The following is a 142,367-nucleotide window of genomic DNA, read 5'->3' as shown; positions in this document are numbered from 1 at the left end:
CAGCTGACCCCAACTGACCCAAGGGGTATTCCAGACCATACGACGTCATGCCCAGCATATAAAGGTGGGGGAAGAAGAAGGAAGGGGGGACGTTCAGAGTGATGGCCTTTGTCTTCCCAAGTAACCGTTATGTGTGATGGAGCTCTGCTTTCCTGGAGATGGCTGAACACCTGCCTGCTGATGGGAAGTAGCTAATGAATGACTTGTTTTGCTTTGCTTGTGCACACAGCTTTTGCTTTACCTATTAAACTGTCTTTATCTTAGACCATGAGTTTTCTCACTTTTACTGTTCCGATTCTCTCCCCCATCCCACCAAGGTGGAGTGAGCAAGCAGCTGTGTGGTGCTTAGTTGCTAAACCATGACAATATGTTTTATTTTAAATGTATTTTTAAATTTTTGATAATCCAACCAAATTATTAGTAATTATTAAGAAATGTTAATAAATAAAACCACTTTCTTTTTGTCTTTCCTTTTTTTGTATGTAGGGACTGGAACGTCCATTTGGCCCTAAAGGACCTTGGGGACCTCAGGTAAGTGAAACGTAAGGTATAGAAATACTCTTTCACAGTTTTCTGAGAGTTCATTATGTATTTCATACACAATCTAATTTTGTTGCTAAATGGTACACATGTGGGGGCAAAAAATAATACATTCTGGTAATGCCAAGAATTTGCTGCACATCTGGCATGGGGCACAGAGCTGTGTTGGTACAGCCAACTTTTCAGCTGGGCCCTCCGTATGTGCTGTGATATTTTTTCCTTTCACTGAGGACCTGCCAGTTCATTTTCCCTGCTGCTGGAATTTCTGGTGAGCTACTCAGGTAGCCAAAGTGGCAGCTTCCGCAGCGTCCCAGAATGACTGGTAAAGTAACTCCTCTTTAACAAACAGCCAAAGAGACTGAAACCAATCAAGCAGTCTCAAAAATGCTGTGATTGTTAAATAACTCTGTGCTGAATCAGAAAAATCGAAACAGAGTCCCCTTGGTAGCAATTGCCCAACATGCTTTTTTTTTCACTAGCTGTTGTCAATGGCTGGTCCCTGATGCTTTCTGTCTCGGCAGTTGATGGAAGGGTTTATAGCAGTCATTGAGTATTTTAACTTCTACAGTCTTTTTGGAGGGGAGACAGGAATCTGTAGAGAGTTGCTTACTGTGACAGGGATCTCATAAACCTTGTCCCATGTTGCTAGTTCTGTATGTCGACAAAGAGAGGACAGAATTTTCCTATTCCACTTCAGTGCAACTGCCTGGACATGAGCATCTCTGGAGTAGATGAAACAGTACAGCAAATACAGAGTATCACAGATTCACAGAATGGTTGAGGTTGGGAAAGAGAGTAGGGAGTTAAGGAGAATTTACTCGGGTCAGAACATGAACCTTTAGTCCTAAATTCCATTCTGCATAGTTTAAAGCAATACTACTCATTTTTCCGTATAGTGGACAGTGTAATTTCTACAGTACTATACAAAATTAATATTTTTAGCAAAACCAAATTTTTGCTGTCTAAGAAAAAACATTTGTTATTCTTGCTAATTATGAAAGAAGAACGTTAAGGATTTGGGAGATTTAAGATCTGCCATGAAAGAGATTAACAAGAGAAACAAAGGAGTCAGCATTTCCTTGCAGAAATTAAGCTGTTACTGCAATGTTCAATTTGTATACTTTAAAATGTTAGCTGGTCTTCCAGGTGAAGTAAAAACTGACTTCTATTAAACTAATTTTTTAAGGTGGAAGCAGGCAATATTGAATTACCTTTTTCTTTTAAGTACTAGTTATTTTGATTATTCTATAATCTCTTTATTTCAAACCTTGCATTAATGCTGCATGATATTACAGCCCACATTCTGTTTATATTTCTGAGACCTCTTATACCAAACAAAACAACTATGAAAAGTAAAAGCAGATGAATATTCTACTAAAACAGAGGATTGATCCAGTATTTTACTGTAACAGCAAATAGTGGGAATGAATTACTTACTAATGGGCATATAAATCATAGAATCATAGAATAGTTTGGGTTGGAAGGGACCTTTAAAGGTCATCTAGTCCAACCCCCGATGAATATAGATAAATGAATAAATCAATATGCCATACTGTAAATAACATAACGATTTGTATTAATGTATTTATAGACAATTACATATTGTTAAGTTCCATTATTTCATAAAGAAAAATAAATGCTTCATAAAAAAGTGATGATTTGGAATACTTCTTCAGTTTTTGAGTTGTAAGAGACTTTTATATAAGATGTTGGTGGTTTTTACATGTCCCTTAGGTATTAACTTAATCGGGTAGAATTTATTATTTAAATGAAAGAGAAAAGCTGTTAAAATAGCTAGTAACATTTTCAGTTAGTGGTCAGCTCAAAACTACAATGCAGAAAAAACAGGTATTAAACAGGTAAGCATGCCTACCCTAACCCATGTACATTTGTTTGTCTTTTCTCTTAAGCAAATTAGCTGATCTCAGACCTTTAAAACAGGGAGACATCTGAATTGGAGCGTGCTGTTTCTGGCATGCCTGGGTTCTTGGTCAGTTTTTTCCAAACCTGTATGGTTAGGTCATCAGTTCTGCTTTGACAAAGCAAAAATTTGCTTTGATTATCTTTTTCATTATTGGATTTGTGACTTCTGATGCTTCTGTGTAGTGATGTATTTCTGTATGGTTTGTCCTGTTGTCAGACCTATTGTTTGTTTAACAGAGGAATGGATGATAAACATTTTCATGTCATTCACAGGAGATCAGAAATGAGTGTTTTAACATCATCTTTGAAAGGTCAGGTGAAAGAGGTACACATTAGTAAGTTTGGTACCACAACCCACACAGTTGCTGAGGACTTGCAATGGGAGTAAGGTACACTTATGAGAACATTTTTGTACTTTGAGTGAAATTTCTGAAATATGGGTTAGTTTCTCAGTGAAATATGGCCTGGTATCAGAGAATCATAGAACGTCTGAGGTTGGAAGGCACCTCTGGAGGTGACCTAGTCCAACTCCTCTGCACAAGTCAGGGTCAGCTAGAGCAGGTTGCTCAGGATCTTGCCCAGTTGGTTTCTGAGTTTCTTCAAGAAAGGAGACTCCACATCCTCTCTGGGCAACCTGTTCCAATATTTGTTCACACTCACAGTAATTAAGTTTTCTTCTTATTTCTAAATTACCTGAAAAAAAAGAGATTTCCTTGGTCCTCTGTGATTAGGATTTCAGAACCTGCTTTTCTGCAAGCCATGCAGATGTGCATGTCTACCTTTTGTCCTTTATTTGTTATTAACTCTCTTTAAAATTGTCTGAAATAGAAATTATAAGCTGAAGTACTAATTGGACAATTTCAGGTTCTCTCTGAATAACTTCCTTCTTCAGATATATAAGCTGATATGTGGCCTGGAAATATTTAAATGTCACATTTTTCATGGTTTCTTTGGCACTGTTAGAGTCAGGATCTTAGTTCCTTATTTTAGGTCCTCTCATATTTTCTCAGAAAACAAAGGAAATGCATAGTCTTTGGCTTCCTTATTAAATATTTTCCTACTTTCACTTTTGAATTACAGTAAATAATTTTTAATGGTCTTTCCAATGTTTTTATAGCTTTGCAAAACTTTTTAAAGAAAACATGATAAACCAGCATTCTTCCATCCTTCCAGTAATCTCCCTGTATTCAGTGCCTGTAGTTTAAAAACATGTGGAACCATCATTTGTGTTAATGTTTGTTGGCTGTTTTTTCTTGTCTCTAAACATACTGGAGAATTTGTATTATCCAAGAAACTACATTTCCTGTGTTATATATTCACAGGGTTCATGAATTTAAGCCACAAATGTGGTCTAATGGAACAACAATTAGTTGGCTTAGATTTCATTCTAATATTCCTTCCACTTTAAAAGCATTTTTCCTCATAATACCAGCATTTTTTCCTTAATAATAGTAGTCTTTAGGAACTCAGCAGTTGTTTTGATAAATAAAGTAGGCCAAAATGTGTGGAAAAACTAAGAGTGATTCAAATAGAGTAGTCTATCGTATATCAAAGGCAAAATTGGCAGCCTGTGTTTTCATGCTTATCTGTTTCATTTTTCATCATTGCACTTCCTTTGCTACTCTTGAAGTAGGACATAATGACTGACTTTTTCACATCTGTTTCCAATAATCACCTACTGGTTCCTTTTATAACAAAGATGAACTTCAGTTTGTGTGTTCCTAACATTTTTCCATAGGGAAGTATGGGACATGAGTTTAGTTAATACTTGCAATAATCACATCATCTAACTTTGATTTTAAGAGGAAGTTCTTTAGGTACTAGGGAATCAGCAGCTTAAATATCTGACAACTTATGCATTTCTTGAGTCTTAATGAGGGTCCAAACACACTACTAACTTATACACAAACTACGGAAGAGGCGTTTCCTGTGTCTCTGGCACAAGAGAGATTCAGAGAAATTTAAAAATGAAAAATTCTATTTTGAACCAGTAAATGCCATTACTCTAGTGACGGGTACCAAGCAAATTTAATGGAAACACAAGAGCTGTTTGGTGTTTAAGAATGCAGAAGAATTTCACCTTCTTAGAGACCACTGTATCACAGTTACTAGATCGCATGAACTGTTGGGATGTACACATTTTATAATTGATCATTCTACCGTACTAAGAAATTATATTTCCTCTGTTGATCTCAAAATAAATGCTGGAACAGTATTTGGTTAGTGATGCTGTGGGTTTCTGAAAAGTTTCTGAGCCTTTTAAACTCTTGGATCTTTGCTTCTGTTTTCCACACTGTGATTTTCCACTTCTGGTTTTCCTGTAGTTATCTCTACATTTGCACCTTGTCCAATAGTAGCGTATTTATTTATAAATAATGCATAATATTTGTTTAGTTTTGAGGTTGTACCTAGATGATTATTAATCTCTTCATCACTATTGCATAATAGCTGCTTTTTATATTTCCCTGTTCCTTGTAATTGATATGGCTAAATAAACTTACATATAAAAAGAAAGAAATAACTCAGGATCTAATTCAGCTTGACTTTTGGCAAGTCTCATTTTAATCATACATTTTCTGGCCTCTCAGACATTGCTTACACTTCTGATCAGTCCCTTTTATATTCCTTGTAAGATCTGCTTAATTCTGATACCATATATGTGAGATTTGCTTTCATGCAGTTGTATCTCAAACTATTTTCAGCAATTTCTCCTCATGGATGAGGTATAAATTTACATTTTTTTTGTAACTCTGCATAATATTCCAGGTTTGTTCTATGTACAAGTCTGTGAGTTCTTTAAGAATTTTTAATCATGGAGGGACTTTGTACAGTGGGAAGCTCCATTTTGATCTTCTTTTCTTCTTTAAAGATCTCTTAAAATTCATAAGAGATCAAAGTATACCAAGGTTAGTTAATGGTTTTTGATAAATTTATTGGAAAAGTTTTTTTCCCTATGACTTTGTTATGCTTTTCTGTATTTGATTCCTAGAAGTCTGGCTTTTCTTTTAGTTTATATCCACCTCTGAGATTTATTGTATTCGTGTCATGTCTGGCCAAGGGGGACTAGCTAAACTAGCCAAATCCTTTCAAGAATACTGAAAGAGAACACCGAAATACTACTGGAGTTTTGCACATTGCAACGTGATGTAAACTTTGACTGTTTAAAGACACGGCAATTTCTAATTTAGTTATGTAAGTCTACTGATGCTCTTCCCTTTACAGAAACAGGAAAAAGTATGTAGTCTGACATTGCTGTCATTCACATTAATTCTCTTTTAGATTATGATTACTTAAACTTGCAAAAGTTGTTGCTTGATGGAGCCTAGCAGACTGTTTCAGATGTGCTGTTGCAGTCCTCCATGTCATGATGCGTACCCGATAGTACTGGTTTATCTGATTTTAGGTAAGAGAAAGTATTAATTAGAAATGGAGTTTGAAGCTGGGGTACAAACTTCTCTCAGTCTATGTAAAATGTGTGTCCTTTTAAAAGTATGCCAAATTATACAGATCCAGCAATAAGATTGCAAAATTTGTAGGTACAGATTGCAAGCCTATTTCCACTAGGTTTTAGTATTTCTACTGAAAATTCTTTCATTTGTACAAATCATACTTTCATTCTTTGTATATGTTGTGATTATCACTTAATTTTGTACAATTTCATAGTAAAATCCTAATGCAAGTTACTGTATGCAAGTGCCATATATTTTCAGGGTGAGAAAGGTTCTAAGGGTCCAGTAGGTCCAGCTGGCCCACCAGGTCTTTCACCTTGGGCATTCATTGACTGAGGCATTCAAAATAATAAGCCTTTTGAGTAATGAAGGTGACTGGTTTTAGACAGCAGACCATCCTATGCCACTGCATAGGATTGGGTAAGTTTGAAAGAACCTCTCAACTTCACTTGTTCCATTAGTATCAGTTGTTGTTGCTGTCCTCGTTATTCACTGAGAAGCATAGAAATGTGAGCAAGCAGAATTGGAATAAAGGCAGCAAGACTTTTAGACACAGTACTTCCTTTTGAAGGTAATTACTTCATTTTATTAACTGAAAAACTAATCTATGAAAGTTTTGAAATTAACCTCCTACCTTATCTTTTTAGGGTATCTAGGGTCCTTAAGGAATACCTGAACCAAAGGGATCCCAAGGTTTGGGTGTTCAAGGTTCAAAGGTAACCTGTGAACAAAAAGCATGATTTTAAAACAGTAGAGCAAAGGATACACGTGACTGAGGACAAGCCTTTTTATACAGTTAGAGCTCCTGTTCTTCTAGGGAAACTCATGAAAAAAAAGATAACTCTTCAGTTTGGATCGCTATCGGTAGCTGACTGTTATGGAGAGAACGCCTTTTGAACTATATCATACGTTATGATAAGCAACCTTATTCACCAGGTGCTTACAAAAATAAATTGAAGTGTAGAGGCTTTACAAAGGGTTATTTAAAGGATTTGAAAATGAAATATGCTGTACTCTAACCACGTTCTTCATTGCTGAGCCTGTCCAAAGCACTTTTTCAAACTGATAATTTTTTGTAGCCACAAAGTGGCTACACTACAGATGATGTGATCACCACACATAAAAACTTTGGTCATCTTTGCTTTAAGGTGTCAGTGAAGTCAAACATTTTACAAAAATTATTCTAAATTCAAATTTTTGTTGATTTTTTTGTTTGTTTGGTTTGGTTAGGTTGGTTTGGGGGTGGGGGGGTGGGGGGGACAACAAGGTGAGCCTGGTTCAAAAGGGGATTGTGGAATTTCAGGAACTGGACTGCCAGGAGTAAAGTAAGTCTGTTTTGGAATGGTTACTCTTTTAATCCTTGCTCTCTTTTCTTACAATTGTAAGTAATAATTTACCTTAAGACTAATGCAGAACATTTCTAAGGCCAGTATTACATGTGTTCCTAAGTGACACAAGACTGTCATTTGAATTCTCTGACAACCTGGAACTGTACTTACTTCAGCAGATCATACTACCTTGCTGATACATTCACTGATCACTTTCAGTTTTCACTGACTTTGTAGTGCTCAGAAGATCCATGTGTCAGGTACTGGAGCCCCCAGTCTGGGTATCTAAAAGACAGGAATGTGTGAAATGAGTATTTAGTTTCTCAGGATCAGATAGGAACTAAGGAGTAAAACCAGTTCTTCCAGGAGATATCCTCCCTCCTTGAAGCATTGTATCTTAGTCTTTTAATATCTTAGTCTTTAGCTTCCACCTTCTATTACAAGGGGACTAATGTTTTGCCCAGACAGTAGCCTTATTTACTAGCTGTGTCCTGATTGAAAGCTGAATGAGTTACCTAGTATGAAATACTATCATTATGCATTATCATGTAGACACACCAGAGGGCAGGACTTAGGTAGCATAAATATCTTTATAGCTTACATAAATTGAATTCAGCAACTAAATGATCTTTTTGATACATTTATTGCAATCTGATTTTAAAAAGGCAAATAATCATGGCTTACTTACATAACATATGAATAAAAATGGCACTGAATTAAGAGATATCTAGTATTTGGAACAGGGGTTTTTAAAAACTGTTTAAAATATGTACTTCAAATTGCATCCATTACCTATGTCTCCTAGCCAGAAAAAAAAATCTACCATTCTTTATAGTAACTATTGTCATTCTTATTGAGGGAAGAGCATACTGAGGGAGAAAAAAAAGTAAATTTAGAGCAGTCAATTTTGGTTAATATCCTCCACCAAACTAATCCCCAGTGTAAATCCTTTGATATATTATATTCATGTACTATAGAATAGTCATCTTGTTTCATACTTTCATAGATCTGTATCACATTTGCATTTGGTTGTGGCTTTCCAAGTTACAGAATCATAATTTACTTTGTCTGTCTTCGTATAGAAGCTATGTCTTATCTTTGTCAGCTCTGTATGTTTAATTTTATTTTTTCTTTACCGTTTTTGAGCTGCAGTGATGAGAATAGCAGGAAGTATTCAAGGAGTATAGGTATTGTACCAGAAAAGAAAGCTGATACCTGATATTTTCCAATAGAAGAGGTGAGTTAGCATGAATGCAGGAACTAAAGGCTTTTTAACTAAAAATTCAGTAGCAACATAACATGACTTTTACAGATGAAACTTTGTATTGCAGACCAGAGCTTTAGTATGGTCATGTAATGAGTGCATTTAGACAGATTCAGTAGTCCTGGGAGCTGGATGTACTGAGCGTCTGGGTTGAGAGCATGTGGTTCAGAGCAGCCATTGAAACACTGCTGTACTAAACAGCTTAGCAAGAAGTATTAATAGTGTTAAAAACAATGCTGTAAATCTGGAGGCATTACTTCCATCAGATTTGATTTCTAAGTGAATATAAAGCTATGCAACTACGTACTGGCAAGACTAGTGAAAAAATAAAGCTCTGAATTGTAAATCTACAATGCTGTGACAGAACTGTGGAGATCCTTATTGTACTTCCAAAGCACAGTAAGTAGTGAAGAGCAGCTTAGGCTGTTTCCAGAGACCAGTTACACACAACATGTAACAGATCTACAGATTTTCTAGCCAGAGAAATACAACCGAACTTGACGCCATTGCTGTCTGAATACTGGATGGTTTTGAGATCTACCAGGTTATACGTGTATTTGACCAGTCAAATTGTTATTCTAAAAATCACAAATGTTAACATTTTCTGATCTCTGCCAGATGAGTCATGTTTGCAGGTCCAAAAAAAGTGAGAAACCTTTGAACACAGCTGGAAGTCCATTCACTCAGTTCTTGTTTGGCATATAGTGGCGATAAACCTTGGCAATTGCTGGAAAGAGCATTCTTCTGTAGCTGACGATCTGTTTCTGGATGGATAGGCTGTTTACAAGTCTTGATCTAAACATGCATAAAGGTGAGAAAAAGTATGTAAACAGTATGAGTGATCCATGTGACTAATTTGTTACTAATGAAATGCTTAATCGTCACCATTGTGTCTGATCCAAAAGATGCTGGATGCTGCCAGTAATTATCATTTATATATAGCATTAACAGATATTTAGTGTAAAACATTGTATTCCATTGAAACTCTTTAGTCTCAGTTTGTATGATGAAGGCAACATTTACTTAATGAAGAAAATTAACCTCAATGGAGGTGACACATGCTCATCCATCATCTGACAGAAGATGATGTAGAGGTGTCTAGGAAGGGGGCCTTTCAGGAGCAGGCTGCAGCTACTGGGACAGCTAATCCTTCCTCAGTTGCAGTGGGGAAAGATTGTGAGCAGTGGTGGCATGTATGATTTTTTTCTTGTAGCAGCATGTTCCTCCAGTACTTTTCATGTTAACAGAGCATGCACAGACTGACAATTCTGTGTAGGAGTGGTACTATGTACAATCATATGGCAGAAGGACAGCTCTCCCATGAAACCTGTCATGGTTTAACCCCAGCCAGTAATTAAGCACCACACAGCCGCTTGCTCACTACCCCCACCCTTGGCAGGATGTGGAGAAGAGAATTGGAAGGGTAAAAGTGAAAAAACTCATGGGTTGAGCTAAGAGCAGTTTAATAATTGAAATAAAATAATAACAATAATAATAGTAGTAGTAGTAGTAGTAATATGTTGTAACAAAAAGGAAGATAACAAAGAGAGAGAGATAAAACCCCAGAAAGACAAGTGATGCAAATGAAAACAATTGCTCACCACCAATTGGCTGATGCCCAGCGAGTCCCAGAGAAGCGCCCCCCCGGCCAACCTTCCCCCTAGTTTTATTGCTGAGCATGATGTCGTATTGTCTGGGATATCCCTTTGGTCAGTTGGGTTCAGCTGTCGCAGCTGTGTCCCCTCCCAACTTCTTGTGCACCCCCAGCCTCCTCGCTGGTGGGGTGGAGTGAGAAGCAGAAAAGGCCTTGACTTTGTGTAAGCACTGCTCAGCAATAATGAAAACATCTCTGTGTTATCAATCAACACTGTTTTCAGCAGAAATCCAAAACATAGACCCATACCAGCTACTATGAAAAAAATTAACTCTACCACAGCCAAAAACAGCACACAAACAGATTAGCAGTATCTCCATCTTTGCTAAGAGCTAAGACCTTACTAAGTTACTTAGTATGTAGATCTCACCCTTTAAATAAGTTAGTTTCATATGCTGTCATACTTGTGGCTCACATCACACATGACTAGATTATGGGTGTTTGCAAACGTGTGATTTCTAGCTGAATGTCTTTTTTAAAAGGGATCTGCCCTTGGAGAAGCAGAAAGAGGGTACTTAAGGAAGTGTTTGGTCTAGAAATAGGGGAGACTGCTCCTGGGCTGGATGAAGGGTGCTTCTACTAACCTGAATAAAGGCAAAGACTTTTTATGCTTACTGATCAGTGATTCCCTATTCTTTTTCCCCCTATTCTTTCCCCTTCACCAAAAAATTAGTGAAAACAGCAGGAAATGTACTCTGCTTACTTAAAAGCTCAATATACTCTGCTTACTTAAAAGCTTCTAGTTAGCATATTCCATTGCTGTTATTTAAACACCAAATGAAAAGCAAAGCAGGCATGGTTTCCGTGCTGTTTTCTACAAGGGAACTGAAAAGAGGCAGGGAAATGTGATTATCTACACAATTTTATCATGGCAATGGTTTGTAAAACACCACTTGCTTCAGTGTCTGTGGCCAGGGAGATCAAACATTGCAATAACTGTCTGATTTAGGAGAAACTCTATCCTGATAGAGGTAAAAACCCCAACTTAGCTCACAATGGGTGTACGTGTTGATTGCCAACATATCCAGCTGTGTGTGCATACTTTGTCCAGAAACTGCTTGACCTTGTAACTTTCTGTGTTTTAAGGAATCATTCTGTCAAATATTAACTAAAAACAGGATGTCGAGAGAAGATATATGTGGCAAGATAGGGAGAATTGTATAGAAGTAAAAAGTTACTGGATTGTGCTGTCAACATCCTTGAAAAGTATAAATACTGTACGTTTTATACATTGAGAGGAGCACTTGTGGCAGAGATATCCCCAGTGCTGCCCAGCGCTGCAGTGAAGAATGCCTGCTTAATAACAAATCTCTGTTATTATTGAGTATTGAGTTACGATTTTGTATCAGTTTTGGTGACCCAGATGGGGCAGTCTCTGTTCGGCTGCAGGGAATACCAAGTCGGGGACTCCCTTAGCCAGCCCCAGAATAATTTCTGGAGGGAGTCACCAATTTGGAGATCTACTGTGGGGACAGACACGGACCACTGGTAAGAAAGGCATTCTTTTCAGATTTGGGGACCATTCATTCAGGCTATACGTAAGTCACAACTCATGAGAGTTCCACTGGTAGCATTTGTCTGTTTGTTTCTGAATAGTTTGAGCTGTATGTAAGTCGCAGCTCATGAGAGTTCTGCTGGTAGCATTTGTTTGTTTGGTTCTGAATATTATGCGTACTAGTGCACTTGTGTGCTTTGATTTTTAAGCAATTGCTTTTGATTTTGAATGATTGAATTCACTGTTCTGGCTATTGTTTTGGGAATTGTGATAATTGTTGTTACTGTAATTTGTTGGGTATTTTAAGTGCTCTTGTATTTGTTAAAATGGGAAATCAACCAGGAGGCATTTTGAAAAAGAGCCCCCTTCGATGTGTATTACAGCATTGGAAAGATCTTGGAGGAACTCTGGGGGGCAATGCAAATAAGAGAACTTTGATAAAATACTGTAACCAGTGGTGGCCACTCTATAAACTGGATTATGGTGAAAAGTGGCCTTTGAATGGAACTTTGAATTACAATGCTCTTTTACAATTAATGTTATTTTTGAGGCGAGGAGGAAAATGGGATGAAGTAATATATGCAGATATGTTTTTCACTCTTTGAAACCATCCTGAATAGCAAAAGGACTGTGGAATCAATCTGGTCCCATCAGATCCATTGATATTAGCATTAGAAAAGGGTCAGAAAAAAAATCAGAGAATGAAAAGATGCTGTTTGGCATGCAGTATAGGACAACCGTATCTCAAATTAGAAAACAGGGAGGACTTAATACCCTCTAGAGATAGGATTGGAGACACAGGAGAGAATGAGAATGTTGCTGAAGGCACAAGTTGGGGAGAAGGGGCAGAAGGGTTTAGCCCTGTTACAGGACGGACTAAGACACGGGCTGGACCAGTAATCCAGGCCCCTTTAAGACAGGCTATGGAAAATCAAGGACCAGTCAAGATAAAGGTCCCCTTCACCATGGCTGATCTTGAGAATTGAAGAACAAGTGCGGGAAGTTATAGGGATGATCCTGAAAAGGTTGCAAAGGCTTTTGAGATAATGGTTAAGACACAAGATTCAGACTGGGGGGATGTAGATACAATGTTAGAGATGGTGTTTAACAACTCTGAAAAGCAACTGATTTTGAAATCAGCAAGATCTCAGGTAGAAGCCCTAATAACTGCTGGAACTCTCCAGGGATGGTTAGATCACCGTGTTCCCTTGATGGATCGTAGGTGGAATCCAAATGAAGATGGGCCCAGAGCTATGTTGAAACAATATTGAAAATGAATACTGTATGGAATGAAGAATGCCATCCCCAAATCTGTGAATTGGTCTAAATTGTATGAAATTAAGCAAGATAGGAAGGAGTCCCCTACGAACTTCTTGAATCGATTAAAGGAAAATATGCAAAAGCATACCACTATGAATCCTGAATCTAATGAAGGGAGAGGTCAATTGATTTATCTGTTCCTGGGACAATCAGCTGATGATATTAGGCAAAAGCTACAGAAACTACAGGGAGCCAGAGATACGGAAAAGATGTTGGAGGTAGCCTGGCAGGTATATTGAAATCGTGATTCCTGGAGGGAACGATCAATAAGAAGAGCAATTGCCCCTGCTACGATAGCCGCATTACAGGCTAATGGGAATCCAGGCAATATGAAAAACACAGAACAAAGGTGTTCAGTTGGGAGACCAGGAGGTAGAAATGAAATAAGAAACCCACCACCTCCTAGAAATGTAGCCGTAGCAGAGGATCAGTGTGCTTATTGTCAGGAATGTGGGCATTAGAAACAAGATTGCCCTAAGTTAAGGAAGGGTGCTGGTACCGCACTTACAATTGCAAATGTGGAGAATCAATGACAGGGACCAAGGGATTCTCCCCCAGCAGAACCCTTGGTAGAAGTTCACCTGGGGAAGGAAGGGCCAACTTTGGAATTTCTGATTCATACTGGAGCTGCAATCTCAGTTTTAAATCAAGCACTATATCCTATTAGTGGTCAAACAACTGATGTAGTGGGAGCTACAGGACAGTCAGAAACTGCTCACTTCTTGAAACCCTTGACTTATAAAATTGGGAAAAGTATGGGTATCCACCAGTTTACCTACCTACCGGATGCTCCAAGACCATTAATAGGTGGGGATTTATTGGAACAGTTAAATGCAGAAATTAATTTGATGGGAATATTGAATTTAGAGTACCCGAAGAAAAACATGTAAAAATTCTGAGTCTAGCATTAACTGTACCTGAGGTACCAAAAGCGGAAATAATGGAAGAAATAATAAATCAGATAATACCATGGGTATGGGCTTCAGTAATACCAGGCAAAGCTAAAAATGCTGAACCTGTAAAATAAAACCAAAAGAAGGGACAGCTCCAGTGAGAGTTAAACAATATCCTTTGAAATTAGAAGACAGAAAAGGGATTAAAAGCATAATTAAGAATTTAATTAATTATGGATTGTTAATAGAATACTCATCTGAATACAACACCCCTATATTGCCAATAAAGAAGCTGGATGGTAAAACCTCTAAGTTAGTTCAAGATCTAAGAACAATAAGCCAAGTAGCAGAGGACCTGCATCCAGTAGTGGCAAATCCCTGTACTTTGTTAACCAACCTGAGGGAGAATCTTGAATGATTTATTGTATTAGACCTTAAAGATGCCTTTTTCTGCCTTCCTCTTACACCTGAGAGTCAGAAATTATTTCCTTTTGAATGGGAAAAACCCGATACAGGGAGAAAAATTCAATTAACATGGACTGTGTTGCCGCAAGTATTCAATAACAGCCCCACAATATTTAGAAATCAATTAGCAAAAGACTTGGAAATGTGGATGAGACCAGAAGGAAAAAGGAATTCTGTTACAATATGTAGATGATATCCTGATTGTGACTGAAGACCAAGAGGTATATAAAAATTGGACTGTGATTTTACTGAATTTTCTGGGGACCAACGGGTATCAAGTCTCACTGCAGAAAGCCCAGATTTGAAGAAAGAAGTGGTCTATCTAGGATTTAAAATATCACAAGGACAATGACTGGGCAATGAAAGGAAAGAGGCTATATGCTAGACGCCAGCACCTGAGACAATAAAATTATTACGAACCTTTTTGAGAATGTCAGGGTGGTGTCCATTAGGGATAGTGAATTATGGACTATTAGTAAAACCATTATACCAGCTCATAAAAGAAAATAAATATTTGAAATGGACAGATAAGGCCCAAAACACATTTAAAGAGCTGAAATTTGAACTAATGAGAGCACGTGCTCTAGGACTGCCTAATTTGATGAAACCCTTTTGACTCACTGTTATGAACGACAAGGAGTGGCATTGGGGGTTTTGGCTCAGAAATTAGGACCCCACAAGAGGGCAGTGGCCTACTTCTCTAAGCAATTAGATGAAGTAAGCAAAGAGTGGCCGGGATGCATCCGAGCTATTGCTGCTACAGTACTTCTTATACAGGAAGCACGGAAGTTTACCTTAGGACAGAGATTAACTGTTTATACAACACATGCCGTAGCAACGGTCTTGGAACAAAAGGGAGGGCATTGGTTGTCACCCTCACGGTTCTTGAAATATCAGGCTACCCTTACAGAGCAAGATGATGTTGATATAGTGACAACAAGTATCAATAACCCTACATCCTTTTTAAGTAAGAAACAGAACTTTGAACCAACAACTCATGACTACATACGAACCATTGAGACAGTGTATGCCAGTCAAATAGACTTAAAGGAAGAACATCTTGAAGAGGTAAATATGAACTTAGACAGAAGCAGTTTTGTGGAGAATGGAAAGAAACTGGCTGAATATGCAGTCACGATAGAAAAAGAGAAAATTGAAGCTAAGCAGCTTCCCAAAGATACCTTGGCGCAGTGAGCCGAAATCGTAGCCCTGACCAGAGCATTAGAATTGGAAAAAGGGAAAAAGGTGAACGTATGGAGAGACTCTAAGTATGCCTTCAGGATGGTCCATGCCCATTGAGCAATTTGGAAAGAAAGAGGACTTTTAAATGGACAAGGGAAAAACATCAAGCATGCAGAAGTGATACTAAAACTCTTGGACACAGTACAGTTACCTTCGACAGTCACAGTTATGCACTGCAGAGGACATCAGCGAAATAATTCTGCCCAAGAACAAGGTAATCAACTCACAGATCAGGAAGTGAGAAGGGTGGCTGAAACAGATATAAGCTTGAGTCTAATCCCAGAAAAGAGATTGCCACTACCCGAACAGGCAAAATACGATGAAAAGGATTTGAGATTAATAGAGAAATAAAAGATGGAAATTTACATCAAGGGATGGGCAATTTTAACAGACAAAAGAATAGTGGTGCCATTTAATACATTATGGCATTCGATAAGGATAAAACATAATAAAACACATTGAGGAACTAGAAGATTATATGCATTCTTGTCCAGGCAAATAGCTGCTAGGAATTTGATGCAGACTATAAAATCAGTAACAGAAAGATATAAAATATGCTTGAAAAATAACCCAAAACCTGAGAATAAAATAACATATGGAAGCATAGAGAAAGGGAATGTGCCAGGAAAAATGTGGCAGATAGATTTTTTCAGAGCTGCCTAGAAAAGGGGGGTACCGATACCTTTTAGTGTTAACTGACACCTTTTTGGGTTGGCCTGAAGCTTTTCTTTGTAAAACAAATAAAACTCGCGAAGTAACCAAGATATTACTGAATGAAATAATCCCAAGATTTAGAACTCCAAATATAATATCATCAGACTGAGATCCACATTTTATCTCCAGTGTAGTTAAATTTTTGGGTACTAGCTGAAAATTACACACCCCATACCGACCACAAGCAAGTGGCTTAATTAAGCAATTGCTTAATCCATCATATTCCCTCAAATGGGTGGAGTTAACTATGCAGACTAACATTTCTGCAATTAGACCTACATGCTCACCTTTCCTGGGTACTTCCTACACAGGATGCTTAACATGGTTACATAGTCGATCCCTCACCTCTCCAGGACAATCAAGGAGAGACGTAACTGGTGTCATTAGAACGGGACTGGGAGACCACAGTGACCAGTGACCTAAGTGGATTGAAACCCCCATTGGAATCCTCCCTTTTAGCTCTAGGAACTAACCAATGGCTATTATCAGATATATTACCTCAGTGAAGATAGATAAACAAAAAGAACCACCAGCTGATTGCAGATGCACTTAGCACAATCCAAAGTAATGTCCCTCTAGCCCTTAGCTGTATCCAAACTCAGCTGTAGATACAATCAATGATAAATGCAATTATACAGGAGGATGAAGAAAGCACCTTACCTACTGAAATTGGGAAAGTAATTTGAAATAATACGACTGAATTTGAAAAAAAATAATTCAGTCCTGGTGATATCTAGTCAATTTTACTTATGAGCCCACTGATGATAAAGCCACAGCTTTTGTGCTGACAATATGCAGCGCTTTGATATACACTATACACCCAATCATTACACTGAGAGTGAATCAGCTTGGAACTATACTCTACCCTATAGAGCATAAAGTACGGACCAAGTAAAACAGAAGCAAATGGCAAACTGTAAATATTGATACCGGTACTGTGCGAAAACAACAAGAGTTCATCTGTGAAAACAATACCATCAAGGCCCAAGACATTTGCCTTGATACAGAACAAAACGTTTGTCATTTTAAAATACATTCTAAGGAAACTCCAGAAACAGTACTTGTGTATATTGATAAAGGATGTGTTTGTATAAAAACCTCTTGTGACTCTATGTCTATAGATCATACAACTATAGATACTAGTAATCACTCTTAACATTTGTGTTTGTAACTTTACTAACATTAAGGAATATGCCACTCCTGACACAACTCATCAATTACCACAGTCTAATTATACTTTATTGTGAGATATATTACCTAGTCCTATTGGAATGAATCTCACCTTGGTGAAAAGACTCTTACAACATGTATACCTAAAACGGTTGTTGGAGCAAGTTCAAGAAAATGGACAAAGAACTTCAGTTACTGTCTCGATGCAGAAGAATTACATCAGGTGGTGGAAAAAATAAAAAAAGACAGAGAACACAGATGGTGAGACACTCTTTTTGGGTTATCACCAACTGCTACTGGAATCTTTAACAAGATGCTTCACCCAGTTATTGTTTTATTAATACTCACTGTATTGTGTTTTACTTTAATAATTATTCTATATGTCAAGCTTTGGATTATGGTGAAACACTTATTTAATATATGTCCTCAGTTATTCTCACAATAAGAACATGTGAGACACTCTCCATTGGCAGAACAAGTTTTAAATTATTTAATACATCTGATTATCATTTTAATAATAGAGGTAATAGTCATGACTTTATATAATTGTTCTGTATGATATAAAATTCATAATACCAATTGCAGATTGTGAACAATGCCAGAACTAATTAAGTATGAAGATTTGTAAATTAATTTTCAAATTTTGAAAAAAAGAGGGGAATGATAGAGTTAAAAACCCCAACTTAGCTCAAAATATGTGTATGTATTGATTGCCAACATATTGTTTCCCTCAGATCCAGCTGTGTGTGCATACTTCGTCCGGAAACTGCTTGACCTTGTAACTTTCTGTGTTTTAAGGAATCATTCTGTCAAATATTAACTAAAAACAGGATGTCGAGAGAAGATATATGTGGCAAGATAAGGAAAATTGTATAGAAGTAAAAAGTTACTGGATTGTGCTGTCAAGACCCTTGAAAATTATAAATACTGTACATTTTATACATTGAGAGGAGCACTTGTGGCAGAGATATCCCCAGTGCTGCCCAGCGCTGCAGTGAAGGATGCCTGCTTAATAATAACGAATCTCTGTTATTGTTGAGTATCGAATTACAATTTTGTATCAATCCTATAAGACATACAGCTGCATCACTATTAACATCTGTAACTGTATCAAAAATAAAAAATGAGGATTTGATTAGTGAATTTTAAGTAATTCATTCTTCTTCCTTGTAGTTTTTCATACTGCAGAATTTGAAGGTAATTTGAATTTTAGAATATTACTCTCCTCAATGGATTGCTTCTTCCCCTCCCTGCTCATAACTGTTTTAACTTCCTTCAAGAAGAATATAACATTTGTATCCAGATTTATGAAATCTGCCTTCCAGTAGAGCAAGTTGTTTGATAAACAGTGTAACTAACACTGGTTTTCTTTGGGTCCTACATCCCCCTACACTCCCAGCCATAAAACAGTAACCTCAGATTTCCTGGCACTTCTGTTTATTGCATGCACCCAGGTACTCCTCCAGTGCTTGGAGTCCTCTTTTGCAGTACTTCTGCTCCCTTCCCACATTACTTAAGTTTCTTGATTCCCCTTCCCTGTCCTCACTGCTCCCACTACACCCACCAGCTACCCACATCTTTTCCCTCTGTTCTGGTAAGAGGTAGCAAATGATGTGTCTGGTTTGCAGCCTTGGGCTCTGATTGTCAAGTTCATGAGTTCATGTGGACTGAGCAGCCAGTGGAGGAAACTCAAGTAAGGGCTGATCAGTCTTTGCCATGTGTGTGCGTGTCAGGGAGTGGTGATGGTAGATGCCACCAAGTGCTGCATTGGTGCAACATGGCTCCTGTTTCTTATTAAAGACAGTATTTCTGTTTTAAATCTGGTAGAAAGTAGCCAAAGACCTCCAAGGCTGACTGCATGAAATTCAATTAGGTTAGAAAAGAGTCTGTCAGGATTCTGCAGGACGGAAAAAAAGTTTTCCCCACCTTGTTTAGTCTGCCTTAGGGAAAATACCCCCCATTAATTTTAACAGATTTGGTTTTATATGGGTGTAGTGCATAGACTGCTGCAGGCATAGTTCAGTGGATTTATAATCGCATAAGGTTGGTGTTTGCTACTTCTGTACTTACAGAAGCCCTTCTTGTTGCCTTAGGCTTAGGGAATCACTAAATGTCTTTAATATTTTCCATTTTGCATTTTTAACTTAGCATATGAAACAATATCGATGTTAATCTTTTGATATATAGTTATTCTTTTTTCTTTCTGTTTCTCTGGTTTACCCATAATAAAATCTGGATCATAGCAAATAATCAGCCTTATTAATGAAATGTCTTGATGAGGAGACCGGAAAGTCTCTGAGAGCAAGTATTTGCACTCTATCATGTTGTGCTCTAAGACCTTTCTAAAGGGCATGCTGTGAAAGAGCTATGCTTGATGCAGAATAAACAGATGTGCTTTAGCATTTTTTTGAAAGTCGAATGCCTTCAAGAAGGGCATATCAATGGCAATTGATAAGCATGGTATTTGTTCTATTTCTACTAAATAACGTGATTAAATCTGCAATATCAAAATCAAAGTTAAGAAATTCTGTATTCTCTGCTTTTTCACTTTTCAGATGCACTCTTCCTACAAAACTAAAAAAGCAGGGATTACTTACAGAGAATGCAAAGCCTCAACTTTCATATTTTTTTCATAAGACAACAATCCCTAAGTTTTGCCCACTACTTACTATGCTGAAAGTGTCTTCTGGGTAATGAGAGGTATTCATTTCACTGTGAAACTTCCATCAGGTGCTGGAACAAAAAGTGCACACACAGTCTTTGAGTTTATAAATACAAAAAAGCAATGAGTAGACAACATTACTGTCCTATAGAATTAGATACTGAATCTATTTTTGTTGTATATATTTTCAAGTAGTCTCCCAGACATCAGCTACCAAAGTGATCTCAAGTCTAGAAAATCTGTCTTTAGAAAAGTTAAAGGGTGCAACTTACATGTCATTTAGGCAGGTTTTTTTAAAGCTATTCAGTACAGTTGGATCGTTAATAAACGACTGTTTATAAATTTTCAATCCTATTTTTTTGATTAAATATTGGACCTCTGCCAAAAAATCTGCTTCAGTCAAAACCATGTTTTCCTGATGTGTTTTTGAAATGCCCAAATTATTAATAAATTTTTTAATCTGTAACTGAAACATTTCAATGCTTAATCACATAGCAGTCCAGGGACCCGATTCATCCCAGTGATGAAGCCTGAGTCCTCACTTTTGCAGCGCTATGTGAAGGACCTCTCCATTCTGCACGGCCACCGAGGCACCGAGGGATGTCCTCCCTGATAGGCAATGCCTGTCCAGAGGCTGGGTGCTGACCTTCTGCTGGGCATCTGCACAAAACTCCCTCAAGGCATGTCGTGATTCCTTAAGACTTACCACTGGCATACTTTCTCTCACCCCAATTTTTTACTTAACACTGTGACAGTACAATTCTACTCTGAAGCCTGCCGTTAGATAGAGCAAATATAAATTGCATGCAGAATGCTGAGAGCTACCTAAATGACAGCCCTCTTTTAGATATCCTGTTTGTGTCTGACCCCTCAGAGGATTTAAAGAGCAGAAGGAAAATCTGAGGCAAACAGCTCAGGAAGACCTTTTTTTTTTTTTTTAAAGTTGTCTTTTATTATTGTAATTGCTAATGCAATTACCACCTTTGAGACACACTCATGGTCCTGGCAGACTCACAGACCATCGGGTCAGAATTCAGTTCTAGCCTACAAATGATAATGTACTAATCTCACATCTCTGATCTAGCCAGTGCTGCAGCATCAACATGGACAAGCTGAAGAGGTGTGACTGGCAAAAAGTGATGGGTAAAGATGCACATTGTCTAGAAGTGAGTTTCTTAATGTAAAAGTTCAGTTATTTAAAATGGGAAAACACTCGTGCTCCCAGGCTGACGCTGCCCCTTTAATAAAATGGCTTGGTCTCCTACTCAGCCCTGGCTAAGTGCCTGACTATCTCAGTTTAAATTTTGGGCAACAGCAATAATGGACCATAAAGGATCTAGATGCAAGGTAGAGCCATTTACAAGTGGATAGGCTGTTTATTTACAGATTGCTTTATTTTTGTAAACAAAACATATATTCCAGTATGACCTACTGGACATATTTTCTACACTGACAGTTTATTCAACCCACAATTTGCTTTTTTAATGCCTTCAAAGGTAAGGGAATTAGTTATTTCCTTTTCATTTTTAGAGGACTGCACTTATGGTTTCTGTATGTGTAACCGCTTGGTGGACTTGAAAAGAGAATTTAGGAAGGATGTTTAAATTTAATATATTGTCTTTGTTACTAATGATATTTAAAATGAATTATTGTAAATTACAGGCTTTTTTTGTAAATCAGTTTTAATGGAGTTCAGTTTTCTCTAGAAATATGTTGTATCACTGAGTTAAATGTTGTAATGTTAATTTTATTAGTGTATATTGTCATTATAATAGAACATTGTCTTTATGGAAAATATTGCATACATTCTGTTACAGCCATGTAACATTAATAATACATTCATGTATTGAATTTCATTACTAAGCCATTGTTTCTTAGAAGAATAAGTTGTTCATACTGATGCTCCAGACTTAGGTAATATATCTGCATCCCAAAACACCCAGATCTTTGTTTATTCCTAACAGTTAGGGATTTCTAGAAACAAACTATATTCTATGTTTTCTATAATATTTCTGCTAATCTAATATAATTAGTTTAATAGCAAAGTATGTTAATAGCAATAGGCATTAGTAACATTTTCTTTTACCCTTCTTTGTTAGATGTTCAAATGAAAGCTAAAGATAGCACTGGCTTTTTTTAAGAAAAAAAAAGGAGCACTGTGTTTGTTCTACCCATATTTCTTCTCTAATAAAACAGGTTCTAATATACATGTGAGCTATAGTTGGGCTTGTACTGGCTGCTATGCTTAAATCACTACCCAGTGACTTTTCATAATTGTTTTTATATGTTGTCTCTAGAATTCTACTTCCCACAAATATGTATTCTGTATGTAAAGTATCTGTATTTATTTATTTGCATCTATTAATGAAGTATTCACAGGTGTTTTTTTACTTTTAACAGGAAGGAAAAGTCGTCTAATTTGGGATCAAAGTCACTATGTGGAAAAAACATTTTTTCTTTTGCTTTTTAATTCTGGCTGTGACAACAAACCAGATAGTATATGGGCAAAACAGAAAGAAAGGAAAGAATTCTTATTCTTTCGTGCAAAAAGATGAAGGTAAAACCATTTACTTAAAATTTCTGATTGACCGTGTTGTATGTCTCCACTTATTTCAGGATAATTAGCTAGTAATTGACAACTTATCTATGCATTTATAAAATGTAATTTGATTTGTTTATCAGGCTTGGAAAATACTGTGGTGACATTTACTTGGTCGTGGACTTCAGTTTGATCTATGATTTTCATTGACACACATATCTCTTAAGATAAATGATAAGGAGCCTAATTTTTAGTTTGCAATTGCATGTGGAAAATTTTGTATACAAAATCAACTAAAATGCTGAAACAATCCCATCTAGACCCTAATTTGAAATTTTTTGTCTGTAGACTGTATTTAATAATACTGGTATGAATTAAAGTAACTTACATTTAGTTACTTCAGTAGAATTTCTTGGCAATTACAGTGAAATTCATCCTTAGAATTTTTACTGGAAAGACAGAGGAATCCTTGGGGAAATGATTTGCAGATTGGGATTGTTGCAGAGAATTATCTGAAATCTGTTGTGCAGCTGTGCCCATCATTCACAGATTTAACTTTCTTGTTCCATTACAGGTGATACGTGCCTCATTGATATAGTCTTTATCTTGGACAGTTCAGAAAGTGCCAAAAATCAGTTGTTTGATATACAGAAGATTTTTGTTCAAAATTTAACTGACAGCATTTTCCAGATGAAGCCAGTTAAATCTCAGAAGTATAATGTCAAACTAGCAAGTATGCAGTTCAGCAGCACAGTCAGCATTGATCATCCCTTTACAGCCTGGAAAAATTTGCAGAATTTTAAAGAGAAAGTCAAGTCTCTGGGCTTTATTGGCCACGGCACCTACTCCTATTATGCAATTTCCAATGCCACACAGCTGTTTAAAACTGAAGGTCGTAAGAGAAGTGTGAAAGTGGCTTTTTTGATGACTGATGGTGTGGATCATCCAAACAGCCCTAATGTCCAGAGTATAACCACAGCAGCTAGGAGTCTTGGAATACATTTTTCTACCATTGGCCTTTCTAAGAAAAATGTCCAAGAAGAAAAATTGCGTGTGATATCTGGTGATTCATCCTCTAAGCATATCTTATGCCTGGATGATGAGAACCTGATAGTTGATGTAGCGCTGGAACTGGTAAGTAATGCTGGTGTTAACCTTGTCAGTGTCTAGCCATGGCAGATTTTGGTGAACTTTGATAAGTAAGTCCTGAAGATAGTGCAGAGGTTTTTGTGGTGCATGTCTCTGCTACGTCAGGAGTCAGGACAGAGGGAGCTTCCTCCTCTCTCGGCCGCTCTCCAAGGAGTTGTGTGCTTGGACAATAACAGCTCAGCTGCACTGTTCACTGATGGAGGCACAGGGTATTTCCCAGCACACAGAGCATGTCTCTGAGTGTATGATAATACTCCAGAAGGTAACTTGTTCTCATGCATAAGGCTGATAAAATCACTGAGTCCTTCCCCCATATATTGTTAGTAGGGCCTTCCATAGTAAGACCTTTCATTAGGAAGCCTTTTCATATTCCCTTTGTGTGCATTGTTCCTTAATATCGTCTATTTAGCTGTCCCATTACATGTCATTTTTTTTCTGATCATTATGGGTCACATGAAGTAGCCACCTATTCCTACCGAAGAACCCTTTTTCATATGAGTAGTTCCACAGACTGGTTCTTACTACTGTGAGGAAGGAATGAAGGATGAAGGTATTCACATTCTTTACCATTTGCCTTGGAAATTTTGTAAACTAGAAAGGAAAAATGGTTAAATTAGTACTCTGTTAAGTTAAATTAAATCTATATGAAAGTAATATTTTTCTTTCTTTTCTTTTCAGGAAGCCTTGTTACAGAAGCAGGTAGGTTTTTTGAGTTTTGTGTGTTTTGATTACTCTTACCAGATCTCCTGAAGTCTGCTGCTTCTATAATGCAACAATACTCCAGTATTAATCAACTTTCCTTCCCTGAGTAAAGTTTCCAAATATGGTTGCTTTTATTTTAGCTTTCATCCATTTCTTCCATCCCTTCTCCTGAGAAATCTGCAACTTCTGTTCATTAGTGAGTAGTATCAACAGTAAGACATAAAGCACACGTCCTACCAGACTGGAATAGGACTAGTACAACACATGCAAGTTCATTAGTGGTCTCGTTAGAAAATGATAGCAGTGTCAAAATGGTCCAAAAATTATATAAGGTGTCACGGTACTATATGCTATGTATATGCTACCTTAAACGTTTTTAGTTACAGTAGTAACAGATTTATTTTTTTTATATAAATAAATCAAGCAACTGATTTTGATTGGGCCATACAGAAGTGTAATGTTGATTATGTAATAAATATATATATTAGAAGATCATTTATTTCCTGTTATTCTACTGTTATGTTTTCTGGTCTGTGGCTAGGCAAAAATAGAGTTTCTGCTTTAAAAATCTGAAATAATATGTTTGAAAAACGTTCTCAATGTTTCTATTAACCTCGTAGTGTATGCGGAAGAACTGTTGGTGTGAAAAGGGAGTAAAAGGAGACAAAGGTGATTCTGTAAGTATGCATTCATTTGAAAAGCCTCCAGAATCTGAATTTTAATCATTAAGATCAACGTTGCACAGTATTTTGATTGGTTACTATGTCTGTAAAAAGCAAGACATTAGCTGTGCATGTACTGCAAAAAGAAGTGATGTGTCATAGCATATCACTGTGAAAGGCCACTGTTATAAGCGCTCAGGAAAAAATCTATCCATAATCACATACTATCTTGGAAATATATTTATATTATTGGGTAATAAAACACTGTGGATAATTAGGTACATGATTTTGAAGCCCAAATAAAAAAAGTCTTGAATCTTGCAATGGGAAAGGAAAGGTCCCTTAGCCAAAGGTTTGCTTCCACCAGCAGCTTCTATTTGTGTAAGGGATAAAGGTTCAAAAGATTGAGGGTGATGGCATATATGAAGAAAGGTCTAAAACTCTGCCTCTGACACTGTCTTTTCTCTTGTGACACCTCAACATGTAACTGTTTCTTGGCTCTGGTAACGAAGAGAAAAGTGGGAGTTCAGACAGTGTGTGACCTCTCTGATCCCTTTTGTATCTTTAATAGCTCCCCCAGAGACAACCATGGTCAATACAGAGTTTTTTGCCTTTCTCCCTAGACACTAAGCAAGTGGTCAACCGTATGTGTAGCAGGTTATGACAGCAGGGCCTCTCATCCAGTCCCTTGGCTCTGGATAATGTGCATCTGGAACTAAACCCCCTGTTTCCAATTTAAAATTTAAGAGTTATTTTGTCCAAAATTATTAGATGTAACCTATTAGATATATATTTTTTTATATATACACATATACACCAAGCTTTCTAGTCCCCATCTTCATGATCCTCCAAACAGGAATAATGGTGTAGTAATTTTTTACTTTGGGGCTGCTGGATGTTGACACTTAGCTGTTCTGTGCACAGGGTTATTTTAAGCAAAGAAGATCAGATAGTGGTGGGTAACTCTGACAAATGGGGAAGGGGAACCATGTATGTTTTCTGTGACACCTTCCTGGTTAGATTTTCAAATGCTCTGTAGAAAATGTATTTATCGTTGAATATTGATTTTAAAAAAATCACAGATGCCTTATAATACCATATTTTTTTTAGCTAAGTGAAAGTAGTGTCACATGTGCCATACCTGAGTCAGTGTGGATTTCTACCTAAGCTTATTCCAGAATGATTTTGGCCTGCCCCAAAGATAAAGTCTTAGAGAAACTGGAGAATTTTATCCTCACAATAGCAATAACATTTTCCTGCTTTGTTTCAGGGCAGTCCTGGTAACAGAGGGGAAAAAGGTGAGCCAGGACCAAAAGGAAAAAAGGTAAAGTGAATTTAAAAAAAAAAGGCAAATTTCTATCTAGTTTTATTCAAACCATGGAAGTGAATATAGCAAAAGAAAAGTATGTTAAAATATGATTTAAAAGATTGACTTTTGCTATGAGAGGTTTATAGTTAGCTGCTTTAGAAGTGAGAGAGAAAACTTTGAAACTCATCATCTACCAAGTTAACATGGCCTGTCATTCCAGTTTTTCTCTGACAGCAGAGGTCTCTGAATCTAGCTAAAGGCTCTCTAAGCTCCACAAAGCTTTCCAACAGTACACAAATCTCTTGAGCAAAGCAGCTTGCTCTGACTATGATTTTAGTCATCTAATAACAGTAGCTGAGTTTTATATGTTAATGTTTATATGTTAATGTTAATGTTCACACAGGAATTATGTGTCCTTGATTGTGGGAGGAAGAAGTGTGGATGTTTGTAAATAGGAAAAGCAACTTCTGCTCCTTAAACAGTGTTCTTGGTTTTAGTGTAATAGTGATAAATAAAAGGGCAACACATATTTCAGTTGTATTCCTTTGCTTCCAATAGGGCGATCCTCAAAAAGGAGAACAGGGAGAAAAAGGTGAAGAGGTATGTGACTACTACAGTGCTAACTCATATTTGGTGTTTTCAAATTATCTTCCAGATCCTGATTCACAGTTTAGTTCCACTGAACTGAAAATGTGTTTTCCATTTTTCACACATCTACTTTATTCAATTATTTAGAGCACCTGAACTAAATTCTCATTTAGAGAAGCATCTATACTGAGAGAAACCATGTGCTTAAGTATAGAGGTGGGATGCTACTGACAAAAGGAACTTTTGAAGTTAGGTGATTTTGTATTGACTTGCATTAGACTTATCCCAAAGATAGAACTGAAAATGTCATCACTAAAAACACCTATATAGTTCTCCAATGGCTTCTGACATCTGATATTTCTCAGCTTGAATTCTTGTTGATTCACAGTAGAAAGATTAACACTACTCTATGCATAAGATCAATTCAGTTTAAAAGTCCTATTTAAATGGTAGCGTATATCAGCTAAGAGGCTGGCAAACTGAGTGGCATATTTACAGCTAATATTATGAGGAAAAATACACATCTAAATTTGCAGAGAATTATATGTTAAATGATTCCAGAGAGATACTTTATTGTTGTGAGTAATTAAACTTCTGAAACTTATTTACCGGGGGGGGGGGTGTCCTACTTCAATTAGCAGTATGTTATGCCTTTGTTTCTGTTTTATGATTTTTTTCCCGCTTTTTTTTTTTAATTTTTGAATAGGGAGCTCCTGGCTACAAGGGAGACAAGGTAAGATTTTTATAGAGTAGAAGTACTCTGAAAATAGATTGTCAATAGCTGACAGTGTATGTGAAAGAATGGAAAGAAGAGCCTATCTTGTCTTCTTGTCATGAGAGCTCCTAATGCAATCCCTAGAAGTAAATTCATCATTTATGTAAAAGCTTGCAGACTGTCTTGTTGGAATTAAAAAAAAAAAAAAGTAATCTGAAAAGAAAAATGACAATGACTAGAAATAAAGCTTCTGAATGGAAAAAGAAAGCTGAGGTTGAATAAGAGGTTAAGTAGAAAGAACATGGAATTGTTTACTACAAACACAAATAGATGTGGCAATCATTAGCTTTCAAAAAACTTACCACAAGGAAGTTTACTTCTAAGCTAATTATAAATTGCAAGGGCTAATGCTTAATCAAAAAAAATCTCAAGATAGGCTCTCCAAGAAGCTCAAAAAATTATACACTTCAATGACTTGCAAGATTCTAGAGCTGAAATTTATGTTGAAAACTAGACCATCATAGCCAGAGCAGAAACAGAGATAATACCATTTTGACTTTGCTTGGTTTGAACACTTATCTCTCTACATTGTTAATAAAAGCAGTGCCTCTCTGAATCTTCGTATTCATTAGAAAAATGCTTCAGTCAATTTTATGGAAACATTTAATGGAAATGGGGAAAGTAGACTCATATGTCTACTTTTCATATGTCTATTGATATGTTAAATCATCAGTGAAACACATTAGTAACTATGTTCATTCCATTTGTACAATCTCACAGTTGTTATTCAGGAAAATCTCAGACATCACAGTAATGAAATCAGAATATAGAGACGATTCTGGAGGCAGCGCAGCAAGGTGGAAAAATACAGCAAAGCTTATTAGATAGTGAATGTATTATCCTCTTACAATGCAAGTTGGAAATTTCATAGGCATTCTCAGAGAGAAAAAGTGTCTTAAGTAGAGCAGACCATATCTTCTACAGACCATATCTAATGATGCCACTCTCAGGTCTTCAGAACCTACTAAACCTCTTGTGCTACTGCACTGCTTGCACAGTCTTTAAGGCATGTAGTGTAATCAGAACATCCTGTTTAGCTGTTAACCTTTTGATTTCTTACAAAGGGTGAAAGAGGAGAATGTGGATCTCCAGGAATAAAAGGGGAAAGAGTAAGTATAATTTTTATTTGAACTGTTTCACATTGATGAAGATACTAGAAAGTCGTGTAACATATTCATAAACATAGCTTGTAAAGATTATTGTAAATTTGGAACATCTTATAATTCCCTGGTAGCAGGGATACATTCATAGTAGAAATATGATTCATAGAAACTGGACCCACAGTTAACCATATTCTTTTTTTCCATTTCACAGGAGAAGTGTAGTCACTTACCTAAACCAAAAGCTGTCCCAACCAATGCCAAGCCCTGCTTACAAAGAACTGTGACCATGTTACAGAGTTCACCAGATTTTTTTTCCTTAAAATGTTAATTTTAATTCAAGTGTATAAAGTTATATTACAGTAGAAGCAGGTTCTTACACAACCTGAACAACTTTCAGGTCTACCAGCACATCTGTGCTGAGACACATTCACACTTCATCTAGTCCTCCCCTTCTTTTAACCTGAAGTGCAGAAATGTTACAAGTGAATATAGATTTTTACCTGGTTTTTACACTCTGAAAGATGGAAGAATAATGTACTCCTGAGTGAGATAATCATGTATCTTGGTATCTTGAGTTCATGTAAGCAGGTTTGTATGACTACTACAAACCACTGATTTATAGTTAGGGTTGTTAAGTACTACCAACTAGATTGCAATTGATCATTCTATTAAAGTACATTTCTTCAGTTTTAACATCCATATTATCTTACCTTTATCGAAGACCAATTTGAAAAGTTTGTGATTCCTGGAACCTGTTATTTAATGATAAATTCCAGGTAGGAATTAGGAAATATTCAAAGCAGCAGTATTTGTTGCAAAGAAAAAAGGGCATTATACTATAATAAAAATCTAAAGGCTGAGAATATCTTGTGAGATGCTGGGGTTCAAAATGGCAGCAAGTGAGTCAGAAACGGCTGAAATATCAAAAAAAAAAAGGAGAAAGAGTTGCATCTCTCGGAGGAATAAAGACAGATCATAACTTCTTTATCCAGGCAGTATGTGAGAAATAGCATGAGGTTATGTGAAATGGCTACTGAGATAAAAGGAAGCTATTCAGAAGCTGACAAAGTACATAATCAAAGCAGCAAAGAAATATGGATGTAGAAAACATATCCCAGGGCTGCCGGAAATTTGCTTGTTTCATTTCTGTTGAGGACAGTAATGAAAAAAAGTTTGACATCTGCAGAGGATCAGAGATTATAATGGATTATGGACTCCAAGAACTTCGTGAACAAAGGAAAATTACACTCACTTCCAGCATTCCCAGCTTCACATTTACAAATGCAGCAGATAGATAGAACAAAATGGTTTGGATTTTTTTTTGATGAAAGTAGTCTATGCTGGACAAAATCATCAGAAATAGAACATACATGGCCAAATATAGGAGAAATATATTCAATATTCCAAGGTGGGTTTTTAATTGCAGTGATGGGTATTGAAGCATAATGGGCAGTAGTGTTGTCTGATTTGAAAATGTTGCATTTTCCCCCCCACCGGTTTCCAATCTCACTAATCAGAGTGAATCCAGCAGAGGTTTTGATGCTGCGAATCTTAGTTTCTACAACAGCTGTTCAGGCTTGAAACTCAGATAGTTTGTGTTTGGCTTTGAAATCAAAACTGACTCCAATCATATGTGTGTATTCTACCAAAAGTAGCTGTCATGGCATCAGCATATTGTTGTTTGTGCCATCCATTGCTTGTGTAGTTTTGTAAATGGGCTAGAACTGAGCGGGGTTAACTGCTTTCTTTGGTAGCTGATGCTTGGCCTGGAAGCAAATGCCAGGGAGTACAGAACTGTTAAAAAATTCTGAATCTGAATCGGTAGGGGAAGACAGTCAATGGGGTGTGGCTGCATAGGTATCCCTGCTAAATTCTTAAAGGCTATTCGAAGTGTGACACATGCCTTGAAAAATGCAGCAGTCTGCCCCTGCCTCTGTGTGTGGAGATGTTGCTAATTAAAAGAGAAGAAAGAGAAAGAAAAGACCAGCAGCCTATTTGCTGAAAGCTATTTTTGCTTTAGAAATAAATTAAAACTGAGTATTGAGTCAACTGGAAGTGAAATCCCATAGAATATGTATTCTGGTGACCAAAGAAAAACAGTGCAGCAGAAAGATTTGTGAACAAATACAGTGGCCGTAACTGATAAGAACTCATTAAATGGAGGAGTGACAGCTAATGGAATAAAAATACAGCATTTTACTTTTTTTGGATGTGTTTTTTAATGGTTTTTGCAAACTATTAGTGTGATTCTGCCATGCTACTGATCAGCAGTTTGAGTTAGTGAGACAAAGTTACCTGAAGTTATTCTGGTATAAGCACTGCAGCATTTTTTTTAAGAATTCTGTATCTGATATACCTTTAGAAATTGAATTTAAAGACCTGTAGCAAATAACAATTAGTTAATCAAATAGCTAATATGTTAAGTAGCCATCCACAATGTTAGTTGTATATGAAAAATATTTTAACCAAATATTGAGAATGGGATGTAACAGTCAATCACTGAATGCAGAATGAGAACAGCAGTACTCTGGAGAGAGAATAAACTCTCTAGAAAATGCTTGAACAGAGATACAAGTCATTAGATGTACACTGCAGTTTTCAATACTTCAAAGCAGGTAATTGGAATTTCCTATTAATCTGATAATTGAATCTTATTTTTCCTCAGGGTTTGGAAGGTCCTTCTGGCCCTAGGGGACCTCGGGGACCTCAGGTGAGGGAACTAAAAGCTACCAAATAAAAAGAAAACACATTATAGTCTGTAAGTTTCTTCTACATACAACCTGTCAACTCTGTGGAGAGCAGCACAATTGGTGCATGAGGCACTGAGACAGCAAAGCCTGGCAAATCTTTTTTCTTTTGGAAATAATTTTCAAAGAAAAAATCTTGGCTGTGGCTGCTGCTTAAAGCTATTCAGATGTGCGTGGCCCACTTGGGCTCTCCAACTGCAGGGCTCTCCAACTGCAGAGCTCTCCTCTTACCCTTAGAGTATAGTCATGTCCTGTCATACCCCTACTTGCTAAATTCCACTTACATTACATGGCAGCATCTGCCTGTATCATGGAAAGCTGTACACAGTCCTCCTGAAGTACAAGGCAGCCAGAGAGACTGAAATTTGTTGGAGAGACTAAAATCTGCAGTAATTATTTAAAAAACTGAGAAATGAGTCAGAGAAAGTCTCAATGTTATTAGGAGCAGAGATTGTTACCACTCTCAGATCAGTGATCATTTATTTGTTACCTCTGTCCAGATTGTTGTCTTCTCTCTTTGCAGTTGCTGAAAAGGGTTATTGCTGTCTTTGTGTTTCTTACAGCCTGTGTAATTTCCATTTAAAAATTGGTACTAGACTTGTAAAAAGAGCTGCTGTATAGAGTAGAGATCTCAAGAAGTTATATGAGTCTCTTAGTAGATTCACTGGGGATGTGGAATGATGACAGCCAGCACTTGCTCACTCACTTCTGTACTGAGCCTGTTTCTGTGTTATATGAAAGAAAACGTAATGAGGGCATAATAGAGTCAAAGAAATTTATTACATGTTATTAAGATGTGAACATTTAGTCCTAAATGCCTTTTTCAATGTTTTAAAATTATGTTTTTCTGCTTTACTTTTGCTTGGCAATGGACATGTAATAGTGCTACAAATTTTTTAATTTATTATTTTATGCTCCAGTAATTCTGTCTGGTAAGCAATTAGTAAAGATGTGATCTGTGCCCCAAAAGATGACACTTATATATTCTTGTTTATTAAAAACTGGAAACACATGGAGTCTAAGAGATTTTTGGCCAATTTTGACAGGAATTAATGAAACAAATCAGATCACCAGCATTTCCCTAAATAAATTCAAATCATCATGCAGTATATGTTCAGTTTTCCACACTGTGTAAAATACCAGCTGCTCTTGCAAGTCAAGCCATCTCTAAATTCTCATACAATGACATAACCTGATTATTTTAAGGCAAAATCAATTTTTTTTCTTTTCATATACAGCATCATTGCAATTACTCCTGCATTATCCCAGTTTTGAGCTTAATGTTACATACCATCATATAGTACAATGGTCTACATTCAGTTTAGGTTTGAAAGGCTCACTACAAAAAAAAAAAATCCTAACTGCTGGAGAACAGAAACAGTTGAATGTATCACTATACAAGAGGACTAATCAATGGTTTACAAGGATTTACAGTAATTCTGAGCTATGAGAACTAAGTAATTACGATGGGAACTACAACCCGCTTAATGACTAAAAGGAAGATAGCGTGCAGTGAGCTTGAGAATGATTTACCTTAACTTAGGTATTTATATTAACAGATCATATTATGTATTTCTATTAGCACACCCTGCCTCAACGACATTGCCATTTTACTGCTGGGACATTTGTTGATCTCACATCATGATCATCATTTTTGCCTCAGGAAGAATAGCTTATAAAAATGTGATTTTTCAAAGTCTCTTTCAGAAATGCTTTTCAAGTACTAGGAGATTTTAAAGAAATCTTTTGTTTCTTTAAATGACACCAAGATACTAAGAATAAAGTAGTGTTTGCTTCTTTTGAAACAAACAAAACTGCAAGATTCCTTTTAGTAAATAGTACTCAATTAAAATGCATAAACCAAGGAGTAAGGCCATGTAACTGTGAGTTTGTGCACAATACAGCACTTGGGACATCACTGTACTCTTATGAGACAGTCATTCCCTAGTTTGTAAAGTTACAATTTTGGCATAACTTGGAACACTATATTCATTTCATTCACTGTTTCCCCCCTAGTATTTGATTTGTGGTTGTATAACTGTTACTTATGTGTGTAATTGCATTTTTACATGCTTTATGCAAAAGCTGCAAAAGGAAAGGAAAGAATAATAAATATTTTTTTTCTGACTGGAATTCCATGGGAGGTACAAAATCACAAATATTCCAAAATTTTCATATCTGTTTGTGGGCCAAAATGCAGTATTGTGGAGGATTTATAGCTATTAATATCTATAGTTATGAATCATGGTAGCTGAAAGGGATTATTTTTGTTTCTTTTTGAATAGTCATGTGTTTCTTGTAGTTTAGCATATTTAAGAAAGGGAATGAACACACTCAGCACATTTTTGTGTCAGCAATGAAACCAATACATTTAGATTTGGGCTAGTTTGTGTCTTTTTATAAGCACTGTTCAGGCCACATTCAAAAGAAACTTTACGTGCATCTTCAAAGGCAACTCATTCTATACTTTGACTTTCATACAGGGTATCAGTGGACCTCCAGGTGAGCCAGGCCCAAAAGGCATTCAAGGAAGCAAGGTAAGATGTAGTTGTGTATGTGTAGATGTTATTTATATAGGGAGAGAGGGTGTAGAATCTTTGTACTCTACTATCCTTTTTCCTCAGTAGTTTTTTGTAATGGTGTCCTTTGCACAACAATAAAGTACACCACCTGCTTGGTGTGCCATAGTGTCGTCACGTTATGAAGGCTTTGTGTCATTGACACATACAGCAGGTTCTTCGTCTGGGTCTCCAAGAGCATTTTGTAGGGCCACAATAGGGTGCTACCTGCCTAGAGCCACAGTGCTTAGATCGGAATTTAAATCACCTGAATATGTGTCTTGGCTTCTGCCTTCACTTGGGAAGTTTTTTCTAGAATATTTTTGACTAAAATGCCTTGTGTTGAAAGATTTAAAGTAATTCTAGATGGTAGTTACAAAATATTTAGATTGAGTATTTAAAGTAATTTTTAATTGCTTGTATACTGTAAAAACTCAAGACAGCTTTGAAAATGGTAGAGGTGTAGGATTTGATAACGATTAATGCCTTAGTTATATTTAAAATAGATCATTCAGAGTTAATGACTACAGCTTGTCAAGCAAAATCAGTTGGATAAAATATCTGAATAATTTAGGCAGTCTTATGGTTTGCAAACCTTTGGGAAATTGCTTTATGTGAATACAGTTGTCTTGCCCATGGGACAGCTATTAATATCATTGTTCAGTACAGAAGGATCTTTCTGGTATCAGTTTGAAAATGTACAGTCTAATGACAAAGACTTTCTACCACAGGATTACTGTTAGGCTGGTTAATGCAATGCCATATCTAAGTTATACAAGGCAACTAAATTCACCAAAGCAATTTGCAAAAGATGCAATATTTGAACACTCATGTTTTGTTTCTTAGGCAACAATTTCATCTGAAGATTCACAGAAATAAATTTAAATATGGAAAATGTTTTTGGTACAAAGTTTGGAATACTGGTATCCATCATGATTTTCCTCTTTCTGACAAAAGCTTTTTCATACTTCTTATTTCTTCATCTTCTCAACAAAATGCTTGATTAGGAAAGCTGCTACAGAATATTTCAGAAGTAGGGAAAGAAAGAGGATGATGGGTCTGAAAGAAGCTATTCATACATGTGGTGGAAAAGTCATCCATCTAACTTCAGCACAGCAAATGACAATAATTTTTTTATCTGTAATTTCACACTGATGAGTCCAAGACAGTGCTACCAGATACTTTTATTATACACTAAACTGTATTTGTTGAATGTTGTTCATCCTCCTGTCAGTCTCTTCACACACTTTCATGTCTGTAAAATACATGTAGCTCTCTCTAGAATTCATCTGCCGGGATATAATATTTATGGTCTCTTGTTATACTTTAGCTGCAGATTTTCAGTATGAATAAGAAGGAAAATTCCCTCTTTTTTCTCTGCAACCTGCTGTTTAAAGTCTATAGTCAAGGTCTTTCCAGGCTCAGACATCTATCATCATAAAAATATTGCCAGACAAGTTTAATTAATACACTTAGGTAATTATACTTAAAGAGTATAGCAGAAACTTATGTATGTTTAGAGGTTATCTCTTGTCCATACCTAGCACCAAAGCTAACCTTTGGAATTTTGGGGCTTATTTGAGATGAGTGAAAAATTTTTTCATGATCAGTACAGATAATCGGTGGTTGTTTATAGCTTAATAAACACCCATTCAGCTAGTAAAGGTCAAGGCCTTTTTTGGTTCAGACACATAGCAGTCTTTCCAATATCTTTTGTCCTTACAGAAGGATTATTCAATTGCTCTTTTAAAATTAGTTTTCATGACACATAATACAATATCTCTGAAAAGTGGTAGTTATTTATAACTGCCTTGGATAAAATAAATAAGTCTATTCTTAGTGTAGTTACTTATACCCATGGCCTTTCTGTGCTAATACTTTCTACTTTTTGAGCTGAACTAGTGACTTCACCCCGGTTTAGCAGAGCTAAAGGCAGTTGCATGGCATTAGTATTGATGTGACATAACACAGAACACGGCCGCTGAACGCTTTTATTCATTGTTAGTGGGCCATGTTGAGGTTTGAAAGAGAAGATTCAGTGCCTCAGAATATAAACTCCGGAACAAGCTCAGCCTACAGATGTCTTGGATCTCATTTGTGAATTCTACAGTTCGCTGATATCTGGCCAGCTCAGTCCATCCCACACCTCTGTAAGGCAGTGCCGTACCCGTTTTTTCGCTTTGCAGCACCAAGTGCAGCTGGGGACAGTGTCATCTGCGTGCTGCCTGGGTGCCGCGAGCTCTGGCAGCTCCCAGCGGGAGAGGGTTGGTGGCATTGCAATTTCAGCTAGTTTCATCTGACTTGTCTGAAGCGAGGGAGCACGGAGTCCAGAAACATTGTCCAAGAAATTACTTAAAAGAACTTCTCATATCTTTCTTCTTCTGTTGTTCATATGCATTTTCTTATTCTCTCTTAAGCTGCTGGCTAATCTATCAGTGTGAAGTCTTACTGGCTGCACAATACTCTACTTCCATCCCTTTTCATGATACCACCTTATCATATTGCCAGTAATGAGTTGAATCTCTCTCAAAGTCCCACTGCCTGCATTGACTGGCTTTCCACTTGCTACAACAGGAACTCGGCCAACCTGTTTCCATGTAGACACCTAAGTTTAGGAGTGATCATACGGAGCTGAATCACATCCTTAACCCCAAACTCTTTCTGATGCACTTCACAATCAGTCATTATTTTAATAACCTCTTTAACATACAAGCAAACTTTGTCACTTTACTTTCACCCTCTTTCCGAGTCATGTATGAATATGTCGAACAACCTATATCCTGCACAGAATGCAGCTCAGCATGTCATTAACTAAAACCAGTTTTTGCAATTAAGCAAACTTTAAAAGAAATCTTCTCAATTTGAATTTCTGCAGAGTTATAACATCTCAAAACCACCTAAATAGTTTTATTACCATATATACAAACCTTCTCCATAAAGAGGCTGAGGCATTTAAAATGACAAATTTGAACTCCACTTCTATAAAAATAAAAATACATGTTCACTCATCTTGTATTATTTTCAGTTTACCTGATTAAATATATAGCCAAATGCTGAACTTGCATTTAACAGTAAACCTACAACACAGTATAAAACAATAACTTTAAGAGAAAAACCTTAGAGACTAACAGAACATTTCACTCAAACACAGGAGTTGGGAAGTGTCTATTTTTACTGTGTATCCCCTGTCTTCTGAAGCAGTTATCTTGGTCCTGTTCCCCAAGCATGTCCTGAGCAAAGAATCAGGATTATTCTGTTTGTTTTCTGTTTTACTGACTTTCTATTGCCTATTGTCAATGTTTCAATAGAAAGATGTTAAATTTACAAAAGAAAAATTACATTTTTAAAGCCAAATTCTACGTTATTTTCTCTCTCTCTCACTAACTTAAAATACCAAGAAAAAATAGCGTTCACAGCTGCGCTTTATATTTTCTTAGTCGTTTGCTTCACTTTAAGGCATTCTTAAGCTTCATCAGCCACCACATATTATCTGCATTGTAACATGAAACAAAAACTTGAATCAGAGTATACCATATACCTCAGCTATAAAACATGTGAAGAAAATTACAAAAACCCTATGGGAAAAAAATTGGTAGTTCTTTTAAGTTGTCACAGACAATTAATTAATTGAATTTGCAGAACATCAGTTTATAACTCTGGGTCTAAGGTAGAGACACTCAACTCTTGTCAAACTGCAGCTTATAGGAGCAAGGAACTCAGGTTTTGTGTTCCTTTCCTCACTAAGAATGCAAGGGTGGCCCACAATATGATTTTGCTAGCTGATGCAACCATTTCCAAAAACCCAGAAGACACTATCTCACTTAGAGAAAGACTAAAAGTACCAGAAACGAAAGTCAGCAAAGAGAAATGCCATGCTGCTCTTTGTTCTGCTCCAGTAGTATTCCATAGTCCTGCCTAGATGGCCAGGAATTGGCTAGATGGCTGGTTAATAGGTGGTTTGGGGTTTAAATCAGTTGTGGTTGCTTTTGCTTGGTTTGTTTCTCAAAGATCACATTGAAGTTATTACAGGAAGCCATAGGCTTTCAAAAGGGGACACAGGACATAAAGTCAGTATTCTCTATTGATAAAGACAAAAGATTTACTTGCTCTGTAAATGTAATATATTCTATCATAAGTGTTAGTGTTCAGAAACATCCAGTGAGAATCCCATCTCTCTTCCAACATTCCCAGTAACCTGTTTTCTGTCATTTTCATACTTAGGTTCTACATTATCTCTTCACTCCATTGGTTAATACAGTAAAATAGTGTCCTAACTGGCTATTGCATTTACTTTTGTTGGATTTACTTATTACCACATACATTATGTGGTTATGTTGTCATTAGAAGACAGCTTTGCCCTTCAATAGCAATGAAAAACAGGAAAAATGCAAATATTCTAACACAAAAGGACTTCATGCATCTCAGTTTCCTCTCTAAAAAGGAAATGGAATCACCATGATTTTTCTGGAAAAAAAGAGTTGTAAGAAGGAATTTAATGCCCTTTATTTTGGTCAAGCAAACTTCTCAGCTCTAATGTTCTGCTGCTCACATTTTTGCAAAGCTGAAGTACCTCATTGGGGTCAACAATGTAAAATGTGCACATCCGCTTTCCCCTAGTGTTCTTGGTGTTAGACAAAAAAATGAATTTTTGTTGCGGGTGATGTACTTCACTTGCAAGAGCAGCAACAACATATTTTATTATTATTATTATTATTAGACAGTGAGTTAACAAAGTTCAACGGTAAATGTGACAGTGGTTTAACAAGATTCGATGGCAAAGTACACCTGACTATTTACTGCATAGAGGACAGAGTCAGATGAAACTGTCAGTGAGACCCTCCTGTTGAGTCATGAGGTTCAGAAAGGACCCCCTTGCATTCTAAACTCCTCAGTGTGGAGTTTAGGTGTGGCTGGATCCAGACTTAGTCCCAGACTTGGTCAACGGTTTATGTCTAAAGGATTATATATGCACAATCACACCTTTATATCACTTAGCTAAGAGTTCAAAGTTTAGCACACTTATTCCCAATTCACTTACTGAGTATCTGATGCAACAAGGATTCTCTCAACCTCGAGGAGTAACCCTGAGAGGCGTCCCTACTCAAGGGGAGATCCTGGCGTGCAGCCCACTGCCGTGCAAGAGAGCTCAACGGGCCCTGGGCTGTCCACTATTTATGGAGTAAGATGATTGATTTATAGTCATAGTTGTATACCAGCCATATTTCAGTTGGCGCATGCTCAACTAGCCCTCAGCTATTGTGTTGTTATCTGTCTTCCCCGAATCCACTTTGAGCTGGATGCAGCCATCATGACCAGATCCATCCATTACGATCACCACTGGTGGTTACCACTTGAGTAGGGTTACGGGAAATAAAGGTCAGGTTGGGGGTTGGGGGACCATACCATCACAATTTTCAACATGCATACATCTATTAATTTATGCAAAATAGTAGGTATTATTTTGTCTGTTTTCATTAATTTATTAAAAAATGCTTAACTAATATTTATTTTTAAAAAACCCCAACAACGTATTCAATACAATAGCACCAGTAAGGTTCCATAAGGGTGTTTATAGTCAAAGTAATTTTGGAAACGTGTTTGTTAGTGAGGGGAATAATCATGACTTTTTGCAAATTTCAGTGGACAATTTACAAACAGAATGATATGGTTACAGACTGGGGCATAAAATCAGGAAGTGGGCATGACCTGTGTTCCACTCATAAAGAACTGATGAACAGGGAGTACTTATGGGTATCATTTCAGAAGTGACACTGGGTTTGTTTGCTTAAACTCTTAGACCAGCTACTAGAAATAAAGTACACATTCTAGAAACCATGATATATTCATGGAAAGACTGTAAACAACACATTCTTAAAAGCCACTGCTATAGTAAGACCTCTCTGGAAAATTTCATATGCATAGTAAGATTCTGAATTAGAGTCTCAAGTTGTATGAACAGACATGTATTCAAACTTTTAAAGAAACAGTTAAGTTTGAATGTGGGTATTCAAAGCAGTTATTCCTGTAAAAACATCTTGGCATAGTCCTGTGAAAAATCCGTCATTGCGTATTTCCCTGGAAATGTGTCCCAGAATGAACTGCTAAGGGATGCTGCTGCTTTTCTGATGACTTATAAATTCTTTCCTTACTTATGTAGCAAGTTACATCTTTCCCAGGAGGCTGAAAAATCCAATTTCCCTGTAAAGAAGTATAGTTCCTAGGTACCTCAACTAGCTTAGAAATACAAAATATCAATAATATCTGTTAAAATGTCTATACCTAGTTGCACTGTTGTTGCCAATGTTTACTTTAAAGATAAAATCATTATATTTGAAGGATTATTTTTTATTATGGTTTAATCATTATGGCATTATAGACTGAGATACAGAGTCTTTGTGTTCCTTACAGGATGTATGTGCTTTCTTAAAAGTAAAGAAATTATTTATATTGGCACTAGCTGGTACTCGTCATAACATTACAAACTATTTTGGGGGAGGGTAGACTGTTGAGTATGTTCCAAGCTTAAAAGCGTACACTTTTAATATGCAAAAAAAATTAAGTTCAGATCAAGTGTAATTTTCCTTCACTTTGCTCTAGCTGATATTAGATGCCACCTGAAGGAAAATCCCAATAGGGCGAAAAAAACCAATTTGAGCAGAGTGTTAGATAAAGAAAATAATTACAAAGAAGCTACTTTGAAAAGCAGAGTTTTCCTTCTACGTGTAGAGATAATGATATTATTGCCAGCACTTTATGGTTTTAATAAATTCCACATTACGTGTAGCACGAAGACCATAGAATATAAAAGCCAGGCTTACTAATAGCCATATGAAGTTGGAAATATATAGTCTTTAAAACAGATTGAATAGTTTAAGTTTCCAAGTTTTACATGTTGTCTGGTAGAAAGTAGGGTTTCTTTCTGCATTAATATTCAGGCATCCTCTGCTATCAGTGAGAAAACATTCAACAGAACAAAATTTTCATGCTACCCTACATGCTTTTTATCATAGGGACTGTTTACACTGCCTACACCAGTACCTACTAGTACAGCTGCTGTGAGACAGATTACGTGACACCAGTCATTGGAAAGAAAACTGTGTAATGTTTTTGTCATGGTTAAAAAAAGAGCTTTTGGGAAAACATTATCTTCAGTAGGACTCCCATCTGCATTCAATGCAGCACATATGTTAACATAGCTCTATCATATGGGTGAACTTGCAAAGGAGCAAATGATTTGCAATAGGAAGCATGCCTCAGAGTTACTGTCCTTGGGAAGTTCTGGCAGGGGCTGTCAGAAGTCGATACAAAACACAATGTCCGTTTGGATGACAGGACAAAAAACTTGGAAGATGCTTTCCAAACCCAACAAAGAGGTTTGGTTTATTGTTTCAACTGAGAGATAAGCCTCTATTTATCAAACGTCATTTTTCAGAATGGAACAAGTTCCTACACCATTTCAGAGGTTTAGTTTTGACAAATGGAGCCAATGTGCTTAGTGGCATTTGCTGTGCCCAGAGTAGCCTGCTTACAGATAGTGGTGCTAAGTGCTGTTGAATTACTATTTTTTTTATCTGATGGGGTTTTTTAATATATTTTCAACTTTGTATATCTTTTGCATTCATTCTGTGGAGCATGCTAGTACATCATGGCACAATAGAGATCCCAGGCTGCCTTCTCCATGAAAGAAATGAGGGCGGTGAATTTGAACAGCTCATATTTAGCATACTGCCTGGCCTTACAGCAGCCTGTGCCTGTTTCTTTCTCACTGAGGCAACTCTTCCTTGAAGTGGGGAATTCTATCCCTAACTAGACTGTCTCCAGGCCCTGAAGCTACATGGAGCTGTATCTGTTAATGTAGCTTGTCAAATGGAGAGCTATTGAAGTAAGAGTTGGTCGTGAGGTAAGGGAGCCTATAGACTGAAAGGCAAAGCTTCTTGGGTGCCAGGCTGGTGTGCTTGGCTTAACATTCTTCCAGAACCCATGCTTTGTGCATCTTGACCAGCTTTGCAAGGAGCACAACTGTGGCTAAAAGTGGCAGAAGTATCTCTGTCCTTGAGGGAGCATCCATGCATGGAAATTTGCTTGCAAAACTTTCTACTGAAACTTTAATACAACAGTTTTACTTGTATAGCTCCCATGGGTATGATTTTGCCCTAGAAGCAGAGCACACCATGGGGCTGTGCGTGTGTAATTACAGCACTGTGGCTTTGCTGATACCATTCTGCCAGTGCATTTCTACATACTGATGCATAATCAGAAGCTGAACTTCCATTGATGCTTAGATACTTGTGACCTGTTGGCATGAATGAAATTCAGTAGCCTAAATTACTACCATTGGAAATGAAATGGAAGCTTCTAAGTCTCTAAAACCCTTCTGAAAATGTTGCTTTTAGTATATATTATTTTCTAAAGAAATAGTATAAAACGTTTTCTTACATATTCCCCCTATTTCTTGTCTAAACAGAATCAGCCCCAAAAGCCCTGAAATTCAGCTAACTGTTGGCTTAGAAGAAAACAGTACTTAAAACAGAGTTTGTAAAGAGAATTAAAGAGGAGACAAGTACGAGCTTTGGTTGTATTATTCTTGGCCTTCCCTAAATTTCCTGCTGATGGGAAACACTTAATAAAAATTATTTTTGATCAGCTGATTTTAAAAGGACAGTTTGTTCAATGCCAAATTAATCCCATTGAGGAACTGGAAGTCTACAAGATAGGCTATTTGTGGAATTTTTGTTGTTGTTGTGGTTGGTTTTTGATCAGTTTCAAAACAAACACAGGAGGAAAAAAAATCTATGAACCAAAAAGGTCAGTTTCTAATTGGCTTTATATCAATAAGAATTGCATCATTTATGATAATCTAGATACACATCAACCAAGTTGTGACTCTCGGCCAAAGGCTTTATGAAAATATTATTAGGAAACCCAAACAATAAGGTCTACCTAGGAATACAGTAAACTTCTTTGCTATATTCTGTATTTTGGCAACAGCCACATGCACGGAATCCACATTAAAGCAATTTCAGTGTTGCTAATACCCTACCAGTGTGCTATGTGGAGATACACGTGCTATTCTGCTGAGTTATACCAGCTTTCTCTGATTTTTCTCTGCCTTTTAAGACTTACCTCCTATTGATGCTGTATTAATTTATTAGATTATGAAGGTGTGCTATAAAATCTTGTATTTTGAATAAGCATTAAACTTCATAGCTGCTCTTCAAATTATCATATTTTCCCATAATGGAATGAATTTAAGACTAGGCGTCAAGTTCCACTTTATTCTAGGTTTAAAGCTGCAGTAGTAGCACTCCAAGTGCATAGTTAGCAGAAATTAAGCTTCAAGGATGATCTGTTTATTTATTTTCACTGTATATTCCCATTCTTGCCTCTTAGCTTCATCCTTCGACAGATTACAGACTGGTAGATTTCTGGAGAAATATCTGGCTTTGAAGTTGTTTTTTACACTTCTATTGACCTCTCAAGTGCAAAAATCTCATTAAAAGGTTTCAGAACTCAGCATATAAAATTTTGTGGTATGTACAAAATTTCAACCCCCCAAATACAAATACCTCCCCAGAAAATACACACATTTTGATAAAAAGCCTTTTTAATAATCTTGTGGCTACATTGGCTTTGTTAGAAACATATTAAACACACAAGAGAATTAGGACCTGCAGTTAAAGATAGCAGTAGGAACAACAGTTGTGATACGCAGTTTTGCTATGGGAAGAACCTTGAGTGCAATGTTTAAAGCATAAACACTGCTTAATTTCCAAACGCCCATATTTCTAGCAAGAAAAAAATGTGAGGAAGCATGAAATTATTGGATAAAGTCAGGACCAAAGATATGACAAAGAATAAATATATATTTTCTCTTTCCTGATGCGTATGAATGAATGGCTTTATAACATTATTATCTATCCCAGCAACTTGTATGGCCAAGTTATTGACCCTGCTCCTAATCTAAACATCTATCTTTAAGACAGGTTGGGGTTTTGGTTTGTTTTGGTTTTTTACTTTAAAAACATATTTCTATAGCCCTAAATGAGGCTGTGGAAAGACACTTTGGTGGAATTTGGTTAAGGTTCCATTTTCATTAATACTTCCTTTCCATTTTATTTCCTTTAGGGAGAGCAAGGCCCTTTAGGTCCCTATGGTCCTCCAGGACTCCCTGGCGTTGGAGAACCAGGACCCAAGGTAACTCTCAGTAATATGTCTGTTAAAGTGCTAACTGTGGGCAATCATTTTGTGGATGAAAGTTCTCGCCTGCTGTTTTATCAAACTCAAACTCTTATCATTTAAACATAAAACTGATGCAATATTGACAGGCTTTTTTATTTGCATAGGATGGAGATAACAGACCTGCGTTTCCAGCAACCCTTAAGTTTTTATTATGATCCCACTGATAAAATAGAAGTCAGAAATAATGCCATTTAAATGGGGGTTAAATATGTGAGATCATTTTCAAGCACTAGCAGATGCTTGCACTAATGAGTAAACCATACTTCAAGGCATAGAAATACATCTCAATCACTGTGATACACAGTCAAGTGACAGATTTGCCTTGTTATTTCTTCACTGGGGAACAGGTATTCTCATAGGTTATAAAATTCTCTCTCTCATGCAGCATTTCATTCCTCCATCTTATTTTATTGCAAAAGACTAGAAGGTGGAATCCAGTCTTGCTGATTTGGAAAAGTCATGTCTGCCTATGCTGGCCAGCCAGATCTCCTTTTAGAAAACTGCAAAAGCATCTACGTAGGAAACATGACTACTTAGTTTATTAGAGTTTTGTCAGAGACCTACAGCTCAGACTCAAACAGGAAATCTAAATTGTGCAGAACTGGATCTCACCATAGTTCTTCTTGCTGCTAAGTCTTTGGTGTTGCTTTATGCCACTTTTTTCCCTATTTTTTGGAGCCAAGGGCCAGTGTCTAAAATACCTGCATTTTTTTTGCTCTTACTGCCCTAATGTGTACCTTCATTGAACTCCTGCATATTTTCTGTGCAGTGGGGCAGACCCCGGAATATAGAGAGGGTTTATATATCTCAGAAACTAGTAATTTGCCATGTAAAAGGAACAACACTGGGTCATTCCAGAAGGGAAGGTAGTTTATGGAGAAGGAATGTCAATCCCAGTCCCTGTACTGCTCTGGGGAGAGATAAAAATCCTCTGTGCTCTTATCCTTGAAGCACATAGTCCTCAGTAAACTGGAGGAATTGTGAAGATTATGACACCTTATAAATAGAAGATACAGAAACTATGCAGTTCCTGGCGTTCCTATGCAACCCCATATTCCACTGAAGCAGGCTTCAATTCCAGTGCCTAGATAGAGGCTACGGTGAGGATCCCTCACACCTGAGCCTTCGTCCGTCATGGTTGGGTTGTACTGCAACCAAATTTTGCCTGACTTCACTCTGTCATCCCTGTCATCTCTCAGGTCCTGCACCTTTCAGTGGTTACCCCTATGCAAAGTGGTAACACCCCTTTGCTGTTGGCATGAGGGCTGGAATGCGATCTAGTTGTCCAAGTATTAATCATAAGGTACTTGCAAATGTTTCTAAATTGTTATTTATGCTTTTTTTACATCAGGAGATATTACGCATTTGATTTCAGACCATTCTGGTGACATTGTTGAGTCATCTATATGTAAATGTTAAGCTCTTCAAAAGCATCAAGTTGAATTAGGACTGAACTTTCTAATATTCTTTTTCACAAGGGTGCTCAAGGTCAAGAAGGTAAAATTGGATTACCAGGACCTCCTGGAATTGGTGAGCCAGGAATGCCTGTAAGTCAGTGATATATGCATAGGAAGTGGAAATATAATAAAATAAGTCTTAGTGTGTGTAATTGATTGACAGCAGCTCTGTTGGCTACTGATTCCATAAACCACTTTGTACCTAGTCTGACGCAGCAGTAGTGTGTCTGGCTGTGCCCGGCTGGTCTTGCGGCAGTAGTTCTATGTGGTTTGCCCAAGTAGGAGAATAAAACTGTGTCCAAACAAATTTTGGGGAAATAAAAAATTGCTCGGTCCATGTGAGCAAGATTGCGGAATCCAGTTTTCAGAAAGACATGGAGTTGTATATAAAATAGCTGTACCCCTCCTTGTTTGAGTTGAGGATAATCTTTAAAAATTGTCTAAAATCCAATTTTAAGAAGATGAAAATCCAAGAGCTGAGACATTCCATGTGTGATTTGGATTGCACCAAAAACAAAGACCCAAATTATATGCTTTTAATTGTATCTTTAACTTCTGAATTACAGAACTTAACCAAGCTTTTCATGACATTGAGTTAGTTCACTGGTTGCTTTTTCTTCCTGAAATGTATAAAATGTATGATTTTCTTGTGTATTTCATGAAAAAATCTCAAAGAGATTGTTAATTAAGAAGCCAGAAATGTGGATGGGTGTTAGATTAATCCTAACAGTATTTTTGAAAGTCACTTTGTGGTTGTAAAAGACCATTTTTCTCAGAAAAAGTTGTAGAAACTTTTTGCTTAGTGAAGATCATCCTTAAAAACTTTTTATTAGCTTTAAATAATGAAAGATAGCTGAATTTTTTGGAAGAACAGAATGTATTACAAAAATAATTATTTCTGTACTTATTTAAAACAAAATTGGCATTCTCTAGTTTTGTATATTTAACCTGCCATTTTGTATGAAAAAACCTAGTAATGATTTTCATTATGAAAATCATAAAATTATATTAAATTATAGGGCATAAGTTTCACAATGGTAAATGTATTTATTATAAATTAATCTACAGGTTCATTTGAGTTTTAAGGGTACAATCTTTAGACATTAATTATGTAATTCAGCATTATCTTATTCTAATCTAAATCCTCCAATTAAGGGCTGCTACACTTCATTTTAATTGTCTGGGCTCAGCCAGCTGTTATGGAAGCATTTTTACTTACCAGTGTCATAAGAGTTGCAAGAACCTATACTAGCAAGTTAGACCAAAATGTCAATAAAAAATGGAATTGCTGATACAGTCTGAATATATTTTTCTTTTCTTACAGGGACCACGTGGCCCTGATGGTCTGCCAGGTGAGAAAGGTCCACCAGGAGAGGGCATTCAAGGCCAAAAGGTAGTCTTACGGAAATTTTTTTTTTTAACATTGTGGGCCAAATCTGCAGTAGTGTCTAAGTTATTTAAGGTAACTGATCATTCCACTGGTATAAAATGTCAGCTGATGGATCTTGGTCTTCTGAATCACTGTGCTCTCTGACTATCCTTCCAAGTTCAGAAAATCTATCAAGATAATAATTACAAAAGAGTTGTACAGTCCCTCTAACAGTAGTAAGTTAATGATTCTCTTATTTATGTGTTTAATAAGGTACCTTATTTTGGTAGCATTAATGAGATAAATTGTCTTCTGAAAGACTACTTAGCTATTTATGTTCTGCATTGGAAGAAAACATTCAGGAACTGTTTTCATTCTGTCTTACCATTCTGGGAAACTAAAAGATGGGTTGTATGAGTCTCTGTGGACAGTTGCCTCATTAAGGGCACTTGCTAGGTTAACATAAGTGAACATTCCTTTCTTAAAAATAAGTACAAACAAGCAAATATTTATGATTAAATCACAACTGGGCTTCCCATCAAAATGTATCTCTCTTTTTTAGTGGATTCAAGATTCTTTAGAGCCTTGAACTACTAAGCAAAGAAGATTTTTCTTCCTTTCATGGAAAAGATATTAGTTGTGTCCTTGCACCAAGTTCAGAACTGTTCTCTCTGACTAATGAACATACTATCACATTTTCAAAACGTAGCTTTCTTCTTCCTAGTATTTCATTTTCTCCTTTTGAAGTCCTATGTTCAATGACACAATGAATGCAGATGAGCATGTTATTAATTGTAACTGAATCACTTTTCTGTAATACTGGTAATTCCGTTGACTATTTTTCTTGGGTTTTTTGTGAAGGAATACTTTTTTCCTCATTATCCTCATTGTGATGACCAGTTTGTCTAGGATGGTGTTCTTTATAAATTCCCAAATACAGTTACAAAACTGTCACATATTTCTAGGGTGAAAAAGGCTCTCAAGGTGTAGCTGGTCTTCCTGGACCTCAAGGTCAACACATCAAAGGTGACAAGGTGAGGCACAGAGTGTTTTTCTCATCTTATCTATAGTTAATTATATTTATAGTTAAATTAATGATGAATTATTCACACAATATCACAACAATACAAAGGTATGTTTTATCTGGAATCTGAGGAACTATGCTACACTGTTCCATGCAGCTCCGTAGGCTGCACTCATCTATACAAGTAGCTGAGCCTGTTAATGTTAACTGAGAGCACGAAGGACTGTATTCTATGCAGCTGGGAGTATGCGGGAAGAAATGGGACTTCTTCCTCCTAAATTTTTTCAACATTGTATTTGAAATATTTAAAATTTTACTTAAATATTAAAATAAAATGTAAGAAAACCTTTGAGCCATCTAACCTAATGGACCTGGAACAGGCAAAGAAACACTCTGGCTTTTGAAATTTGTTAGCATTTTGGTACCCAGTACCCCAAAGAGGGATCCGGAACAATTTTAATTCCTGTGGCCTGATCAGATTCCAGTCTGTATCTTGTGCATCCCCAGAGAGCGGCTGATGCAACAGGCCCACCCAGGTGTCCTACAGAGCAGAGGCAATGATTCCAGATTTTCCTTCTCATGATTTAGTGTCATAGCCCTCCTCCTACTCCCAGTTGTTTTCCTTCCCTCCTGTCTCCATGACTCCTGCTCTCCTCGTTGGCTCACACTCAGCTCCAGTGAGAGGAGAGGACAGCACTCCCATCCAAAGTCATTGACAGCTTAGTCAGCAAGGGGTGCTTTATGGTGTGGGAAGTTTAACATGAACTTACTCATCTCACTGTCCAGTCAAACGGCTCTCCAAAATCTTCAGAGCAACCTAGGTGGTGTGGTCTGATTTGGCCTGTCTGTCAGAGATATGCTTGGTGACCACCTGCCAGATCATCTTGCTCAAGGCCTTAGTTAGAAGAAGATTGGCTATCTGTGCAGGAATAAGTCATCTTATTCCCATGTCTGTATAGGAAAAATGCAGTGATGGCCAGAACAGTAAGTGTTTGGGACCAGTATTTACTTATTCAGTAAATAAGTATTTCTGGCATAAGTGAAACTATTTTTTGTTTTCTAGGGACTGGTGTCACACATCGTTGACACCTTCATGGGTCTGTGCCACTTCCAGTACCCACATGAGCTCACCTTATGCCTCTATTCCCCTAATTCCCTCTGCCATAATTCCTCTATTTGCTCCCCAAGTGCTGTACAATACCATTACAATACCACATGGCAAAGATTTTTCAAAAATACTCTCTAACTGCTCTGTTTACACTTGCAAGTTTTTCTTCTGAGTGTTGTGCAAGAAACTGTGTGTATTTCCATGCAAGAAAATCTTTAAAATTAATCTCAGTATGTAAAGATAAGCTATGGATCCTTCAAATAATAAAGTTACAGCTGTGATCATCTAATATTATAAATGAGAGAGAGTTTGTAGGTAGGAAGGTGTATTATTTTTATTAGATCAGTTGCCATAGGCAGACTTTCAGGTATTTCAAACACATTTAACTCAAATAGAAGCAGCAAACTTCAAGATAATACAGCTTGGAGACTCTTGCTCTGTGTTTAGTTTAAATATGTTAATCAGCTGGCATGGACTATTGCAATTTAGCTCTTGGGAATGCTTTTTGTATAGGGTGAACAAGGCCAAGTAGGACCACAGGGCCCACCTGGACCACCAGGAACAGGCTATCCAGGAAACCGGGTAAGTCTACATTTTGGACATGTAACGAGCATTTGCATGTAGGTTTTGTTTTATACTTTATCAGAGCTCTAATTTTGATGTGAAGACATTAAAAATCTCACAGTGATTTTTCATTTTTAAAAGTATCAAACTAGTCTTTAGGCAAAGCTTGTAAATATAAGTGATTTCAACTGATCTGAATGGTCTTAGAATCAAGCAAACAGAAATTTAGTCTAATCTGCATAATAATTTGCACAGAAGATAAATCAGATATATTGCTTGGATGATGACATATGGGTAAGAGTTTCACAAGGTAAGAATCCAGCACTTCTGAATTTCAAGCCATTTGAAGCTTGAACACAGCCTTTAACAGGTGGATACAGAAAAACTGAAACATCCCAAAAGATCTCTTGGGTTTTGGTTTTTTGGAAAGAAGATAAAAGCTCATGCTTCCACCATACTATGCCAATGAATCAGGGCTTAGATGCAGATGTTGAGACACTTCCTCTTTGTTTTCTCCCCAAACAGTCATTACACTTGGATACATCAGTGAAATCCACAGAATAGTGGCAAAGGAAAAATAAAATAAAGATCTCAGAACTAAGCCTGAGGACAGACAAAAAAATTATTTTCTTTTAAAGATAAGATAAAATGGTTATTAACTGAAAGATGGGCACGTGGTGAATTTCACACGTGGAAAAGTGTAATGCACTAACTCATTCATTTTGCTTTGTAGGGTATACAGGGTCCACAAGGAAACCCTGGGGCAAAAGGATCTAAAGGCTTGGGTCTGCCAGGTCCAAAGGTAATGATTCAGATATTATTGTTTAAAAATAGCACCAGCAAGAAACAACAAGCTACCTATCTTTGCCAGGCTTTTCAAGAGTGTGTTTGATGAGATGAAAATGTAACCCTTCACTGGAGATAACAATTTTGAATCTTTGAGGGAAAACCACCCACGTTATCAAGGTGTTCCCCAAATGGAGCGTATGGCTTTTGCTTAGCATCAGCCCTTAACCTTTGTGAATGTGGATTTTAGGCTCTAAATGAACACAAATTTATAAACAAAGTATCTTTCAGATGTGTTTATATCAAATGAGTTTGGTGCCACATACACATTGTGTTAAAGTAAAGCATTTTATCATGGTTTTGAGACTTGAGGCTAGTCCCACCATACCTTCAGCCTGTCCTGCAGCCTTCCATGGTCATCATGAGTAAGAACCAAAACCAAAGACAGAAACACTAGTAGAGAAACAAAGAGCTTAAGTATACTTAGTAGCTGAAATTGCACCACAGAAGGAAGGAAAGTAGGAGGAGAACAGGGAAGTGGGGTAAACGATTACTGCTGTCAAAACCCAAGCCTCTAGCAATACAGTCTCAGTTGAGCACCATAAGAGGAGAAAAAGGGAATTGCTGAAATACCAAGGAGAGCAAGTGGAATGAACAGATGAACTGTAAAGCAGAAGTGTGCTTTGTAATCACTTTGATTTACAAAAGGGAGACATTAGTCGCTGTAGCAAAACCAGGGAGAAATAGAATCATTTTCTTCTGGACATTACTTTGGGGTGTAAGTAGCAGTTACAGCAGGGTTGTTTAATATTACTGCAGGGAAAAATAGGTAGCTGTGAAACCTGTTATGTATGAGGACAGTTTTCCTAGTGTGAAAAAGTATTTTAAAATGCAAAATTGAAAAATGGAATTCCTATTTCTTTAACTGTTTTAGAACTACTGGAAGGAAGAACTGTGATGGTAAAACTTTCTTTTAAATAGAAGTTCTGTTTTTTCTTTATTTGGACTCACTTTTCATTCAGTGACCAAAGAGTTTTTGATATAGTGGTATAAAGTAAAAATTAAAATGTATTAAAACAAAAAGGAGAGAGTTGGAATGATTCATTTAGACTTTCTGCCCACTGCAAGGTTAAATAAAATAGATGCAGTCCTACAAGTTACTGGGGCTTTTTAAAGAACAGAATTTTCCAGTTGAGAACTGCTCGGCTGAAAACTTGACCACTTAGAATCATAAAATCATAGAATATTTCAAGTTGGAAGGGACCCATAAGGATCATCAAGTCCACTTCTGTGTGTAAAGCAGTTAGTGAAATAGTGCAAGTAATGAATGAAGCTAAATTGTGTTCCTCTGTTAAACAAAAGACTTTTTGTTACTAGGGTCAAACAGGTGAACCTGGACAAAAAGGAGAACCAGGGCTTCCAGGAACTGGCGTACAAGGACTTAAAGTGAGCCTATTTTTATTTTTAACTGCTCCTTATAGGGTCTTCTAATTCTTTTACTAGTTGCTGATAAACTAAGATTTTTTTGGTATAAATTGACTATGATCAAAATAAGAAGGAATTTCAGTGACACGGTTTTAGCTTTCAAACTCAAAATACGGCGCTAGAGCTCCCACCCTCTCTCCTAAAATCATTACTGCAGCCATAACAGAGTTTTCCCCCATCTTTTCTAAGCTAGTGAGGTATTTCCAAAGCCTGTTAGAAATGTTACTACCTCTGTTCCTCTGCAAAGATTTGAAAAAAAAACCAGTCTGTGTGACACTTAACACTTTGACTTCAGCTGCCATTTTGAAGTTTGTATACTATGTCCATAATGATTTAATTAGGGCTTCCAAAATCTTGAGTAAGATGACACAGACATCTTGGGTTTGGTGATTTTTCCCAGGACCATAGAAGAAGCACTTGGCAGAACTAGTTCCTATGGATAGTTTCCACTCTTTGTGACAAGTCTTAAAAGTAATGCCTAGACCAGTTTGTACAACCAGCGAGGTGTTAGTCTCATCAACAACTCCATTTAGGCATGTTCAGCTAACCGTTCCTTAAGTCCCAGATGTTTGACTTTGCAAGTAAATTACATTTGTATCATATTGTTCTTGTGCACAGGATAACAAACAGCATTCAATCACATTTTTACTCACTGAATAAATGTAAATTTATTTAATACAAAACCAATATTTAAGAAGTAGGTGGAGAGCTTGGAGAGAAATTTAAAATACTTATTTTAGATTGTATGAGTAGAAAAAATTACTGGCTCTATAAAATATTTAACTTACTGGGAATAACAACCTTTATTTGAGCAAAAATATTGTATATCACTAATTAATATTTTAACACACTGTTAGATCCATTTTACACAATAAAGAATTTATTGAAGTATGCAGATATAATTATTTTTTCTTCTTTAAGGGAGATAGAGGTCCATCAGGACTCCCAGGAGAGAGAGGGGTGAAGGGAGATCCTGGGAAGCCAGCAACAAAGGTAAGGAAATATATTTTACCCCCTGTAGAAGGTGTATGTAGACGAAAGAAGAACAAATCATAATTTGCAGGTATGCAATGGCAGGGAGTTCATCCTGGAAGAGGACATGTGCCAATACTTTTGCCAAAACTAGCCAGGGAAAAGGGACTAGTCTAGTTGAGATGTTTCCAACAAACTTTATTAACAGTGGCTACCATCTGAATCTGCAACTGATTTAGCTGCCCTGCCTTTTGTGGGCTATTGACTACTGTTAAATTTCACAGTCTTCTTGGAGAATAGATAGCTTGTGTCTTTAGCCTGTTCCTTACAGCCTGTTCAGATTTTTCCTGACACCCAGAAGTCATGCTCAGGTTGATGTGACTTAGGGCAACTAGCAGGGTGGTGAGCTGTGGCTGAAACCTGTCAGCCTGCTACAGAAACTATCACAAACAGCTGAAACCGGGGCTGCTCGTTTCCAAGGGCAATTCTGAGATTTTAAGAGAAACTCTGCCACGTTGGCAAAAAGAAACATAAATTCAAAATGTGGGAAAGGAATTTAGAGGGGTGCAAAGCAGAAAGCCCAAAGTAGTCAATTTAGAGTAAGTTAAATGGAAGCTTTTAATTTTACTCTTCCCAAATAGAATGAGTTGCTGAGTGAGCAAAACTCAGTGCTGCGGCTGATTGTTGAATTGCTGCTGAGAATCCAGGTGCCTCCAAACTCTGCTGCTGTGCAGCTCTTAAATGAGGGTAGCAGCTGGCCAATGTGTAGAATTGATGAACTGAGTGTGATTCAGAGTAAGCAAATCAGCATTTTTTGGCTGCAGGACTTTAATCAGAAAATATCTGAATAGCTGTAATAAACATCTATTAAGAATGCAGCTTCACTTTTTTTTCATCTACAAGGGCAGTGCAAATACTAGTTTGACAAGCTACAGCCTGAGGCAGTAAGCCTTTCACTGTGGAAAAATAGATAGCGTTTCTGTTGCTACTTAATTATTTTTAAAAATTTGAAATCACCCACTATATAAGTGCTCAAAAATGAGGATCCCTGTGTATCAGAAGCAAAACATCAGAATTAAGAGTAAATTTGGGGTTAAAGTTACAGGTGGCTTTTGTATTTGGGAATGCTGGGGTTTTTTTTCTCTTGCATATTACCTTTATTCTGAGATCAACTTGGTGCTGTGACCTTCACTGTCGCAATTCACTACAAGTGAAAATATTAGTACTGAGCAGCTACCTTGGGTATCTAGGACAGTGCAAAGAGGAGCTTGATGCCTGCAGTGAGTAGCACAGTGGTGTTATGGCAGTTATTTGCAGGTGTGAAGCTATCTCACAGAAGTGGGATCCAGACTGATGCCTATCAACAGCAGGCACTGTAATGCCACTTCCATCAACAGCTCAAATCAGAAATGGATTTTTAAACTACATTTTGATCTACTTTTCACTCTCTGAATTACCTGCAGGCATTCTGATATACTAATCTGACTTACATTACACATAAATATTTCATAGATAATGTTCCTTAATAGAATGTTTTATGTGGATTATTTGTGAATTATTTGAAGTAATGTTTCTGGCAAATATTTGAAGCCCAGATTGGTCTTTGGCTACAGAGTTGCCTAAAATTACTGCTTATTAAAAGTTGTTTTTCTTAGAATTGGTCAACCAAGACCTTTTCTGATAACTTTGTAAGCATTTCTCTTCCTACATATGAGTATATGCATGCAATTCTTCCTACAAAAAGATTGATGCAATTGCAAATGGCACTATTGCAAATGTCTGTGAAAATAAGAACTATGAATGCAGGAAGGTGGAGCGGGTTTAAGAAGACAGAACACTTTATTTTTTGCAGGAAAAAAATTAACGAGATATTTACTGGCATTTTTGGGAAAAGTGTTTATGCAAGCATTGCTTCTCATAAGTCTGTTGATTCAATAAAATTAGCTACATGAAAATTAATTAACCATCTAATCTCCATTAGGGGGAAAAGGGAGATCAAGGTCCAAGAGGCCCAGAAGGACCCCCTGGCAAAGGAAATGTAGGCCAAAAGGTATGGCTTGACATGCACACTGGAGAAATACTACAAACTTTAGAAGGGCCTATTTTATAAGGGTTCAGATTCTGGCCTATTTTTTCATTCATTATATCTTAAGTAGCAACTATATTTGAACTGATAATTTAAAAGGCTTTAAGAGAGAGTGATGTGTTCCTTAGCCTGAACAAGTGACGCAAAATCAGACTATAAACATAGATGCTAAAGTTAATTGGCCAGTACAGATTTCCTGAAAATTCAGTACAGAGTTTTCATTAAAGTTAGGAGGAGGCAAGTCATCTCAGTATGCTGATAAGAAGAGAGAAGGAGCTAAGAGAAATGAGGTGACTAGTTAGATATCTAAATATGAAATTAAAAGCCTGGAAAGATGTATTAGTAGACAGACAACTTTTATCTCCCACCTGGTTAAATTTATGACATCTGGGGCAGATTCTAGAACTTAGTGGGATTTCAGTTGGAGTGGAGCATCTAAATACCTTTCTAATTAGGGGTGTCATTATCGTCATGGTTTTGGTTATTTGTGTATCTCCTAGTTGTGAATGAATATTTGCTGTGATTGAAAAAAAAGATTTGTTTTCATCAGGGTGACCCCGGAGAAAAAGGATCCCAAGGACCAATTGGTTCTAAAGGAGTACAAGGCCCAGCTGGACCAAAAGTAAGCTTGTTCCTCCTTCACTTTGTATTTTATAAAAGAAACTATGGAATTTATGTAATGTACAAATTTCTTAAGCATCTGATGCTCAGAGACTTAACAGAACAAAGGAAAAGCAGAAATATTTCCATCCTCTGTCCTGAATGACACAAAAGTCCCAAGGAGAAAAAGAATAGGTAAAAATTTAATTACAGACCCTGTATTTATGCATGAGCACTGAGAAGCTAAAGTTGTCCAAGTGATTCCAGCCATGAGCATTTCACAAATTTTTACTTTGAAACATTAACTTTCTATTATAATATTTTGTGAGTATCACTCTGAATTGTAAGGAAATTGAAAAAATACAAGTGTTCTGGTTATTCCATTGGCTTTGTAAGCCGAACACAAAAAAATAATTAACATTTAAAAATCGAATACATGGTTCAACCAATAGTTATTTAAAACATGAAATTTGGACCAGCTTTCACAAGAACAGTAAGTTGATTTATGATTTTTCCCAAATATTGTCCATTTTGTAAATAGATCTACATTGTGGATATTTTTATAATATAAAGTGTTGAAAAAACCTTTTGCTACTTGTGCAGAAAATGAAACTGTCTGTTTAAATCTAGATGATACCATTTTGTGACAGGGTGAACCGGGAGAGAGAGGACCACCTGGTGTCGCTGGATCATCTATTCGGGGACCTGCTGGACCAAAGGTGATTATCTGATATGTGTTTGCTGGAGACCAGAGATTGGAAAATGTCTAGTGCACATTTCTGTCAAAATTAAAAGAATGTAAGTTAAAGAAGTTAAAATTCATTGTTGTAGTAACAAAGACGACTGGATTTTAGAAATAAGGACTGAAAAGTACCGAAAATTAACAGAGTGTTTGGGGGGCCCTTTAACAGGATGCTGAACTTAGTACATGTTAAAAAAAAAAAAAACTTATTACATTTCTGTTGTGTTTTGTCCCCTCTTGTGAAATTAATCACTTTGAAATCTTTTTTTTTTTTTTTTTCCCCAAATTTACTATGCATTTTCTTTCTTAGACTAAAGGTTTCCTGAATGTGGCAGTAAATCCCTGCAGGAATGTGTCTCTATGTAGTTCTAGGGAGTTATACGCTGAACTAGATGATTTTTTGGAGATGAATGTTTGTATGTGATTTCCAAGTGAACAGCTGGCCTGTAGATACTACTTTAAATGAAATGTCATATACAAGATAGCTAGAGCTACAATTAACTCATTTTCTTTATGGGGAAAATGTACCTGAAATGAGTGGGACTTGTGCTGCTGAGTAAAATAACCAGATTCAGCAGCTAACTTTTAGCAGTAAAGCTAACTTTGAAGGCTTTAAAAACATTTGAAAATTCACTACCACCCCATTTTTATTTTAAGAATAAAATAGTTGCTGTTTTTATAATATGTCAGTTAACTTCAACTTTAATTGATGCTTTTCAGCTTCACTTTTAGGGCAGAGAAATCACTAATGTACATCCTATCACTCTGAAGTAATTTCATCCCCATTTTTCTTCTTCTTAAAAATATACGTGCCCTCCCCGCACAAGCGCATGTAGGTATTGTACATGCAATGTACTTATCAGCCTGGCAACAGGGCATCACCGAGGGCCAGGATGTGGTTTGGACTTCTTTGCGCGTGAGGGAGGAAGGAAGAAGGGAATGCAAGAAGCTCAAGATACACCTGGAGTAAAAATGCAGCTACAGATCAAAAAGGAGAGGACTGTGGGGTGCTCATATCTCTTATATTGGTTTAAAACCCTAATAATGTGCCAAACTTTATATCAGGAAAGTATAAGCGGCGTGCTATAAGGCAAAACATGTATGAAGACAAGTTTCACTACACTGGTCTCCCTTCTTCACATTTTCCTGGTTACTGTGATGTTTCTTAATAGACCAGTAAGTGAGACAAGATTGTTTATTGATAAAATTCATGCTGAAAAATAAGAACTTTGTAGACTTTATTGCCTTTTTCACTCTGATTTTATTCTGTTCAGTACAGTTCATATCACTTTCATAGCAGACTGACCATGATCTAAAATCCACTGTAGTCTGTAGAAGTTTTTTCCAAACTCTTTACTAAATTTTAGATCGGGGCTTTTATGTGCAGTGGCTGATGTGAGAAAACATGTATTTTGGGTAATTATAAAATGCAAGTTGATTTTTACAAAACATACAAAACTTTTTAGTTCCATAGTAATTTCTTTGTTTAAACAAAAATCTAATTTTCTGTTTCTGACAATTGGTCAGTAATGTAATGGGCTACACAGGTCTGGTTTTTTCTCTCCACTGTGGAAGGTACAATGATTACTACAAATGGTGTTCTTGGAACATCCTGGTATCTGCAGTAGTGAAGCCAGACTTTATAAATTTCTAATGCAGGGAATCTGCATATTTTTCAAAGCTGGGAATTGTCATGGTCTGAGGTCTCTTCAGTACATTTCTAAGTATTTGATGTAGATGATTGCTAGAGGTCTTAACTCCTGGACAGCCATGGTTGTGTCCACTGGAAATTTATTTATTTTAAGCTACACCCACGTTTGGGGACTAGAGTTTTATTTCCCTGGACAACCATTATGCTGTTACTAATGTGGAGACAATAACATTAGATAGCTGTTTTTTTTCTCATATTCTCATGGTTACAGCTGCTTCGTGGGTTTGATAAAACATTTAATCTGCATTCCCTAGTGAATGTTTCCTGAAATACTGCCTGTCCTTCTCACTCATGTTAAAAATTGTGAAAGTTTCATGGAAAATTGCAATTTTCTTTTTAAGATTCTGAATGTAAAGTAAAACATCTGTTGCCATAGATTAAACACTAGAAGGAGCCAAATTTTGCTCTGAAGGCATAACATAAGGAACTTGAATTCTAAGCCTGATTGCTTTCCAGGAAAGCCACTGACAGAGCTAAGATTACCAAACAGTTGTACTGGGTAATATTTGAGGAAAAACTCAAGTTTCTTCCTGGGTCTTCAGACTGTGGAGCTTGCAATTTTGAAGTGCTGTGCCATTGCATCTGTAGCCTTTCTAAACATAGTCTGTGTCAGCACTTGTCTTTGAATTTCTTTGCTGTTCTCTATGTGCTCTGGCAGAAACAAAGTTATGTAGCCTTGCTTGTGTGGGCAGAAGCAGGCAGAAGCCACAGGTGAATCTGGCCACTGAAACTGAATTATGATATTCAAGTCTCAGTTGAAACTAAAGCCATCAAATTATTCGTCAAGGCAGAACAAACTCTTTGACGCAGTTGCAGAGAAGCAAAAGTGTAAGAGAGGACAGAATCAAGGTAGTAAAAGCTTCCTCTACAAGTACTGATTTCATATTACCTAGCTCAATAATTGTCACTGTCAGAAGGAATTGAATACTTGTTCTTTTCTGTAAAACTTTGGAAATTAAAACTGAAAATAATAAATATGGTGTTGGATTTGTTTCTTTTTGAATAGGGGGAACCAGGACCTGAGGGACCACCAGGAGATGATGGAGCTCCTGGAAAATCAATAATGGGACCAATGGTAGGAGGTTTTGGACAAAAGATGGAAAATAAAGAAACATGAGATATATGCAAAACTCTTGTGCAAAGAAGAGTGCATTTGAAACCACTTGAACAACTTTTTCAGGAAAGTAACTGACTAATTCTTCCATCCATCTTCCATCTTCTTTTCCATCATTCCAGATTAAGCCTATTTTTAAAAATAAACTTACTATCTTTTCAAAGAAGAAACACGAAATAGATTAAATAACTAGTCCAGTGTACCTCACCCTGCAAACTTCCCTCCGGAAGTCTTCATTAGGAAGGTAGCTCTTCAAATTCATCTCCACCTTTTGTTATCTCATGCGGTCTTTTATACCTCTGTATGGGCAATATGCTCTTTACCGAGTATAAACTGAGAGGTATTAGTTATTTTAACAGTGGTGTTTCAGTATTACCAGCCTTGCACATTCAAAAACATAAGACAGGCCCAAAATAAAGAAATTAAAAAATAGATCTTTTGGAAGTACTTATTTGCATATAAGTTACAGAGTAGGATTTACTTGGTTATAGCCTTTACATTTCTAACTTCAACACTAAGAGTGGAGTACAGTAGTCTGTATCAGGACTGCTCACTGTTGGAGCCTTTAGTGGTTAACTGACAAGATCAACACACAAGTGAAAGACCAAAGATAAAACTGAGGATTCAGTGGTAACACAGAGATTTCAGTCTTTGCAAAAGTGAGAGACTGAAAAATTCTCCTCTGTAGTACATATGAGTTGACATAAGGCTGCTCAAAGAATAAGCTGAGACCAAGGACCATCCTCTTACCAGTGGGAAATAAGTTAGAAGAAAAGCATATAGATTAATTTGCATCAGTGGAGTAAACTTTTCAAAGAATGGTTCTATTTCTCCTGTTTCTTAAGTGGTAATAGTAGTTCAAGATGATTGTTAGGTACATAAAGTTACAATTGCTTTTTCTCCTTGCATAATACATTACAGTTATCAGCATGGAATTTTGCCTGATATTTTATCACCAAATTACTCAAACCTTTAAGTAGGGTTTTTCCTCAACTCCTTAGAATTGCTTTTCATTTAACTAATCAGAATAATACAGTGTCATGAGAAAACAGTGCCACTCACCTTTCTATATTATTTAAGAATAAACTGAAAAACGCAGTCCCTAGAATAGACCCCATGTTTTCTACTGCAAAAACTGGATATATTTCCTTTTACTTTGCAGCTTTCACCTCCTTCCCTCTAACGCATTTTATGATATCATATTGTACTTCTATCAGTCATGATCTGGGTTGAAACTTTCTGTAAGCCTTCTGCCACTTGTGATAAGGGAATAGTTCAGGAAGACTTTCCTTCAGTGTTTGGGAAAGGTACCGTTCCTGTGATCTCCTTTCCAGACTGAAATCAGGAACTTTCTTAGTAAACCTCTTTTTTTTTTTTTTTTTTCTTTCACATTTTCCATGTCTGCACCTAAAATGTTCCACTCAATTCCACTGTTTCATTTGTTGGGAATATAGCTGATAGACCCAAATTCAGAGACCAAACAGTTTATGTGTACCTAACACAATGTAGTTCAAAATAAAGCAACTTAATGCAATAATTTTTGTGTGAAAACATCTTAGGAATACCAATAATGCTTTACTCTTGTCTTGACAGACTTCTACCAGTACACCCACCAGAGGACACTGGATAGCACATTGATCTACATGCATTCAGTAGCTCATATTTTTGAATTTTCTAAAACTCTGAATTTATTTACTTTGGCTGTATTCTAGAACACTACTTCACTCTGTTTTTCTTATAACAAGAAGTAAGGAACATGACTTAATTGTCCAGTCATATACTTAATCATTTAGGTTTTATTATGGTGGTTGTTTTTTTTCTTAACAATGACCATGGGCACCAAATTTATCTTTATATTCTGTTTATCCTTTTTTTTTTTCTTTTTCTTTGAAAGACTGTAGAAGCAACTATGTCTATATCACTGCTTCAGAAAATTACTTTAAAACCTGCCCTGGAAACGTTGGCAAAGTAGATGAATTAATTCAGCATGCCATCTGTGACATCAACAGCACTTGCCTTGTTGCCAGTGCACTGATTTAGAGTGAGTCACTGTGATTGTCTTTTCCAGACCCCACAAAACTGTGGGAAGCAGTAATCACAGAATTGCTCCTGGGCCATCTCTTGTGTATTTTCAATGCAGCTGTTAAAAAAGTTAAATAATCTGGACTAGAGAACTGTTTCTTGTAGCAGATTTGACCATAGATTTGGCTTAAGTAGATTTCTATCTGTGTTACTAATGGCAAAACCAGCCACTTGACAAAATCCCAATTCTTACAGAAAAAAATGTGGTAACATGTATTTGGTATTTACAATGGTATGCTAAGATTAAATGAAAACATCTGTTTGGCCAGTTTTTACTGTAGTGGAGTTAGAAGTATAAATAGAGGTGAACTCATGATCCATGGTTTCCTTTCTTGTTAAAAAAAAATATGTTATTAAACATTTCTAAAACCTTTCTTATTTTATCCACAATTTAAGAACTATGGATATTAAGAATGAAGAAGAGGTAAAATTTGCTTTCTCTTATAAAGCTATTTATGAACTAGAAGCACACTCAGTTAAATTTTTACAGAATTCTATCATTTGAAAATTAGGAAACATGAAGAAACATCTTTCAGGGCTGATGCAGTTTGAATCTGGTGGTCAGGTTGTGTTTAAAGTCTTCCAGTGAAACTATCCCTTTAGACTGGAGGACAGGAGAGATTCACACAGGAGTGACCTACCATGTACAATTTTCTTTAAGCATAAGGCATGCTTGCATCCCTATCCCAATTTCCATCTTAAAGTGGTTTCAGGGTTTCATCTTAACCAGAACATTGAGTCTGCCTCATCTTTCTTCATTCACTTACCTCCTAACCTAAACCTGTGATGTATATCTTTAGGAGATCCAAAGCAGCTCTTTCATTTTTCCTTGACAGGGCTAAATTGGTTAAGAGGATCTGACTGCTTGTGTCTATGGTAGAAATGTTCATGGGACAGGAAATCTGGACCTGAAGTCTGTTTTTGTTGGATATCTAACTAGAATATAAGTCAGTTTGTTCTCCAGTCATGGACACTGTATTCAGACAGACCAGCCGCTGCGATCTGAGCTGCTATCAGGACTCCATTCATGGTTTCTTGAAGCATTATGTTATTGCAGAAATTGCAAGGCACAATGCACTGATGAAACAGCAGTTTTCAGTCATTTGTAGTTTCTCTTTTCTAGCTATTTATTTTTACTAGAATAGACAGGGAAATATTTGCTATTCATACGTATTCTTCAGGATAAGTTATCTGTATGTATATTAACAACTGACCCTTCAACCCTGTACAGGAGAGTCCATTTACGTTTCTTGGTTATGTGGGACTGAGTGAAGGGTGTACGCTTCTCCGTGTATGGCCATATCCATACCGTGCTTAGGAGTGGGGTGGATGTGTGACCTACAAGTATCATAAGGATTTCCAATTGGCAGTGCTGTCATGTGAATATCTGTGGTACAGACTGCCAGCATATCTTGAGGGATACCTCAGAGTAATATGTTTTCTTTCCTGGTTCTGTGAAGAACAGTCTATTGCAAGCTTAGTTAATTTTCTCACTAAATGTCAGGAAAACGATCACTGGAATGAGGGAAGAGGAAAAGATTGCTATTTGCTTCTCTTCTGGTCGTGAAAGGAAGCATTGAGGTTTTGCAAATGCACACATCTTTAGAGGGAATCAATGGAAGAGTCAACAGAAGGAGTGATTGTCTCCTGATACAGAGCATTTTAGGCTAAATTAAGAGAAATTATGTATTTCTTGTAACCAACTGTATTTCTTTCTTTTACTTCTTTCCCTTGTAGAATGCAGTTTTGATTTACTGTATCAGAGAACCAATGTGATTACCTGGAAGCAGAAAATGCACCACATATGATAACTTAAGGCTGGCATATTATGTTTCAGTATTGTTAAATTCATTGTTCAAATGTCAGGACTTACCCCCAAAGTCATAGAAGTTTAACTTTTTAAAAATAAATTCAACTTTGTATTGGCTGAAGATAAAGTCACTGGTCTGAAGATTTCTCTCTGCAACTACAAATCTAGAAATTAATAATTTCCTAATGAGAACTCATATTTTTCTGAAATCTTAATTTGATCAACTGAAGCAAAATAAAAAAGCACAAAAATTTCTGAGCTTTGCGAACAAATTGCAAGAGCTGGTAACTGCTATTCCATATTTCTAAAAGGATATTAAATAGTTTCCTTACATATTTGTTAATATTTGTTACATCATGATGATCCAGTTACTGGCAAGATGGCTGACTTACTATTTTGTATTTAGGGTGGCCAGGGACCACCTGGACTACCTGGACCCCGTGGAGAAAAAGGCGATGGCCACAAAGGTGAATCTGTAAGTACAATTTTAATTCTGCATTTTGTGTTCTACAAAGAAAATTAATTACTGTGTATGTCCTGGTTTCAGCTGGGATAGAGTTAATTGTCTTCTTAGCAGCTGGTACAGTGCTGTGGTTTTGAGTTCGATATGAGAAGGATGTTGATAACACACTGATGTTTTCAGCTGTTGCTAAGTAGTGTTTAGTCTAAAGTCAAGGATTTTTCAGCTTCTCACGCCCAGCCAGCAAGAAGGCTGGAGGGGCACAAGAAGTTGGCACAGGACACAGCCAGGGCACCTGACCCACAGTGGCCAACGGGGTATTCCATACCATGGGATGTCATGTCTAGTATATAAACTGGGGGGAGTGGGGCTGGGAGGAATCACTGCTTGGGGACTAACTGGTTGGGCGTTGGTCAGCAAGTGGTGAGCAATTGCATTGTGCATCACTTGTTTTGTATATTCCAATCCTTTTATTATTATTAATGTCATTTTATAATTGTTATTATTATCATTATTAGTTTCTTCCTTTCTGTTCTATTAAACTGTTCTTATCTCAACCCACCAGTTTTACTTTTTTTTCCCAATTCCTGCCTCCATCCCACTGGGGAGGGGGGGAAGTGAGTGAGCGGCTGCATGGTGCTTAGTTGCTGGCTGGGGTTAAACCATGACAGTGTGATAACTCAATATTTAGTTACTTAACTAAGTGCAATTAATCTTCTCTTTCATCCTTTGGCTAATTTAAATATTTCACATATTTTTTTAAGTCCTTTCCTGTCCTAGATACAGTGCCGGTTCTACAGGCAGTCAGAACCAGGTATAATCTGTTCTCATTTCAGCATCATGAAAGGGATACCATGTTATTCCATAAAAATCTTCATGGCTGCTCATACATGTTTAATACAATCACCGCTTTGAATTCTTTTCCTTCCCTCCCTCCCTTTTCTTTACTGTTCTTTGTTCAAGATCTCTAATAACATCTGCTTGGCCAAATCCTGCAGCCTTCAATTCCTTGGTTTTTCAGCTGCTTTTCATACCAGGTGGTTAAATCCTCCTTTTTGAAGATTTTCTCCACCCTTGCTTTTCTGATGGTTAGCTCCAGAGGGGGCTAATGCCTGAGTATTCCAGCTGGCACATTCCATTACAAGGGCGTATCATCCTAAATTTCAGTCATCCAAAGCCACATAGACATGTTTGACCAACATTTCACTAGAAAGTGAAAATACTGTTGCCATTCTTAAACCACCACATGTCAAACTTCCATTAACACTATTTTCTTTATGTCTGTAATCCAGCTTTATTTCAAACTACAACTGCAAAGACACTCCAAAATACACTGAGGTGGGACCTGAGTGCTTTCAAGTAAGTCACAGCTCAGCTCCAGTTTTCTATCATTCAAACTGATCCTGGGAATATCCTTTGGGATCAGAATTAGTTCAGAGGGCATTCACTCAGAATTCCTGGTGTAATGTGTACCTGACACATTTCACAGCACGTAGGGACACTAGACCAGCTCCAGTCTCTTTGGAGGGTCAAGGAGTGCCAGTAACAGACTCAGACCCATTAAACAGAGGACATGCAAACAGATGAAAAAACCCTGCTGTCATCCCAAATACAAATGAAAAGCAAATGCAAAGGCAGTCATGAATAAGGCAGTGATGCAAATAGACGGCTGATGAACTTTTAATAGGCCTTAAAATACCTCATAGGAACTGAAGTTGTAAGCTTTACAAATTAAGATATCTGTTTAAACTATACAAAAAAGAAGTATTGGTAGATACAGAATCAGAGGGGTCAGTGAGAATCTGAAAACTTTTTATTTCTAATTAATCAAAGAATTCAAGAGAAGCCTGGTTTGGTAACCATTGATTAATAAAACTATACAAATGCTGGTTGTAGTCTGACCAGTCACAGGATGACAAACTTAGGTGCATGTGCTTCCTGCATTTCTATTAGTGACTAGGCAATAAAAAAAAAAAAGCTTCACTCTGCAGTAGTATTCCTGAAATCATGTCTATTCTAGGATTCCCATCTGCAACTGCCGTAAGAGTCATGTTTCTCTGCAACTCAATCTCAGGCTTCAGTAAAAGCTGCTTGTGTTTCTCTCGGCCACATGAGTACATGTCCTTGAAATGCATGAAGGTTCTGTTGTGCTGTAGCATGCATCTTTCCCCTTCTCAGGCTGCCTTTCCATGCCCCATGTTCTGGAAAGACCAGCTTCGTAAACCACTGGCAGACATGGACAAGATTTATGTAGCTAAGTCTCTGTAGCATGGTGGGGCAAAGACATCTCCCTTATGAATGCTGAAAGGGAGGCTGGGGGTGCCTCCAATAGTATGAAGGGCAGCTGAAGGGGATGTGAGGGACTGAGCAGGGAGTTCAGGAGAGCAGACTATCCAACAAAAATACACCAAAGTATGTTAGGGTTACCCAACGCCCAGATTTAGATGGGTTAGCTCTGGTATCCCAGGTGTGTAATGTCTGCCATGTATGAATCATGGAGCAATGTCTGCTTTCTCACTGGTTTCTCTGAGCTGAGAACAACTCCAGTGTTCTTAAGTCAAGAGCTGGACTTTTTTTCCACCACTCTGGTAGCCTTTTCAGGTTTCCACCTGGAACTGAGGATGACTGTTGCTCAGTACACATGAGAAATGTGAAGAATTTGACAAAATACAGCAAAACCAAAGAGATCAGTAACAATTGCTGAAATTCTCTTCTTTGTTGAAGACAAATACTCTTCCTCTGGGACAACTACTGACATGCTTTATTCCTCTGCTCTACCAGGGACCTCCAGGACCACCAGGCCCCCCGGGACCACCAGGCCCAACTGGCGTGGGAGATGCTGGACCAAAGGTACTTGTACAATGGTAGTACATGCACCTGACTAGTAGACAAGGTAGACAAACATCTTCCGAAAAATACATTAGATTAGAATGGCATATATATGACAAAACGTTGCGATCTCATCTCCCACTTTCAGTTAGAAGAAAAGCTTGTGGTAGACTTTTCTGCCATTGTAGATACAAACCAGTCCTTGCTTTATCCCCAGATTTGATGCAAATCTGCAGGTTTTCCATACATCCAAAGACCCAGGATGTTTCTAGATGCTGGAGTTTCTATGTGGAAGTCAGAATCCAACACAGGCAGAGTATTGCCTAATAATTACGCACTTTCTTTCTCCCACAGAAGTGCAAGGGACAAGGCCCCAAAGGAGTCAGGGGAAATGTCAGTTACATGGAACTAGTGAGGTATTTTTAAAGTTCCTTGAAATGGATTCCTAAGAGAAGACTATAAACCTTCACCTAAAATTAATATTAGTTTAGAGGTAAAACTTGGCAGAAAAAAAAAAAAACAAACAAAAACCTGATAAAGGGATTAGAAATACAACACTCAAACACTTCAAAGTTTTTTCATAAAACACAGAATAGCTAAAGTGTTATAAAGTTCTAAGCAGTATGTAACTCACCTAAAATGTTGCATTGTAACTACCGTTATAAAAGTTGAAAAAAAGAGACTTAAGACTGAAATCATACAAGAAATTGGTTTAAAATATCCCACAGAGTGGTTTTATTAATGATTTCCTTGTTACATATGTGAAATAGGAAACAGGCAGCCTGTTGCAGGAGAAAGCAAAATAAATATCGCCCAAGCAAGTTTTTTCCCAAACAGAAGGAACTTTCAACTTCAGTTCCCAGAACATTAGAATTTCCATTTAAAATAAACAACAACAATAACCCCTTAAAAACATATCCACAATAAAGGAAAAACTGAAGGACATTCATCCTTAGAATGACCTGACCTTAGAATGACCATAGAATGGCCTGACAATGGGATCTGGGAAACCTGGCTTTGTGCTGCTATTCTGAATTACCACTTATCAATACAAGACATTTCACATAAAGTAATGCAAGGTCTGGCCCATGACACAAACTACTAGAGAACTAAAAGTAATTTCAATTATATTATTCAATATAGACTTACAGAAAATACATAGAGCTAAACTAATTAGATTTTTTTGTACAAGATTATATCTTTTCCAAAAAGAGATACTAGACTTGATATAATACAGTCTTATAAGACATTTTTTTTGGTACTACAGAACAATTCATTAAAATCTTAGAATCTTATATGAAATTACTAAGGCAGATATTGATAAAAATGTAACTTATGACTACAGAATGTCTGGGGGCATCGTTACGTCTGGAATTCCCCCTCACTTCCTAAATGCGGAATTCTAGAAAGTAGTGTTTCCCAAAGAAAAGGAATTGGAAGGTCATGTCAGGTAATCAAATAAGATGATCTCCCACTGTGATGCCAGGGTCGAAAGATTACAAACCCCAGAAATACAAATAAGTATTTCAGTGGGAATATAGGGGTTTAATATAAACAAATTTGAGTTAAATCCAAAATGGAAATAAAAGATTTTATTTTTTTTAAGTGAAAGGAAACCACTAGAATCATTGCAGTGAAATTTCTCACAACTGGAATTCTTAAAATCAATGTTTGTGGTTGTGTTTCTGAAAAGTATTACAAATACACAAGGTATACAGAAAGGCACTTAGGAAGGTCATAGTGCCTAGCTTATATGAGATATCTAAAAGTGGATCACAAGTCCCTTCTGTTCTTACAATCTTGAATTCATGTAATTGCTGGGACAAGCAATTCTTTGGCTGTATGATTATTAGGAAAGTTCCAACACAGATCATGAATGATGGAAGTACAATACAGTATCATAAAGTGCATTAGAGGGGAGGAGGTAAAAGCTGTGAAGTGAAAGAAAATATATCCAGTTTTTGCAGTGGAGAACATGGGATATAGTATTTTTATCAGTTATTCTTAAACCACTGTAAGTCTTGCGATATAATAACATATATATTTAATTAAATCATAGATTAGCTATTATAGTACTCTAAGTGATTTACATCATTGCCAGTTGAAGTGAGTTGCTCATATTCCTTTATAAAGACATCACATCCTTACTTGTCAGTCTCTTCTTCACCCATGAACAGCATAAGAAGTATTACCATCCCCCCAGATCTGTGGGCTGAAGTTTATTCACGGTACTAGTAAAGGAAGTTTATTGGTAGTACCTTTTGTGGAGGAATATGACCTGTGTTGTGTTAGTTGAATGTTACCAATTAATAATAAATTTGGCAATAGGCCCATTACTTCAACCTGAATTTGACTGAGCAAAAGTGAAATAGCTGTGACCAAGAGGAGAGGCTCTTATAATTTAATAGTATTTAATTACAACAGGAAATAACACAATGGAATATCTAGTAATAGAAACTCTCATCCTAACTCATTATCTATAAAGAAGCCAGCAAAAGATTAGGCAAAGGCAGACTGATAAATTGTTAACACTACTCTCGTGTTTTCTGACAATTTCGGGTCAGATCAGGGTTGTCATGTAAATTAAAAGTATCTTCCTCATTTCCATCAAGTCATTGCCATTGTCACAAAAAATTGTCAGAATTAGGTAGCTTGATTCTAAGAACCAAATTGTTGAAAAACATGGATGCAAAGGAAGCTGTGTTTTCAGGTTAATGGAACGGGTTGTGGGAGCTGGGTGTGATACAGCCTAAGGAGCAAGACCTCAGCATGTGCAGTCAGTCTAATTCAGGCAGCCACACATGCAAGCTCAGAGTCTTCTTGGGTGATCTGCACGGGTGTTTTAGGCTGGATTGGGAATGTGCTGTTGAAGTGAATCTCCAGTGGATTCATTTACTGTGCTTTGGGTTCTGGACCAAAAAGAGGTCTGAGCGGTCCCACAACCCAGGAATTGTGTGACTGCTGCACCAAAGCATGCATTATCCAAATAGATAGTCACATCTGTGATTTAGTTCTGTGCATCCCCACTAGACTTGGTGTAGAGTACACTGGAAAAAAAGAAGTATATAAACATCTCTTCTCCCTTCCTGATTTTTCTATCCTGTTTGCTTATACAAAGTTGTGAATCCTTAGTCTCTACATAACTTCCTGGTAGCAAAGGTGCCACAAGGAAAAACAATTCACTTGAATTGCAAGAATTCCCCCAGAACTTAGTTCATAAAATGGACAATCTTCTGTTTTTTCAAATAAAATGTAAGTGCATTGGCTACCTCTCATCCCTTCCACATAAAAACATGAATATAAGAAGAACAGCAACAATCTCTGCATATAAAAAAGAACATTTATTTGATAAAAGAGACTCATAAATTTACACACTAGTTAATTTGAAATGCCTTTGAGTATCATTATATAGGAATGTTCCACTCAGCTGAATCAGAGCTCTGTTCTCCCCACTTTCAGAAATGGCTCACATATGTGCACACTGCTAGAGAGGAATTTTATGTATCAGAGGTCAAATTCACATGAAAAAAAAATTGGAACATGTGGGATGCATTCAATCCTGGCAGCACCCTATTTTCTGTAGCATTAAAACAGAAGCACATAATGTCAGAATATAATAAAAGATTGATTTAAAAGCACTCTGGCCGACTAGGAGGTGGGTTACAGACATTCAAGAGCAAGAGCCTAGCACTAGAAAGCAAGCTTCATTCTCAGTAACTGGATAGCAGAAGGATTATTAAAACCCCTAGTATGGTCCCTAGTGCATGAACATTTGGGCTGGATCCAGTTGCAATATAAACAACTTTTGCAGCTTGGGCCCTGTCTACTTGAACTAAAATGTGGAAAGTAGAGATGCAATGTCTTTTTTTTTGTAATATGTTCTTCTTACACATACCATTATATCCACTAGTTCTCACTAAAGAGAGTCTTGCGGTGTCTGTTGTATGTTTCAGTATCAAATACACGTGCTTCACAGTAAATGAGGTGTACATATTTGGAAGCCAAGATTTATTTTTCAGGTGACCATCAGGTCATGTAATGAATTTTCTTGAAAAAATGGTATGGAATAGACATTGGAATTACCTACTTTACACTGTCTTGACTCAGATGTTTACTTCTTGTTTCAGTGGTGTTTTTCTAGTTCACTGTTTTGCTGATGGTGACAAGCTTGTCTACAAGCACAATACAGGAAATAAATTAGACCTCATCAAAGAACAGTACTAATCCTTCTTGAAATTACTTCCCTGGAGGACAGTTTACTGTCACACCTTAGAAAAAAGAACTGCTCCACTTCACAACTCATAAAACAAAATAAAAGTCTTTTTTCTCTAAGCCAAGGAATACAGAAACTTTGAGGATTACTCAAAAGCTCTACAAAAGAGCTTTTCTGTGAGACATCTGGTATTAACTAAGCATGTGAGACTAAAATTTGATCCTTCACCTGCAACGACCCTGTGTAAGAATGTGTTACCCATGGGAGGAAGAGGCAGATGACTTCAAGTCACCCTTACACTCTTTTCGGTCAGGGCTGGTCTAAGAGCAGGTTGTGGGTATATTTGATACTGGCCCATAAGGAATCATTTAGTTTTTTGGTAACCTCCCATTCAGCTTCCATCACAGCAGCTTACAGGCTGTTTCACAGGCCACAGCAGCCCAGGATCTCCTAAAAAAAAATTATAATGTGAAGCCTTATCTGTATATCCACCTCTTTGCTCTGGCACCCCTGGCAGGTTTCAGAAGGAGGCTTGGGCAGAGAAAGCTTTGGCTGCTCTGTGCAACTTCTGCTCATGAAGGGTTCTCCTACGAACAGCTTAAGGTTGTATTATGGTTTGCAGGGACATTGAGGACCAATAATTATTCCTTTGATAATAGATGGTACTAAATAGGAAGATGACTACATTTGCCTAGACTCTCAGTATTTCCTAGTAACGTGACAATCTCAAGCTCATTGTAAGAAAATGCATTGCAGGAGGAATTGAGAAACTGAGCATGTTTTAAATGATCAGGAATACCTACTATTCATCCCACTGCAGAGGGGCATTTCCAAGCACCGTGTACCAGACTTAAGTGCTATAATCTTTAAGTACTTAAGATTGTAATCTTTAAGAGTTTATAGCTAGAATTGGGGGTGGGAGGAGACAAAAAGTTCAAGGGCATTGCCAATATCTTGGCTTTTTGCATTAGCAGGGAAGGTGTGATATAAAAGCCTCAGGTCATCTTAAGAAGAATACTACTAAAGAGAATAGCTCTCTCTTTAGTTCCCTTTTCCAAACCATACTAGATGAAAACAACAAACTCTCCTCTCTGATCAAATCTGAGGGAGAAATTTCCTCCTGAATGAAGATGGCAATCAGTTTAACCCAATGAGTTGACACACCAATTTAAAGCTAAGAGCATCCATGTACCATGCCTATGCCCTGACTCAAATTGCCCAGTCTCCAGTGCTTTGGAAGAAAGAGGAATTGAAAATAATTTCAGAAGCCAAATATTACATCAAGAAGGAAAGCGTTATAAACTCAACCTAAGCCTTAGTGTTTGGATTCAGACTTCCCACCTTTCCAAATCCATCAAACCTGAGCATAGTTTTGGCCCTAATATATTTACATAAATAGCACATATGTCAGGACTTAGCATAAGAGTATCATAGCCGTATATAAAAAACACAGATTGGAGTCATCTCTCGCTAGAAATTGAACCTTGGGTGTGTCACCTAAAAGCAGTCATTATAATGACTGCACACATTCATCCCAAAAAGTAAAGGAAGTCAGTAAAAGATTCTGTACTTTTGTTTCCTTCTTTTTTAATCAGTTTGATAATGTCGTTTCTTTTCACCTACCACAACTCAAGTGTCATCTGTGATTTGTGTGATTCATACTTGCACCTCTCTCCTAGTTAGAATGCTCCCTCTGCAGGCACAGCCATTTCCACAGCCATTGCCAAAACAAGTACAATGCAGAGTTTTTATAATGATTTTTTTTATTTTGTCAAGAAATACAACTTCTTCCTGGCTCTGTTGTTAATATATCGGATGATCAATAGCATATCAGAACATTTCTTTCTTTTGCACTTGCCTGCACAGGCATAGGTTTAGGGACATTTGCTAAACCTGATTCAGAATTTTCTGCATCTGTAATTTATTAATTATAGATTTCTTTTTTCTTTTCAAACTGATGGGAGTTTTCTAGGGATCATGTGCTGAATGTGTTCCTATTCCCTCATTTGTACAATTATGGACTGAGGAAGGTAAAACTGCCTCTTATGTCCCTGTGCCTTCCCCTACTAGTAATGTCCCCTGAGCCCCATCTCCTTCACTGGGCTCATCTGCAGCATGCGGGGCAGCACCAGGCTCAGCGTTACCTGCATTCCCCTGGCCAAGCAGCTGATGCCTTCTGTCTGCCTGCTGGTTAAGGGATGAGCCCCCCTCTGGGTTTTTTCCCCCACTAAAAGCATAAATTGAATCTCTTTCCTTTACCCAGCCTCCAATTATCACCAAAACTGTCGAAAATGAATATGCTCAAGGCCTCTACATTTCTGATGAATTTGGCTGAAATCAACTGATAAGTTCAAAATATACTGGGAGAAAAAAAAGGACTAACATAGACAAGCAGAAACACAGGCAGAGTATCCCTTAAGCCTCATTTCCTCAAGAAATCAAGCTAAACATATGTGCATTAAGGCTTTTTAAGAAAACAAAGAAAGGGCTGTTCTTCTTGTTCCTCTGTATCAATGCTATTAAAATTTAGTTTCATAAATGCATTAGTTTGACAGTTCTGGAAATTAAATGTCTCTAGTTTCAGAACGAGCACAGTATCAGTAAAGGGCATGATGACTGTTGTGTCCCACTAGTAAGCTCCCTGTCCAGCCTGGTAAGCCGCTGCAGAACGTGATGGAAAAATGGTGTTGTTTTCAAATGAGTTTGCTTTTCTTTTTCTTCTGTAGCCAATAAGTTTGCAAATTAGAGGCCTAACTGTTGGTGATTTTGATCACATGGACCTTTGCTTGGGGAAAAATGTTCTTCACCTGGAGCTTAAATAATGTGGGTGCCTGCATTTGGGGCGGTTTTTAATATTGATCTGTAAAGCAACTGCTTATGTATGTAACATTTGTTTATTTTGTTTTTTAAACTGTGTAGTTTGACTGACTGCTGCATAAGTGGAGGAAGATGTAACAGTTAATAAGTGATAAATTACAGACATTTCTGTGACAATTTTCAGGGAGACCATGGAATGAGAGGCTATCCTGGGCCCCCGGGGCCACGGGGAATCGGAACGGTTGGTCCCAAGGTTGGTATAATGCCATTTAGGAGCTTTTGTGCTCTTTTGTGATGCTGTCTGCCAGACTCTGATCTCTCAGACACCAAAATATCTTCATATTGATTTACACTGATGCAACTGCCAGAGAAATCAAGCATAAAAACATGGACACTGACCATACAGTTCTACCAACCAGATTAGGAAGGAATACTAACTGGATGAAAATTGCATTTGCAGCTAAACTTTATGAGATTACAGCTGAAAATTGAACAGAACTCTCAGGTGGTTAAATTAGTTAAATGATGCATTTCTTCTGTTTGTATCTATTCTGTTTCCAAGAGATTCTTTTATGGTGGAAAATACGTTAAATGTGAATTTTATGTTTGCAATTTTTGCTCAATGAAATTGAATCCAATTAATTCATTAGTAAAACCGTTAGGAAAGAAGCATGAAAACAGAAAGTTAATTCTATAAGCAGCCAGCATGCAACATCTGGGCAATTTTTTCCTCCCTCCACTGAAGTGATTTATAATTCAAAAAAGACATACTCGTAAGAAAAGAAGTTCAATGCATTGCCTGGATTTCTTTATTATAGGTGTATCCATCAGTTATTTTTATAAAGGGAATGAAGAGAAACATTGTGTACATTTCTCCACTTTAACTTAAGTTAAAAATAGATACACCTTTATAACTTTTTCTGTGATTTCCTTAGCAGAGATTAACAGAAGTCTCCACTGCCATTTTGAATAAACTAGTATCTGAAAGGAGAAATGTTGCTATATACCAACCTGTTACAGAAATGCAGTGAGCGACAGAGCACAAATATTTTCTCAAGATGTCTGACTTTGCCTTGCTTTCTGAAAGCTGCAGCAATTTCAGTACCTTGGTAAATCATACAGACACAGTCTGTTTAAAAAAAGTAGGTTTGGACTGAGTGACAAAATCCTACAAATGTGTGACACTATGTGCTGCTTCCGTAAAGCCTTTAAGAATTAAAAAATATGTTCTCTGTGGGGAAACGTTATTTTGTTTTCAAGGGTGAGGGCCTGCTTGTAGCATCTAGTTCTTGAGACAAGCTATTTAGCACAATGCTTTGTGTGAATCCCTGCTTAAAAATATATAGATTAACAGTATTTTTCACAAGAGATTCTGTCAAAGTTTGTGGCAAATTTTATGTCTACACAGATGAGAATGATGACTTTTCAAACATCACTAATATCTAGAAGTTAAATATTTGAGCTATATATTTCTATTTAATGATGATCAAGTTTTGGTATACTTCTGCCTAAATATTCAACATATGCAAAATGTAAGTAATTTACGTACCACTGAATGAATGCCCTTTACTGTATTGGAGCGCGGCAACTATTTATTATAAGACAGTAATCAAAAAATCCAACCTGACCTCTACAGAAGCAGTTATGAAGCTTGGTCAAATTTCAAAAGCTTTTTTCAACTAAATATAAAGAACAAAAAAAAGGAAGAAAAAGTTTAATTTTTATGTAATCAAAGTGATATGCTTCACTTTGTCACTTTGAAATGTTAGATTAGCCTGCCTCCAAACAGAAGGGCTTTACCTGGCTTTGACTGTATTGACACAAATCAGCAGGTGCTGCTTTAGCTTTTCTCTCTTCCCCTCCCACTTACAATTTTCTGAGTGACTGGTGCGCTCAGAGACTGTGATGCCACAGGGGCTGGGCTTGTTGGACGTGGTGCACAAGAACTAGCTCACTTGCCTGGCAGATTTACTTGTGCTGGGTTTTATTGCTCTGGCCCTTTGTGTCTTTACTGTTGTGCCTCTCTTGTGTGGAGTGATTGCATGAAGCTGTTGTATAAAGATGGTTTCTGTTGGTTTCTATGTGGGAAAAACTGGGGAAAATATAACACTGTGTCATGGGCAGATTTTATTCTTTAATTATTTTCAGCTTAAATGTTCCTTTGCTTTCCTGGGAATTTGCCAATGATAATTACTAAGGCCCACAGCGAGAAACCATAAACCAAAGAAGAATCAGAACTAGTCTTTGACATGGTTTTACTTTTTGCTTGCAGTGACTTTGAGATGACTTCCTTACTGTCAGCAGGAATAGAGCTTACGGCCTAATTCTTCTTTTTTTTGCGTCACTGACTGTTACAGGGTGTTATGGGACAGCAAGGCTTGCCTGGTCCACGTGGCCCCCCTGGCGACAGCATACAGGGAAACAAGGTAATCCAGTTTAATGTGATACCTGTCCACTTTCTTCTCAAAACTGTCTCTTAAGGAGATTCATTGTCTGTTTTTCTCTTTGCCACTGAGCCAGTGAATACCTGCAAATATTCATTGTATATGTAAGTTTCTTGTTCATTAGGTCTGTAATATATACTTTAACTGTTGAGTTTTCAGTATTGGCGGCATCCATTTGCTCTCCTATTATTCTTGTTGTTACAGGTATATTTAACCTGGAAAAAGTCTCATCTCTGCCACATCTTACTGGTTTACTTAGATTTGAAGGACACTCCAAAGAAAACATCCAGGGTTTTCTCTGGATGCCCTTGTAAAAACAGTAACAGAGATCTACGATGTCAAAATAAGTCAAACACATACAGGAATATAAAAGAAATTAGCCAGTCTCCCACATACTCTTCATCAGGTTTTTACTCACCCAGTTCCAGCCATAACCACAACTTCTCTTCTTATAAGGAGAAACACAAACATGGTAACATATTCTGAACATTCAAAGTTAATAAATTGCCTTGTCATAAATGTATGGAAGAAAATCATTAAAACTGGAGGCTTTAGTGGAGAACAACCCAAGTTTCTCCTATTTTTCTTAAATCAGTGTGCTTAAAGTTGACCATATGATTGAATATTTCCCTGGATCAGGAGGACTGTGCTTAGCTCTCCAACTCTAGGTTTTCCAACCACTAATGATTCACTAAGATGGGCGTTCTTTTAGTTGGGTTGGGAAAGATGCCTCTTTATACTGCAGTTGGCTGTAGACACAAAAGCCACCAGGGAATTAATTGACAAAATAGGTTTTCATTGGAAAACAGTGACATGCTGAAACAAACAAAAAAAATCATTTAAATGTACCTTGTTGGCAAAATGTTTAAGAGGAGAATCTTTCTTTGGTTCTGCATGGAATTACAAGTTCTACCAAAAAAGCACTGATTCCTTCTGAATTTGTTTTGTTCGGTACTTGCTCTGATTCCAGCTTCAATATCTTCTATTTTTATATTCATGTTCAATCATTTCCCTCTTCATACTGCAGAGAGCCCTTCCTTTTTTCACTGTGAGGTGTTTTATGGCATAAAAACATACTTTATTGTGTTCTTTCTTTTCTCCTTGTTGTGTAACTCTCTTTCTTTAATAGATTCTGATTTATCTCATCTCAGGATTTTGCTAGACACGGTTAGAGTCATGACTGTCTAGACCTTTGGTTCTGATCTGTTTGCAGTTTTCTTCTATATTAATTGTTATCAGTAACCACAAAGCTATTACATATTTTAATGTGAGGGCATAGGGAACTTCTTATTTTCTTTCCTCTTCTTCCTTTGTTTGCTGAAGGCTCTTTGCTCTATTCTTACCGAAAATAGAAGAATTTCTGCCATCTCTGTATGGCTTTATGGTATAGGAAAACTATTTCCTGCCTGGCTTTAATAGACATTTCTGATGTGTTTGGAGAATCCAATACTTGGGATATATCTCTGTTAATTCTATGTGTATGTGAGGTTATTTATAAAAGCACAATTGCCATTCTGAACAGAAATGTTTCAGCAATCAAATGCATCTGATGATACATGAAAAAATATACAGATTATATAATATTTTTTTGGTTCCTGAAAAAGGATAAAGGTTAGTCAAAATATGCTCAGTGTGTACATATACATCTCTCTCCCCCCACTCCCCCCACCCCCCCCAAGTTTTGGATGCTATGTTGGCACTGCTATGAATAAGTAGCTAAAGCATATTTTAGAAGTGTAGAGAACTCAGTTCCATTACGGAAGTTTTCCAGTGGAAGAACACAGTCCACTGACACACACTGTCAGACAAAGGCATGTTTGTAATGTAAGGATGTGGAGTTTAGGGATGTAGGAAAGCAACATGTGCTTTGGCTATGGAAGGTCTTTGTCTTTGGGTTTGAAACAAAAACTGTAGTGATGAGGTGGATCAAACTCAGCTGGTGTTGTTTCTGTAGCTTCCCACGAGTTGTGTAGGTACAGTCTTGTCATTTAAATTTTCTTCCCTTAACAATCACTTTTTAAAATTATAGTTATTCTTATGTAATTCTTAGGAACAACTTCTTTCTGAACAACTTCAGCAACTGTCTTGTTCTTGTAGTACCTGTTTCCTCCATACGCTGATGGTTGTTGAGCTTCTATCTGTCTCTTCTGTCCTACTATCTCTTCACAGCCATGTAAAACTTCATTCTTTTTGGCCACTATTCATCAGCTTAAAGCTACTATACTCCTGCATTTGAACTATCAATATCACTCCAAGTATTTTTTTTATATATACATAGAGCTCAGTCTGCGTATGGCAAGAACAGAATGTCAAAAAGGAGATGGTTTTCAAGTAACTTTATGTTGATAGCTACATTCACAAGTCTTCTTTTTTTATGCTTGGTTTCCTTTCCAAACCACAGTCTAGACATTCTCAGATCTGCACTCAGTTCATAGAATGACATTTTTACATAAAAGTCCTCTTATTGATCAGTAATCTAGCAGGATATTAGGGTCAGGGATCCAAGGGTCTGCATTTTTACATGCATAGCACTTTGTTTTTTATGATAAGACTAATGGTTAAGTTTGAATTTAATTATGTAGGTTGGATAGAATAGGCAAAGCAATAAATATTTTTAAATTAATACAGCACACTTCTTGGTTTTTACTAAATGTTCAGTTGTGGTATCTATGATAAATCCTTCATATTTTGATTGATTCCACAAGTAGAGGAAGCAGGATTTGGTTCTGCAGCTGACTTTTTAGAGGATAAAACTCACATGTATGCCTGTGAGAAACGTCAGTTGTACAGGTATGGATTTTTTTAAAACAGTAGGTCTCATTCAGTTTTCATTGCCTGAACACTATCCTAACAATGTCAAATGGGCTGTAACAAATGGCAGCAATAAATCTATAGTTTGGTCAGATCTGACATTTATTATTAGTGAAGGACGACTGGAATATACAGCATATCCTAATTCTGGTTCATATGTATGTGCTTGGCAGATCTGCAAAGGTGTTAATCAGGAAGCTGTGTGATGACTCTAGTCAGGAAGGATAGTCAGTCCCAGTGCTGGACAGCAAGCATTGAAACAAGCTGGCACACTGTTTCACTATGTTTAAAAGCCATTTGCATTAATAACCTATGTGAAGGACCCAGGAAGCACAATCCTGCTAAAAAGTGACTTAAAGTAAATTAGATTAAATAGTCACTCTGCGTTCCTCCAACAGCACAAAATAAATTGCCTTGTGCATTCCATTGCCTTAGGAATATTTCCTATTTGGAAGCAATTCTTTTTTTTTTTTTTTCCTAGTGAATCAGCTATGTAATTTGGTGCATCAGTTTCTTTTCCAGTCTCCAGAGTCTACGTAACAGTGTCTGAGTTTTTGCTGCTGTAAGACGTTGGGGAGAGGGAAGGGGGGAAGTTCTGCTTACAGAGGCAAGAGGCTGCCTGTTAGCAGGTCAGTGATTGGTAGCCCCAATGACGAGGAGAGCATTTTAGCTCCCTGAGTTAGGACTAGTGGACCAAGAGGCTCCCACAGGACATGGCTGTAAAGGCGGTGCTCCAATGGAGATGTGAACAGCAGAGTGCAGCGGGTGCCTTTGCCTAGCATGGGGCAAGACCACAACGCACCCATGTGTGAGCAGAAGCTCCCCTCTTAGCAGGATCTCAGTCAAATCTTGAATTTGGACAGGGAAAACCATCCATGGACCATGACTCGTAATATACTGCCTCTTCTAGGAGCTGCATCTCATCGTCTAACTCCCTGTGAATTCCCAACTCATGGGACTCGGGAGCCTTGAGTACAGAAAAGAGAAGGTTGACTTGTCTGTGCACTGTGCAGCTGCTTCTCTGCCCGCAGAAATCCATGAGCCCCTATCCAGCAAAGCAGGAATGGTCACTGGTTGGTCCTTCTGCACTAGTGGGCCTTTGGTGAAGGCTGGAGTCTTGATAAATTTTGAAATGTTTTTGTATTTCTCTGCCCATTATGAGCAATATAACTCCTTTAGGCCCATTTGTGAGCAGCTATACAAGTGTTAGTAAAAGATGCTTTAGTGAGACAGTCTGAGAGCTCTTGACTGAAAAATAAAACTAACCTTGTACTTGCATCTCATAGGCTAGGTTTGGTACAGGTGATGACTGCTCCTGATCTCATTGACATTCTCTGGAGCTGGTTTGGTATCTGCACCAGTGTCCTGGTTTCAGCTGGGATAGAGTTAACTGTCTTCCTAGTAGCTGGTGCAGTGCTATGTTTTGAGTTCAGTAAGTGAAGAATGTTGATAACACACTGATGTTTTCAGTTGTTGCTAAGTAGTGTTTAGACTAAAGTCAAGGATTTTTCAGCTTCTCATGCCCAGCCAGCAAGAAGGCTGGAGGGGCACAAGAAGTTGGCACAGGACACAGCCAGGGCACCTGACCCAAACTGGCCATGGGACATCACATCCAGTATGTAAACTGGGGGGGGCTGGGGGCGGGGAATCGCTGCTCAGAGATAAACTGGGCATCAATCAGCGGGTGGTGAGCAATCACACTGTACATCATTTGTATATTGCAATCCTTTTATTATTACTGTTGTCATTTTATTAGTGTTATCATTATCATTATTAGTTTCTTCTTTTCTGTTCTATTAAACCGTTCTTATCTCAACCCACAGGTTTTGCTTCTTTTCCCCATTTTCTCCCCCATCCCACTGGGGGGGGAGTGAGTGAGCAGCTGCGCGGTGCTTAGTTGCTGGCTGGGGTTAAACCACAACAACCAGACACTGCTGATATGTGAATTATGTATGTAATGTGAATTATGGTGAAGCATTTAGGTACCAGGGAATATAATCACCCCAGCTGTGTTTAAAATGCATACAGCAGTTGATCTGAAGAAAATATTTGTGTTACCCTGTTAAATAAAGCAGCAAAGTTTCTGGAAGCCAGATGCTGTGAAGGATTTTCTGTACTTATTTTATTACAGCTGTGTTTTATAACATGTTGCATGCCCACACCATGAGCATGAACATGCTTTTCAAGTCTGTGTGCATGCAGCACGGCATGCGTAACAATCATTATAGGCAAATTTGAACTTTGTAGCTGGACTGATACTGTCTTCTGAAGTATCAGCAGAAAGATGTTCTGCTCTCCACATTGTGAAAAGCAGAGATGTCTTTTTATTTACTTAAGATCAGAAAAACTTAGTCAACCCTGCAGAGATTCTGGGTGTGTATTTCTAGAGAACCTTTGTGCTGGACCTCATTTTACTGCTTGTGGACTGGATGAATAAATGGCTGGGCCTCAATGAGGTTACTTTTGTCTTTCATCTGTTTCAATGAAATGACAATAATCCATTTAATTTATCAGGAATACATTCTTCATTATATACTTTATAAAGGCTTTATGTGTGTTGTGAATCATACCCAATTGCTTATTTCTCCAGCTTTAGACCAATTCTGTCTTGAAAATTATGTGCTTCATTGCATAATACAAATATCTGGCTTTCTCTATGATGTAGAATGTTATAAAATGAATAGATACAACATAGATTTTACTTTAATTTTCAGTTAAACTTAATTTCCTTATTCTGTTCAGGGAGAAAAAGGAAATCAAGGTTTTCCTGGACCAAAGGGATCAGTAGGAATTGGCCTTCCTGGACCAAAGGTAAATCCTAGTTTTGCAGTAAGGAAAAAAGGTAATTTTTTCTTCCTTTATTGGTTATTGGGTGTGACAGGTCTTTGAAGATAAATAGAAGGCAAAGACATTGCCTTGTATAGCTAGCAAGGTAAGTGCCTACTACTTACTGTCAGCTTTGAAGTCTGTGAAAATCCTAATTGTCATTAAAGACCAGGCTCTAAAGTAGGATCTAGAATGAGGTTGTACCTGTTAGCAGGAGAATAAAATTAGTCAAATTATGTATTCAGTTATCTTAGATATTTTTCAGGTATTACAAAACATCCTTTTATTTGCCAGGCTTTGACAAAAAAAAGAATTGCTTTTTGACTAATATATTTTAAGGGCTTTGTTTTATTTGACTCTTTTTTTTTTTTACAATGATTGAAGCCGAAGCTTGAATCTTTCCTTACTGAACAACTTCCTGGTTGATAAAAAAATTGTAAGAATTTCCTATACATACCGATTCCCACCTAACAAAATTTGCGCACAGAGAATTTAAATACTTTGGCTATTTATTAGTGATTTTCAGATGTGCAGCTTCTGATGGAAGCAGCCTGGCCAAAGAAAACCAGGGCTTATGGTCAATGTGGATGTGCAGACCAACTATTGCACACATAACTGAGAACAGTGTCCCCAGGTGGAATGAGCGTTGATGTAAATGCATGGTGCAGCACACTACCTTTAATTCACAGCATGGGCCTGGGCCAGCTGGGCAGCCCCTCTGCAATATTACAACATAGCTGAAATACTGAATTTATTGTGAAGGCTCTGTCTGAAAACCCGGAGAAAAAAACCCATGGCAGTCTTCATGGGAGAGCAGAGATGATCAGGCTCCCTAACTTTAAGACGTTACCCAAATAAGAGTTCAATCCCTTCTGTAGTCACCTGAGGCAGGCAGTACCCATTCAGAGCCCCAGCCATTTGTTGCCTGCACTAATGATGTTCATGGTACTATGGTCTACACTAGCTCACATTATATAGCACTTTCTCGGACTTCTGTATTATTCAAGCTACTACAGCTTGGAGCTTTTATGCAACAGTGAATATCAAGCTCTTTCACACAGATTCAAATTTCTGCATCCTAACTCTGTTTTCTCTGAGATGCCAAATGCTACATACTGTAATAATAATTGCAATATTTTCACTCTTCTTCATATTCATCTTGTATCTTGACTAATCTTCGAGACCCCATGTAAATCTCTCCAAATACTCACAATTTTACTGTTTGCTGTTAATATAGCAGACTTCTCACACATGAAAATGAATGGTTTAGTTCAGTAGGAATTTCATATATGTGCCAAATACCAAAGAGATCAGGTTTTCATATATTTATGTGTAAGAAAGTAGCAGCACCACTGCAGTCAGTAGATCATATTTGCTCTCCCTTACGCTGACATTAATTTTGATGAGGTTAGATTCAATTCATGGACAGGTAATGGAAAGTAATATCCTTTGCTGGATATTATGATTTTGTGAAATAGAATAGAAACTGTCTTCCAAGAGCTTACTTAGTGAAGACTGGTTTCTTAATGCTGTGGAGGAGCTGTGTACAATTTTGAGGTTTATACCAGTTTGAATAAGATCAGAATCAGATTGAGACAATCAAAAGGGTTCCTTAAAATTGATAGTCACCATGGCAAATGCTGTAACACAGGAGGTATCTATGTGATTCCATTGGCTGGGTAATAATGAGGAATAATATCAAAGTAGACAGTAATCTAGATAAATTTCTGACCTTTAACGTTTCAAGAGAAATGTAACATGGTCAGTAACTTCCAGAGAGAAGTAAAAAACTGTCCTGCACTATCTCCTTCTTGAAGAAATGTCTAATTTAGAACCCGAATCTTTTGATAGTATGTTTCATACTTGCATTACGTGAAAACTGTCTCTTGAAATACCATAATGTTGAATGCTTTCTCTTTTTGGAAATCAAAAGATTTAGTCACTTGAGGAAAAAAGTGCAGAATTGCTTCTGAATGTGAAACTACGTATTTTCCAATGGATGTAACAGTCCAGGCATGCCTTTTCCTCTGTTCTTTGCAAGCTCCCAGTTTTTCGTGTTGGTTCTCTACAAAACTGGTGTGAGTTTCAGTACATTGGCTGATGTAAGGCAGTTATGTCTCTCCATAGGTCTGAATTAACATAGGTCCAGCATAAACATTGTTTTAGAGTTCAAGAAAATCAAAGAAGAGTAAAAATTTTAAATTCTTGACATTTGCATAAAGATGTCTTTACCCCTTACTCCTGAATTAAGGTAATTTTCCACAGAAATTTCTTAAAGGTGTTTCTACTGCCCATCTTGGTTTCTCTGAGAGCCTGCTTTCAGATGTTCTCTTCACAATACATACAACATAAACCAGCCACACACAAAAAAAAATCTGAAAATTTATCTTAAAAGCTCATCGAACCATAACTCCAGCTCTGACTGTCAACAAAACTGGAGTTACTGACTGTGTTTAATATGGATGTTCTAAATTAGGGAGACTATGGAGATAAAGGTGATCCAGGGACCAAAGGTGCCAAAGGAGAGGCTGGAGACCCAGGACCTCCAGGACCAAAGGTGAAACACATTTTCATGTTACTTAATTTTACACAATAGAAATTAGACAAATTTGGCTTTTGTTAATCATTGCATTCTACACATTTTCAGGGAATTTGGGGAAGAAAAGGTGAACCTGGTCTTTCGGTAAGTATGTACATGAGTTAATTTAAAAAATAGGAGTTTATTTCGGGGAAATATTTAAAGGTGATGTGATGTTACACAAGGTTGTTTATGGGGCATTGCATTGCCTGCATTTTTGTAAATAAATAAATAGACAGATAGATTTCAGCATTCTTAAAACTAGAACACACAGCAAATTAATTAATACTCTTTTTCAGAGAGAAGAAGTTATCAGACTTATCAGTGAAATATGTGGTAAGCATTCCAATATGGAAAAAAATTAGTTCTAATAAAACACACTGAATTTATATTGATGGAATGGATTTGTCCTCTGCATGTTTGTGTGTAAGGATACCATTGATGTGAAAATGATGCTCACTATGTTGCCAGAGCTATACTGGAAGTAATTTGGTCCAGCTCTGTTTCTATTTTCAGTATCAGTAACTATCAGTGAATTCATTAATTGAGCTTTAACTGATTGTAAATCTGATATATGAGTTCAATTTATCTTTATGAAGGTGGTTTCTCATAAAATGCGTGAAATGGTTATTCTTCTAGGTTGTGGTATCAGATGTAGAATAACACCACTGGAACTAGTATTTGTCATTGACAGTTCAGAAAGCGTTGGACCAGATAACTTCAATATTACCAAAACTTTTATGAAAACAATCATTGACAAGATATCTGCCAACAACGCTACAACCCGCATTGGCATTATCAACTTCAGCCATAAAGTGGAGTTGGTGTCTTCTCTGAAGCAATACTCAACCAAAGAATACCTGAAATCAGCTGTTGATAAAATGCCCTACTTAGGAGAAGGCACGTACACAGCTTCTGCTATCCGAGAAGCCATTCAGTTATTTCAGGCAGCACGCCCAGCAGTAAGAAAAGTGGCTGTTGTAATAACAGATGGACAAGCGGACACTCGTGATAAAGTACGGCTAGATACCATAGCAAGAGAGGCCCATGCTATGAATATTGAGGTATTCGTCATTGGGATTGTTCAAAGGACTGATCCTCATTATGATGATTTTCTGAAAGAAATGCAGCTCATCGCAACAGACCCTGATGAAGAACATATTTACCAGATAGATGACTTCATGACACTTTCAGGTAAAAGAAACTATTTTAGTAAGAAGAAGCTTGGAATAAGCATATAGGAGGGTTTGGCTCTTCCCATAGCAAGGCATGGCAGCCTGCTGATTGGCAGCTTATGTTTCTTTTTCGGATGCAGCTCTTTCTTCTGTTTCTCTTCTTTGGCCAAATGAAACCTTTGCCAAATTTTTACCTCTTGCAGAAACAATAAAACACAATGAGTGTCAGTTTTCTGAGCCAAGGCCTTCTTTGGGGCACTCCTCTTTTGTGAGAGCTTGCATCAGCCTTCCCTCACAGTCCTTTTGTGCTTGGCCATGGTTTCATCCCAGACGGGTGTAGATTTCCTTCCACCTTGACACAACATCTCTGTCTCGTTCTCTCTCTTTATTTCATATGGCTCTTGTCAGTCTTGGAGTCCCTCCACCACCTCTTACAAGCACTCCTGGGTTTTTTCCTGAAAGCCATAGGGAAACCTACGCTTTCATCCTGATTCTAGTTGAAAAGTGGTGGAGCAACACACAAGGAAATGGGATCTGATAGTACATTGTATATTTCTAACTGTGGCTTGAGAAAATCTTGTGGCCACAGCTGGAATCAGGAGAAAATCCAGAGGAAACCTATAATGACCCATGAAAAAAAACAAACCAGTACATTGATCTAGACTAACCACAGACTAGTCCTATAAAGTATATTTTTCCTGAGCATAAACTTATTTTGCTATGCTGAGCCTGTGGATGGAGTTAAGTCTGGATTTAAGGTGTTAACAGTAAGAAGAGAGTCCAAGCTAAGGTTCTGGTCCCAGCTGGGATTAAATTTAAGGCTCTGACTCAGGCTCCAGTATTCAACATAAAAGTATTCCCAGTCACTGATATTTTTTTTTGTGCAAATAAGTAGAATGTGTCACCCAGTTTTTCTTTTTCCTTCTTACATGTAAATGCTTACTTCACTTCACTCTGGTTTCTTTTTTCCTTCACTGTTGAGCTATGACTTCTGCTTAAAAAAATTACTTGGTATTTTTATCTGTTTCTTCTTAAAACAACAAAAGGGCCTTAAAATCAAATAATTCAGAGACTGTGTTACTTTATTAGTTCTCATTTGCATTTTGACATAACTTTAGAAGATGGTCTTTCACAAGTCTCTATCATTAAAGATTTAGTGTTAATACTGCACTAAAAGCTTGTGGTGAATCATTATGACTTTTCTTGATTACCTTTAATAAATTTCATCATTCTCTTAATCTTTTCAGCTCTTGAAAATAAACTGATCACAAAAATCTGTGAGAATGTGTCTGAAGTCTACACCAGAAAAGATATTGTTTTATCTCTATCTCCAAGTCCGGAATCTGAAATTGCTAGTGAAGACACCAACAGCCAGTTACCCAAAATGACAACTTCAGAGATTTATACGCTCCCTACAGAAGGAATCAGTTATCCAGTAAGTAAAGAAGTAACAGTTATCAAATGTTTTTTAAAGATGTGTGTCTTTATTTGAATTCAAACACTTTTTATGTCACCATTCACCACTCTTTTAATATGCAAATAATGTGTCATTTGGCTAGACCAAAAGATTTGAACAAAACTTTTAGAGTGAACTTATTTGTTGAGAACAGAGGCTTACAGAAGAAAGATGGTAATACCATTTCTTAATTGCAATAAATGCCAACAGTCCTCATATTTTTTGTAGTTCTTATTCATCTTAGAAGGGAGTTAGAAATCTTACAGATACATCCCTACTGAGGCAGACACATAGTGTATAAGACATTTATTTATGTGCAAGCTGAGTGTCAGTACAATGCTTCTTGTCATGGAAGACAAGAACACCTGCTTTCCAGGTGTTATTAAGCCTTCAGTATGGTTTTGCTTTCCACATTGGGCTGTAGTTCTAGGACTCCTCATTCATGTTACTCTTCGTTCTCCAGCTTTAAATTCATCCTACCCTGCATTGGGGTTCTGCCCTCCAACATGGCGCTGCTGCACAGATAGGCAGGTGGACTTTTAATGCAATAGATAAATATTTTCTGCAGGTGTGTATCACCTTAGTTCCCTTATTAGGTCTTTGATATTTTTCAGCCACTGTCTTATTATCAGAGTAGGATATTTGTCACCTTTACAGTATATCAGCACTAACTATCTAGGGTGTTTTTATTGCTTTGCCTAAAAATAGCCAATGATAAAAATTGGGCATTGCTTGCCCCTATAACCTGTTGAATAAGCTACTGAAATATTTGATGTATAAACCTCTGTAGCTGCATGGAATGGATATAGTGGACCATGATACTGGTATTTAAATATTAAGTGAATTGAATACAGATTGGAGCTAATTAAATATTACTGGTTTACTGTGGAGGAGTCAATGGATTAGCCAATATTAATCCTTTGGATTATTGTTTATGTAATATCATTCATATTTAAATAGTTCACTTTCAAAATTCAGTTTAATTTCTTTGAGTAAGAACCGCCTGAGTAGGTGTGATTGATTTAGGTTTGGGGCTTGTAATACCTCCAGGCAGATCTGTGTGACACTGGGCGTCAATTTTGACATTCTGTATCATTAAGAAAAATAAATGTAAACCTGGATTTACAGCTGCTGACTTTATAAAGCATGTGATAAGGATCACAGATAGAATTAGTTTTAAGTGATTAGATGCTCACACACTTGGTTCTGGCTGGCGATGGTTATAGTTAAATGTTCAAAACTGTTGAATTACTATCAGAAATAAACACAGCCTTTTTGTAGACCTGGAGAAGAAATGCAATATGCAAAGGATTCGATGAATTGTCTGCACATTTACATTTCACCTAGACTTCATTTTTCAGAGTCCAAATAACTCTGAAGAGTTTTCTTAAACTGACTGAGTGTCTCAGTAGTGGCCTGTAAATGGGAAGATATTAAATAGTATCAGATTCCCTCCTGTTCTCAGTAGGTAATCAACATGTGGGATTAATTCAGTCATTTGTACCATACTGTATTAAGATCCTTGCAAATCTTCTTGAATATACTAAAACACTAGAGGGGCAAATTTTTATATAATAGTCTTAATTTGAAGAGCACGGTTGGCCTCTTAACAGTTCCATCAAGGTAAACTCTAAAATTCTAATGATTAGCAACTGGCTGTTAGCTAGAAACAGGAAAATGGGTGATTTGTCACTTGGCTTGATACAGGCAAGGACAGTTCTATGAGATAATCTTACTAATAGGATGTGGTTCCTATAACACAAGTTTTGGAAAATTTTGCTGTACTCGAGGGATTCCACATCTGAAATGATCTTTAGAGGAGCAATAATGTACATGTGTTTTTCTATCAATAACAAGTATCCTGTTGCTCTTGCCTGCCATTTTGCATTCCTTGATAGACTGAAGATGTCAGATCACTCCCAGTGAGTGTACTAGATGTTAAAAAGCACTGATTTACCTGATTTCCTCCCATTTTTTGTTTTATTGATATTACAGACTAAGCAGTGACTAAAATTTTGCTTCAAATGGATGAATTCAGCTTAGTGACTAAATAGAAGGCATTACTTTGCCTTTTCATTCGGCTGTCAGTGTTAGAAAATCATGGTCACGTACTTAGTAATCACTAGAAGGAGGTCTGAACCCACCTGCTGTAATGGTAGTTTTTTTCACATGTTATTTAGCAAAAGTTTCCTATGTAATTATCTCAATTTTTTCTTGTAGCATCTGAGCCCAGACAGAATTTTAAGTTATAAGATTTTGACTCCTTTTGCAGCCTAGTCCTCCACAGACCAGATATACTGAGCCACTGCCATCTGCTCAGGATCACACTGTGACCACCCCTGCTCACAGAGAATCGAGATTTCCCCCACTTTATGACATATCTGAAATGAGACCTCAGAGTCCAGTTGTCAATTCTTTGTTCAATGTAACTGCTACAGAAGATCACCACCTAACTGTGTTGCAAACACAGGTAGCAACAACCCAAAAAGGTAAGTAATAAATACCGTTGTCAGGTACTGGGTAGCAAGTCTGCACCAAAAAAAACAAGAAGCAAACCCCACTCCCTCCCTAATATAGTTACTAGATTTTTATCACCTTTTGTTTTTCTGGGTGCTCTGTCTACAGACATCACACACAGTGAGAGCCAGATTTTCAAACCCAGAAGACAAACAACTCTTGCATACCAATTGTGTGCTTAGGTATTTAAATAGCAGCTTGGTTCTTACATCTGGATTTAGGCAGTCTCATTTCAAACTGATCCTGTATTTGTTTAGGCCTGTTCGGGTAACTCATTAATAGAAATGGAGTTTGGCTACAAATTTGAGAGAGGCATATATATTCCCAGGCACTACAAGAAAGAAAACAAAGGGTTGCTCTTTTTACTGAAGGAGGCACTTCTAGGGTAACGTAACTTATCCCCAGAATCCAGGCTAACTTTTACTGATATACTTTCAGATCCAAGGTGCTTGGAACCTATGAAACCAGGGGATTGTCGGGACTATGTGGTGAAATGGTATTATGACAAGAATGGCAATTCTTGTGGCCAGTTCTGGTATGGAGGTTGCAATGGTACCAACAATAGATTTGAAACAGAAAAAGAATGTCGAGAAACCTGCAGTGATTGATGAATAAGTAAGTTGTCTCCATCAGATCCTCCTTCAATCACCTCTTTTCCAAGCTAAAAAGATTTAGTCTATTTAAATGTGTCCCATACTATCCATACATATTGTATCATCTTTTATACCTTTGATCAACCTTGATATGTTTGTCTGAACTTTTTTGAGATGGTGGGACCAGAAGTGCATTTCGTAGTCATGGATTTATACAGTGACACAGTGAGGTTTTCTGCTTTGCTCTCTAGTCCTTATCTTACAGCCTCTAACATTGTATTTGATTTTTTGACCATTACTGAGATTGGAGGTGATATTCTCATAGGTCATAATTCCAAGACTTCATCTACAGGATGAGCTGAGAACCCATCATATTATATGTGAATTAATGATCATTTTTCCCCTTGTGTATTATTTCACATTTATCAAAACTCAGTTTTCCTCTTCCACTCACAGCTCACACAGTCAATGTCACAATGTCCTTCTGCAATTTCTTGCAGTCACCTTCTTTATTACTGCAAAGTAACACAGTATTGTCACCAATTTTGTCAGCTCACTTTTTACTCCCTTCTCTAGATCACATACAACTATGTTAAGTAGGACAGATCTCCAGTGACTTCTCTCCAGCATACATCCTCCAGTGACTTCTCTCCACTGACCATTTATCCCCTTTCCTTTGTTCTATTCTTTTCACCACTTACAAATTAGAAGACTGTCCCTCTCAAACCAGTATAACTTTCCTTTGGGGAGGGACCTTATGTTTTGGAAATCCAAGCATACTATACTACCTGCCTTAGGTCCACATGCTTAGTGACTGAGGCATGGAATTCAGAGGTTGCTTATCAGGAGTGCGTAACTTCTTTTACAAAAGCCATATAGCTCATCCCCAATGAATTGTACTCTATTTCATCTTTCAGTACAGGAAAATTCTATTGAACTTCAGCAGGTGTTCTTCTAAACATTTCAGGAAAATTAAACAATTCCTTATTTCTTCTAGAAATGACTGCTGTTTGGAGTTTTTAAAGCTGGAAGTTCATGTGTATTGAGGAAGAACTGACTGAGAAGAATCCAAAGCGATGTGTTAACCTGAATATATTACTACCACTCTCTACCGCTTTCCCCAATATTGTATTCACAGTAACTAGATTCCTGTATGACGTATGTTATCTGCAACACCATAGCAATAACTTATGATCACACATACACACACATGGGAACACACCTTTTCCCTCCACATTTATATTAACTTGTTACTACTACATGTGGCAATGATGAGATTCTATTTTTGGGATTAAAAAGTCAAAAGTGTTTACACTTAGCATTTAATGACAGAGGTCTCAGTTTCATGGAAGAATAAAATATGCTCTAGTTTAAAACAGAGTAAGGGGTTCCTGAAATTAGCACTCTTAATACAGCATTTAGAGACATAAATTAAGATTTCCATTAATTAGAGTACCTCTTTGGAATGTAAATACCACAGCTATAGGTAATTAGAGGGGCTTTTCCCCCCATTAAAGCACATTTGGATTAACATCAATATAATCTTTTCAATTATAAAGGTAGGACTTTCATTTAGAATTACATTAAAAACAGGATTCTTTGTGTCCTTTAGGCTAGTCAATACATTTCAATTTCTCAGGGCCTCTGTGTTAGGAAAAAAAAAAAAAGGTTATTTCGCTCTAATATATGCTATTAAATTAAAAAAGAGAAAAGCACTGAAAGATGTATATAAATGTTTACTTATATGATTTCTACTTTTAGCCATAATCCTACATGAACATATCATTAAAACTGAAAATTATGAGCATGTGATTAAAATGGAAAGCAATACCTGAAAGAGTCATGGATTGTTATTTTTTGCAAACAAAAGACTAGTATCTACGCAGGCAGTATGGACAATTCTTGATATGTTTAAACAATTACTTGCACAATTTTCCCCCCCCATGTAACCAAATGATAGCATGTACCATGCAAAATGAACTTGTTTGCAGCAGATAGGATGCAAACTTAATTCTATGGATAGATGTGCTTGAAGTACAGTTTAAAAGTTCCTTTTTTTTTCCCCAAAAAAAGTCTGGCCTCATTAGTGAGTTTCAAAGTAGAAAAGAAAGAACTGACAGCAGCCCCCAAAAAAACCTCCTGCTCTTATTATACTCAGAACTAATCTGATGATCACTCAAAAAAAAACCTGAGGGCACAATTAATTTGTGTGACATACAACAGCAAAACTCAAGGACATTACCTTGTACTATGTGTCCTGTGATACCCTGAAAATGAAGGGACTCAATGTTGTAAAACAAAAGTCAAGCTGATGAAATCAAGAACTAGTTTCCTTTCACAGAAAAAAAAAACAGAAAGTAAAATTTGACACAACTTTTAATAAGTCTGTTAGGGTTTTTTGCATCAGAAAAATAAATGCTTCAAATGATACAACAAATGATATAGATGGACTCGTGATAAATAAAATCAGCTACATATAAAGCTGGACATAAGCAGCAAATAAGATAAAAGGTTAAATAAAAGGTTTCAAGTAAACAAATTGCCTACTAGTGGTGCAAAAAGATCATGGAAAGAACCAAACTACTGTTCAGTAGTAAAGTCAACGCCATCATACCAAGAATATCAATGTGCTGGAGACTTTTAATTGTGAACGGATGTCCAGAACAAGAGAGGAATAAACACAAATTTTAGGGAAAAAGAAGAGCAAGAAGGATAGACATAATGATGCTTTCAAATTGGCTGGAAACAGTAGATTCAAAACTTAAAACATACTAAAATATATTAACATACTGTCAAACTTGAAAGATGTATTGAGAGACTTTTTTTCTAGGCTAGGTCTCGGATCCAGTATTCAGAATTGATTTCTGTTAGATGACAAAGTCAATGTAAGAAATATTTAAAGAAAGAGGCAGTGCAAATATTTTTAAGAAAAAGATTAGCACAAAATATGACTCTCAAAAGACGAAAAAAACCATCTGGAAAAAAAAAAAAAAAAAGCACCAGCATCCTCCCCCATCCCAAAAGGACCCTCACCCCACAGCAGCCTGGAGTCAGTAACACTGTGACATCATACACTGATATGGGCAAGCAAGTTACTTAATTTGGAGATTTAGATAGATAGATATAGATAACTAGAGAGATAGATAAGTAGATAGATACAGGGATAGAGATACATCCAGATGAAGACACAGAGAAAAGATCTTTTCATCCAGAAAAGATGAAAAATTTGCACAGTTAAACTCTACAGTAGATTACCTTGTGAATAGCTGTAAAAAAACCTCTAAGTGTAACAGGTTACAAGATCCACTTCATTTCACACCTACCAGGAATATTTTAGGTTTAGCTGCACCTGGAAACCCACAGCAGCAAAGCCCACTGGAATTGCAAAGAAGTCTAGGAATTTGCAGGATCTTTCAAGTCTGTTCTAATCTTCTGTGCCGAGCAGTTTCTTCAGGGATGGGATTAGCTGTTGTGTTCGGCTCCAGATCTCCAAAGAGATACATCTTGTCTAAGGAATACTGGGGATAATGAATTTGGGAATAAATGTGAAGATGTAAGTTACAGGTTTGCAATAATACCTTTTACAATGTTTAGTGGAAACCTTTCTGGTAAAGTTGACAAGCTTTAATAAATACAAATAGTGACATCATTTGCTACATAACAATGCTAAATAAAAGAAGCAGTTATTCTTTAACATGCATACAAGGAATCTTCTTAATTCAGTTAAACCAGTGTGATCCAGAAGTTCACTGCTTTCTTTTCCACTTTCATGTAGAGTTGACTAAATCTTTTGTAGCAAAGAAGCAGAAGTGAAGGCTATAAATGTTTTCGAAAAGTTGTATGCTGTTCAAATCAGATTATCCTGAAATAAGCATCCTTTTCTATTCAGGTCTTTCTGTGAATCTCTGGATGTATGCTCTGATATTTAGTAAACCATGAAAAAGCACGTAAATCCCTGCTGAAAGGACAACTCTTCTCTAAATCTGTATCAGCACTGACTGGCAGCATTGGCTCCTGTGTCTCCTCACCCAGCTCTGCATCCTCAAGGGTGTCATGGGTCAGTAAACCAGGAGAGGGCACCTCTTGCCAAATATCCACTACTTTATTCTCGAGTTGTATAAAATCATAAAAGATCGTTACTAACTGAAAGCATTACAATTTCCACTGGCAAACAAACCAACCAACCCTTTGTTTACATCACAGGTGAATTTTAAAAGCAAGAGTAGTTTAATCATGAAATCCTTACATCTTCTGCTAGACCAGGCCAAATACTATACACCATAAAAGCTAAAAATGGTTGAGAAAAACACAGGCTTTTCTTTTTGATCATTATAAGGTGAATCCTTTTTCTGACATCCTTGCTTCTAACAATTCAGAAAAAGACTCAGAAAATTAACAAGAAAATAATACCCCATCTGCTCATCATAGAACAGCAGCATCTTTCACTTTGAGAAACTCTACCAGTCACTTGCTAACAACTATCAAACTGAATTTATCTTTTGCTTTAACCCAGTTCAGTCACTGCTTGTCCCTAGGGCCCGTTCAGGCTGTTTTAATAACACTGTCTGTTCATTGACTGTCCTGCTGTCTGCACTCTTCCATTTCTTCTACATCTTCAAATTTCCTCTCTGTTACCCTAAATTGACTGAAAATATGCAACATTTCCTGCACTGCAGTTTCAAACATCCTTGGAAAACTGATTACCATGTTTCCTCATTTGGAATTTGCTGTCAAAGATACTCCTTGGGGGAAAAAACAAATTTTAAAAAAGACTTTACTGATAGCATGGCTGAGACAAGCATCCACTTTTTTTACAGAAAAATTTTATGGACAGTAGAGATTTATTGCAGCATTCCTGCACTTTTCTTGCTTAGCTGCTTTCTTAGCTCTTTTGGTGTCATCGGCACACACAGCACACCTTTCTCGAAGGTTGTAAAGGCATCTAGTTCATAGCACATAGTTTAAAGCAAGTTCTCACAGGTAACTTCATGAATTTTTAAAAAAGATCTTTTATTAAAACAAAAACAAGTAAGTCCTCTTTCTCCACCCCTCAGTGAAAGGGCCAAAGTCTCCTTGGGCCGGTGTGTGGGCTGGGACACCCCAGCTCTACCTGCGAGTAGACCAACTGTTCTAAGGTCTCCTGACACATGAGGTACTGTATGTTCAGCAATGAGATCTTTGACATCCCCATTATCTACCGTTATTCCTCCTGCAGCTTCTTATCAATCGTCCTTTATAATCATTTCAGTCTGAGGAGACTTACTTTTTACCTTCCCAGTTGCAGAGTTCTTCCAGCTGCTGCTGAAGCTGAATCTGCAGCAGATCAAGGTTTTGAAATCATGCAGGCAAACGTAAGCAGACATCTCAGCTATTATACTTGGTAGCTAGACAAAGAAATATAAATTATATTTAGTTACTAGATTTTTACTTGAGATGGCCTTAAATATAAGTGTCTTTACTTCCAGGAGTATTATCACATCTTTTGGTAGGGACAGAATTGGGTCTAAGCTTCAGGGGTAAACAAAACCCAGATTTTGAGCCAAATTCTACTTAAGCTTGGCTTTTTTTTTTTCCCTAACTAGGAATATGTAGAAATTCAGCCAAATGGGTAAGGCTTTATAACATGATCCATAAAGACTTTCTATCATTATGTAAGACCTATTTTAGAGCCATTTCTAAGATGAAAGGAAGAGTACGTGAGCTCTCCTCCTTGTTTCAGAGTGTCTGCTTTCAGCAGCTGTAACATCCCTGCGTGCGGACAGGGAGGGAGAAAGCAGATTTTTGCATTTTATTGGCATGGCAAAAGGGACCTTGCCAACATCTGGCACGGTTGACCGTGAGACACAAAGAAAACCATTTCTTATTGTAAAACTAATGGTAGATAGGAGTTTTGACAAGAATAAATCTGGCAACCACAAGGCTCAACATGTGAGTAAATCCCCCAGAAGAGTTTTGGATTACCTTTAAAATTGTTGCAAACTCAGCTAATCCCAGGTGCTGCTGGAAGTGTTTGGGCTGGTGCTCCAATCTCAGCAGCTTAAAGCTTTCAGGACACTTAAAAAAACCTGCCAGAGCAGTAAATGAATGAGCAACAATTCAAAAAAGCCCGCAGGCCCAGGACGTGCCTGGGTACATCCCCTTCAGTAGCAGGGCTGGGGAAGAGGGGCTGCAGGGGAGAGACGGTCAGCATGTGGAAAGCACCGATTTCAGAGAAGGATTTCAGGGGGTTTGTGGTCCGGTTGCTGCATACTGGCCCAGGGGTGCCCCAGGCTCGCTGAGCACACAGGCACGGGGGTGGAGAGCAGGGTGGGAGATGGAGGCTGGGGACAGTTGGTAGCAATTTTTCCATGGAAAGCAAATAGCTAGTAATTTTTCTGAATTACCATCATGACATAATTGGCAATTTCAGCTACTTCTTACTTCATTCAGGGCAACTCCCTAGTGCATCAGGTTTTCACAAAGCATAGCTTCTGTCAGTTTTAACTACATTGTAAATTAACAGGTAAAATATATTTCTGCTGACCAGAAAGGCTGTATTTTCCAATTAATTCAAGCATAATGAGATTCATCTATAAAATCTGGGTTTGAAAATTAGTATTTTCATTGCAATGACCCTCAGAGAACTACAACTGGGACTCCATCAGGCTGCACTCCACAGAACCGTGCAGGTCATAAGTTACTTGAGGCACAGGCTGCCAAAATACACAAGTCACTGTAATAAGCAGAAAGTGTACTGACGAAGGCGGTGCTGGAGGTGGAACTGCGCTCTGCCTGAAGTGAATATCATGTTTGCAAATAGAAATCTTCAATTTTTGTTCTGAATGAACTGTACAATATAGTCAACCAAAAGTCACAGTGCTTGCTGGGTATTCTAGAGCATACAGGCAAACTGGGGTGAGTGAAAACCATTCTTTGAGCAGGATCCTTGAGAATTTAGTAGTCACGTCAGGCTTTTTTGAGATTTTTTGACACGCTTAGTGATGCGTTGGATTTGTTTACAATTCATAAGCTGGTTGAAACTTTCCTTTTCAAGAGCAGAAAATCACCCAACAAAAGTTCCCTTAAGTAAGTTCATGTCCACATCAATAATTTAGGTTAACATGCAGTAAGGATGTGGTACTGGTCCTCAAGTCAAGCATTACAGAACTTGTCAGGTCAGCGAGAAGAAATCCCAGCATCCTAAATGATGCAGCTGCAGTACTGGGCCCCAACGACCACAGCTTTATCCTACAGTGCCACCAGGAGGAAAACAACAAAATGCCTCTATAAAACAAACAGAAAGACACCAACAGGTTTTTACAAATCATGGTGAAGTAACAGCTGCCAAAACTCAGCTCAGCAGCAGTAGCTGCTTGAGGACTTTTTAAGTCAACTCTTAATTCATCTCACAAAATTACATTTTCTACAGGCCACCATAGCTACGTCATGCTCCTCAGTCTCTCTGACGAATTTGTAAATTGGCTTACGACTGGTGTTTAAACTGGACATTGTGTAAACAGGATATTCAGCAAAGCAGACACTGAGCATTGCAGGGACAAGTCTTACAAAGTATTTACACTGAAGCAGGAACACAGCTATGAAAAGGGCCCTTATGCACTATGCTATAGTATAAAAGCCAAGGAGCAACACACTCCATAATGACATCGGGAATCCCCTTACAGCACCCCACTTCATCTATAACCATTGCAATACTGCTGAATCTAGCAAATTTACATCTAGCAATAAATGTCAAGCCTAGGAGCGCTTTCTGGAAACCCAGGCACCCAGAGAAGTCAGGGCTCAGTGCAATAGCAGCGGTAGTAAATGAGAGTCCCTGGCCCCCAGCTATATCTGCAGTACAAAGCCAGGCGGAGAACGCGTCATGCTGGAAATGAAGCTATGACACAGAAGCAGCCTTTACTCTGAGCTACGTTACTCAGCCCAGTGATCTGAGGTTAAGGGCTGTAGAGCTCACGAGCTGGTGTGCCGGGAGGTGCAGGAGGTCTGAGACAGAGTAAAGATCTTGGTCTCTGCTTTCGGATTGTGCCACGATGTGGCCAGCATGACCCCTCCTGGACACAACCTGGGATACAAGCTGAACTGCCTTCCTCCAGTCAGCTCAAACTAGCAGTGCCCCAACAGACCCGTTCTCTGTAAAGCTTTCTCACATTACAGCCCTGAGAACAAGGCTTCATTCTGGGAACATAATTTCCTTTTTTTTTTAATTTGTATACTCCGCACAGGGAAATATTTTTACTTTTATGTATCTTACACTGTTTTCTGTAGCATCCCATTCTGTAACAAGAGCCTGTTCTACCTTTCAGAAGAGCAGAGTCTATTAATCAAACAGCCACAATGGAAGAGGGCAGCATTAACATCGGATCTGGAAGGTATTTGTAATATAAAACTCATTCCACCCATCGCAGCAGGATCATTCTCACTCTCAGGTGTATGTTGACCTTTCACATTCAGAACATGCTAGTAGCACACCTTGGTCTCCATCTCCATCTGTTCTCAGGCGCACTGCTTGCCAGCCGGTTATCATAGAGTGGCAAGCACTTCTTTGGACCTCCTGTGGGTCTTGGCAGTGCAGGCCCCCCTTTATTACTTCGATGTGGGAAAAACCATTTCAGATCCTGTTCTCACATTGCCTATTATCATTTTTTATGGTGTTTTTAATAGCAGCTGCGTGTTGGCTATCAGAGATTAGAAGCTTTTGTAACAGAGAAAGGAACTGTGCCAATACCCGAGTTAACCTTCTAGCTCTGCATACCAAGGAAATGTGATCTCCGCGTTCAGCAAGCAATAGGCACAATTATTGCACAGGATCAGAGAGAGAAGGGAACCTTTACACCCATAAAACCCAGTGTGCATTAACCAGGATACACTGGAAGGAGGGCAAACTCAACCTACAATTAGTCACTTACACGATGCTGAAGAACAGCCCCTTCCCCACATGATGGAAATAGTACACATTAGCATTGAGACGAAACAGAATAGTCTGACCACCCTTCTATAAAATGGGACATAAAAGAGATGTTTTGTGTAGTACTGTTCAGAACAATAACCAGAACTTCCACAATACCGCTGTTCCTCTGGAAGGAAAGGGAGAAAGTGAAAATGCAGGAAGGATGAGATAGGCACAACACAGCCCTACCAGCGGTCAGGCAGGGGCTCTCTGGGCTGCAGAAGGGAGCTGACTGCAAAGCAGCAGCAGGGACCAATACAACCCGGAGGAGCTGAAGAGAAAACATGCATGTGCCAAAACATCTCCCTGCAAGATGGCAAAACATTTTAGGATTAGAGGATAATTCAAGTAGGAAAACACCATGGAAGTCATCTAGTCCATCCAGGATTCCCACTCAAAGGGGAGTCAGCTACGAGGTTGGACACGTTAGTCAAGCCTCTACACTCCTGCATGCAGGCAAATATCCTAGGAAAGTGAGCCTCATCCTCAAACCTGACCATCTTGAATAGCCCAAAGCTCCTGAGGGCAGTCAGATGGAAAAGTTCAGGCAGGTATTAAACAGAAAATGTGCTGCCTGGCAGCAAGAAGTACAAAGTGTTGCAGCTGTACAAGGAAAACCCATCATAAAGATGTTCCCTTGATGAGACGCTCCAGCTGAAACAAATGTTGGACTTCAACGATCCAGGCAGTAGCATAATACAAAATCGTAAAATCAAAAGGGTTTGTCCTCACTTCAGTCATGTCATAATCTCTCTACTACTACTACTGATTGATACCTTGGCATGGGACATCCACATTCCTCATACTAGCATTTTCTTTCCTTATACTCATCTTAGAGGCGCTACTTCTACAGTACACAATTAAATGTTTAGAAGTCAAAATACTAGGTGGTCCAGCTGAATGTATGTAATTAACCTTTGTTTAATTGCAAAAGCCATAGGACCAGCTAACATTTTTGGTTCATTTATATGCTGCAATAGCTTTCTCACTCTCTCCTTGGCCCAGACATCTAGCCCACAAATATATTTGGCTAATAGGACAGAGCAAATACGTCCTTTTTCCAACCATGCTTTCATTTTTTTCATGCTGTTAAACATTTGTTAGTTTCCTCATTTTACAGTGATATCAGGAGTAAAATTCCTAGATGCTACATGTAAGCATAAATTATGCTCCCTCCACTTCTTTAAAGCTCACGAGGACTGAGCATTCAGGGTGGCAGCTTGTTGCCAAACCTGCCGTTTTCGGTGGTACATGTTCGAACTACTGGTGCTGGTGAAGCACTCTTCTGTGCTGGGGAAAATTTCAGACCCTCAGGTGTGATTTGCATACAACTTATGATTAATCCCTGCAGAGTGCTCACCTGGGCTACAAATCTAGGAAGGATATGGGCTCCAGTTTACAGCCACATCCTCCGCTTAAGATGGAACAGCCAGAGAACAGACATTTAACAACATTGTCATACTCCCGAATTTAGTAGAACTCAGGATTTGGCCCTAAGTTAATGTTTGCCTTAAATGTCATGCTCTCCATCTCTAGGGGCAGACAGCACTTAACAGCACAACATTCGGGTGATTCCTAGCTAAGAATTCATGTGGGACAGTGAAAGGGAAGAAAAATGAAAATCAGTCCAAGGTTTTAAAGATGCAGAGTACTAATACACGTTAATTTCTAAGTCTTTTTCATTGGTTCTTAGACAGAGGAGGAAGAGTCAAGACCTTGACTACCTGAGACCATGCAGGATCCAGAGCTGCTGGGGAATGCTGAAAACTCAGGGTGGAACTGGGAAGCAGCAGGACGCTGATCCTGTTCTTCAGGTGACTGAAGTTACTGACTTCAGTAGTGGGTTAGGATTTTATCCTAGGAGGGGAAGGAAATCAGAAGAGGGCGAGGAGCTGCTGGAACCCAGGTTAGAAATTCAAAGCAGCAAACCAGCCTTTTTGACTTCAAGGTGCCACAAAGTGATGGGCTCACACGCACCACAGGTTAGTTTTGTACAACTGAAGAACGGTACTTGCAAACTTACGTACCTGCTGGAGTAAAGTTTTAGAGTTTAAATGAAAGGAAATAAGCAAGCTGCTCACATCAACTTTTTATTTAACAAACATTCCTGCAAAACTCCCATCTCTATTCAGATCTAAATTTGAAACTATTGCCACTCAGCTTTGCAAAAGACTGTTCATCTCTTTGTGCAAAAGTAAAAAATTAAGATAGTGACTGTAGCAACACTTAGTGGACAGTTGGAAAATCCACATTCCTTTTAGAAGAACATTGCTACAAAGAATTCCCTCTTCTTTAAGGAAAACATTTTTCATACTTCTTTAGCACAACTGGCTGCTAGAGTTTGGAGCCAGTCCACCTGTCCATCCTACCAAACTGAGAAGTATTTTAAGAATCAAGTGATAAAACATGGTTCCAACTCCTGCTTTGGTAGTGACTCATTTAGGCTGATTTTAAAACATGTTGTAAGTTAGTAACTTTACTGAAGGCAGCGTGCTATTTCACATGCAGACCTGAAGCAAGCCGCAGCCACTTGGGAATGTAAAAATGACAGCGATCCATCTGGTATCATGTACTCCTCAAAAAGCACTTTGCAGAGCAGAAGGTGAAACTATTGACAGGAAAAGGAAGGGAAATAAGACGGGGGGGGGCGGAATCTGTTTAAAAGACAAATCACACCTCCAAAGAAGGTCACACCTTGAATATGCAAAACAATTGATACTTTCTCATCCCCAGAGCTGTCTAACACACAAGAGAAGCCCCAAGCAGAACTGGGACACTGTGGTATGGAGTTTTGGTCAGTACCGGTGCAGACGCCAGCACCCCGCTTCACCCTCCCTAAATAAAACAAAGCTTACAGCAAAGCATTTTGGGGGGATGAAGGAAAGAAGGGACTGTACTTTATGGCTCATACTTTCACCACAGAAGAGGAGTGTTACACACAATGGAACAGGAGGCTGAGGGAGCCTGGAGAGAAGAGTTGAAAGGCAAGTGTGTGGGTCACAGCTCAAAACCACATCAGATCCAAATTCCAGTGTTAACAAAAGCGTACTTAGAAGCAGTCTCCCTGCCACATTTTTTTTTGACTAACCAGTGTTGAGAACATCTCTACAATTTATTTTTATTGGCCTTTCAAGCAGTCTTGCAGGAATATACATTAGAAAGCTGAAAAAATGGAGAGCTCAGGCTACATTTCTGAATTAAATAACCACTTTTCATTTATAAACGCCAAATACCACCCTAACACCTAGAAGTAAGATCCCATGATCCAGCTGTTTTCCCAAGTCTATGTTAAATTACTCAATATGTGGAACAATGAAAATGTTCACTGCAGGGCTCTGATTTTCTCACTCTGACAACTATGCGAGGAATAAGGCCTTGACTACCAAACTTCTGGAACCCATAGAAGGGCTTCATTAAGGTGAAACATTGTCAAAAAGGAGGAAAGAGTGCTAAACATTTTGCAGCGAGCTGGAACGAGCAATACACAGGCTTATCTTCCTCGCAGCTTAGACCAAACTTAGCAATCCCCAGGCATAAGATATTTACTTAAATTTCTTTTTAGTTCACACTAGTGCACAGAGAAGAACTCTATGAAAATTCCCTTGAGCCAATGAAGCTTTCCGTAAGTGAACAGGTTACAAGAGCTCACCTTCATTTAAAGATATTTCACTTGTGTTTGCAACTTCTGGTAATCAAATATGCTGAGTCTGTTACATATTTTAAAAAAAGCAAGCAAAGCTAACCCACACTTAGGAAACAGTTTTTCTCCAGAGTAGTAGCTGTAGTTTTTGTTCTGCTCCAGTACTCGCACCGCCCTGCAATTTGCTGGATCTAGTTTGATCCTGACAGTTGAAAGTTTTAGTAGCATCACATAAAAGCATAACCTATACCTGAAACATCAGAGAGGAGCTTTTAATGTCTGTTCAATTGGCCGTTGTTTCTTAGCTAAAATATTCTAGCTTTTGAGCACAGTTAAATTGGTTGTCACACACTTCCTGCACTTTGAAATGAAATAATTAATACAAGTTAACAGTCCTAGCACGGTCTATCACAGTACTTAAGGTAATGAAACACAGCTGTACCGTGCTTGCGCCTACCATGTCCAACAACCAACATTTCGTACGTAAAGACACCTCAAGTGGAATGTTCTTTACAGCTGAATATTATTCTGCATTAATAGCAGAAAGCTAAGGTAGAAGGCACAACATTTAAATCTTAACAGGTTTTTTTGCAAAAGTAAGAGGTTCACTGAAAAAATAAATCCTTTTAAAAAAAGGCGGTTAATTTTGAAAAGTTTAGCTCTATCTTTGAGGTATCAACTATCATCAGTTCACTCAGGACTTTGTAACAATGTGGAGACACTGAAAAATCAGGACAATGAAGAAACAACAGCCTGCTTGTGTGGATCTAGTACTAGCAGTTATGATTAATTTTATATGGTAAAAAAATACCATCTTTGTTTTCAAGGTAGCTTGCTATTTGTTAATAGCATCAATATAACAACAGAAAACATACCAAGTGTGAGAAGTTTTTTCCACTTTCCTGTACCCACCCAAGAAAAAAAATAAGAACATTTTTATTAGGCTAAATTCTGCTGCTATGCTACACTACTAGCATACAGGAGGGGTAAATGAAGACAGACATGAACTGTGTATGAGATAACTTATTTTATTTATTCAATTCTCAACTTAATTTTGATGCTAAAAATTGGTCAAAGGCACTTCAAAGAAGGTATTTAAGAAACAAATCCTTATGGTGATCATTCCAGACAAGTCACCAACTTATATCTGCCATTAGGGACACAACTACCTACAACTGCAAAGTGAAACATTCACAGGTTTTAAGTGGAGCATACTGTCCAGCAGCAATATTCAATTCTTTTAGAGCATTAATAACATTTGTGAAGTATTTTAAATACAACATGGTAAAACAAAGCAAATTACACTTTTGGAGTTCCACAGAAGCTTTTTTTGACAGAAAAGGGACAAAATTGCCTTTCCAAGTGGTCCTGCATTGAGGGATCTATTTTCATCTGTGCGTGCACTATCAACATCAGTAGCAGGCACATGAGAGAAATAACCCGCGCTTTTCTGTCGTACAAAGATAAAACACCCCACTCAGATAGCAAACTGTTTATAAGAGGTCTATCAGCTACTCACTAAAATTTATACTTCTGGAAGCCTAACAGAACAAATGGCAACATGTGAAGAGAAAGTGATTTTCAATATATACCCCCACCAAAGGAAAACAAAGAAAGTGTCCTTAAAGGCAAAAGGTACTGGGAAAAAAGCTTCTGCAAAATGAGAGATGGTGCTAACATCACCAGCATTTAACCTCTTACATAAGACCAATATAGACTGCAAAAATGAACTGGGAGTGAAAGAAGATTAAAATCGGTCTTTTTCTGCAAACAAAGATTAATACTACCCTCTCATTAAGAACAGTGATCAGAAGATAACTTCTTGGCATTCTCATTCTTTCTGAACTAAAAAAACCACTTAACACAAGCTTAAAATGTTACACTAAGTGACACTCCCACATCCAAGTGCAAACAACTGCCGCCTAGTAATTTCAAGAAAACTAGTTCAAAATTTTTATATGGGTCATTTAAATCACTACAGTGCCAATGGAAGCTTTTAGGTTTTGTAAAGCTAAGAAACCTCTTTTAGAAACAAAACCACAGAGCAATAATCAGTATAGCCTAAGAGAGCCTATGTTGCTGTGCTTCAGAAAGGTCTATGCACCTGAAATACAGTAGCATCCTTGGGCTACAGAAATACTCCAACTCAATAAACACTTTCTCAAAGCACAAAGACCTGAGGGGGAAATAACAAACTACTAATAGTACTGTAATATTGTACATGAAAATTATACTAACTGTTCACATTCCAACCTTGTCTACTGAAGCTTTTGAAGGTAGCGAGACACAAACCAATTATTTCAGATGTATCAGCTCATTGTTATGGCAATACAATTCAACAGAGAACAGTCCTCTGTTATAATCACAGAATGTAAAAATGATACTTTACTAGCTTGTCTGGAAGGAAAAAAAATTCTTTGCAGTGCTTTTATGCAAAAGAAATAGATTCAGAGGCCTAAGCACAAGGACACTTTAAAACAAAGCAAGAATGGACACTTGAAGAAAAGGCTACTCTTATTTCTCCAGACAGGCCACCTATTTATTATAAGGTAGTATGTTCTTAGCCTTATTCCCTCAAGAAATGGAACTTGTTCCTTTGTTTCTCCATTCCCTCTAAGGTCCTGCATGCTTTGCGGAAAGGGACACTCCTGCCCTGTTCTACTAAACCCACAAGCTCCAGTTGGGCAGCAGACAAGAATTAGAACTGCTGCTGAGAAAAGGCTTCACCATTGAGCAGTGGCTGGTTTGACTTGCCACCTCAGCAACCAACCTGTGTGGAGCTCAAACATAACACCAGCTGCTTCCTCTTGTCCACCTGAGACTTATGCACAATGAAACTGAAAACCCAAAGACAGGACAGTCAGAAAAGTTAAAGAACATGAAGAGGAAATTATGTTACTTCACAGGGCAGCACAGGGCAAACATAGGACTCAAATCTGCGAAAATAGGCAAGATTAGTTCTGCAATCGTTAAATCCCCATGGAGCAACTGAGGAAAAAAGTAGTAATAAAAGAACAGTACAGTAGTTCAGTATTACTGTTCAGTAATACTGAACAGTACAGTAATTCAGTAGAACTTCTACATGGGCTGAATTTACGAAGAGATTCAGTTGGAATCTTGATTTTATTTTATAACTTCCTTAAGTATTCCAGAAAATTTTAATTGCATGTTTGAACAATGCCACGGGAGTCATCAATCCCATATGGATTTCACGATATTATTGGTTTGTGCTGCATGTGGGATAAACTTTTAGCTCACAGAACGAAGCACCTCTCAGCATGGTACCATCCAGTCTCCTCAGGACAAGCATCCCTTTGACTAGAGCAAACTGGAGACTTTTTCCTTTTTTAAACAAATGGAGTTAGAATTTTCTACTTAAGTCAATTAACATAAAATAAAGCTTGTGTCCCTTTCAGTACTTCAGAGGCAGTCTTGCTCATAAAAGACCAACAGAGTTCACCCTGTAGGAACTATTCATTCAACCAATACTTGATATATGAACCTAGCCTATATCCAGGGAGAGAAGATGCATGTAATATTTCAACTCCATGAGATATTTCAGTAAATGCCATCATGCTGCAGAGCAATGGTCAGAAAGGAAGTCATATCTCTTTACTGTTGGACAACAGATAGAAACCAAATCTGTGCAAGAACTATCTTTGGAAAAAAAAAAATTAAAAAATCCAGTACTTTATGGTAACATCCTCTTCCAGGAACATCCTGAAGGACAGCAGTAGTAAATAAGGCTGTCTGCTACCAGTATGTACCCTTTCCAGAACAGTGACTGGAGGCAGTTAGGTTATGTCCAAATTCATCAATATGATGAAGGTGAAAAGTGATAAAAAGATGAAGAAACTTTTGTTCAAGTGTAGAATAAAGACACACTACATATCAAGCTTAACCCCATCCCCCATACTGCTATTCACTCAATTTGAAAAAGAGAAAACCAGAAAGTTTTACATTAACTATATAAAACATAGGCTTGGCCTCTGAAATTTTTTCAGTAATTAAAACACATATTTTGTCCCACACCAAGAACGTGTTTTCAGTTAAGAGGCAGAGATACTCATAAAGTAGTGGACAAAGTTAATGCACTTTGAAAGATTCTTGCATTCAGGCTGGCTTACCTGAATAACTATATGCTTCAGCGTCAAAAAGAGTGAAATAAGGATCATTTAACACTTTGTTCAGAAAAAGGCAACAAGAAGCAGATACAGAAGAAATTTTTAAAATGGAAGAAAAAAAAATGTTCAGGAAAGTGAAATTAAGTACTTCAGACAAATAAACTGGATGCATAGGGAAGCATTCAAATTGGCTTTGCTGCAGTTTAAAAACATGACTTGTATCTGTAAAATTTTAATGAATAAGGTAACTCCACAATCTCTAACTATAGTGGTGTGAAAATTAAATGGAAACAAACTAATTATAATACTAGCTGAAACCAAGTTGTTATAATGCCATTGTAACTTTGCTAAGATCCTATTCTTTCTGGTTTACACAGAAGGAGTGATTGAAGAGAGACTTCTATTTCAAAAAGCATCTACCTTACCTTATGCCGAGAAATTCTGAGATGAATTTTTATATCCATTCAACCAACAGGATAAGTTAATATATAAAAAAAAAAAACACAGGCAAATATGTAAGCAGCTTGCATCACCTCAGCAATCTAAAAAATAGTAACTATTTCTGGGTTTCTCCCTGAAACAGTTGATCCAACTTCATATTGTTTTGTACAACAGAGACTTAAAAATTTAAAAAATAATTCATAGCAGTGAATTCCATTTCTGAAACAATTTAGATTAATCTTTTAGGTGGATCTCTGCCTATTCATATTAACCAGCCTGTCATTAAGGTAAAGCAGACTTGAGACTATTTCCATGCCTCTCCCTTCCTTATAGGGCAAGGTACACAAAGTAACTTCAAGATATTGAGAATACTAGAGAAAACCATTGTGAAGTATTTGACTGTGCGGCATCCAATTTCTAATATTAGAACTGACCTAACAGAACATCTGGAAGGAAACAGAGGAGAACAGAAAAAGGAACAGAAATACTGTATGATTATCTTTGAACCCGTCCACTATGGTTTTTATACAAATTCTTCCAGATATTAGTGTACCAGAACAACCTCCTATTTCACAGCTTCAGCACCTCAAATCTTCATGTGCAGGGCTGCAAGGTCACACTATCCCAAACAGTCAGAGCCAGCACCAGACTCTATTGTACGCAGACAGTGACAGGAAGTACTGCCAACATGATTTTTGAAATAAGAATCACCATGAGTAATTTTAGTCCACAAGCTTCATGCAGGAGTTTGAGGAGACTCTTATTCATCGTACTGGCTTCTTTTTGTTTTCCTCCAAGTCCAATTAATTCTCAATAACTTTTTGCTTTAGCTTTTGATTATCCTCCAGTGCTTCATCTTTGCTCTGCTCTTCTGGATTTTTTGCCAAATCAGGATTGTACCGATACAAATACCCATATGGACGGAGATGATAAATCAAATATTCCAAATGATACATAGTCACGGAATCAACATAGTGGAATGAAACTGCTAGATCGGAGCAGCATCCAGGACCCTAAAAGACAAAACAAGTCAAAATAATCAGCAAGAATTGCAAAGGATGCCCTGGATTAAAGATCCAGGAAGAATTCAAACACATACTTGACTTTATGGTAAGAAATTCACTATCATCAGTCATACACATACTTCAAAACATAATGCTAGGCAAGCAAAATGTATCAGAGTATATAAGCCAAACGTGTGCACGCATGCACCTGTGTGTGTTTACACATTATACAGTTTGGCAAAATTGTCAGTATCTAACTTCCTACATATAGAAAGTTGTAACGAATAATATTGGAATTTTTTTTTTAAGTAATTTCATTGACGTTATTAAGAGCTGAAAGATCATTGTTAACACATTTGTTACAACTTGTATTTTTTAGCTCAAATTCAGCTTTGAGAATGCTTTTCTGGAATATAGTTTTGTGGGTTTTTTTTTCATCAGATTTGACTGCAGAGCTGCTAGTATTCCAACTCTAATTGGAACTAAGATTAAATATTTAAAGACATTGAAGACAACAATTGTTATATAGTTGTTATTCTTTCAATACTTACTAAGTTTGACCAACATAGCTTGGGTTTGATACCAGATGAAGTAGCCTCTATCCAAACACAAATATACGACAGGATCAAATATGCTATTTCCATGATGGATCCCCACCACCACTGCATCAGTTACAGATGTAATTGTCCACAGCTCCGCCACCCTTGAACTGCAACCATAGCTAAACCTGCTGCATCCTGACACACTAAATACAGTATCGTAGCTGTTTTAAGCTACAGAAATGCTCTAGCTGCTGAATACAAGTCTAAAAATAGATGCTTTACAATGAAAAGAATCTACTGAAGAACTAGACTTTTTTTTTTTCCCCCAGCTTTACAGTGTAAAAAATCCCACACCCTATCCTTGATTTTGGCCACTTATACTGATCTCAAAGCTTGCTGAAAAATAATACCTTTAAAAGTGAGATTATAGTCCTAAAAAAGAAGCCACATCACAGATTATATGATCATTGAAATTTACAATGCAGAATGCCTTCAGGTCACTTTATTTTCAAGTAGTGCCTGCTACGCCCCCTTTTTTTTTAAATTGGAGTTTTCACATGTGGAACACAAAGGACAATCTGAAGTTCTTAAAGTAAGAATGTTTCAGCTTGTAAACACTATTTTTGTTGCTACAACAAAAGAATTTTTTTCAAAGTAGCTTTGCCAGCTCTCATGCTTGCCTCCACTTCTACAGAAGGGAGACAAGAGTCCAATACAAATACACAAGGAAATCTAATCATATTTCCTTGTGTGGGTCATGCTTGTATTTCACTTCCAGGCAACGTTCATTCTTCTATAATCTTTTCAATGTAATTCATTTACACGTACATTTTAACAACCTTCAATAAAAGAGTGTGGGCCCGGCAGCTACCAGTGTTCAAGCCAGGTAACACTGCACACAGTTATCAGTGATAAGAGAAGTATATTGCAGCACATCTCCATTTGAAGGAAGAAAGACTAGCAGGCAGTACAATGACTCATACCATTACCCATCAGCCCCTCCAGTAACTTGGGAATGTCTTAGACAACGTTAACCAATTACAATCATGAGCAAGTCTCAAAATTAGTTCTATTTCTACAGGTTTTATGCAAAGTTTGCTGTTGGGTAGAAGATAAAGGTGTACCGGTGCCACTTTCCCTTTCAGTAGGCTTTAACGTAACTAAGCCATAGTTTGACCTGGCTCTGCACAGTGAGCACACACACCTTGGAAGGAACCACAGTGGTCTCAATGTCACTGCACACTGGTAGCTGGGTGGCTGGAGGAGAAGCTAGGAACACTGTGTATGAGATATGGGGGAACAAAACAGAACAATAACTTTGCAAGGAAGATAGTAGTGGTGACACTAGACAAACATGTCAAAAAGGTTTCATAGCTTTTTGCTGTCCACAGAACGTAGCAAAACAGCAGTAATAATTTAAGATTCACTAGTTCTTCTGGAACGTTAAGTTCTTAGCATCATCAACTTTTAGTTGACTAGTGTATTTAACACATCTACACACAGGTATATCAGGATATCACAACAAAATTTTCTTCTTTAAAATATATTGAGCTGCTATTAAACTGCTAATTCACACATCATACACATTCATACACATCATAAGATGTAGTTCATAAAATAGATACCAGGTTCCTAAGGACTTACCTCTACAGCAGGATAATAATTATAATTCCAGTACCAGAATGTTTTTGGTAGGTATCCTCTGATTAAGTGATGTTCTGGAACGAAGGGATGAAAGGTTTCTCTACCACTTGTATCCCTAGAATCTCCTGCTTCCACATTAATGATCTCCATGCATTTTCCTAGTGCTAGGTCTTCAATAGAGGAACTGTGAGAGCATTTGTTCGTTTTAAATGCAGCAACAAATCTCTTCAGAGCTTCTTTGCTCAGAACATATCCTGCTCCTCCACTCATGTAGCCCTGTTTCACATAAGGCTTAAACCTTCTTCCAAAGTATATTGGTTGTTCAGGACTGTATTTTGAAAGAAGCCACCTCAAATTGTCCAATATAACATATGTATCATCATCTGCTTTCATAAACCAATCAGCATCATCAAAATAATGGTCATATACATACTGAAAAGCTTTAATAGTCTTCCAGTACAGTTGGTCCCTGCCTTCTTTGGTTTCCAGGCCCACAGTTGGGAAGTCTTTATTTTCCTCAGAGCTCATAAAAAGTATTTTATTACAGCGCTGGGCCCAAGTGGCCTTAACATGCTTGGCTTTCTTTTCTAGATTTTGAGGTCCAGTCATGACCCAACACAGTATTTTCACCTTCTGATACAGTCCCTCTGCAATATTTTTATTCTCATCTAAAAAAAGAGGAGAGTTCCAAAATGATATTAGACTTGATTGCAAAACAAACTAAGAGCAACCTCCCCCCAGACATTCTGTTTCCAGATCAGAAAAGACATGCAGAGAAAAAAGAGGCGTTTGCTTCCAAATGTACCAGTTAATGAAACTTATGTTAGATTTAGGAAGAAAACAAACAAGACTCCCAAAATGAAGCTACTAAAATTCTTAAAGCTACTTCAGCTTCATAGGACAAAGGAGACCATAAGAGCCATATCAAAATGGATATCTGTTCAGGGAAGCATGGTTTTAGAAAACATTGATTTGTACATAAAAACTGTTGGTAGGCAACCTCTTTATGGTGTTGGAGGACTACTGAAAATTAAAAAGTTGAATATTTTTGCCATTCACAATGAACACAATGATTACAACACAGAAAGGTCAAAAAGCTAATAGGCTCTGTTATATATATTCATGTTAACTAACAAAACCTAATAAATATTTCTAAAACAGCAACATATTTTTGAAGGAAAAAGCAGATGGTAAGCCAGAAAGAAAAAATCAGATTATATAAGTTAGGATACTATGAAACTAGTATTATTGTTGTGCTAAAATGTTTTTATTTGCAGACAATCCAACAGAATAGACACAGTTATCCGAGGTGTGTAATATAATGTCTTCCAAGCGGCCAAAGCATTAATTTCCCTCAAAGAAACGTTTTCACTTGATACATACTGAGCGATTTTAACTCACATAGAAGAATATTCCAGAGAGCGAGATCTACATAATGGTCCCAAAGTATTCCTGCTTACGCTTTATGCAATGACACATCAGATTTCTTTGTAATGGCATCCTACAACTACATGTGAAACCCTCACAAACTTGTCTTGCAAAGTTTGCAGTTTAAATACATTTAAATAGCAAGTTACTTATTAACATCACCTTCAGCAAAAGCATTATAGTGCATTTTTTCTCATCCAAACTGTCCCAAACTCAGACACTTACCTGTATTTAGGATTTAGAATGGACTCATTTAATGAGATGTAAATGTATGCCTGAAACATTAGAAAGGCATACCTTCTTTGGGGTGGGAGAAATTAGAGTGCAACAGAATGTCTCTGTTTTTGACTGCAACAGCAGTCTGTGTTTGGACTGCTGCATAATCAGCTAGGCAAACAATGCTCACAGTGACTCCCTCTGCCCCCACCCCGCCCCGCCCCAATTCCAAGTTTTACTAATCATGTCAAAAAGTGAGGGTTTTTTTTGGGGGGGGGCTTTATCTAAGAGGCTAGATCAAAAGTTAGAGTGGTCCAAAAGTAGCTTCTTAAAGCTAAAAGGCAATTAAGCCACATCTACAATGCTAGCAAATCTATCTGCTTAGCAAAATCACCATTTGATGTCAATAGTTCATTTGAGAAGTTCCTGCTCCAAACAAGTCTTGATACAGAAGTTGGACAAACAGTTGGGCTCTAAGGAAAAAAATCACTACTGTAATAAAAATGTAAACAAAGAAAACCACCATTCAGCAGACCTCAGGAGAACAAAGTTAGATGTCATCTGAACATGGGGCAAGTGAAAGAAAAGGATTCATACAAATTCTTGGCAGTGAAGAAAGCAACGTTTTGCAACGCATGAAAAGGAAGCATATTATATATAGTCAGGTGTAACAAAATACCTTTATGCTGTCCAGAGTCTGCATTGAAATTCATTTGTCCTTGCAGCTGATTGTTATCACTATCTGCTGAGTGTTGACCATGTGGATCATTGTGAAGTATATGAGGCTGGATCTTAACCTCTTCTTCTAGTATAATGCTAAACAGAAGATAGCATATGAAAAATCCTATTGCTGATCCAAAAGTGAAGGTTAGAAGGTTCATCAAAGACTTAGAAGAGGCCATCTCCTGAAGGTAGTACACTGTCAAAGCCAAATGAAAAATACGTTAAGCTTAAAGCCACTTAACACAGAAATCAAATCTAAAACTACAGGAAGAAATCAAGGACTAAATTTCTGGAAGTAGGTATCTCAATTCTAGCTCAGATTCAGCTCCTCTGGGCTTGCTTGGAAATTTAAGTACAACAGCAATGCAAATATTCATCTAAAATTATACAAGCATTGATAAATTTAGTGCAAAAGGCCTATCATATATTCTTTAGCTTAAAATTATAGAGTCATAAATCACAATAGTGACTGTACATACAAAAACCATTCATTATATTTATACAATATTTATACAAGAATGTATACATTTAAAGTGCAATATCTTAATTATAAAATTCTAGAATGTTCACTTCTTTATTCTCTTCATCCCAAGAAATCTGTGCTTTAAAACATAATACCTAAGTCTTTTACAAAGCTAAAAGATGATGATCAAAGCTAATCTACAGGTCAAGATACAATATGGTCATGAGATGTACTTAAACTCCAGGAGTAAGTATATTACAGGAATTCTTTAACAGATGTCAAACACAAGCAGATTTTGAAGATTTATAAATGCACATCTACTTTCAAAGTAGGGCAGTTTTCCTTCCACTTTTAGGAAGTACTGAGGATAGACTTTCAGAAGAAAGAGTAAGACAACATCTGAATTTTCATACAGAAATACCTATTTTTAAAAGGCATTTGGAGGAAAAAGAGAACACAACACTCTCAAGGCCTCTTCTACACATCAAAACCCTTGTATTCCAGTAATAAAAAACCCTTCACTTCAGCCACGCCCTTGCTCCTCAAAAACTAAGGGACACAGCTGACCATTTTTGTAAAATTAAACAAAATCAGCATTTACGCCTGCATAAATTGAGCTTTATACATCTGAAACAAGTGTGAATTTTTATATATTAAACACTTGCAAACCAACTTCAGGCTGTTGAGGCCTGAGGCCTTTTCATCTTTGCAAAGGGTTGAGATATTTTCTAATAGTTCATTACTAAACTACAAAAACATTGACTGTTAAATATGTGCTGGATTCAAGTTCCCTCCATTAGGATTATTCTTAATGTCAATGGGCAGAACTCAATTTAGTTAGGGAGCCAAAAAAAGAAAATTGTGGAATGTACAGAGCATTGATGAAAACCATCAATCAGAGAAGAGCTGCAGCCACCAAAACAACTCATTTAGCCTGTACCAACTTCTCTCATTGGCTATGCAGAGTCTATTGGAAAAAGACTGTCCCCAGGCAAGCTGCATGAATCACTTTGCAGCAACACACTCCAAATACCAGCTTTCTGTCTGCCTGAGCACTCTCCTCAACAGAAAGCAGAGGACAGAAAGCAGGTGTGCACATCGTTAGGTTGACACTTTCAAAATTCATCAGATTTACTACACACATGCAGATCTAGATCATTTGAGAGTGAAGGAGCTCTAACATGTGATAAGCTTTTCTTTCCACACTGCTAGAAAAATGAAAGAAAACTGGAAACACAACCTGAAGCACAAAATAAAAAAAAAAATCAAGAAACTTAAAGGTTGTATCAAACTCACATAGTTATAACTGTGGTTGATAAGAAGCTGTAGTTCTTTAATGTGAAAAAGCACACTATGCAATTTTTTAATCATATGTTGTCTTCCCTGAATTCAGTATTACATCTTGGCGGAGACTAACGATTGCCTTTAGACGTCACATCTTAAAGTATAAAATTTCTGTATTACCATTTGTGACCCAGGCCTTGAAAAAAATTACTTGGTTTCCAGCTTTATTTCTATTGTCTTATATGCCACTAACTTGGGAAGAAAACATGAAGACTTAGACCACGTGCCTTCCAAAAAAAAAAAAAAAAAACACCACCACCCCCCACCAAAAAAACCAAAACATTTAAAGGAAAAGCCTATACACACAAGCATCCTATGACACTGAAAAGTATCCACTGTAATAAAATTATTTTTTTATTTTCACTTTCCCCATCTATCAGCACAAAGTCCCCTCAAAATTTGCAATACACAAAGGGAGAGGGCCAGAATAAAACAATGCCTTCCTTCAGCATATTAAAAGGGGTGGGGGGGAATCCATGCATGCAAACAGTGTAGCTACAGCGCTTTCTAGAAGAAAAAGTCTCCATTGTTCCACTTTTCAATATTAGGTGTCTCTTTGCCATACAATTTCAGTTATCTGCTCTAACAGCTGTTAAAATTACTCTTGCTTGGAGAGAAAAAAAGATGATCATTTGAAAATAACTGCTGCTTATTAAACTATGGAATTACGTTAAATTAGATTCTTTAAAATAAAACTTTAAGTGTATTGGAAATGTCAAAAGAGAAAAAAGTGCATTCATCATATTTGGAAATCAGAAGTTGATTTGGCAGTATTCTGCAAAGAGGATTTCTGGGAGCAGGTAGGGACAGATGCTGAAGCTGTACTTCATGTTTGATATGAAATACCTCTAGTTACAGTTTTCAGTCTAAAATAATCTGCTTATTGTTCTATCAATTTTATATCAACAAACCGGACCTCTATATACATGCGTGCATATCCATGTGTTTATGAACTCCATCAGTAAACAGGACAGAAATCTTCATTTTTTGTATCATCTTGATATTTGACATAAGTGGAGTCTTTTAACTTGTCAGCAAAAATAACTGAATGCTATAGCATTAGACTAGAACTCAAAAATGTCTAAAAGATCAGTTCTTATTATGATAAGCATCCCCACTCAGACTCTTTGTTGACGTTCTTCTGTATACAGGGATTTATTCAGGGGCAAGACATGCAAAACATTTAAGCATTCATGGTCAGGTTGGATGAGGTGTTGAGCAACCTGCTCTAGTGAAAGATGCCCCAGCTCATGGCAGGGAGCTGGACTAGATGATCCTTAAAGGTCCCTTCTGACCCAACCCATTCTGTAATGCTATGACATACAGAGAGGAAGAAGGTAAGTGCAAAACCTACCAGGTCACTAAAAGATCCCCATTTCTATTCCTATTTCTATTTTTACTTCTCTTGATTTAAAAATCGGACAATATTTAGAAAAAAAACACCTACAAGAAAAGCCTAGGTTTAAATTTAAATTATGCTCCACTGCTCTATCATGGTAGCTTAACCAAATATATCTATTTAGATATTCATGTAGGTAGCCCTATTCACATCAACCAGACCAAGAAATGTTTTAAAATTCTATCACAACTTAATAGTCATTGCAGATTTGGCTCCAAATTTAAGTTTTGAGTGTCAATGATTTCTGCATCTTCGAACTTACAGAAAAAGTAATTTAGGGGCTGCTGAAGCTGGCAGCCCAATGGAGACAAGGCTGCTGCAATTCCACGCCCCCAGGTCCAGCCAGTGACAAGGCTGTGGATGTATTCCCATAGTTGCACATGCAAACATGCATATACACATGGCTGACCATACAGATCAACACAGCTAAAAACAGTGTTCATGTAAACACAAACATGGCCTGGCCTTATGCTGGTCCTCTCCCTAGCTGACCAGGACAAAAATCCATTAGTGAGGAATATTCATACAATGTGGATCCCTCCAGTAACTGGCCTCAGACACTTTACCTATCCAGGAACCAACCCTGAATCCTCAGCCTCCCCAGAGCCCCATTCCAGTTGCTGGTACAGACCTCCTCATCCAGCTACACACATGCAGCTCCCCTCAAGCATACCACGATCCCCCAGTATATGGCCTTAGACATTCAGACCACTCAGTAATTGGCCCTTGGATCCTTTTGTCTCCAGCTGCCTCGCTCCAAGACACACATGCAAATGAGCCTCCAGACCAAACCCCAGATCTTACAGTCCCTCCAGTACCCAGCTTGGACCTCCTGGACTCTCACATTGCCAAATTGAAGACCCTCTGATCTCACTAGTACCAGCCCCACACCTACAGCTGCCTCAAAACCTGGCTCCCAAGCCTCTTGTCTTACTCACTGGCTAGCCCTGCATGATACTCACTAGCAACCACACACTGGCATACTTGCCAAGACAATATGTACCCGCTCTGGTCTCCCCAGTTACTGGCACTCCAGACGCACAAGCCTCTATGACTTACGGTCTCCACTCCAGCTGCTGGAATTTAGACCCTCACTCACTCCATCTTCTTCAGTTGCTGGCACACCAGACACAGAGGTCTCTGTAACATACAGTACCACTCCAGTTGCTGGCACTTAGACCTCAGTATGTACACATGAACATAGCACAGAGTCCCCTCATCCAGGAAAGGTCAGAAATGGAGCTTAATGGGAAAAGGGGACAGGCTGTGGGTAATGTGGCACAGGGCATAGCCAAACATACTGACCAGCCACTGGGTTTACAACTGACCAGCCCTCTATCTCCTTATCCTTCTATTTTCCCATATTTGTTCCTCCTCAAATCACCTTGTTCCCTCCCTTTAGTCCCTCCCCTAAGCATCCCATAATAAGTTTTGTACAGTCACAAGATGCTCCTCTCCTGCATCCCATAATATGTTCCATATTCTGGAGGCAGTTACCCCTCTCAACCTTGTAAGCTGTTCCAGAGAGCCTTTCTGTTGCCTTATCTTGATGTGTGTCACACCTGAGCAATGGGGCCGATGGCTCTCCAGTGACAGAACCAGGGGCTGCTTCCTCTGACGAGATTAATGGGGATGTCCCTGCCCCCCCACTGTGCCTCTGTGCAGTCCTGGTGATGAGCCTTTTAACACATTAATCTAAAATACTCTTCTCACTCTGCTAGCTGTTCCAACAAGGGTTAAGGTCACCTTCCTAAGCCAAAGCAAACTTAGGGAATCCCTATGCAATACGAATATATGATTCTGGAGCTTGCCCCATCACTACCCCTCAAAAAAAGCAACCCAATGACCTTTAATACTTTTAAGCAAACTCAGACCATGTAACTTTTTGAACTTGTTTCAAGAGGAAACACATACAACCAAAAAAAAACCCACCCAAATCCAGGATTTTGAAATTTACAGAATGCGGGACATAACTCCAGATATTTTTATACATATTTTACACTATATCATTCCATAATCACTTTAAGATTTGATAAATTAACTATGAGAAATACAGCTAGCTCACACACACAGCTAGCTCCTCCTTGTATCCCTTATTTATGAAGTGAGGGGGAAGCTCTAAGGCCCCAGCATGAAACAAAATGCAAATGTTCTTTGAGAGCTGCATAATTAGCAATGAAATTGATCTCTGCCACCATGTCCTTGAGAGTCAAGCAACACATCAGAACAATTAAAGTCAAAATGTAGAAAACGTAGTTAGCTACACAATGCCCAAGAAAGGTCTTCTGCTCACTAAGTCCCATTATTTCTAGAAGCTTTATACGTACATACTCATATGCTTTTAAAATGAAGCTATATGCAAAACAGTTATACATTTGCTAACGTTGCCTGCATCAAGGATTACTGTGAAATGCTGCAGTTTCCTATCAACTAAGCAGAGATTACATTTTTTCACTTTCAAAAATATTTTGTTTTCTTAAAAAAAACAGCTGGCGTTGTAAGCATTTCTTTGGAGAGGAACTTTTTCCATCAAAAACGGCTGATTGTTCTATCCAAAAGCATAGGCAGCAAAAGCAAGGTATTCTGGTACAGGTTGCCAATAACAGCATTGAAACAAGATGCGTAACAATCCACAGCACAGGTGAGAGGGAAGAAAGATCACGGTAATCTCCTTGCTCATTCCGAAAGCCGACACCCTCCTTTAGCAACAAGTTACCACGTCCAAAGCACGGCTTTCTAGATCTCTACTAACCTAGTCCCTACTAAAGGGAACTGCGACGTCAGTCCAGGAAGTCTCCGTTACAAGGAGCAGAAGGCAGACAGGTGGGGAGCGGCGAGCGACTCCCCCCTCCAGAAAGCACCTCGCTCCCTCCCTCGGGGCTCCGAGGGACTCGCTGCCTTCCAGGGAGACCCCTCCTTCGGAGCCTCTCCTTCCCAGGCGGGCAGCCAGGCACCTGCTGTCCCCGCAGCCGCGGTTCCTGGGGCACCCTTCTCGCCGCCGCCGCCGCGGGGGTGACACGCGCCGCCCCGACCGCCTCCTCCCGCCCCGTCACCGCAGGGAGGCACCTTCCCCACCTTCCTTCGCATCGCCTCCCCAGACGAGGCGCTGCCTTCAGAGGCCTGCCTGCCGGCTTCCCCCCCCCAGCGACAGCCCGGTCCGGGGCCCGGAGCCCGGCTGCCGCCGCCGCCGCCCCCTCAGCGCCCCTCGCCGCCGCCGCCCCCTCAGCGCCCCTCGCCACCGCGGCCCGCCCGCCCCCTCACCTCGTCGGCCGGCGGGGGGCCGGCGCGCGCTCAGCCGCGCGGCCCGCAGGCAGCCGTTGGCCGCGCGCAGGCCAGGCCGCCGCCAGACCCGCCGCCCCACGCCGCCGCCGCCGGCGGCACCATCCCGCTGCCCCGCGCTGCGCACCCCGGCGGGGGAGGGGGGGGGGGCCGAGGGGCGAGGGGGACCAGCCCCGCCCCGCCCTGCCGCCTAGCTCATTGGGTGGCGAGCGCCGGGGGGGCGGGGCCTTCCCCAGCTTCCCCAGCACGCGCGTTTAACCCTTGCCCGCCGGGGGAGCCCGGCCGCGTGGCAGCTACCTCAGCCCACCCCGGTCTCACGCGCGCACGGCCGCCGCCGCCATCGGCGGGGGGCGCGGGAGGACCGCGGCCTCCCCCGCCGCTCTGCCACCCCTCCCCCCCGCGGGAATCTCGCGTGGGGACGAGAACCCGTCCTTTCTTCCGCCCCTCCGCTTGCCCGCCGGGAGCGCGGCCACGTCGTCGGGCCAGGCCGCGTACGCGCCTGCCGTGTGGGGAGGCCGCCGGCGGGGCGGCGGCGGCGGGTGACGGCGGGTGGCGGCGGGCCGGAGCTGCAGCGTGAGGGCGGGGGCCGGCTCGCCCTGCCGCGCTGGGTGGCTCGGTCAGGGCTGTGAGGCGTGCGGGTGAGAAGATGGCACGGGGCGGAAGGGGAGAGCGGGGGAGGCGGGAGAGCGAGGAGCGTCACCTCCCCTTGACCGCTGAAGGTTTGCCAGCGGTGAGGTATTTGGGCGGTGGTGCCTCCTCCCCTGCCCCTTCAGACACGTTCAGGAAAGAAATGCCCCGGGCAGGGCTGTCCCTCCACCCTTTTATCGCGTTACCTTGCTCTTGTCTCCCTGGTCCTGCCTGAAAGCAGCTGTGTCGTGTGCTCGGGCCGGGCTGCGGAGCTCCGCTGCTTTCCGACCCCCCTGTCCCTTCACTTCAGCCGGTCTGGAGCCTCTGCACTTCCAAAATACCATTAGGCAACTGCAAGGGACGTTGCTAGGTAACCGAACCCTCTGAAATCGTTCCTTATCTCCCTCTGCTAAGGCTGCCTACCTTTTTAACATCTGTGACGTTTCTCTCTCGACATCTTTCCTTAGGAAAAATCTATTAAATATGAAGAGGGATTATAGATTTAAAAGGTGTTTTACGTTACAAGGTAACCGAAGGATAGCATTTTGCAAACAGTGGGTAATTAATGGAGCTCTGCAGTTAAGAGGCAGAGGTGGGGGGGGGGTTTCTAAAAAGGACTGGGTTGCAGGTACATGCAAACAAGAACTGGTCCAGGCTGAGGGCCACTGGTGTTTCTGTAAATGGAGGTCACTGCACACGATGCTGTTGATGTCTCACCATACCTCCTCCCTCCCCGTGGTTCTAAGTCCTTCCTCCAGCCTGTCCAGGGGTTCAGTCCAAACCACAGCTTTGCCTCTTCATGGCTGCACATCTGTGTGTTTGCTTTCTACCTCCCCTCTCTCCAAAACGATTACCCCCTCGGGAGTGTGCCTTTTCATCCTCCATTTGTAGTTCTTTTTCTCTGGACGATTGGCCGTTCAGTAGATGCTGGCTTTTGTACTGGTTTAAGAAGGTGGCTTCCCACGTGGCTCCAGGTCATAGTTTCTCATTCCTGCCCCACCCCACAGTTTGCTGCTCCCTTAAAATAAAAATTACATGCAACTTGGTGAATGGTATCTCCTTGAGCTAGTTTCATCATAGGAAGAAGGGCAGATGTGAGGTGAGCATACTCATTGTAGGGGGGAAGTTTGGATGTTTGGCATTAAGAAATTCAACTATAAACAATAACAAAGGCAATGCAAATGGTAAAGGCTGCTGAAAAAATTGAGGTGTCTGTCTTCTCATTTCCCTTTTTTTTTTCCCCCCTCACTAATTTTTGATAGGGGTTCTGTGCACCCACGTCCAGGGCATGCCTTAAAATTCTGAAATAGATTAAGTGAAGTTTTCAAAATGTCTTATATTACAGATAATGCCGTATGCTTCAGTTCAATGTAAGACTTCATTTTGCTTGGTGAACTCTAAAGCCTGGTCTTGCATCATGGGAGTTCTACTGTCAAGGACTGTGGCCCATTTATATTACATACATGTTTATGTATGCATGAAGTGCTATACTTTTTTGTACCGACATGTTCATTGAGCCGTTTCACTCTTCGTTAGGCTAGTTTGAAGGGAAAATTTCAGAGAGAGAAGGTCGATTGTACTGTAATTTAACAAAAGTCAATCACGGCTTGCCTTTTAATATTGGTGTAGCCAAAGTTTGCTTTAACAAATGTGACTGGTTTGGCCATATTATAATGGCTGTTTAACATTTTGTGGAGACACTTGCGTACCACACATACAAGCAGTTGTTTTTTCTCAGGGATAGATGAGCAATCTCTGGCAGTTCAGAGTAAGGGAATGTGCCCCTCCAAGGGTCTGTCCTACGTATGCAGTGGTAGCAAACACACTTCCATACCTGCTGCGCAGCACTGCTTTGCATAACAAGCTGCCTCTGGGTGGCTATGTAGAGGGAAAAGCCATTCTCTTGCTCTGGGTCAGAAAGGGGGAGCAGGCCTGGTGCTCTCTCTTGCTCGCAGGGCTTGCAGATCTGCTTCACCACAGTCCCTTTCTGTATAAATGTGCTACTTTTACAGGAGACTTTCCTCTGCTACTGAGAAAGCCCAGCAATTATGTGGGACACACTAGTATCATAGTAATATGGTAATGAGATTGACATCACTTACCTTCTGGCATGTGTGGCTGGGAACAGAGAGGGAATTAAATTTTTAGTAATTTAATTTAAAAGGAAATAAATCACTTTGGTCTTCATATCAGGATATACAAAAGAATGAGATCTCTCCCTACCTAGGAGGGCTAGCCATATTCAATATAAAGATTTTCCTGCATGCTTCCAAAAGGTGCAGGGCAAAAGCAGGGTAGCAGGCCCTTAATCCCTTTGCTCATCACTAGGTGGGTCTTCATGAGCTACCTGGCTGGGCATCTTCACTCCTAAGTCCTCTGGAGAGCACTCTAGAGTATGTACCTACCATAAAAGCCCACTCACAGATCAGCTGCTGCTCTCAACGCTCTTAATTTCCATGTGCAGGAGTCTGAGAATACATCTTTCCAAATAAGAAAGCTGACACAAAGTTAAGGAGGAAGGTAAAATGCTACAGGTGCTTGAGGCTGTGCAAGTTGGCAAGTCGTTGACTACACAGATAACATTTAAATATTTAATTAGACATCTAATAAGTATTTGCAGTGAAACTGATTTCCTTCTGTAAGCAGCTTTCTGCATGCTAATGGCTGACAAGGAACTAGCTTTAGCAGATCAAATTCTACATCCTTCCATTCGTAACTATTTTGTTTCCTTAACATCTTGTTCAACTATAAATTGTCTTATCTTGACTCTGTTTACGCCATTGCTTTTATGGATCATCAGCAAGACCATGAAAATATATATTAATGAGTAATTTCTGTATATTTTGGCTGGAAGGTACTTTCCTCTTCTCTGTTCACTCCTACTTGGTCAAACAGACAACCGGATTAAATGTAGTGCCTTATTTGCTTAGTATTATTTATAAAAAATCCCACTAACTTGACCATTCAAATTCAGTGAGACAATTCTTCTCCGAAGACCCTATTACCCATTCTGTGTCAGCTTGTAAACCCACAAATTCTAATTGCAGGCACACTGGGCCAGATCAAGTATGCGTATTATCCATGCCTACCTTAATTCCTAGAGCAGAACAAAGGCCTTTAGGGAAGTGAATGGAGTTTCAATTTACCACCACACCTTTGCCCACTTGACTTGGGACTGGACACGCTACCTTGGTGCTGTGGTGTCCTGGAACAGTCAGAACCATATACGGTGCTGTAAAACTGATTTACCTTATTTACTGTAATGTGTTTGATTACTGCATCAGATAAAGTGGATTATAAGGTAATAAAGAAGTAAGAGGGTTCTCTGTGCTGAATTGTATCACTCCACCTTCCTTTTACCCGTAAGAACACCAGTTGGCTGAAAGTCTGACATCCTGTTATGATACGGAACTTTACTGACTATATTTCTTGCACAAACAGTAGTGGAATTGCCATGTAATAATACACATTACTGATCTGTAAAGTTAGAAGTATTGTTTGCATTTAAACAATGTACAATCTCTACACTGCTATTTGTGTTAACCAGATCCACTTGCAACAAATACTTGACTTAAAACAAGCCATTGTCAATTTAGAGATTAGTATTCAGCGTGTGCCAAAAACTTGAGTGATACGTTTTGAGTGGCAGAATAAGAAATTAATCACTGGATCTTGCTAAAAATAACACTTTAAAACAATTTGAATTAAAGGAGTTTTGTTCATTACCGAAATTAAAGAATATTAAATGTCTTTGTATTTTGATTGGAAGTATCAGACAAAATGTAATAAGCTATCATTCTGGAAATTCTGCAAGAAAAGCACTTCCCACAATGTTTCTGTCCTGCTTACAGATCTGCCCCAAAGCCTACTTCACAATGCTCTGGACTACCTCCATATTTCTGTCGATGAAACAGTGCCGGGGACCATTCTTTGACTTAATTATTTTACGGTTTTTCAGTTCTAAGTAAGTTGAGGGCTGTGTTGCAGCCCACCAGAATGAGATTTTCCTATCATGAAACTGATAAAATGACATTCATTTCCAGCGCTGTGAGATGTGATGGGAAGGCATGCAGGAGCACTGACGGGTTAGGAAGTCTGCTGGGATTCCCTTGGAGGGCTGCACTGTGGATGGAGTGAAACATCAGTCTTGTCCATATTGCTCTTTAGAAATAGCTCTTGGCCAGTGTTACTCTGTAAACCTTGCCCAGAGATTTTCTCAAGGAATGCTACTTGGCATGGACATAAATCACACCAATGAGTGTGCTAATAATTAGTTAGCCTCTCATACTTAAATGTACTTTCTGGTCCTGATTTATGTATAGAAATGGCCTTGTAAAATCTACTTAAGCACTTAAGAAAAATACATCTCTCTTATTCTTGTTACTGATATATTTCTGTATAGATAAGTATATTTCTGATTATTTTTCGTATGCATGCACCTTAAAAGTTAGCCAGTGCAAATATTTTCTCTGTCAAATCCTACCATAATAATAAAATAATGAATTCTCAAATAATAAAATATCTAATAAAAGAGATGCATTTCAGAACAGCGTGAGGTGTAGCCAACACTTGCAGATACATTCTTTTTTTTGCCTATCTCATACCTGTTCTTGGCAAAAGCAAAGAGGTTCAGGGGACTGTTGTCAGCTAAAATGAGATTCAAAGTAATGCTGCTGTAAAGTATCATTCTTGTATAATGGTATTTCTGTAAGAGTTGATAGAAGATTTTAGTTGGCTTATGTTTAATAAAAATGTTGGAATTAAATTGGAAATTATCCTGTTAAATTAGTAGAAATACCCACATTGTTATCTGGCATCTGTGATAAGAGATGAGGTATTGTTGGGTAAGAATTAGAATGCAGAATTAACTCTTCGTCTATTTTGCAATCATTAATTGTTTAATTCTTTCAATCCTTTTGAATTGATACTGCAGTTTTAGTTCCTCTAGAATTGGTTTTCTTCTCTTTTTCTAATCAGGAAGAATTCTCTACTCTTTATATGTAAAGAGACAAAGCTATTTTTACGAAGTCTGTTGTTAAGTTTCCAGCTAGGGAAGAATAGGGAGGAAAGACATTCCATTTTACTGTTAATATGATAGCAGTAACAGCAAGAGAAGTTTACCTCTGTACAGAATTCAGAATTAATTCCTAGGAAAAAAGCAGAGTAAGTAGCTATAATGAAGAAACAAGGCAATCGTTTGAAGGGTTCAATACTGCTTGATTTATTAGTAAGACACCAATACATACTGTGAAGTGAGGTCTATTTTAATGTGTGAGAAAATGGGCGTTATTACATTTTTTTCTTTTACAGAAAATCATTGGCTTAGTGTACGAGATAGTGCAGTTGTTTATTTTCCACACTACAAAGTGTTACATTTGCCTGTCTAGTTATTTCATTGCAGACCTTTGTTGTATTTCTTCTACACCTCTTTCTGGTAACAATACTAGCAGCGCGACAGTTTCTCATTTTGAGGTAATAGCTCGACCTAGTGATGGCAAAGAGCAGCTGCAGTCATATGTTAGAATAGTTTCTCAGTCTTTTATAAACCAAAGACCATCTAACTTTCTTTTTTTAAAAAAAAAAAAAGATCCTCATCCAGTGTTCAATAATTGTTATTATTCTTCCTCTATTGTTCTTAATTGTATTTAGGAGAGCATATATGTGCATTTAAGCACATTTCACTGGATGCTTTTTATGTCTTCTGGACACAAATCACAAAATTAAATAAAGTGCTTTGAAAGACATCAGCACAATTGATGTGTGTCAAAATAACTTTATTAGAATTACATCCAGTTATTCCAGCTGAAAAATACATTTCAATGTATTTTAAGTCTCTGTTATATATGTTCAAGAGTGAATTTAGTTGTTACAGCTTTATACCAGCTAAACATGTCTCTTCAGCAGAATTTAGCTGTATTCTAGATTAAAAGGATCTTGTTTGTATTAAACAAAACATCTATTGAACTGCACAAAATCTCACAATGGGCAAATTACAATGAAAAAGTGAACTGAAGATTGTAATTTGCAGTTAATCCTGCTATATTGACTACAACAGTTAGTTTAAATGCTAATTCAGCTGACACCTAATCTTTCTTACTGTATTAAAAAGAACCAGAATTTAAATTATTTCTACCATTATGGCTCTAAAAACTCTGGAGAATTATTCCACTTTATGTTATAGAATCAATATCAGACAGCAATTTTTCTTTCTTATTCTGCAAGTGGTTAAAAAAGCATACATAATAGTTCTTTGGTTTTGTGGGTTTTTTTCCCTCTCCCCCTCCTCAGGAAGAGAATAAATTACACTGGATTCCTTCTCATTAGCCAAGACCACTATTCAGTTAAAGTCAGCAATGTTTCATTCCTCTGTGGTCTTGGGCCTACTGACAATAGAGCCATTGGTATGCCATATGCCATGCCTGCAATGTGCACTGTATGGCCAACAGCTCTTTCAACAACCCTTTCTTGTCTGTGCTAAGAAACACAGGGGATAATAGAAGGGCTGGGATGTTAAAAAAAGGATGCAGCAGTAGTGCAAAATGCTTAGGCTTTTGTGGAGGCAATAACAAATCATCTTACTTTGTGTTCTCTCTCGCTGCTGCACTAGACGTGCCTTCCTAGTACTTTACTGAAGTTCGGAATGCCTGGGCTCTAGAAAAGATTTTCTTTTAACACTTCAGTGCTGTGACCTCTAACTCCAAGGCCAAGGCAAGTCTTATTTGTTTTGAAGCTTAACATAATTAAGTAGAAAGAAAAGAAAAAGGATTAAATAAGAGAGACTATAGCAATAGGAACTCCCAGTGAGAGAGACAACTACTTTTTATACCATGAGAGAGACGATTTTGTCTGGAGGAGAGACAAGTAGTCTGCATGTCCTTTAAATGTCTTCCAAAGAAAAAGAAAAGACCAGAGAGGAACAAAAGAAAAATAAAGATATTCAAAATTATAGGAACAACCAGCTCCGCTAGGTTGGTAAGTTCTTTAAAAGCTGCCAGCTCAAAGTCCTCTGGCATGTGGTGCAGTCCCACTGGGTAAAAGGCAGACTAAGTGATACAAACGGGAGCCTACCTTGCTTCAAGCTACAGATCTCCAAACAGCTTTTGAATTTGACAGTTTCTCTTTTCACTTTTTTTTTTCCCCACTCAGATACGGGGATTAAAGGATGGTTCTGCCTGAGATCTTGAGTGCAAGTATTCAAACTTTAAGAGCACAGTGTTACTATCCTCCTGGGAAAGGAAAACCAAAATAAGAAAAAGCCTTTGCTCCCTGCATATGCATATCCCTGACATAAAACCAAACGTTTCAGATGTCAGATCTGTTACCAGAACACCTGGCACTACAGCTATTGCCTGGTGAATGTACAGGTATCCAACACACCTTTATATTTGTAAAGATATCCAGGGTATGAGATACGTTATTTATGTCAACCCATGTGACTGGGGAGAAGGAACTGATCTCCACCTTCCCCTGAGACCTGCCCACCACTATCTCTCCCAGTGTGTGATGGGCTGCCAATGCCACCATGGTACAAGGATGTTTCTGTGTGGCTCCATTAGGAGAAACGACCTTCTGCTTTCAAGCTCAGTCTCCATCCTACAAAATACACTAGGCTGCTGCCAAAAGAGCATTTGCTGTTTGCTACTTGATTTTCTGTTATCGCTACAATGGTGGATCATAGAGCAATGTCTGTTTAAAGTCAGTCTTTCCTGGCACAAATGAAGCTGTGCACTAACTCCCTGCCCCAAGAACCACATTAGATACTTACTAGTGTGCATTTAGGAATAGAAGATGTAAACATATAAAATATAGTACACAGACTTCAACACCAAAGTAATTTGTAGATGCTGACAAACACAAACAAATGACTAGTAGCATATTCCATTCAGTTGGGCCTGTAATGATGTGTAGCAAAGTTTTTTGCAGCAAATACGTATAGGAAAAAAATTCAAGCTGGAAAATACAGGATTCTTGGTGATCTGTGCCCAGCTTACATCATGAACATTCAGTCACTGGGAGTTGGGAAAAAGGATAGTTTGAGGCATCTGGAAACTTGAAGATGCCTATTCCCATGACTCCATTACTACACAAGTTAAGATTGGAGAAGGAAAAGTACTGCTATTGCAATTCCGGATGTGTTCAAGGCCAGATGAAGAGTAGTTGTCCCAACTAAAAATGGATACTGGATGCAAAGGGAGTCATAAGAGTGTAGACAAGATACATCCCTCTCCTTCCCACAGTCCAAATCTACCATTTTTCAAAAATATAAAGTGTTTCATCATTATCCTTACTATCCCCCAAACTGTTGGTGATGAAGCATCTTTAACGGTCCGTGACTACGTAGATGTTCTAGCAGGGTGCAGAATGTGTGTGTCACACCACTACTCACTAGCAACTGCCATGCAAAGGGCGGGTGCAAGGCTGAGCTGAGGCACATCAATGGAGTTTCTGATGTTTTACAGTCCTGCCCATCATAATGACCTGGTCCATGAATCCACTCATGGCAACCTTCACCATCAACAAAGGGTGTTCAACTCCTATCCGAGAAACTGCAGAGTACATCATCACTGTGAGAGAAACAGACCTTCACTGTATGTGTCTCTTAATCACAGCCTCTGGCTTCTCAACTTTCCCTTCAGTTTTGCCTCCTCTCCAAATAGATTTCATGGATCTCGCACAACTCACACATTTTCAGTCTTCCAGGCATGCTAGTGGCACCACATCTGATGGATGCAGCAAAGGTATTCATCTTTAGTGGGGAAAAATGAGGAGCACAGAGCAGTTACGAGCAATGCTCAACTGAGAGTTGAGCTGACAGTGACCAGCTCAGTGTAACAGTCCTGCAGCAGCAACAGTTTATTCTACATTGTACTCATTTACCTGTTCACTTTGACCTTTCATTTACTCATTTACCCGTTGCCTTCAGAGAAACCTCTTAGCCTTTCATTTCAGCTGATCAGAAACAAAACTAATCCAAGTACTTCTTAATTAATTAATCAGGAATTTTCTTACAGTGTTTTTCAGCCATTCTTAAGTGGCTTTAGCCTGTGGCCAGATGGTTACTCTCAGGTACTAAACAGATGATACAAAGTAGAAAGTCTCTTAACTACTCATGGCACCCAGTATTTACGTTCAAACCTGTTCTCTCCACCCACCTAGCATCAACTTAAATTCCTCTCAGCAAAAATGGAGGGAAAAATCAGCTTTAAAGGAGTATAGCGGAGAAGAAGATGCTTTGGAAAAACTATTATACATAGTAATGTCTGCAGGAAGGAGAAAACCGAGAGGGAAGATGTGACTGAGAAGAGCAGAGCTGTGAGACTGGGGTGTAATTACATGTAGTGCTGTCTGCAGATAAGCTGAAATATTGGATATTGAAGAACGACACTTAATGTAAAAGGACTGTAACAGGCTACTTGGTAATAGTAGAGAAAAGGCTAGAAAAGGACAGGGAGGTATCAGTTATTACCTATGCTACTGTAACTACCAAACAGTAACATTGCCAGTGTTTAAAAACAGACTGTATGTGGTATTTCTGCCATTAGTCCCATATATCACATCATCGACTCCACTAAAATAGGGGATTAAACATGGAAGACATAGTAAAATGCAGCAGTTATCCCCAGTTTTTAGATGTGGTAGTAAAGGGGAGGATAAATATGTGGCGGTTACCCATTACGCCCTAAGGATGCAGACATTAATGAGGACTTAAAAGGTTTCACTCTTCCCTCACTGTGGTTGCCCAGCCTTACCAGGCCACTTTCTGCAAGTTACTTCTCATCCTCCCTGCTTCAGCTTCTCCATGAAAAGATTCTTATTTTACCGAATGGTTTGTGACTTACTATCATAAAGCACTGTATGAGCTCTAGTTATGAACCGGGAATTGTTCATAAAATGAAAATGTCCAGACAACAATTTAAGCCTAAGCAGACTTATCCAAAACTCTTTTCTCTGTGTGGAGAAAAGAAGATGTAAAGAAAGCTGTTTACAAAAGTCTCTGACAAAAAAAAAAAAAAAAAAACCAAAAAAAAACCCAGAACCAAAACAACCTAGGTTAATACAATGTTTGTCTGTTATTTCTTGTAGTTTTTCAAAATGCAGAGTTTGTGATGTTTAGATCTCTGGAAAAAAAGCAAGATACAGGGCGTTCCCCAGCACAACCACCACTCTTCTGTGAGCGGTGACTCAGTGTGCCACGGCGTGCACTTTCACTCTGCTCTTCCAGGCCGTGCACAGCTCTGAGGACTGCACACATGGCATCTGCAGGCTGCCCAAAGCCTTGCCTCTGCCAAGGCCAGTCCTGTGTTCAGGTGAAGCTGTGCTGAACAGAAACCTCCTACATCTACTCCTGATCAGTGCTGGAGTCTACTTCTCACAAACGGGATGCTTCAACACATTTTTCCTTCTAAAGCCGAAAAATATCCTTTTAACGGCTTCTTAAAGGTGCTTTTTAAATTCTGCACGCAGACCACACTTACTGCTGACAGTCTGCATAACCTGAAGAACTTATGCACAGCACTGCAGTTTTACACAAAGCCCACTTAAGCTAGCTATGAAAGCGCAGTGCATGCAAGTTACTACTAATGGCTCTCTCAAAGTATGGGTGGAGAATTAAGGCTTATATTTAGCACTTCACATCCTAGTCTTCAGAGTTGAATTTAATTTACTTTTAGCACTCTCGGAGGCAAAACGTCCGATAACGAAGTTCAGGGAGGCACCAACCCCCTTTTTACCCATAGCATCTATCATTCAGAACCGAGTTTTGCACAGCAAAATCCTAAGCCCTCAGTAAACGCTTCCAAAGGCGTAAGCTTTGCAGGCGCCCTCCTCTCTCCCAAACCAGATACAGCAGTTTTACGGCAGCCACGTGCAGGCGCCCGAGCTCTTCTGGCTTTCCACGACACGACTCGGGGCAGCCTCGGCAGCCCAGCAGCGCCCGGCGGTGCGTCCTTTTCCTCGCAGCGGTCCGGGGGAGGTGGCAGACCCCGGATCTCTTGGCCTGCCCGAGACGGGGCCGCGGGCCGGGCCGGGCCGGGCCGGGCCTCAGCTCCCCTCCGCCGGCCCGGCGTGCGAGGACAGGCCCCGGCCCCCGGCCCGGCGGCAGGGCGGGGAGGCGCATGATGAAACTTCGCGGCGGGTTTCAACAGCAGCAGGCGGCGGGGGAGGAGCCGGCGCCGGCGGGAGCCGCCTTCTTCATCACCCGCCGCGGCGAGGACGGCGGCTGTCCCGGCGCCGGCGGTCAGGACGGGGTAAGGCACCGGAGCGGGCGGCGGCTTCTCGGCGGCGGGGCCGCGCCGGGCGGGGCGGGGCAGGGCAGGGCCGGCGGGCGCCGCCGGGGTCGCGGGCCGAGCGCAGCCGCGCCGGGCGGCCTTCGGGGGATGCCGGCCGGCCTTCGGGGGATGCCGGCCGCGGCACCCGGCCTTCCGCCGCCCTCGCCCGGCCGCCGGGCGGCCCCTCCGCGCCTCGCCCTGGCCTGTGAGCGAGGGCGCGGCGGGCCCGGGGTTCCGCTGCAGCCGCCGGAGGAAGGGGCGGCCGTGCGGAGGGGGGCCCGGGCGGGCAGCGGGAACCTGCCGCGGGCGCCTGCGGGCGCCTCTTGGAAGAGCCCCGGAGACCGTGGGGCGCCCGGAAGCCGCCCCGGCTGTCGGGAAAGCCCCGCTCCGTGTGCGGAGGCTGAGGTCCCCAGCGCCATCGCTAGCTCAGACGAGAAAGGCGCGGAGGGAGCAGTGCTGGTGGGGTGCCGTGCCCCCCTCGGCGTGCCTTCTCTAGCCGCGGTGTCCCTGGAGCTGTAGGGCTTTGTGGCGCTCTAAACTCTAAGCCCAGTGGCAGCCCGGGGCTTGGGCTGGGGTCTCCGGTGCCATCACTTGACCTGTAGGGCCCCAGCCCACCTCTGCCATTCGTGAGGGCTCAGAGAGCGACAAGGCCTCTATCTCCAGGGTCGCCGGGGCTGGAAAAGGCGTGCCGCGGGGAGCACGGCACTGCACCGACATTGCTCCCTCCACACCTTTCTCGTCTGGGCCTGCCCAGGCAAACCTCCCCTCTTCCAGTTTGAAACTGTTGCCCCTTGTGCTGTCACTACAGGCCTTGTTAAAATGCCCCTCCTCATCTTTCTTGTAAGCCCTCTTTATCTACTGAAAGGCCGCAAACCGAAAGGACTGTTAACGTTTCTGCTGAGGGGATGTTACTTCAACAGATCATACCCGCTGCCTGCCAGTGATTTGTTCTATCTGTGCTCTGTAAAAAAAAATCATAGACAACCTTGGTGTACCTAAAGGTAAACTTAAGCCTAATTTCTTGCTGGCCAAAGTTTGCTTATCATATTCTGGGCAAACGAGGTTTTACCTCGTGTTAGTAAAGTCTGCTGTTCTCTTGATCAGTCCTCTTGACTGCTAAGCGATTAATAGCCTGTATTTGTTATTTGTGTTTTCTAGGTGTCAGCTCTTGTTCATAATGTTCATGTCTTTATTGAGCAGGTTGTCCACTTTCAGGTAGATCAGCAGCCTCACAATGTGCGGTATCTGGGCCCTGTTTGGGAGCGATGAGTGCCTTTCTGTCCAGTGTTTAAGTGCCATGAAGATAGCACACAGAGGTCCCGACGCGTTTCGTTTTGAGAACGTCAATGGATTCACCAACTGTTGTTTTGGTTTCCACCGCCTTGCGGTTGTTGATCAGCTATATGGTATGCAGCCTATCCGGGTGAAGAAATTCCCATATCTGTGGCTGTGTTACAACGGAGAAATCTACAATTTCAAACAGGTAAGTGTTGTATGGATCATGTGGCTTTTTTTAATTATTTTTTTCCCAAAAAAAAGAAAATGTTTAAAATGTGGTGGACTACATTATCAGAAAAAAATTTGAAAGTTATCAAATGACTAGTGTTTAAAAGGAAGTAAATTATCTCGGTGAGCTGTGAATCTGTGGTGGCTTAGTAATATACTTACTGTTTGATACTGAAAAGTAGTTTTTTAACTGACAACAAGGGCAATAAGTATTTGTATCTTCAGGTTTGATCAGTTTAAAATAAAGATGCATTCTTCGTTATCTCTTGGGGAGGGGAATTCCAAGCCTCTGTCTTCCCTTCTCTCTTTATAATGCAAATGCTTTTAGACTGTCTTGCTCTACAGTTATTTTGGGTCATTCTCCAAGCTGTTGGGTGTTGCATTTTTATTTCTGCATATCGATCTAGATACGATATGTCAACTTATAATATATTAATGTATAGCATGCATGCTTATTATTTATGTGAAAGCAACAAGCACTAGGGAGATGTTTCCAGTATGCCACCAAAGTCCTTAGGGGTCTGCAGCTTAAGGCAGATGCTTTGTGGGGATTTTGAGAGCCACCTAAGGAAGCCTCTTGGGCACAAAATAAGCAGCAGCTCTGTACTTACTTCCTAACATGTCTGAATGTCCCTAATGGGTGCAATACTGCTGCTGATCATCGTCTGTGTGCCTCAATCCCTGTGCTGAGGTATCCATGCCGCCTGTGTTACTTGGAAGTGATCCAGATCATCCAAATTTGGTGTATAAAGCAGCTTACAATGGTGACTGTTTCTGAATCATGCTTAAAATGAATCATAAACTGAGCGTGGTAGTATCAGAAACGTGTGAATAATCTGAGATGTGTTAGTACTTCTAACATCACATTTTTGAAGTCAGAGTCAGGCTGCTGTCAGTGACGTCAGTACAGTCTTTGGGAATTTGACTGAATAGGCAGGAGATTTCTGCTCCCCCCCTACCCCCAATTCTTAAGTATCTTGTCTGTTTGAAAGGTGAGATACACTTTGCCCTGCAGTACACGTGAAACGTATTGTACCAACAGTCTGTAGTACTTGCTGTGTTTTGCATTGTGGTTCTTCTGCTGTTGAAAGCAGTAAGAATTACTCTCAGTTATGCTACACACACAATCATAAGGGGACTTCAATTATGCAAAAGTTGCATGGCTATCTGGAGGAATTTGTTCGGTTGTTCTCACTACACTGTGTACCCTCTTTCTTTATAAAGAGATTTTTCTTTCAGGCTTGTGGCTGAAACCTACCCAGGAAAGGATTGTTGGTGCAACAGGCATCTTGTTTAGGGCAATGACTTAGTTATTTCAATATTGACTCGGTTTGATCCAAGACTTTGCCCCATAAATAACAATTAAAACCAAAGAACTTAAGTTAAAATGCTAAAGTGTTGGTTTTGTGGGGTTTCTTGGCTTGTTAGTGTTTTATTGAAACCTCCTCTTTGCCCCTGTCTGGTAGATATTGAAAGGACTTTAAGAGTAGCACTACAAGAGCAGGAAGAATATTTGGTCTGACTTAAGTCTGACAGCTAATTTCTTCTTCCCCCACTCCATCTGCACAGGTAGAGTGAAGAGGTTAGTTAGAGGAATGGAGGAAGATTAGGCAGAAGGAAATTCTCTGTGCATAAAAAAAAACCAAACAAACAAAACACTGGGGAATTGCAGTGACTGCATAAGTAAACCAAAATTTATTTCTGAAGTACTTTGCAGAGATGTTACCAGTGTCTATGTGTTTTGGGGCAGGGAGGGTTTTATGTAAATGTTATTATTATCTGATAAGAAGGTGGCACCAAGTGATTTGAGACTACAATAAATGATGTCTTTGTTTCTGGTCCTGTTTGGAGTTGGTTTTTTTAGAAGCAGTGGCTGCCTGCTTCTGCCTTTTGTCTGTGGGAGGCTAGTGCTTCTGAAGACCAGGGTCATGGGTTTGCAGTTTGACATCCTCAGATAGAAATGTATCCATGAAAACTTGCCATAATGTGAATTGCTTAAGACTTCAGAGTCATTCTACAGTGCCTGAGAGATGATCCTGGATAATATTTTGAACACAAAAGCCTAATTTCCTTCTTTGTCAGAAATGTCTATATAACTTTTGAACTGTGATTTAAAAAAAAAAAATCAGTTTTTCTTATTAAACAATTACATGAATGGTGTTTTTTCAATTAATAAGCAGTCAATGTTTGCAAATGCTTATTCATGTTTTTCTTCATATTTTTTCTTAGTTGCAGAAGCAGTTTGGATTTGAATTTCAAACGTTAGTGGATGGTGAGGTTATCCTTCATCTTTACAACAGAGGAGGAATAGAACAAACTGCATCCATGCTAGATGGTGTATTTGCTTTCATTCTTCTGGACACTGCAAACAGAAAAGTGTTTCTGGCGAGAGATACATATGGAGTCAGACCACTGTTCAAGGTGCTGACTGATGATGGATTTTTGGGTGTCTGTTCTGAGGCAAAAGGTAAAACCAGTTGTGTTTAGTGCCTAAATAGTCTTAGGTATTGTTGTCGGAGACAAACTTCTTTGTCAGGCTTCTAAGTGTGAAGAGAAAGTGAACTGTGAATTCAGTAATAAATGAACTATATTTAGTAGTATAAGAACGACACGTCATTAAAACAAAAACCACAGACAGTAAACCTCTAAGATGTTTAACTGTCCTTAATATCTCTAAAATAACTTGCTTATTTAATTTTATAATTCTTTGTGTTCTGGAATCATAGTAGTATTGAGCCCAAGATGTTTTATGGTACCCCAAAGTTAAATGTAGTGTATAGAGTTAGGCTAGATTTATGCTATGATAAATTATAGAATTTGTTCCTAGTGTTCTATGGTGAACTGGGAAATAATGCCACAAGAACTGCTAATCTGTAAAAGCCAAGAATTTTAAAACCCTACTGAAATTTCCTGCAGCATTGGGTAATTTTCTAGTGACACTTATTTAATTTGATGATGATTTTTTTCCTTCGAGATGACACATTTGCTACTTTTTTTTTTAAGTAATTATCTCTAATCTTGACGCTTGGATAAACAAATCCAAACAGTGCCAAAAGGGAGTTTATTGCCTAAAATGCACTTTGGCTAAAATTGGCTTTCATGAGTACTTGTGTCTTTCCCATTTACTATATATCAATTTTATTATCAGACTCCAATGTAGGTCAAGTTCTCTAATAGTAGTACTACATACTGGTACTAAGAGCCGTACCACCTCTGCTTCTTGGGGAGGAAGAAGGAAAGTGAATACTTTAGGGACTGTGTCCTATAACCATCACAGTGAATTACCAGTCCCTTTCTAACAGGAAGTCAGTATCTCTTTTGTGGAGTTCCTCAAGGGGCATCTAAGTGACCAGCAGGTGCAAAACATCCTCTTTCCCAAGAGGAATGGAAATGAGGTTTGTCTACAAGTCTGATTCTTGGCATTCATTAGCAGTGGTGTAGATCAGTCTGGAGCTGATGAGTTATGAAATCACTAAATCAATGTCAATTAAGCAATCACTTCAGTGATGTAGTTTTATTACAAACCTCTTGTTAGCTTGACTACACTTGATTTTTAAACACAGAATCTGTTCTTAATTGTCATCTGAATTCTTGTAAGCATATGACACCTTGACCTGGATATCATGTAGTCAGTAAGAAAAGTGCTCTTCTTAATGTTCATGGGGATGAATTGCTACTTGCCAATTAGTAAAACTTGGTGGCTTCCTTTCTCTGCTGTCTGCTTCAGCTTGAGATGGCTGTGTGCAGCCTGCCAGAAGCAGAATCATGCTCTAGCCAGGGCAGACTCTGACTCAAAATGGTATTTTTTAATACCAAATTTAGAACCTGGAGAAAATATTTGTGTGTAGTTTTAGTACAGAGGCTGTTGAGTGAGGTATGACTTAACTATCCTAGGTCAAAAACTCTGACTTCTTTTTTTTTTTTTCCTCATTTTTTCTGTAGGACTTATCAACTTAAAGCATTCAACATCCTTATGTCCTAAAGTGGAACCATTTCTCCCGGGTCATTATGAAGTGTTGGATTTAAAGCCCTCTGGCAAGGTTGCATCAGTGGAATTAGTAAAATTTCATAGCTATAAAGATGAACCACTCCATGTTGCATATGATACAGTGGAAACTCTGCCTTCAGGTAGTACAGCAAAGCATTTGCTACTTATTTTGATTAAAAAGTGAAAAAATTATAATCTTTGAATATAAAATTTGCATTGATTGGTTTAAAAAAGTGCAATTTAAAAAAAAAAACCTGGAAGAACCTTTATAATGTAGGGACTTAAGAACTGTTTTTGCAGGCAGTCATGTACAAAGATGAACTTGCATGCCCTCATTATCAAAGGAAATTCAGACAAATATCTTTGTTTCCTAGTAGCATAATCCAGCAAAGTCTGAGTAACACTTCTTGAATTTGCTTCCTCTTTTTTTTTTCTGGACAGGCTTTGATCTTGAAACTGTGAAAAGCAACATCCGTATTCTCTTTGAAAATGCTGTTAGAAAACGTTTGATGGCTCACAGAAGAATTGGTTGTCTTCTGTCAGGTAAGTAGCAAGAGTCACAATAATTCTGTGTCCTCTCTCTCTTTTGCCCATCCTCTGCTAGTTAGAGGAAAGCATACTGACTGTTCTGCTGTGCTGTACCTGAAGTGATCTGAATCTTCATGCACTTTTTAGAGCAGAGCACAGAGAACTTGTTAGTTTGTGATAAAATTTTCCAGTTAACAAGTATCTTGAAAGTCTTATGCTTTTAAAGGTTACTCTGGGCTGGGATGCTGGCTTGTTGAGACACTGACCATTTCTAACTAAGAGGAAAGAAATATAATATTCTTATTGAAAAATCACCCAATATACTCTTAAATATATGAGATTTATGCTTAAGTTGGTGTTGAAAATGTAATTGTTATATTCACTTTGCACAGATTGAGCATAGAAAAAAAACCTTGGCATGTTTCAGATAGCAGGAGGAAGTGAAGTTCATAATTGTCACCTTCTTTGCTTTAGCCTCCATCCTAGAATGCCCTTGATTTACCAAATTACAGGGGACCATCTGGACCAAAATTATTCGCTACACTCTTTTTCAGGTGAGGTAATAGCTTGTGGTACAGGAAGTTGTTCACTGACTTAGCTGATCAGTGTTGTGATATGGTGGTTCAGTGTTACAGAGGTACTTTACAGAGGTAAGGCTTTGTAGCCATGGGACTGACACCTTATTTAGTGTGGTTTTGTAACACTTTGTACGTGTAGTTAGAGTTCTGATATGCTGTTCATGCATTCATTGAACATCAGTAATTACACTCATTTATCATGAGCCCTATTAAATATGCATTTGAATGAGAGAGGGCTGACTAGGAGATACTGTTGGACCATTTCCTTACTGTGGCATCATAAAAAGTAGGAAGGAGGTAAATGAAACGGGGAAATACACAGTTGGAAGATCCCAGCCTCAGTAAAAAGCATGTTCAAAACCCAAATCAGAAGGTAGTCAGCAGCTCCTCAGATGCACATTGCAGAATGTATTAGTAGCAAAACTAAGTGCCCATGCTGGTATAATACCAGAGTATCTTAGTGCTTCACAATTTTGAGTATGCTTGGAGCATCACAGTTGGAGAAGTGCTTTTGTTTCCAGTCACAGAGGGAGTTCTGCAACTTCACAGTGGAAACTCAGGTTTTGATTTCCCTGATTTCTGCATCCTAGGCACTCAGTTTGATTTCTGTGCTCTCCTTTTCTCAGACTCTGCATGTAATTTCTGAGAAAGAGATTTATTTTTTTTACAAGGTAGCATGCCCGCAAAGGGGATCGAGGTGGGAATGAATGCTAATGCACTCAGCTGAAAAACCACATGCAGACTGTGGGAAACAAAGAGAAGAGGATTTTGCCTCATGCTTGTCAGAACTGCAGGCAGGTGTGGGAGGACAGGTACTGTGTTTTGCTCAGTACTTCAAAGGGGAGCAGCAAGTAGAACTAGTCAAGGATTAGCGGAACTAGCTCATGAGAATAAGAAGGTGGAGCCTTAGGGTACATCTAGGCAGTTCGCACATCTCTTGGTTTTATTTTTCATTTGTTTCCAAACTGTTCAAATCTTTCCATTGTCCTCCTCCGAGAAGGAAGAGGAGGAAGAAAAAAAGAATGTCACTGGTGAACCTTTTCACTTTTGAAAAATGATTGGGGAAGAGTGGAATCCTTACATTAAACATTCTGTTCTTTTACTTAATTCTTTTTTATTCAAACAGCAAACCAAAAAAAATTTACATAGTTCTGTCAGTAGAGTATCAAATGTGTAGGTAGGAAGAGGATAGAGAGCAGTTTTGAAATGGAGACTAAATCCCATTATAGCAGAGTTTAGAAGGGGCATGTTCTGTAGTGGTACAATGTTTTCAGAATACTTTCTGTGTATGTTAAAGAAGGATTTCCATTGATGCTTCTGACCAAAAGTACTAACAACAGTTACTGAAGATGTTCCACTAAAGTTGCCTGATTCTCTTGTTAAGCAGAGGTAAATGTGCACTTGTACAAGAAGTACCTCGGATTCACATGGCTTAAAAATGAAGCCCACTCGTGAGATTCCACTATCTAGATTCAGTGTCCTTAAGGGGAAAGAAAAAAACAGTCAAACACCTAACCAAATAATTTGTTCTCTTGGCAGGGGGCTTAGATTCCAGCTTGGTTGCAGCTGTTCTTCTGAAACTGATGAAAGAAATCAACATCAATTATCCATTACAAACCTTTGCAATTGGAATGGAAAACAGTCCCGACTTACTGGCTGCCAGAAAGGTATAGTAAGCATTGCTTTCAGTTTGTTCTGAGCTGCTGAATGCTAAACAGTGTGTATTAATGGTGCTAACTTCATGGTATGGTATTAATAGTAACACTGAATATTCATTTATTGCTATGATGTAAATGAGTTTGCAGTAAATCATTTAGTACAACATTTGCTGCTTAGTTAAATCTTACAAAAGAGATAATTGAGCCTTACTTGCTTTCTCTTGCATTTGGAAAACAGACTCCCATTGCATTGTTACCAAAAGGATGGTACTTTGGAGTTGTCTCAATTCTGCCTCTGTGTTTTAGGGTAAATCTCCATGCTATGGTTCCTATGCTATGGCATTTGTATATATGTTAAATATTGTAAGTTAATCATCAGTTTACCAAATTAAGAGCCTTGTACAAACAGTTTGGCATCTGGGGTACCCTTTAGGTATCCAGGCTGTTACGGCTTTTGAACTGCTTTTTCTCTTCTGAGCAAATATATGAAGTATTTAGAGCCTCTATAGATTCTGTTATGCTATGGGCAAGCAGTTGGATGGTCTGTTGTAATCATGATTGAACACTGTAATTACAGAGACTGTGTTCCCTGTGGTGAATGTGCCACTGCAAGTCAGAGGGGCTGCTACGGTATCATCTTTTCTTGACCTAATGTCATGTAATTCTCACTGTGGCAGAAGGGAGCTGGTGCTTTCACTCTGTGTGTGTGTGTGTGTTTTGAACACAAGGTATGTTTAAAAAATGTTTTAATTGAAAAGCAATACATTATTGTGACCTTTTACAAACAGGTGGCAGCACATATAGGCAGTGAACATCATGAAGTAATATTTAATTCTGAAGAGGGAATTCAGGCAATAGAGGAGGTTATCTTCTCCTTGGAAACCTATGATATAACAACAATAAGAGCTTCAATTGGTAAGATATATTTTTTTTAATAGAAATCTTTGCTTTATATTGCTGGAATAAAATTTTACGCAAAATCATGTAGTCATCTATTAGATCCTTTAGCTGTCACAGAATCTGGGAACCGGGACTCCCACGTTCTGCTCTCCAGTCTTGTGTGTGATACCACACTGAGGCAAAAGCAGTTATTAGTTTCAGAGACACTGACTGTACAAAACAATTGTCAAGAGCTGTTCCTGAAGCTTTGGGATGAAAACCAAAAGTTATTTGAAGAAGAAACGTTAGATCTACAGGTCTAGGTTTTCTACTCTGATAAGTATGAACCTTGGAGGAAGGGGGAAGATTCACAGGTTGTCTGAGGTACTGAATGTTATGATAGCAAAACGATTATGATTACCCTTTCCTTGCATAATCTTAATACTAAAGTGAAGTATTTCTCGTCGCCTTCTAGTAACACATGTGCACTCAAGCCAGGTAGACTTCTTATAAAGTATGTTTGATTCTGAGAAACGAAGGAAGTCACCAGCAGCTTCTTGCAAAGGGTTGCCAACCTGACAAGAATGAAAAACGCTAATCCAATGTGACCTTCTGTGTAATGCCAGCTACGGCATTTTACCCAGTTAATCTTGTGTCAGCCTAAAACATTGTAAAAAAAGTTAATAAGCCAAATAGGCAACACAGTTTTGAAAATCCAGGTCCCTGCCTGTAATTTAGTACGTGAAGATAGGACTTTGCAATGTGAAATATTGAAAGTGTTTCTTTAAAAAATAAAGCCAGCTTTTCGTATGTCATCTTTCTTTGTGATTGCTGCTTAGTATGAGAAATAATGAACTAGATACTTTTCATTAGATCTCTAATACTTTTGTTATAAACCCATATTGTTTGGATAGATGCAATAAGGGGAAGGCATAATTCTGATTAATAAATAATTCTTTACAAAAAAATAATTGAAGAAAGGGTTTCATCCAGTTCAACCTGCAGTGGCAGAGAGTTAAACAACGACTTTTGCTGGTAGTTTTGTTCTCCAAAGCTAGTTTTGTTCAGGACTGTGCTGGAATTAATCATGGGCTTAATTTTGAACTGAGTCAGAACAACTCCTCTGTGTGTTCCTGTGGGAATCCTCCAGCATTCCCAGGATCAGACAGACACATCTTTCTGATATTTTGAGGGTTAAGAGTAAGTACACAGTTTAGATGTATTTGCAACACTTTAGTTCGTGTGGCTGTTGATGGCTTTGAATAACAATGAATTGTTATTTTTTAGCATATTGCAGTTGTTTGCTACAGAAGAAAGTAGTGTAGGAGAGGAACTTCTAAAATGCTGAGTTTAAAACTGTACTAGCTGTATATAGCATCATACATGTAGCTGTATTTTAATAACTTTATACTTTTTTTTTTTTTAAGGTATGTATCTTGTCTCCAAGTATATACGGAAGAAAACAGACAGTGTGGTCATTTTTTCAGGAGAAGGATCAGATGAGCTGACACAAGGATATATATATTTCCATAAGGTAAATATATTCCCTATACAGAAAGCACTTGAGTTGCTCATTCTCCCCTTCAACAGAAAACCTCAGAGATTTTAAAGTGTTATGTTTGAGAGTTTTCACAGCTGTTTATTTGTTGAGACTTTCTCCTGAGGTGGCATAAAATCCAAGGGATTTAATTTAATCACCTAAAAAGTAATTAATTTATTTATTTTTTTAAACTTCAGAATTCCTGAGACCTGTTATTTCTTGTATGTAGTCTTTGCTAGTTTTAGACCACTCAGTGACCACTATAACTCAAACACAGGACAGCAAGTAATGGTTCCCTCAGTGCAGCTGTATTATGTCTGTGTGCTACATGCTTATGTCTGGTTACAGGCGCCATCTCCCGAAGAAGCTGCAGAAGAGAGCGAGAGGCTTCTGAAGGAGCTCTATCTGTTTGATGTACTTCGTGCGGACAGAACTACTGCAGCACATGGGTAAGACATAGTCTCTTGGATGCTGAGGACTCAT

General features: G+C 38.5%; 3 protein-coding genes across 6 annotated transcripts in view; 2 read left to right on the top strand and 1 right to left on the bottom strand.

Annotated features, from left to right (window-relative positions):
• Positions 1 to 21,414: 21,414 nt before the first annotated feature.
• On the top strand, positions 21,415 to 93,813 carry COL28A1 (collagen type XXVIII alpha 1 chain). Its single transcript, XM_075049761.1, has 36 exons — positions 21,415 to 21,615; positions 22,520 to 22,676; positions 23,233 to 23,792; positions 24,486 to 24,506; positions 25,130 to 25,186; positions 26,442 to 26,495; positions 27,039 to 27,080; positions 27,775 to 27,801; positions 28,908 to 28,952; positions 31,612 to 31,656; positions 34,177 to 34,230; positions 44,377 to 44,445; positions 45,969 to 46,037; positions 47,272 to 47,340; positions 48,282 to 48,350; positions 49,962 to 50,030; positions 50,746 to 50,814; positions 52,176 to 52,244; positions 53,205 to 53,276; positions 55,237 to 55,305; positions 55,892 to 55,963; positions 56,592 to 56,660; positions 59,401 to 59,469; positions 63,807 to 63,875; positions 66,642 to 66,710; positions 73,904 to 73,972; positions 76,077 to 76,145; positions 81,717 to 81,785; positions 84,277 to 84,357; positions 84,448 to 84,483; positions 84,678 to 84,714; positions 85,018 to 85,572; positions 86,801 to 86,988; positions 89,282 to 89,498; positions 89,965 to 90,141; positions 91,117 to 93,813. Exons 2-35 carry the CDS (start codon positions 22,556 to 22,558, stop codon positions 90,132 to 90,134), a joined length of 3,489 nt encoding a protein of 1,162 aa, XP_074905862.1. The 5' UTR covers positions 21,415 to 21,615; positions 22,520 to 22,555; the 3' UTR covers positions 90,135 to 90,141; positions 91,117 to 93,813.
• Positions 93,814 to 103,718: 9,905 nt separating this feature from the next.
• Positions 103,719 to 120,253, bottom strand: C1GALT1 (core 1 synthase, glycoprotein-N-acetylgalactosamine 3-beta-galactosyltransferase 1). Of its 3 annotated transcripts, none has more exons than XM_075049747.1 (4): positions 120,147 to 120,253; positions 112,785 to 113,024; positions 110,462 to 111,129; positions 103,719 to 108,284 (listed from the first exon to the last, which is right to left on the bottom strand). In XM_075049747.1, exons 2-4 carry the CDS (start codon positions 113,005 to 113,007, stop codon positions 108,075 to 108,077), a joined length of 1,101 nt encoding a protein of 366 aa, XP_074905848.1. In that variant the 5' UTR covers positions 113,008 to 113,024; positions 120,147 to 120,253; the 3' UTR covers positions 103,719 to 108,074. The 3 variants fall into 3 exon arrangements, with proteins under 3 accessions (XP_074905848.1, XP_074905827.1, XP_074905838.1); XM_075049726.1 differs by lacking the exon at positions 120,147 to 120,253 and adding an exon at positions 119,296 to 119,430; XM_075049737.1 differs by lacking the exon at positions 120,147 to 120,253 and adding an exon at positions 118,787 to 119,028.
• Positions 120,254 to 130,949: 10,696 nt separating this feature from the next.
• ASNS (asparagine synthetase (glutamine-hydrolyzing)) overlaps positions 130,950 to 142,367 on the top strand; it is a 19,962-nt gene continuing 8,544 nt past the window's right edge. Inside the window, exons 1-9 of one of the 2 annotated variants that reach the window (XM_075049711.1) lie at positions 130,950 to 131,186; positions 132,423 to 132,690; positions 134,943 to 135,180; positions 136,656 to 136,841; positions 137,143 to 137,244; positions 139,347 to 139,474; positions 140,254 to 140,380; positions 141,772 to 141,878; positions 142,233 to 142,333. In XM_075049711.1, the coding sequence (XP_074905812.1) occupies positions 132,442 to 132,690; positions 134,943 to 135,180; positions 136,656 to 136,841; positions 137,143 to 137,244; positions 139,347 to 139,474; positions 140,254 to 140,380; positions 141,772 to 141,878; positions 142,233 to 142,333 (1,238 nt within the window). In that variant the 5' untranslated portion in view covers positions 130,950 to 131,186; positions 132,423 to 132,441. Of the gene's footprint in view, positions 131,187 to 132,407; positions 132,691 to 134,942; positions 135,181 to 136,655; positions 136,842 to 137,142; positions 137,245 to 139,346; positions 139,475 to 140,253; positions 140,381 to 141,771; positions 141,879 to 142,232; positions 142,334 to 142,367 lie in introns of both variants that reach the window. The other variant, XM_075049703.1, reaches the window with a different exon arrangement.

The sequence above is a fragment of the Buteo buteo genome, chromosome 2 (assembly GCF_964188355.1).
Source record: "Buteo buteo chromosome 2, bButBut1.hap1.1, whole genome shotgun sequence".
Lineage (NCBI taxonomy): Eukaryota > Metazoa > Chordata > Aves > Accipitriformes > Accipitridae > Buteo > Buteo buteo.
Note: the sequence above shows the minus strand (reverse complement) of the source record. Positions and strands in the feature narration are given on the sequence as shown.

What these genes read in the sequence shown, in the direction of transcription:
- C1GALT1 (XM_075049747.1), bottom strand. Translation starts at nt 113,007, where the DNA reads ATGGCCTCTTCTAAGTCTTTGATGAACCTTCTAACCTTCACTTTTGGA. An exon ending in AGACTCTGGACAGCATAAAG is followed by an intron (nt 111,130 to 112,784) that starts GTATTTTGTTAC and finishes CTCTTTTTTTAG; the next exon opens with ATGAGAATAAAAATATTGCA. An exon ending in ATTATTATCCTGCTGTAGAG is followed by an intron (nt 108,285 to 110,461) that starts GTAAGTCCTTAG and finishes TTTGTCTTTTAG; the next exon opens with GGTCCTGGATGCTGCTCCGA.
- COL28A1 (XM_075049761.1), top strand. Translation starts at nt 22,556, where the DNA reads ATGTGGAAAAAACATTTTTTCTTTTGCTTTTTAATTCTGGCTGTGACA. An exon ending in CTGGGAAGCCAGCAACAAAG is followed by an intron (nt 53,277 to 55,236) that starts GTAAGGAAATAT and finishes AATCTCCATTAG; the next exon opens with GGGGAAAAGGGAGATCAAGG. An exon ending in CAGAAGGAATCAGTTATCCA is followed by an intron (nt 86,989 to 89,281) that starts GTAAGTAAAGAA and finishes CTCCTTTTGCAG; the next exon opens with CCTAGTCCTCCACAGACCAG.